The sequence below is a fragment of the Rhopalosiphum maidis genome, chromosome 3 (assembly GCF_003676215.2).
Source record: "Rhopalosiphum maidis isolate BTI-1 chromosome 3, ASM367621v3, whole genome shotgun sequence".
NCBI classification, from domain to species: Eukaryota; Metazoa; Arthropoda; class Insecta; order Hemiptera; family Aphididae; genus Rhopalosiphum; species Rhopalosiphum maidis.
Genome location: NC_040879.1, coordinates 63,508,569 through 63,626,570, shown reverse-complemented (window position 1 = coordinate 63,626,570; position 118,002 = coordinate 63,508,569). Strand labels below are relative to the sequence as shown.

General features: G+C 27.8%; 3 protein-coding genes across 8 annotated transcripts; all 3 read left to right on the top strand.

Annotated features, from left to right (window-relative positions):
* The first annotated feature begins 9,139 nt into the window (after window positions 1-9,139).
* On the top strand, window positions 9,140-25,114 carry LOC113557214 (protein PF14_0175-like). Of its 5 annotated transcripts, XM_026962599.1 has the most exons (22): window positions 9,140-9,437; window positions 11,187-11,393; window positions 11,581-11,670; window positions 12,082-12,177; window positions 12,334-12,429; window positions 12,576-12,674; window positions 13,885-13,980; window positions 14,995-15,030; window positions 15,143-15,181; window positions 17,361-17,510; window positions 17,676-17,939; window positions 18,264-18,344; window positions 19,027-19,107; window positions 19,390-19,470; window positions 19,737-19,817; window positions 20,647-20,727; window positions 20,877-20,957; window positions 21,183-21,296; window positions 21,356-21,665; window positions 21,731-21,906; window positions 23,276-23,835; window positions 25,068-25,114. In XM_026962599.1, the coding sequence occupies exons 1-22, from the start codon at window positions 9,412-9,414 to the stop codon at window positions 25,082-25,084; spliced, it is 2,862 nt and encodes a 953-aa protein (XP_026818400.1). In that variant the 5' UTR covers window positions 9,140-9,411; the 3' UTR covers window positions 25,085-25,114. The 5 variants fall into 5 exon arrangements, with proteins under 5 accessions (XP_026818400.1, XP_026818403.1, XP_026818402.1 ...); XM_026962602.1 differs by lacking the exon at window positions 13,885-13,980; XM_026962601.1 differs by lacking the exon at window positions 19,390-19,470.
* A 2,576-nt stretch (window positions 25,115-27,690) lies between these two features.
* On the top strand, window positions 27,691-33,648 carry LOC113558899. The gene is made up of 2 exons (XM_026964478.2): window positions 27,691-27,847; window positions 29,839-33,648. The coding sequence occupies exon 2, from the start codon at window positions 29,997-29,999 to the stop codon at window positions 33,429-33,431; it is 3,435 nt and encodes a 1,144-aa protein (XP_026820279.1). The 5' UTR covers window positions 27,691-27,847; window positions 29,839-29,996; the 3' UTR covers window positions 33,432-33,648.
* A 5,139-nt stretch (window positions 33,649-38,787) lies between these two features.
* Window positions 38,788-61,238, top strand: LOC113555674 (contactin). Of its 2 annotated transcripts, XR_003405410.2 has the most exons (22): window positions 38,788-39,225; window positions 41,606-41,835; window positions 41,990-42,229; window positions 44,898-45,051; window positions 45,127-45,304; window positions 45,391-45,591; window positions 45,666-45,768; window positions 46,750-46,931; window positions 47,496-47,786; window positions 47,856-47,993; window positions 49,510-49,650; window positions 49,731-49,900; window positions 51,688-51,826; window positions 51,912-52,049; window positions 52,111-52,346; window positions 52,409-52,585; window positions 52,654-52,839; window positions 53,109-53,283; window positions 53,610-53,743; window positions 53,810-53,993; window positions 54,500-54,615; window positions 58,870-61,238. XR_003405410.2 is itself a non-coding variant. In XM_026960158.2 (21 exons), the coding sequence occupies exons 1-21, from the start codon at window positions 39,037-39,039 to the stop codon at window positions 58,962-58,964; spliced, it is 3,681 nt and encodes a 1,226-aa protein (XP_026815959.1). In that variant the 5' UTR covers window positions 38,789-39,036; the 3' UTR covers window positions 58,965-61,238. The 2 variants fall into 2 exon arrangements, 1 of the variants encoding a protein (XP_026815959.1); XM_026960158.2 differs by lacking the exon at window positions 54,500-54,615 and having other exon boundaries at window positions 38,789-39,225.
* The last annotated feature ends 56,764 nt before the right edge of the window (window positions 61,239-118,002 follow it).

The following is a 118,002-nucleotide window of genomic DNA, read 5'->3' as shown; positions in this document are numbered from 1 at the left end:
TGTCGAATCACTGACAACGTGACAAACATAATGATTATTAAGTTTTAACTAATGTTATAAATCGTTATAGTTAGTTTAAGTTTCTAGATACAATATTTATTTTCCTATTTTGTTTGTTATTATAATTATTAGGGCCCTAAAGATCTCTATAGTGCCTTAATAATTATTATCTAATTAATATTTCAATAAAAATCTATGCACATATTATCTATGTAAAATGTTGATCGATCGGGTTCCTACTAGGTCAGCGGTAATTCAATCTCAAACTTTTTTAAATTTAACTAAAATTTAATATCAAACTATGTTTACTGTTTAATATTAATATAGTTAAACACCAGTTTAATTAATTAATATATATGATTAGGTTTAGTTTAAGATTTCTATGCATAAATTATTTTTTCCCTTTAGTCAAAGTATATATATTTATCAGCTATGCCCACAATTTGGTTCATACTGAATTAAATAAAATAATTTTGCCACCATAATAATTGTTTTATTACTTGTAAATATTTTATTTGTAAATAATTGTAGTCATGGCATGTCAGTTATAAATTGATATCGAATAAAATATAAAATGTTGATTTCTGTATATTTATAATTTATTTATGAGTTAATTAACTAATAGTTAGCACAACATGTATTTAGCGTGTAAATAGATAATTTTATATTTTGTGACTGTTAATGAAATTTATCATTTGTGTAATATTTATAAAAACCATTTCAAAATAAAAGTACTAAATTATAACAGATTGTTAAAGAATATTTTAACTGAGTATTCAAAATGATTTGAAATATCTAATTGTATAATTTGTAATTGATTTTTGTAAAAAATGTAAAATTTTCAATTGTATTTCAAATATTTTTTTTTTTACATATTTTAATATTTTTCATAATTTATTGCATATAAATCCTAGCCCTAATTTATGGTCAACTCTTGCAATTGTTTAGAAGTGAATAATAACAAATCGTAAACGGGTATGCGAGCTAATCAGTAAATCATTGCCTTATTATTGTAAGAATGTAAGATACTATATAAATAATACATAAATAGTATATAATAAATAGGGCTCAGAAATTGATGACCTTAAAAATATTAAAAAATGACCTAAACAAATTATAAATATTTGTTTAAATTAATAAAAAAATATTATTTTTTTTAAATTGTACTGTATTTTATTATAAAATTATATATACATTTATCAAAACTTACAAATTATTCTAAATATGACATAAAAATGCAAAACATTTAAAAATGTCCTTAAAAATTAAATAAAAATATTACAATTATAGTAGACGTAGACGAGCACTGGCCGACGTTTTAATTTTCGTTATTCCGAAAATAGTACGAAAAAATTATAAAATTTAGGTATAATAATATTCACTACAATACGACAACGACGACTGTAATTGGTGAGATAAAATCGGATAGGTATATTAATCTTAGTTCGTGATAATTTCAAAGTTTTAAGTAAATTATCGGCGTAATGTTTGACAAGAAACTATAAGAAGTGAACTAATATGAAATCAGTAAAAATGACTAAAAATGTGGGAAAATGACCTAAAAATATCAAAAAATGACTTAAAAAGTAATTAACACCAAAAAATGAGAAATAAAAATTAGTTGTTCAGATTCACATGCTAATGAAACATATTTGTGGCTAGGAGAGCGTCGTCTAAAAAGTTCCAAAAAAAAAAAATGCAAAATGTATCAACTTCCGAGCCCTAATAATAAAATAGGTTTACCTATATAAATTATGTGTATTTGACTATAATACTAGCTGTATACTGTAGGTGTATTACATAGAATTATATAAATATTAGAGTTTAAATAAAACCTATTCTTAAACGCATCACATTCATCACAAATCTAAGCATTCAAGTTTATATTTTTTAAGTAATACGAAACTATTACTTTTACTTACAAATAAATGTAAACGTAAATAAAATGTTAACTTAAGAAACTTGAACAATTTAATAATAATTATATCGTTCAAATGAAATTTCTTTTTAAATTTATCATACAATAATGTATCGGTATTTTATATAAATAGCGACATACTATCATAAGAAATTCAAATTATTCTCATAAAAATACATAGCACACGCTATGCATGTTTTATAATTTATATTTAAAATTCATTATATTTTAGATTCTGAGTGTATAGCTATGAAAGTATTGATTTTACAATGATTTGTGTTTTTGTGTATGTCTATATAGACTATATAATTTGTATACATGAATACATGATATATGTATAAAAATGTTTCAATCTTCAACATTGAGGGTTTCTAATGGAAAATTGTATCAATAATTGGTATTTTTGAGAGATTAAATTAGACAAAATTAAAAATTTTCACTCGATCAAAAAACTTGAAAATTGAATAGAGGATTCTTCATAAATTGTACTAATTAATAAGTTCTAAAAAATAAATTGTATTACAGTGAATACTGTGTAATGCGGACCCTGAATAAAACGGAAAACTATCTAATACTGTAAATACGGAATTTTTCTATGGTCCTGAAATATTCCTATAGTTTTATATAGACGTTGAAAGTTGAACCTCAATAAAACGGAACCTTCCTAACGCGGAAACGGAACGATTTTGTAGGTCCATGCAAGTAAAAATTTTGCATAAGCCGGAAATATGATACGCGATAATGACACGTACTCACTTACGTTGATATGAGTATGTATCCAATCCATGTAGGTACCTCGTAAAACAATAATTAAGATAAAACTGCACTACATTTATTAGTTAGATAATTTGTATTTTTGGTTATCGTACCTGCGATACAAACTTATCCCACATGCATTAGCTATGAAACAGTTACGCACTAACGTCCAACAGACTTACACTAAACAGTTTCCTTGTACATACAAAGTGACGTACTTTCAAATTTAAATACATATATATATATAAAATGCCAAACTATACGAATTTATAATCCGGAATTTTTCCGTTTTAATCAATAATGCGGAAAACTGCTTAAAGCGGAATTTTTGGTTGGTCCGTATTCGACAGCTTTCACTGTATTTTATTAAATTATTGTACAAATTGTAAATAATTAAAAATATATGATATATTAAAATCGGATCACCAAACAAGGCGTGAGTATTATGTCCGATGTGAGTATATTCAGTGCAGATCCATTATTGAAGATTTGATGATATGATTTTGATAAAATTAGGTGAAATTGCAAAAAATTACAAATTATTTTCTTAAAAATACCTAACATTTTTATTTAAATCATACCTAATTTTGAAAATTTGATACAAGATTTTTCAAAAGTTATATTATTCTATAGGTACTGGATAAAAAAAAAAGTTTTGTATAATACCACAAATATTTTTTACGGGCGTAATATAACTTCTCATCATATGATTTTCTTATATTTTATTGTAATTCAAAAACAAATAAACATAGATATTTGTAATTTTTACGTATATATAATATATCATTTTCTACATAAAGTTAATTTTAAAAATATTTTAATTCTTATTGAGCTATTTATAAAAGTTTGATTATTTTTTCTATAAAATATGTGGATTAAAAATGTTTGCGTGATCAAAAAGCTTAACAATTTAATACAAAATAATTTAAAAATATTAAATTAAAATAGACACACATTTTTTATATGCATTTGAAGTTCATATTAAAAAAAAATTAGTTAATATCACAGAAATTTGAAAATTATTTTTGGTTAAAAATACAATGTTCAATTTTTATAACTAAGTTTTGAAAATTTAATACAAGGTTCTTCATAATTAGTTCAACTGTACTTTAATTGAAAATTCTAAAAACTGAAATACTGAATGAACTTGGTTGTTTTATAGACATTATCAAAGTTCAAATTTGAATAAAATTTGATATTTAAACGAAGCATAATGATTTTTGTTATTTTGTTGTAATTCAATAATATTTTTAAATCATTTAGATTAATTGTAGGTGGTATAATCTATATTTATAGTTTGTATCGTGTTACTATAAATAGTAAAATAAATTACTAATCTCAAATAATTATAATATGTATATTTGCATGGTCGCCGCGAGGAGGGTACAAGGGGACGAATTAAAACGTCTAGTGTTTTTTTTCATATATTTTGAAAAAAATATACCTACGTATTTCTTAATATTATTTAAAAATGAGTATATATTATAAATTATAAGCACCTGACAAAAATATCCTGACTTCGCCTATATTTAGGTAATATATGTCGTCTTTTCATGTTCAGATTGTTCATAATTACCGTCTTGACGATAATACTGTTGTTAGTTCTCCAGACGTGACCTGCCCACTTCAATCTTGGCCCTGGCCCATTTGCAAATAATGTAAATTATTTATATTTCCTTTTCCATATGATTGTTGCACTTGATCGTTTGACCTTCTCTCCCACACTTGAGTATCTATCAAGGTTATAGATGGGATCGTTAGGATCATACATTTTTCTTAACACCTTTCTTTAAAAAACATTTAGTCTATTTTCATCTCCTATTGTTGTAGCCTAGGTACAACATGCATACACAGCGGGTCTGAGATACGTGGTATATAAGGTTTCTTTGGTTTTCGTAGACAAAAATTTTGACTTGAAAATATGTTACATAGCAAAATAACATTTAACATTAATAACATTTCCAGCTTTAAGAGGACGTAGTACCCTCATGTGTTGTCTTCGTCTTACACACGTGTGACATAACAAATTTTCGTTCACCATTTTCAATATTGTGCTGTTAGTTTTGATATCAGAGTGAACTGACCTATTATAAAATTTAAAGGTAAGATAATTATCCAGGGTCCCATCAAGTCTTTTATTGATATTATTTTTAAGCAAGTTATGACCTTTTCGAAACATTTTAAAATGATCATATTACCATAACTTGCTTAAAAATAATAATATCAATAAAAGACTAGGCGAATTCAAAAAGGAGACAGTGTGTCACCCTAAGATATTTTATTTCATATCTTTTACATTGTTACTAATTAAATTTTTATTGTTATTTATTAATACGGTAACTTTTATGATTTTTATAAAAAAACATTATACATATGTATTTGTATTTTAATCATTTTTGAATTACTGTAAAACCAACTTATGTGGATCATCGTATAAAATGTTTAGGTAGTTTTACTCGGCAAAAAGTTTAATCAATATTTATAACAAAAAATTTAAAAAAATCGAATATTTCAAATACCCATCAATAGCCTAAATAAGCGAAATATTTAAAAAATTAAATTATGTAAAGAAAATACAATTTATACATTTTGTAAAAGTTTTAAGTCTCTATGGACTATGACTATAGACTAGTACCTTTTTAGTTATAACTTATAACTAGCAAAAATCTAAAATCATTTAATATAGTAAATATCGTTAAATTACTCATGAGTTTTTAATTTGGTGAAAACTAAAAATTTAGACGTGCATGAAAATTGTTTAATGTAATAATACTCGACTTTTTTTTATAAATACTGTAAACAAAATTTAGGGTAACCTTGTTTTCAATTCTTAGCTATGAATATTTAATTTTTTTTACATTTAAACAGCAAAATATTTTGCGAATTTTCGTGAATTTTGTCAATATTTAACTCCAAATACAAATTAAAAAAAATTGTTCCTATGTATTTGTATAATTTTTTAATTATTGTTAGACCTACTTACAAGTATTACATTTTCTAGTAAAACTACTAGAGATTTTTCATTTATGACCTTCTTTTTGCACCAAACGATTAATTTTTTACCAGAAACCACCCCTGGGGCTGAAAATTTAAGCATTATTTCGATAGGTTATCGTGTAGACAAATAAAAGAAAAAAACACATATCATTGTAAAATAAATTTATTTATTACTTCGTTCATAATCTAAAAGTATCAATATTATAATTTATAATACTATATCAGAATAACATTATTTAACTTACCTTTCACTGTCGTTAGTTCTACGACGATTTACCAGAATACGAGTTAAGCGTTTTTGGGTAACACATTTTACAATATTTTTTTTGTTTCCCATTTTAATATAAAATAGTAAATATAGTTAGTAAAATACAATTTTTGGTATACAAATTAACGTGGACACTGAACAGTCGGTGAGTACCTACTAACGTCTAGACGTGTCTTCAATGACTACGAGCAGTACGAGCGTTGAGCAAGTTATTTGTTGTAATTCAATAATATTAAACTATTATATTATAAATATATCATTGATATCAATAATATTATATTGTTATGAATGGATGCAGGTTTTTTGGTACGCGCGATTAAAATATTAAAATTAATAATTATTATTTTCATGTCGCCGTTATCGATAATATTGTTAATTTTATTTATAGTTTATCGTTGACAGCGCGTACTAAAGAATAACCGGTTGTAAACTTGGAGGCAGTAGCTTTTGCGGGTCGGAGGTAATAATGTTATCGCATGCTGCCGTAATAGAGACGGAGCGCAGCACTAGTCGAGTAAAAAATCGGTTTTTGCGGCATAAAACCTTCGTACTTAGATTGTAAATAAATCACTCTACGTTGATTTTACAGTAAAAACACCTATTATCATAAAGAAAGATTACAATATTTACGAGGGCATCTCATCGGGTATTTTCATTATGTTAATTACATTGATTGATATTACATTTATAAAATACGTTTATTTTTGTTTTTTTAAATGGCTGTATCTTTTTTTGAACTAAATATTTTATAAAACCCCGATGAGATGCCCTCCAAAATATTGTTATATTCTATTTTGATAATAGGTGTCTAAGCTCTAAAACTACTCAGAAACAAGTAGTTTGAAATTTCTCTGAGCATGTTTTTGATACTGAAAAATGTCTGCGCAACGTCCTCTTAAGTAATAACTAATAACATCATTTGATTGGGAATAATTTATAAGAACACATAGTCTGAACATTCAATAAAAGTGCATTCTATGGACATCAAGAACTTTAAAGATTTTCTTTTAAAAGTTTATCTTTGCCATTCGTTAATAAAAAAATACAGTAACTTATTGAACTATTTCAGATATTTAGTTGTATGGGTTAAACAATTTTGTTGAATCAATTTAGAACCTTTTTTCAAAATAAAATTTAAAGAAGAAGTAGGTACAAAAGGAAACCTTTTAACATTGATGTTAATATTAAACAATAAACTTGTCAGAAGAACTTTAAGGGTTATCAATACACAAATACACTTAAATATCAAAATCTTTAAACTCTGATGAATTTGTTACCTCTTCAGTTTTATAAAAGTATTATACCACATTTTTCAACATCTACAACATGTCCTGAAGGCGCTGTTGATAAATGCATTAATTTAAGGGAAATAAAAGATTTGTATGTTCTTAGTTGTGTAGAATATTTTAGTTGTTGAATTCTACAATATTTAAAATTATTTTTATGACAGTTAAAATTTTTTTAGAAATTGTTTTCAAGTATTCTGTCCTATGGGCTATGACAAAAAGAACTACCTATGTGACTATGTCCAAATAAGTTAAAATAAGTACAAATAAGTTTCATAATATAAAAAGTACCTTTTTGTTTTTTCGTTATTCATATGTATAGAAAAAAAACTGGTGTGATTAAAAAAAAAAAATATGTAGAAAAAATCACAAAGAAAAATTGCTTTAAAAATTTTAGTATTCTGACTTTTCTGAAAAATTGGAAAATTTAATATAGGCCATTATGCTTTCAAGATACAGAACCAGAAGTAGATATATTATGTATAAGACTCCAAAGCCTTATTATTAATATCTAGTACAGTAATACATACCTTGTTCTTAACAAAATTAAGATAATTTATAAAGTATATTTTAACGTGAAGCTATTATAGTTTTAAATTATTATAAAAAAAATAATATTTAGTATACTATATTACTATATGACATCTATATTTTATCATACCTAATGATTTTTAACATTAAATGTTTGATATTTATTGTTTACCTATATATACAAACAGAGCTTGCGCTAAAGAAATACTAGAGCTGCACACCTTTTGTTTTTCAGAAGTGAAAAAATTTAATGATCGCTTCGCTCGCGTATAATACATAACACATACTATATATCATAAATTCATAAATATTAAATATTGTCAATTTAAAGTTTAAATAACAAAATTTTTTAAATTATATTTAGATTAACAACAATTAATATTAATCTAATTTTTAAATGATTTTTCTTTTTTATGACAACCTATTCATCGATAACAATATTTTCTAATCGCAGATGGTTATTAATTTGAGCACAGTCACAATATTTGATGGCATAACGCAATGGTTATGACCACAGTTTATCTTAAAGACCGTAGTAGATTTAATCTTTTGATATAATGATATTCATAGATAAATTATCAATGTTTCAATTATAATTTCTAATTAATTTGGAAAATAAAATAATGTCAAATGATATCTGTTATAAGCTCATAGACATATAGAATTAATTATTAAAAATTCAAAACATATATTTTATGAACTGCACAACATTTAAATAAGAACTGCACGTTTTAAATTAGAACTGTATATTTTATGCACAAATGCACGTTAGCGCAAGCTCTGCATACAAATATATGGAACAATATTTTTGGTCAGAACTCATAAAATGACAATTACTCGTTTTGATAAAAAAGAATAATGGACTAGACTTGGTTTGTTATTTTTTTCGTAGGAAAATAATCGGTGGTATCTCATTAGTCATTTATCGGAGGGAAATTGTTATGGCTTTAGATAATCGTGATGCTAATGTTGTTGGTATATTATCATTCAAATACACAATCGATGCGGTACGGCGGTCTATTAATACCTCAAATGACACAAACCATCATAGTAAAGTTATCATACAGTATGCACTATAGACACATCTCTAAAACATAATAATTAATATCGATACCACCGAAATCCGAAAACGGAAATCGATCGCACTCATCCCTCTAAATATTATACGTTTAAATATGATATACCTAATTGGTTTCCGGCAATATTACCTATTGTGTAATATTCTATTATTATTATTATATAACTAATTTAATGATATTATTTAATAATAATCATAATATTATGACGTAACGTATTATTAACGTATGTCCAAAACCGTGGTTGCACTGGTCGCGCGATGTAATATTTTTATAGTCGTCGTTTATAGTTCGGCGGAACGTCGTTGGTTCGCACGGCAATATCGCCAATATCGCCAATATCGTTGAAGCGTTTCAACATTTACCACTTTGTCGTTGTGAACGGGCTCAGACCTTTTTTAGTAGTGCCGCGTTTTTTTTTTTTGTTTCTTCTTAGTTCTTGTCCTCCGTTTTCGCGCGACTCCGTTCCTGGTTATTAGTTGTTCGTCCCGCGCTTGCCACGTTTTCCCGAAGTCGGAAAACGATCGCTGCGATCTCAATCCACATTATTTCGACAGACTCGTGACACGAGAATCCACGATGGTGATGACGGATGCAACGCACAAGTAAGTGGTTATTTTAAGCGCGCGCGTAACGACCGTTGGCCGGCTGATCCATCATTGGTTGTTGGGACTTTGGGAGACGGTCAGGCTTTGGAATCACGATTTTACCGACGCGCTTACGATCCGCCAGTCGTTTGTTTTCAGACTGGATTCTTCGATAATCTACAGCGTTAGGTTAGGTACTCACGACATTTTTGTGATCGCCGTTACGGCTACGGGGAGGACGACACAAGATTTTTTATGTTTTTGATCGATTCTATCAATAATTCGTTAATCAATAGTTAGGCAATCACGCATGTATTTAATACAATATAGTGGCGTAACTGAGGGCCCCCAGATCCCGCTTTGTGGGGGGGGGGGGCACGGTAATTTGAGGCCTTTGATTAAAGTAAATTTAATTCCCGTGAAAAAAAAATTGAATAAATACTTTTTTCAAATTTAATTAGTGTTAATCTATGCATAGTTTAGATATAAACATGTTAGTTGACAAATATGCCAAAAAAAAATGCTAGAAGGTCGTAGAAATTTAAATAAAATAATTCAGTAAAATTTAGTTATTTATACATTAAGTAATAATTGTGTAATAAAGTGTAATATTAAATAAATATTGTTATTTTTTATTATATTATAATAAAACTTTAATTAAAATAAGTGATTTACCTTTATCAGATTAATATTTTTAAAGTAATATACCTACCTAAACAATATTTTAGGGGCTCATTTTTTATTTTTGCAGGGGAGTCCAAATTTTTTTGTTATGCCGCTGATACAATAGGTATTAAAATGGTCAGATAAAGTAAAATAATGGTTGTCTATAGCTAGTTTATATTTTTGTATTGAATTTTATAAAATTTAATCTGATCACCCTAGTCAAAATCAAAGTGCATGTATCCAGATTTTTTTATTTTAGAGGGGCTTGTAAAAATAATGAATAATATTTGTGTGATTTACATAGGGTGGTATTTGAGGAATAAAATATTTTAAACAATCTAAGAAAAAAATCTGTGAAATTAAATTATTTAAATACCTACCAACTAATTTAATTTTTAAACCTATTTTTTTCAAACTAAAAATTTAAAGAAACCTGATAGACAATAATTTTACTTTAAATGATACCTTATAATTTTTTTTTATTGGCAAATATTAATCATAATATGTTACCAATAAATCAAAATAAGATTGTTATTTTGTTAAATACATTTTAGTCATGTTATGCCAATGATAGATATATATTGATATGACATTTTTAGAGCTACTTATTAATTAATAAATAATTAATTCACTTCTGAATAAGTGATTTACTATTATTAAATGTGGAAAACTTTCAATTTGAAAAAAAACAGTCTAATATATTAATGCAAATAGAAACTTATTTATTGTAAATTGTTCCCAGATATTTCAGTTAGGGGTAGTGATTTGCTCCCTCCATCACTCGCACATTTTTCCTAAGTTTCCTCTGTGTAAATTTGCTCCTCACAGTGAAAATTTTACAGAAAAAAATTAAATATAATGTTAATATTTTATAAAAATAATTTCAAAACTTATAATGCTCCTTTTATAAATGATAAAATTATATATACTTATAAAAAATATGTTTTTTATATAGAACTACCCAAAAGATCATGTAAATATTTAATTTTTTTTTTCAAGAAGACTCAATTTAACACATGATGTAATATTTTATAGGCATTAAATATTTTAAATAGGTACCATTAATTTTTAATTTAATCATTGATTATTTTATAAATTTAGGACATTATCTGATGGAATAGAACGCTGGAAAACCAAAAACTTTTATTTGAGTATGGTAAAGTACATTATTTGTAATGTACTAAGAATTTTGTTGTATATTGCCGCATATGTTATGCGCAAGTGCAGTTCATTGTTTGAAAATTTATCTGATGATCTTAAAGCAATTGAAAATGCAGAAAATTCAGCTGAAAAAACTATTAAAAATAGGTATTAGTAAATTTAATTTTTAAATATATTATGATAAATTATTTTTAATAGATAAGATCAAATTCTAAAATTTCTATCAGTTAAGTTTAATATACTAGGATTTAAACAAATTGTCTCATTATTTAATTAAATAGGTAGTAATTTGATATATTTTTATCTACACTTCAATATTTTTATTTCCTTAAAGGTGCGATGCTTATTGTTTATCTAAAAGAGAAGAACTAAAAGAAGAAAAACAAATTATTAACAATACTGTTAATGAAGTAATAGACAAACAGTAAGTAATAACCAGTGATGTGGTTAACAACAATTTCAGATGCAATTGCTTCTGAAATTATTTTTTAGGAGGGTGACTACCGTCAATACTGATCTGAAATATAATTAGTTGTACCTATTATGTATATTATTATGCATTAGTTATATTTATTTATGTTATTTACTCTGATTACTCCCTCTACAATTTTTTACATCTATTATAGTGGTAAGTGGGTCTTGGTATACTTTTCTTTGCTTCTGGAAAATATTCAATTCGCCATACCACTGGTAACAACTAATTATAATTTCAACTTCTTAAATAATGTGAATTGTTATTTTAAAACTTAAAACATTTTTTTCATAAAATTTTCTAAAATTTTTATTTACCTAAGTCGACCATATAAAAAAATTCAATGTTTACCTTTCCCCTAAGGTCCAATTCTCATACCAACCGCATTAATAAACATGAAGAACTAAAAGAAAAAGAAAAAAATATTAACAATACTGTTAATAAATTAATAGACAAACAGTAAGTAACATCTAATTATAATTTAATTTTTTTAAATAATGTGAATTATTGTTTTAGAACTTAAAACATTTTTTTCATAAAATTTTCTAAAAATTTTAGTTACTAGAGTCTTAAGTTGACCTTACAAAATAATTCAATGTTTATCTTTCTCTCAAGGTCCAATTTTCATACCAACCACATCAATAAACATGAAGAACTAAACAAAGAAAAAAAAATTATTAACAATACTGTCAATGAATTAACAGACAAACAGTAAGTAACAACTAATTATTATTTCAACTTTTTAGAAAATGCAAAGTATTGATACAATATAAAATTTATTTTATTGATTTTTCTAAAAAAATTAGTTACTCAAGTCGACCAATATAAAATAATTTAATGTTTATCTTTCTTTCAAGGTCCAATTCTTATACCAATCACATCAATAAAAATGAACAAAAAGAAGCAAATAATATTGGTAATGTTGTGAATGAATTAATAGACAATGCGATTATAGAGTAAGTAATTTTACTTCAACTTCCTTAAAAAGTTGCTATGGTAAAATTATATTTAAATAAATGGGTATAGCAATAAATTAATATACATTATTTTTATACATAATAGTCAAATTTAATTAACAATTATGGGGTTAAAATTCTTGAAAATGTATTATAAAGTGTTAAAATCCAACATAAACATTTTTCATACTTATACAAAAATATATAAATACTTGAGCATAATTTTCTTTTATGCATTTGAAGTTCTTATTTCTAAAGAATTTGTCAAAACCAAATAACTTACCAAGTATTTTGTTATAAAAAATAAATGTATGATATCTTCAATTTGTATAGCTAAGTTTTGAAAATGTAATACAATATTCTTTATAAGTAAATTATATTGGAACTAAAAAATCTAAAAAATAAGTACACAATTATTTTTTTTATAGGTATTATATTTTTAGTTCAAATTTGGACTAAATTACATATTTAAATCATGAATATCAATGTTCATTATTTTTTTATTATTCAAAAACATTATTTGTGGAGGCTTTAAATGTTAAAATTTATACTTGTATTATAAATTTTATTTTGATTATTGACATTTTCAAAATATGTAGATTCATTTTAAGTTTTTATCTATTTATATCATTTCACACTTTAACGGTAGGTAGTATTGACTAAACAGTTAATAACATAAAATAATATGGGATAAATTATATTTGTCAGTATTACATATAATAATTAAATATTAATGATATATTAAATGCAATGTTTTTGGTCAAAATTGAATCAATCTACCTCAATTCTATTATTAAAATAAATTACTTTAATAGAAATATCAAAAAACATATGTAATATAGTTATTGATATATGCTGTCAGACTATCTCCACTAAGAATCATCTTTTGTGCATAATGATATTTCATTAAATTCAAATTTAATACATTAATGATCCATTTATTACATTCCTTATAGTACAATGGTACCCACTTACCCACCTTTTCAGTATTTTTTCCTAATATGAGAACATTTTACATACGGTGTTATCTAACTTGCATTTTTGTTTATTGGTCATTTAGTTATGATTTATAATATGTATAAAATAAGAACTGATATTATTTTTTTTGATTGAAATTTTAAAAATTTCCAGTGAAATTTGTATATTATTAAAATTTTATATTATATTTTCTCCACATATTTTTCAATAATTTAAAGTTTTTTCTATATAGGAATAATGGTCAATCTGTTTTTGAACATAATATAGTTACAGAACAAAAATTTTTAAATGGAGTTGCTAATATTGTAAATAGTACATTAAACAAAGAGTAAGTTTTAAACATATTTTTATTTTAATAATGGAGACTTGTTTGCACATATATCAATTAATTTCTAAAATATATACAACTCAATGCATAAAATTATGAATAGTAAAAACAAGTGGTTTGTAGCTACAATTTTGAGTGTACAGAATGTACCACTGTTATAAAATTATCTCAGACCTTTTTCATACGGAACAGCATTTATATACTTGAGTTTTTAATAGGTTGTTGTTTATCGATAATGTTAAGAATAAATTATAATTTATATGTTTATAAATTATAACCTTATAACATTTTTAATTTAGATCTCATACACATTTTAGTTTAGTCTTCAATTGTTATGTAATATTGAATAATTTTAAACTTGACAACTATAGACAATTAATAATAAAAAAAAAAAAATGGGAATTTAAATTTTTGTAAGTAGGTAATATCTGTAGTAATACATTGTGTAATTGTTATTAATTGTAACTAAATTAATTTTTAACCAATTTAATAGTTAAAAGTATAACTATGATCCATATTCAGATTAAATTATCTCATTAAAAATTATAAATTGTAAGGAGCTCATTGAAAAGAAGGGTAGAAAATTATTGCATACATATCCAAACAAATTAATACACCAATAATTAAATTAATTAAGCTCATCAGTCTGTGGCACCAAAATATGATAGGACAGAAAGCCTTATAAGAATGAAGGGAAATGTTATATTGGTAATTATTAATTTAAAAATTTGGAACTATGCAAGTTATGTACACGTATATAGTTACATTTCTTTTAAAAAAGGGTTACTACTTAACTTTTCATAAATTGTCCAATAATGAGTTATAGCCATTTTAAAAATAATTAAAATAAATCGACGATATTTTGTTTGAATATTTTATTTAAAGATTCTATATTGTTTACAAATAATATAATTTAATGTTAAGGTCTGGTTTTCATTATTGAATTAATATATTATTAGATCTATTTAAAATGTATTGTTAGTCCAGTGATTTTATTGATTTTTTTTTATATAGGTCTGATTCTCAAATTTCTGAAGAATCAAGAGAACAGTAAGTTCTAAATTTATGTTTAAATAATATTAAAATATTTTTATAAATGATTTTACTGACAAGGTATTTTTAATTAAAATTTAAAATGTTTAAATTATTATTATTTTTACAGTTCTAATTTTGAAGAAATAGAAGAGAAAGTTGAAGAAAAGTGAGTATTGATTTAATTATAAATTATTTTTATTATTTTTTAAATCTAATAATTCAAATAGTCACTTTTAACAGCAATAATAAGACTTAATTTTCTACCCATATTTTGTCTTCAACTAATACATAAAATAGCGAAATTTACGTTCAGAATAATCCATTTTATATAAAATTTAGTATTTACAATTTTAATTTGTTCATAAATTAAATTGCTTTAAAATTAAGTTATATAAAAAAAAAATATTTGAAGCCTTAGTCTTACCTTTAAATTAATATACTCTAAAATTAAAAGTAACATAGTTAAATAGATTGTCAAAAATGTAAAATTATTTATGGTGTGTTTATAAAATGAAAATAATACAACATGCGAAGAAAATGTTCATCGTCATGTGTAGTTTTTGACGTTTCTGTACTATAGAAAATATAGCTTATTTAAAAAGTAAAACGTACAGCAAAACACATTATCCATATCCAATAAAAACAATGACTGTTGATATATTATACATCTATACTAATATTATAAATCTGATGACTTTGTTTGTTTGAACGCGTTAATCTCAGGAACTACTGGTTCGTATTGAAAAATTCTTTTTGTCTTGTATAGTCCATTTGTCGAGGAACGCTTTAAGCTATATAACACTATGCTGCAAACAATAGGAGTGAAGCATCAGTGAAAAATGTTGCAAATGTTGTCTAATGTATTTCACTTCCATTGTATCTTGTGACTGTTAAACACGTATTTATTCGAATACACTTTGAAAACTGTTTGATCTACGTTTGCTTCACACATTATTAACGCATCTAATGCATGGGCAACGCCTTGATGGAACAGCTAGTATAATATTTATGTATAAAAATAATACAGTAGTGTGCTAGTTTGCACCATGGTATTGTTTAAATAAATTTGTCATATTGTATCGATTATCATATTATAGGTTTACATATATATATATAATGTACTAAATTACTAATATTAAATGGTGACAAAAATGGTAAAATCGGTATACTGGCTAGTGGCTAATATATTTAGATACATCAATTAATGAGTACGTTTAGATAATAGAAAGCTTGTATGAAGGTTTTATTATACTTTTAAATGAGCATATACCTTTTATTTAAGATTTTTTCAACACAAAAACATTATCATTATGGCTCGGATTTGTAAATACATATTTTTACTGTGACTTGATAAGTAAGTGATAAATTCATTTCAAGGGATTTCCAATAAAATTAACTTATTTTATTTTACATATTTTGCCATAAGTACATGTTTTTACATATTCCTCAATAATTCCATTTTTTCCTACATATTTTGACAATTTGTTAATTTATGATTTTTTAATAATTATTAATTATGTATGATTGTATTTTTCAATACAAACAATTTTCCAAATTTCTAAAAGTACAAAGTAGTAACAAAATAATACCAATTATTGAATTTAATCTACGGTAGATATAACTTACTGCTTCAGACATAGATAAAATGCAATACTGTCCAATAACATCAGTGGAAGCCTAAAGAACATTTAGTTCGTAAAAGGTAATTTTAAGACCAAATCGAAGATCTTTTGAATTTAAAAATTTAAAAATGGCTATTACCGTAAATTGTAATTAAGATAATTAAAATTTTTATTTTTTTTTTAGCATTATTTATTTCTATTTTATAATTTGTAACATCTTTTTTTAAATAATTTTATACTATTTAAAATATAATTTGTTCCATTAGAAACTCATATGGATATATTATATAATTAAATATTAATAAATAAACAATATTAGTAAAATACATATTTTGATTTTTTTAGCACATATTTATGTACATATTTTGCTAACATAATCACATATTTTGATTTCATAAATACATATAAATCCGAGCCCTAGTTATCATTTTATGATAAGTATTTATATATAATTGTATATAGTCATTATATATTTTAAGGATAATAAATTACCACATTGTTAATGCTGACCTTAATTGTTTACTATACTAGCTGTATTATAGACATTATGGTATTTTAATACCATAATACCACTATATTTTATTATAAATAATTAAAGTTTCTTATCAAACATTAAATGTTATATGTATATTAATTAAATTTAAGTTTCTATTATGTAATTGTTGAAATTAAAATTTATAATGATATCTATTTTTAAATTTAATTATTATTAATTATTTTTAGAAATATTACTGGCAATGTGATTGAATCTGCAAGAGTTAGAAAAAGATTTGGTATTAAAAATACTGCAATACTTTTAATAACTAAAACAATTAAGGAAAACAATTTAAAAGACAAACGATTTAAGATGGAAAATGAATTGAATAGAAACAAGTAAAAGAGCATATTAATAATGTTATTACATTTTGTAAATTAACTCAACTAATATTTATAAGAGTTAAACTATTATTGAGCTCTAATTTATTGAGTACATATTAATATATTATATATTATATATTATATTATTATTATATATTTATATACTAATATGTTGTACAGAATGTTAAATAATGGAAAACCTTATCGCGACAAAGATGAAATCCTTACAAGTAAATCTGATAGTTTTAAAAGAGAAAGAGAATCATCATTAAAAAATGAACCTGAGAATACTGATTGTTTTTTGAAAGTAGCTAACGATAGCTGTATTAAAGACACCACTATTGTTAGTCCATCAAAATACAAATTTGATAGCAAAAACCTTGATGTCCGTAAAAATAAAGAATCAATGAAAAATGAAAGGAAAATGAATGGAAATGAAAACTGGTGGGTATTTTATTTCACTAAAAGTAATACATTATACAATAAGCTATTTTTTAAACACAGAAATTAGGTTATTTTTTTAATTATTTAAATCAAAAGTAAATGTTTTTATTTGAAGTTTTTAACAGTATAGTTAGCATAAGATAGACAATGTCATGAATTTTTATAACTAGAGTATATTATATATCCATATTTGTTACATTTTGTTGTATTTCACTATATAATGATTATTATTCATAAAAATAATGTGTATAAAATATCATCTATATTTTATAGTACATATTTTTATTGTTGTAAATTTTTATGATAAATTAAACCATTTTTTAGGGTCATGAAAAATAATGTTGACCACTGGGTAAATGATGTTGGTAATGAAAGTAAAAAACCGATTACAAAAATTGAAAATGTGTAAGTACCATAATAAATAATATTTAAAACTAGATCTTAATACTATTTTTTCCTTTAAACTTAAAATGTTGAGATCTTTTGTCCAGTCTAAGCATGTTCTCAGTATTCTGGTAACTAAGTTCAATGTTGTTTTGACTTTAGCGATGTCTGATTTAAAAAAATCCATTCATCATCTCTAATATATTAGTTATGCTGAATTTAAAGATTATTGATAGATTTTTAAGTGCATGATTTCAATGTTATGTAATGAACTAATAAAAAAAATTTACTTGATTTAGTGTTATAAGCCTTTGGCGCCCAATAGTAACTTTATTAATAAAAGCAATATTGTGTACTGTACTATTGTTAAAACAATTATTTTTTAATTATAATAATCAAATTACTTGAGATCATTATATCTTTGTTTTTTTAAATCAAATTATTCTGGCCCTGCCACAGTTATATTTTTGTAGTAAATAATAAATCTATCTTATAATTCTACTCTGAAATATACAATTGACATTGTTCAATAATTCATTTGATTATAAGTATTTTTTTCTTTTATAAAATTCATTGTATTTCATAAAGTGCTCAACTTTTTATGAAATTCATAATTTCTTTGAAATTCTATTTATAATTAGTTAATAATATTCTTATTAATATGTATATCTTATACCACATTTATAATGAAGTAATTATTTAGGTCTGTAGAAAATAATGATGAACATATGAAAAACATTAATAGTGATGAAAATAAAATACTGATTACAAATACTGAAAATGTGTAAGTATTCTCATAGTTCATATTTAGAACAACAACATTTTAAAACAAATGTTCATCTCTTAAGCTTTGTATTATTGAGATTTTCCTTATGCATATATTTATATTATAATTTAAAATTAAATTATTTCATTAATAAAAAAAATAAAAGTTGTTTTAGGTATATATTGTATACAACTTATATAAACCATTAGTATGTCTCTATCTATAATCAATTAATAATATTCTTTAAAATATCAATTATCACTTAATTATCAGTACCTTAAATAAAAATTATTTTTTTAGGATTACAAAAGTTAATGATGTTCACTGGAAAAATGTTGATGATAATGATTATAGTAAACCAAATACAGTGACCGAAAATATGTAAATATCATTATAATAAATATTTAAAACAATATAATATCAAAAACCTCTGCAGTTTAAATTTTTGAGAATCTTTATTATAATATATATGTTTTTTGCATCCTTGTGTCTTTAAAATTATTTTATTTATAAAAAAGTCTACATTATTTGTATATTGGTAACATATATTCAACCTATATAAGCTGGATGTTCTATGAAAGTCATTTATTATCAATTTAACAAGTTCTTTTTAGTATATTCTTCTTATTAAACAATTTTTTTTTCAGGAACACAACAATTAATGATGAATACTGGAATAATTATAATGTATGTAAAAACAGAGAATCAATAACAAAGACTGAAAATGTGTGAGTTTTATCATAGTATATATTTTGTACGATAAGATCTAACTTTGTTAGATTAAATTATAATATATTGTTTTTACTATATTCAATGTGCATACTATACCATGTTCAGTGATAAATATGCAATGGTTGGACAAAAATCGATTCTTCTGCGCATTTCCATGTAAAACCATGCTTTAGTGGAACTAGGCATTAGTCTTGTTGATTGGTTGTTGAGTGGGGATGCGCAGAAACTATATATTTTCATTGGATAAAATATATGTATGTATGTATGTATGTATATATGTACGTATGGAGACTAGCCAATTAATGACTAGTTCAATTTTTATTTAAAACTTTTTTTTTTGTTATTTTTTAGTACATCTGTAAATAAATAATATTTTCAAATTAAAACTATATAATAATTATATTATATATTGTTTAAAATTTGTCAATAATATACTAAAGTAAATTATTAAAATATATATTGTTAAAAAGATTGTGTTTTTGAAATATGCTAAAATGTTGAAATACAATACTTTAAGGGATGTCAGCCATTTTTTTTTTTTTTTTGTAATCCATGTGCAACATAGCAAATTTGTGTTCAGAATAATACATCATGTGTTAACAAACTTAAGTATTAATTTAACAATTCACTCTAATACTAAAGCTACAACACAAGGTTGGTTCTATTGTACTTAAATTTGGTATGTTGCATGCGCGTTAGAAAGAAAACATAAATTTTTGAAATTCTCTTAGTCCTTCTGCTTAAGGTAGTCTTCATAATTACTTAAATAATATGTAATATAATATTGTTTTTTTTTTACATTATTATTAATAAAACTATTTTCAGGATCATAAAGAGTAAAGATGAATCCCTAAGTAATAATAAAGGTTGTGAAAACAGAAAATCAATAAAAAAGACTGAAAATATGTAAATACCGTCATAGTTAATACTTAAAACTAAATTTGTTTTCCTATTGAAATTTTTTTCTATAAATTAATCATTTATTGTGTCTTAAAAAATATTTGTTTACATAATTGTATAATATATAAAAATTTTCTTAATAAATCAATTTGCAGGACCATTAAAAAGAACAGTGAACCCAAGGAAAATAACAATAGTTATGAACATAAAAAATCTATTACAAAGATTGAAAAGATGTATGTACAATCATAATAATATTTAAAATACTAGATCACAAAACTACACTTTCTTTTGAGATTCTTTGTTATAATTCCTTTTATTTTACTTGAAATCTTTAAATTTATTTTTTGTATTCAATTAACTGCAAATGCAATAATAACTATTAACTATATATTTTTTTAAATTATGAAGCAATTTTCTAAATGTTTATATATATATATTTATGTACATTCTTTTTTTAGGTTAAATATGTTTGAAGTGAAGGATGATATCTTTGGTTTGCCTTCTAAATTTTCTTTAGCACATTGTGTTTGTGAAGATTTTCATAATTCTTTTGGCATGACAGCTGATTTTAAGTATGATAATAATATTTGCAATGTTTTTTTTTGTTTATAAAACTTAATTAACTTTTCAGATTTAAATTTGGTAATATTGGTAAATTAATGGATCTAAATTTACGTGTGAGCGATGTTGGTCATATTGTTCATAAAGAGCAACATATATTTTATTTGGTCGTAAAAAGAAAAATGTCACAAAAACCTCTTTTAAGTAGCTTAGAAATAGCGTTATATAATTTACGTAAGCAAATGAATGATTGTAAATTAACAAAACTTGCAATCTCAAAATATGGATTTGAAGAATTCAATAAGATGGATGTGAAGGCACTAATTTCAAAAATATTTGCATTATCTAATATTGAAATCACTATATGCCTGAAATCATCAGTGAGTTATTATTATATAATTTATTATATTTGTTTTTATCATTTGAATTATGTTTAAATCCATAGAAATTAGAAATAGAACATATTAATCCACCAAAAATAAATTTTACTTCTAAACAATTGTGGGAAATGGAGAAACAAACTGATTTAATAATATTTATAAATATTAATGCAGTGTATTTAGATAATTGGAATGACAAAGTTGTTGAACATATCAATGCCAAATATCCATTTAAAGAGAGGTAAATTATATTTTGTTAATGAATGTTAAATGTTTATATTCTTCAAAAAAATTTATTTATGCCATATATTTTTAAATATTGCGGCCCTTGTAACTAACAGCAGTAAAAGAATAGGGAAGTAGCTCATAGTCTTAAACAATTTAAATTCAAAAATAATTTTAAGTGTTTATTGAAATATCAACAAATATATTATTAGTATTTATTGAATTGTATATTTTATTGATTATATAACACTGGATATGTAATATCATTGCAATTATTCATTACCAATTTTAATTTGGATTCAACTTATTAGTGGTGTATTTTGGCAGGAGGAAATACATTTCTACTCGTCTCCTGCTACTATACTATTGAGTCAAATCCAAATGAATACATAATTACATTTGTGTTGAATTTATGTTATTTAATCTATGATTAAACTGATTAAATGTATGCTATATCCAAGGAAAATACAACAATTCAACAAAGGTGCTTGTGGTAGCTGTGATATGCCATGTTTAAATATGGCCTATCTTAGGCTCCTTGTATAGACAAATCACTATTTGATAGATTCCCGGTGGTCAACTGATGATTCAAGTTATTGTGTTCTCACGGTACACGTATTTGTGCGATGATCACACTTTTGTCAAATTAGATACTGTATCCCAGTGGTCTTCAACTGGTGGGTCGTGTAAGCTTTAAAATTGGGTCGCAGTAAGTTTTTTTTTTTTAAATAAAAATCTAATTTATAAAATTATATAAGGTAAAAAATTATTTTTTTAATTATTAAACTTAGAAAATTAATAAATGAAAATACAGTTTAAAAAATCTTGTATTGTATTCAGTTTTAATAGTACTATTGCAAAGCATTATGCAATTTTAGCTTTTTTACAAAGCTTATGTAGTTTGCGAAAAATGTAGATCTAAAAAAGTGGGTCGCGTGTCCAAAAAGGTTGAAGACCACTGCTGTATCCCATGCCTAAACTCTTTAGACTACAATTATGTGTAGCTATGCTTATCTAGTTTTGACAACTGCATATTTGACCATACTTATAAAGATAAATTGCATCATCTTTAAATTAAATACTTTGATAATATTGTGTTGATTAAACACAATATTATACCTGTGTTTCGATTAGTCATACGTTTCTATGACATGTATTAATTAATATATTCCTTTCCCAATTGTGTATTACCGTTTGGGAATATATGAACTTATTTTGACTTATATTATATTGTATATCAGACATAACAAATATATTATTTTACAGAAAAAACATTAACTAAATTATGCTTAATGAAGTCGGTTTTCTAAAAAAAGTAGTTTAAATTAATCTTAATAATTTATCACCCATATTATTAATAATTACTAATTTTTGATTATTTATAGATTATTACAAGATATTAATGTTAAACCAGTGGCTGCTGGTGATGTACTATTATATAAAATTGATACTGAAGTATTGTTTTGTATATTCATTCAATCTATCGATCAACATCCATCATATTGTAAATCTCTCGAAGACGCTTTTCAAAAGATGAAATCACAATTAACTGGTTATAGATATTTGGCAATTCAACAAGATCCGTTAAATCATAAGACTAACATACATAACTTTGCACGCAATTTGGCTATGCTAAAATCAGTTTTTAGTAATCGGAATGCTGAAATTTGGATTTGTGGTGATACTGAACAACATAATACTCTTCAATATCAACAATATAAAAAAACTGTTACTGACACCATTGATGTGAGCCATAAACGACATTCAAAAACAAGTTCTAGATCTAAAAATAAATTAGATAGAAAGAGACATAGTATAAATAGTAATAATAGTAATACCAGTAAGCATGATTCAGAAGAAAACCATTACTGTAAAAACACACCGGATGTAAACGCTGTTAAATATTTAAACCAAGAAGAAATATCTATTAATAATTACATAACAGGTAAATACATTTTAATTTTTACCATAATGTTACGCAGCTTATTATATAATTTGATCTAATTTTCCATGTTTGTTGATATTTTAGAGGAATTTGTAATACATTAATTTATTTCATGTTGCATATTAATTATTATATTTTTATGTTGTAAAGAAAAACATATTCTGAAATATTCATGCTTATGTGCTATTTTTAACTACACTTTTAAAATTCTATAAAAAAAAATATATCTATATGTAAATAATTACAATTGAATTTTTAGAATGTTCAAATAATAAGTCATAAAAAGTAGTCATGTAGATAGATAACTGCTTCTTTGTACAGTATATGTCAGATGCACTTTATTATTGGTTAGGTTATTGTAATGGGTGTGATAAATTTAAATTTAATGATATATCAATCATCAGATATGTTAACTGATTTTAAGTGGATACTGTCAATTTTTTTTTAACCAGTTATCAATTATATAGTAACCAAACAATTATTTTATTAATAATAATAATATTATAGTTTAACAAATACTCATATATATTTTTTTATTTTACCCAATTATTTCTACTTTTAACTCACCAAAGTACAAACTATACTTTGTCAAACATGAAACAAGAGAACTTGTTAGAGTACAAAAAAATTGTTTCTTATGGTATCCCTGTGAAACACTCAGCCATACTGCTACTATCAAAACCAGTTTTGTGACATTTTTGTCAAGTACAAAAAAAAAAAATAGTTAAAAAAAACATCAGAATAAAATCAATACACTCATTGCACCACATAGAATTATTAAAATATTTTAAGCTAAAAACCATTGCTCACAATAAATAAAAAATTATGGATTTGCAAATTCTATAAACTAATTTGCATTCAAAAAAAAAAATATTGCACATTGATTAGACAAAAAAAACCAAGAAGCTAACTTCTTAGATATAACCACATATTAGTTAGGCATAACATTTTCAATTAGCAAATGTAGAGATATAAACACAGATATATTATTCTTAGGCACTGGTTTTCTACCTGATCAGACAACAAAATATTATTTCAAGTACCTATTTACAATTTATCACATTCATTAAATTATAATAATTATATATCCATCTTCTATTATTTAAGAAAGAAATATTCTTAAACAATTGTATTTATATTTACTATGTTTTTAATAATATTTAAATATAAATACTATAATTTTAATGGTTTATCACTATTTATTTTTATTCTTTTTTTTTTGTTTTTTTCAGAAAATTGGGACAACTGATAATTTTACATTTATTATTTTATAGTCTTCGTTTTATTAATAATTAATATTTTGTTATATTAATTTATTTTTTCTGAAATTACTCTTATGAGTATTGAATTAACAGAAAGTTTGGTTTGTTGTTTCATGATAAAACTAGATAAATTAAAAGAAAAAAATGTAATAATACATAGTTTTTAGTGATTTTTCTGTAGGAAGTCAAACATAAATTATTAAAACATTCAATTAATTTTACATAGGTATGTACATATATTTTTTTTTTTTTTACCGAAATTAAAATTCTTGTTATTTGTAAACTTATTTCTTTAGGTTAGCTGATTTCTGTTTACAATTTTTCCAGTTATTTTTAAATATTGGTAAAATGTTGTTTATTTTTAGTTTGATATTTCTAATTGTAACCCACAACTTATAAATATTAGTAGTTTTTAAAAATAAAAATTATTATAATCTAAATACATGGTCATATTAATATTTTAATAAATGATGAAATAATTTTATTATGTACTGTATTTGTAATATTTTGTTAAATGTTATTTGTAAGATTTTATTTTAGTCGAACAAGAAATAATAAAATGTATTTTAATCAATACTGTACGTTAATAGTAGTTAGTGTTTATGTTCAATATGTCCTGCTGATTGTTGATGAATAATGTTTACACAATAATCATTTCCATTGGAATAGGAATTATGGTAGTATGTAATTGGAACATTTGTATTGCCTTATGCTAATAGGACTAGGAAAAACATTTTTTAGAGGACGCTTTACATATATGTGTTGATTACTTTTCTGCGTCATACAAACAATATTTTTCATTTTTATAAATTTTTAAATATCATGAACCATGATTATAATTTGCTTTAAAATAAAAATATCAATAAAATTGTTCAAGGTACCATTGATAATAACCTTACCTTTACTTTTTATTAAAATGTAAATAACAAAATAAAATAAATTATTTTAAAGGTATTACTTGTTATGTAATATATTGGTAAGTCGGAGACAACACATAAGAGTGTGGCATCCTCATGAATCAATTATGCCTTTGTTCTGTGAATATAAATCTTAGTATAAAAAATATTAATGCATTATAAATTATTTTATACAAATATCAGTTTTTACTTAATAGTTAATATCTTTGATTTTTTAGTAGTTGATTTTTTGAGATTACCTAAACATTTATACTTAAGCTTTGTTCTAGGCAAGTAAGTCAGGCAATTAAAAGTAAAATCTTTAAAATAATATTTCCCTTGTCAAAATTATCCTCTAGTATGAAATTTACAAAAAAATAATTAAAGTTGGTTAAATCTAATATACTTACATGACTACATAGATAAGTTTACAAGAGAAAGATTATTTATAAGTTGGATGAAAGAAAAGTTAATTTTTGGTTTTGTACTAGATACCACATTATTTTACAATAAATGTTTAATTGCAATTTAAAATTCAAAAACATCTATACTATATATAATTTTAAAATAAAATATTACCTATTTGACTATAAAAATGGAGTACTATTACACACAAAAAAACTGAAGTCTATTAGTTTATAATATAAATATTTAATCTATTAAATATTATATCTTTGTGTTATAAATTTTTATTTCATCTCTATAATAATATTGTCAATTCAATGTACTAAAGGTTTTTTACATTTTTTAACATCTAGCATACTTCCAACTCTATTTTTCAAATTTTTCAAATTATTAAAATGTTAAATATATTTTGTCATAATATTTCAACCTCATTCACACAAAAATTTATTTAATATTTTTTTAATTTTTACTGTTTTTCTAAGCTGAAAACAATAGTCCAACTATAAAAATGGTCCTACTTAAATTTTAGAATCCCAAAAATAATTCAAATGACCTTACTATTATTAAATATACAGAAATCGCCAATTAGTGAAATAGATACCTAATCTCAAATCTGCGTATCCTAATTCTTAAGTATTATTTTTTTTTTTGTACGTAGGCTAGGGGACTTAAATTGATCGAAATTTGCCTATGCAATATTATAGCAGTGAAAATTTAAAAATATGCTTTTAAAATTTATAGGTTCAGTACATGGTTAGATTAATCATATTCAGTAACTACATAATCATAATATTTATCAATTATAATAAAAACACTAAATTTATTTAGGTACCTAACTATACTTTTATATAATGTAGATAAAATAAAATCATCAAACTAATATCTCGGGCCAAGAAAATCTATTTTAAATTAAGTTATTGTGTAAAATATTTTTTTAGCTTTCATTTATTCGTGGAAAATATAATCGTGGTCAAATATACGACAAACTTTAAATATAATATAAGATTGTGTTGCTATGAGAATATATTATCGGTCCAACAATTTACGGAACTGTTTCATGCAACCAGGCATTAGTATATTATTTATTATTCTCTATATAGCTTGCCCGTGTAGATACGACACTGCGTACACGGCTACACGCATTATTTTGGTGGCGGCCAAAACGCTAGTAAACCCGCAACTTGCAACGGTGCATGAAAAACGTTTCCTATCAATACTCCGGTTACGAATACGTCGGTACGCGCCGTCGAATGTTATCAGTTTAGCGGGTCTTCTCACCCGGCTGGCTAGCTAGAAAATCACCGACATCGTTACGGACCATTGTTATTCAGCGGTTCAGAGTCTTTTGCCGTCCTTTTCACAAACGTTTGTTTTAAATGTTTTAATCGAGTTTCCTAACATTTGTATCCACGGACAGGCCCAACACGATCGCTACCGTAAACGAAAAAGGTAAGTCGCCGTGTGTCGATTGTTTGTTTATCAACAACCGTGTTTTCAAATTTACGTAAAATAGGATAAGGTCGCTCGAAAATGTATTATTTTTTTTTTACGTTTTTCCACAGAATAACGATTGTGTATACACTGTTGTTTTAGGAATAATATAATATATAGGTAGTATATTAAAAAAAAAAATCATTCAGACCCGAGTTACGATGCTATTAAATGCTATATATGTTTCTTTTTAACCTATCCTCCTGTCGCACAGTATGTCGGCAGTTTTACTTGCGTCAATATAAAGGTTATGCTATTCATAGATTTACTGATTAATTTGATTTTCAATTCTTATCGTTTGGAAAAAAACTGGAAAATCAACCAAAAAAATCTGTTGTTGGATAAACTTACTTCAAAAAGAGTCGAATTTCCTCCACGCAAACCAAAAACCCCATAACTCCATTAGAACTATCGTCTATTGTTATAATACATAGGTATTACACTGAATAAAAGATAAATCTGGTCAAACTACACCAATCAAAAATACATATATAATAATTATTTTAATTTTGATTTGCAAATCGATCATCAGATTAATATAATAATAATGAATACTGCCAAACCAACCAATATTTGTTCTATATAAGTCTTGCGATCCATCACTTTAAGATATGTCCTACGATACACAACAAATACTACTCTTCACAGTGATATAAAAATACAATCTAAATGAAATTTTAAAAATCCACTATAAAAAATTCCACTCAAAGTCTTCAATCTACTCTCTCATTATAATAACATGTTTACCCTTACTTAACTTTAAACATCCATTGTTGTCTTAAAAAAATACAGCATCTTAGAATTCTAGTAACTGGTTAACTACTATTATGAGGTTCTATTTGAATGGTCTCTTTTGTGACTCAATGTTTCTCATTTCCATTGTACTAGATACCTACTATTTATTGATGTTCCTTATTGTAGACGATCAACAAAATTGTTGTTAATTATGAAATTGGATAGGTAAATGTCAAATATAAATTTTGTTTGTAATACATTGTACTTTTTTTTTTTATAGGTTAAAATAATTTATGAAAATCAATTGTTCTATAACTATATCAAAGGATAATTCCTCTTAGGAGCAATTCTAATTTTGAATTATTATTCAGAAGCAAGAATATACATTTTTAAGATGAATTTAATTTAATTTATAATAATTCTGATATAGACCAATAGTCTTAATTATCATTGTTGGTCGCAAAAACTAAAGATGGAAAATATTTTAAAAATATTATTAAAAAAAAAAAAAAAACTAATAAAATGATAATAAAAAAAATACTTAGTTTGTAAATCTTTTTGATACATAAAACTGCCATCCTGTAGTATGCGGTAAACTCGTTTTATTAGCCGTTATAGAGTGTGGTCTACTTTCTGTGGGTCGGGCTTTACACAGACTTAAGATTATCTTTAATAAATAGGGTTTAATCTCTTTCTTTTAGTTAACACTTTATCTTATACTTTATGACATTTGATAACAATGCCTTTACATTTTGTAAAAATATAAATCAGACGCTCAGTATTTCACTTAAAAAAGTTTCATGAAACTACTAAAAATGATGTATAAAAATAAAGATAAAGATATAAAGATATTCATCAAAAACATTGTTGTATACATTGATATACTAAAATATTTTCCATCCCTGCTATGAACAATTAATTTATTTGTTTGTGTCAATATGATTAACATTATTAAAAAAATGTGTCAAACCGTAAAACATTTTATATTAAAAATTAAATGACATTTATATTGTGCATAGTTTAAAAATTAGTGTCTATTATTAAGAAATTTTATTCAAACTAAAGTATTAATCTAACCTAAAAAGTTAACTAGCATTTAGTTTAAATTTTGGAAAAAAATAAGCATAATATATTTCTTCTTAATCCTACTTATGTTAAAATTAGATATACTTTAAATGATTGCATTTTTTTAAACTATTTTCTTTTTCTTTCAGCTGTGGTATTTTAAGTAATGGTAATTCTATGAAAAATGAAAACAAACAGATCAAAAACGGATCAGAATTATACCAACATAATTTATATTTAAACATCATATATATATTATATATACATCAAGAACATTTTAAATAAAATTCAATGCCCCAACAATAAAATGGGTGATGGTAAATTTAATGGTACTAATTCGCGTATGAAGAGAACTACTTATGATGAAGATAGAGCATTCAAAGACGAACCACCTTTTAAATCGCAACGTTTATATCAACATAATGATGATCAATATTTGCAAGGCCAAAATGATACTCAGTATCAATTTGAAAATACTGAAATCACTGAACACAATTATGAAAGAATTCCAGCTACAACTGTTTATAAAAAATTACAGGTATTGGAAATTAGAGATAAAATATTACGTGCATCTACTACATTACCAATTAAAGAAGTTAATGTTGATGAAATCAAACCAATGGTTGGTACTTGTCAAGATATGTGCCCAGAAAAAGAACGTTTATTGCGTATACATGGTAATATGGTTTCACCGTTTGAATGTAAAATGATTGACACAAAATTAGAACCAGTTTTTGAAATGATGGTAAAACAATATGCTAGAAGTTCCGCTGACCAAGCTAATCCGTTATCTCAAGAATTGAGACCGACACCTATACTTATTAAAACTATGCATTATATGCTTAAAAATATAATATACCCAATTGAATCTAATATTGAACAAGATTTGGCTAGTTGGTATGACTTTTGTTGGGATCGTTTACGTGCAATACGGAAAGATATTGTTCAACAAAATTTACAGAACTCTGAAGTTGTGACAATATTAGAACAAATTGGCCGTTTTCATATTGCCTGTTATGATTTAATGCTTGGTTATACAGGCTTTGATATAAAGTTAAACACAGAAAACCTAAACAATTGTATTCAAATGTTAATGCCTATGTATAGAGATTCAGAGCAACCATGTCCAAATGAACCAGAGTTTGTGTCATATGAGTTGCTCATGCATTTAGGAAACCCACAATTTCATATAGCATATGATTTATTACCAATTCATATAAAACAAACACCTCAAGTGAGATTTTGTATTAAGGCTAATAACACTTATTTACAATCAAGTGATTGTAAGACGTTCTTCAATTTACTAAGAAGTACGACTTATATGAATTGTTGTATATTACAGAGAGTTATTCCAAGTATTAGATATAATAATATAAAAATGATGAATATGTCATATACTACCGTGAAAAGAGTTTATAAGCTTGAAATGGAACATTTTATGGAAAAATTATGTTTTGATGATAAACAATTAGCACAAGAGTTTTTTTCTGATATACAATTACAGTTTAATGAAACGCATGTAGACCTTTCTCGTAATATAGCCATTCGTGCCCCTGAGCTTAGAAGACAAAAACAAGAATTCATAATTTCTGAGAAAAGACAAGATTTAACATTTTTAATATCTAGAGTAGAAAACATGCCTGATGTCATAATAGACCCAGTTCATTCAAGCTTTGACGACAATGATCGTTTTTATGATCATACTATTAATGAAGTAAACAAAGATCTGAGCACTGAAGTATCAGATTCTGAGATGGTAGTAGACACTTTTTCTCCATCAAATTCAAGTGATGACGATACAAACAGAAAAGTATTCTCTACTACTCCAATACAAACTCCAGTTTTAGAAATACCTACATTTACTTTTAATTTACCTAAGTTTTCATTACCACCTACACAAGTTCAAAAACCATTTGTCAATTTTGAATGGAATCTGCCTCCAAAATTACCTACTTTCCAAGATATTTTAACCTCAAACCAATCAAATCTATCAACAAGTTCACTTGGAACAAACAATATAACAAGTCTTCCAATACCAACTATTCAAGATGTATTTATAAAACCTCCATGTCAAAGTCCTATGAATATAAGTCCTATCCAGCAAACACATCCTCAGATTAATTTAAATGAAAAACCAGATGTTACACGAGTATTATTAGAACATCAAACTAATCTTACCAAAAAATATTTTTGTAAGTGGCAGAATTATGTTAATCATAAGAAGTCTATTTATATTGAAGAGATGTTTGCACATAGTGATTTGTTTCATTCAGAGTGTATTTCATCATTATCTTCATCTCCATCATCAACAAAGTCTCTAAGTTTTGTCGATGAAGTTGTTGAAATAATTCAAGAAGAACCAAAAGAATGGTTAAATAAACAGTATGTTTTAGCAAAAAAATATTTTTTTATTTGGCTACGAAAAGTTCTACGTAGAAGAAGAAAGATTGAAATTGATCCTGTATGCAGTATGCCATGGTCAGTATTTATGCAAGTACACGGCACACCAAAAGAGACATTATCAAATACGGTTCAAAATGTTAAGTCTGAGAGAAAATTTAAAAATCCATTTGATCCATTGAATAGTAATAATTCTGTAGAATATGATATTAGTGTTCAAATTGCTAATATATTCGTTAAAAATGTAAAAGAGATGAAGAAAGATGAATGTAATAGAAAAAAGATATTTTGGAAATTGGCAGTTAATTATGGAGATACACCAGAACCCTATTGTATAGAAAAAAAGGTGCTAACAATTATTTATGGTAAATTAGGATCTAGTAACAATCAAGTACAGACAATTTATACTGATTATAATGCATATTTCATAAAAACAGTGCATAGTTGTATTGGGCAATTCAACTGGACAAACAATGGTTTGAACGCAGCTCTTATTTTTACAAATACGGATAAAGAAGACATTGAGACATTGTTTAAACGCGTAGATTTAATTTTGCAGTCAACTCCAATAGCTATTCCTTTAGTCATGATATTTTCTTCTAAATCAGATAAAAATAGTATTAAACATTACGAATATGTTTTAGATGGGTACAAGGAAAACGAGTACATAAATAATTACTCTGTTTACATATGGGAAGGTCCAAAGACTATTCTGGAATCCATTGAATTCTTTTCCAAACATTATGTAGACTTGACCCCTGGTGTGCGTACAGAAAAATTATATTATAATTTACTCAATTTTTCTCGACATTTCTTCGTAAAAGTACGTAGTTTATTATCCGAAGATAATCCAAATACAATCATTAAAAAATACAATCAATGCTTGGATGCTTATATTTTACGATTAGGTAGAAATAATAAAATATTAACAGACTTGGCACCCGATTTCATTCCATATTACACTCAAAATCCAGATGAGTTTTCAAAAGAATATTCAAATTTCAATCTAAAATATTTTGAAGATGTATTAAATGTTGCACACCTATTGCCATATGAATCATGGCCACCTAATAATATTGATGATTTAATGGACTATGTGAAAAATATGTGCAATCTTTCAAACCGTAGATCTTGGTGTTTAGACATATTGCAAATGCTCCAATTGTATAGACAAGCCAATTTGGAATACTGTTTATTGAATGCTAGTTGGTATGAACCAATCGAAATGTGGATCGAAGGTACATTAGAAAAATGTTCTATTGCACAGAATGACTTCATCATATTTTACGACGGTGACCCAATCAAGGATGTACTTAATATGATATTTTCAGACCAACTTTAAATATATTGAGATTTTATTAATCAAAAATGACCTAAACCATTTTTAATTGATAATTTTTCATAACTGAAATATATTCTTCTATATTTGTATATACATGTTAGTAAATAGTATTAACTATCAAGGTATGTATTATTACATGTATTTTTATAAATATAGAGTATTTAATTTAAATCATTTTTGTAGTTGACACTGACAAAAGCGTTTTTTGTTAAAATTTAGATTTAAGGTTAATTTTATTTTTATTTAAGTCACAACATTAAAATGTTGTTTTTTTACAACTAGAAATGTAAATTATTATTAATTTATACCCTAAATGTTGGGTAGCCTAATATATAAAAAGTACCAATTGTTTAATAATTTAAATTATTTATAGTTACTAATAAATTAACAAGACTTATTACAAATTTTTAATTTTTTACTTGTATAATTTTTGTACATGATTTTATACATTGGTATTTCTGTTATTGAAGTTGTCTGTATTTTTTATGTTGACTTTTTGTATACTATGTTACAGAGATGGTAAACCTTTACTGCCAACATTTTGCAATCAGTTTTAATAATATATGCAGTAGGGTCTCGATAATCCGAATATAGGCTAATCTGAACGGCTTAGAGTGTACATCACCAGTCGCCATTGTTACATTATTGTACTTAAGTAGACCAATAAAATAATAATCATAAAGATTATTATACTGCATATCACCCATGTGTGTTGTCGGATTCCATACGTGGATAAAAATTATTAGTCGAGTGTTATACTTTATAGTGATTTGAATTTTGTTGAAAAAAGTACATGAAAATGGCTCCATGTAAGTAGTCATAGGTAATCTAGACGACCCTTTTCCCCAATCTCGTTAGGATTATCGAGACCCTACTGTATATATATTTTTCTTGGTTAATTAGGTTTGAAAAAAATCACCAAAATTTTAAATATCAAGTGTTTGCTTTGTTAGTTTTAAATGTCGTATTAAATTTTAAGCATTTGATGTTTAATTTTAAACTATCAGTTGTAAAAAATAAATTTTTCACAACTGTTTATCGATATAATTGTTGAGAAAAAAGAATTCTTTTTTCAATAAATGCAACTGCAAGTAATGGCATACCTGTAGAAGGGTAATGCCACATGAATTCCCCTCCTTTGGGCTGTATAACATGTCAGCATTCTATTTATTTATAAGTATAAAATAACCTAATTCTTGTGCTTATTAATATAATTATTGTAGCTATGAAGCTACTTTTTAAAGTAATTTTCTATTTTAAGAATGTGTGAAAATATATTCCCTATAAGAAAGGTCACCACTAATAATTGCAAGATTGAAAAATGAAAAAAAAAATTTTACCAATATGTCACGCTTTGGAAAGCATGCCATTGGTTTGCCATCTCTGTTATATAACTAGAATATTAAAAACATTTAAAATATGTTTTATAATATTTATATTTTAAAACAAAATTAAAAATGTTAGGAGTAAATGGGTAAGTTAAAACATTTATAAAAAGTTCATTATACTTACTATTTATTTTATAAATTGTAAAAATATCTATTTTTAAACAGATTTTTTTTTTTATTTTTATTAGTATTTGTAACTATGAGTCTGAATTGTAAAAGTTGTACAACATAGTATATTAATAATGCATTAATTATTGTGAAAGATTGAATTCAAATACAAATTAAATTATTGGTACCTAGAAAAATGTGGCAATGACTGTATGCTTATTTTAAATATTTATTAATATCCTGAATCTGTGTGTGTCATAAATGATTATATAAATGATTTACATACATAGGCCTTGGACATAAACATACACATAGACTGTGCTACTGTGTTTCAGTGGCTGACTTGACAAATGTTTCTAGTAAGATTTGTATTCTTTTGTTTTCTCGATTATCTTGTCAATACAAATTATTGAATTTAAATAATATTATAAACTATGAAGTTGAACTGAGTATTTAATATTATGATGTAAAATGTTTAATTCATGTTTTTTTTAAGACTATAATACTAGATTACTCATGTTTAATGACTAAGGCAGTGAATTTGTATGAAAATGAATATTATTATTATTATTTTTTTGTTCGTTGTAAAACAAATTTTGAATTAGGTACTATCAACAAATTCAACTTTGAAACTTTCACTTTGCATATTTTAACATTATTTTCTAGGACTTGTGGCCATTATATATTTTTTTCTATATTATTATTTAATAAATATTTCAATATTTTGTGTTGTTTTTTATACACATTTTATGAATTATTTGTAATTTTTGTTGCTATAAGTAACTTTTTTTTGGAAAGATTTTTAAATTTTCAATATTAAATACCTATTTACCTATTTAAATTAGATACCTACCTAATTTAATATCTGTTGACGACGATCAGTGGCGCAGGAACTATTTTTCATGAGGGGCAAAACATAAAAACCTAATAACAATTATAATATATATATATATATATATATATTTATGATTAATAACAGAAATCCTTTCTTGATATTTTATTCTTTTAATGTCGATATAGGTAGTATATAATAATATACAAATTATTCAATTATATGAATGTATTGATATAATTATAGTATAATATAAATATAATAAATTAAATATAAAAGAAATAATAATATTATTACGCACATTCAGGAAAATGAGACCAATTTTGAATAAGTAAATGTATAAATTATAGGTATTACGTAATTTATGATTGAATACCCTTTAATTTTAATGTAGTATGTGGGGAGCAATAGTATACTTTTGTCACTTTGGATTATATCTGAGGGGTCAATTCCCCCCTCTGACCCCCCACCCCCAACACTGACGCCACTGGCAACGATCTAAATAAATAATTTTTTATTCTTTTTTGAACATCATATTATAAAATAATTAAAAATATAGTTCGAGATTCTAAACAAAATGATGAATGTATTGATTTTACAATGATGTCTGCTTTTTTTTTTTGTGTCTGTCATCACGATTTGTAGTAGAAATAATGCTTTGATTTTTGACTTCAGCCCCTCTTTAAAAAGGAAAATTCACTAAGTTAGTACTTTGGGGGGGGGGGGTCAAAAGTAAAATATTTCCAGTAGTTTTCAAAAACGTTAGGAAAAACCTTAAAAAAGTGACGGAAAATGGAATTTTTTACGTACAATCAGTTTTTGACAAAATCTTTTTTTGATTTTGCTGTAACTCAAAAATGAATCATTGTAAATACATACTTGAAATTTTCACCAAATGTTTATTTTAGCGTTATATAATTACGATTAAATTTTCAAAATATTTATAGACCATTGAAATTTTTTTTTTTTTTTGAAATGCCGATAAAAAAAATTGGCTTTCTAAAAAATTTTTAAAATTTAATACAAGGTTTATTATAAGTTTTCTAATAGTTGTAAAAAAAAAAAAATCATAATCGTTAGTCACAATTTTTTTTTATAAGCATTAAAAGTTCAAATGTTTACGAAATATATTAAAATCGCGAATATTTGTAAGGAATTTTGAAGTTAAAAATTCATAAAATTGTTGTGAATTATACCTAAGGTTAAAAACCCCAACTCAAGATTCTTCATAACTTTTTCTTCAAATAACTGTAAAAAAAACTCCAGCGTTAATATAGAAAAAAAATTTGTGTATAAAATTTATTTTTTTACGAAATCGAGTAAAATAACGATTTATTACAACTTAAATTTAGGTAATAATATAATATATCCTACTAATTATCCTAGACTAACAAATTATCTCCGTTCAGAATCTTTTTTTGTATACAAAGATACCTGTCATTGCATTCAAATTTAACACATCTATTATAGTAACCTACTCATCTCCATATCTACTACCTATACAGCAGAGCGATATCCACTTGCTCACCTTTTTTTTTCCAATAATATGATGCTTTATTCGTTACTAAAATTAAATCAATTAAACATTAAAAATAATTAATAAAAAGAAATTTGTACATTTGTCTGGAAACCAGTGTTAAATTTCTGTGTACAATCCTTGGTAGATATAATAGTAAAAATATATAGTGGATAAAATATGTGAAACAGGTAAATTGCAGAGGTTTTTTTTTTGGTAATATCTACGTTTTAAAATAATTAAATTATTTTGTTTTTAATAAAAGACAAAAATCTCCTGTTTTTATTTATAGTAAATAAGTAATAGGTATTCCTCAGTCCTCACTGGTTTTCATGTATATACTTTTTTTTTAAATTATTCTATTTAAAATTTAAACTTCAATAAATTATAAGAAAAAATATACAAAATACATTAATTTAATGCCATGTAGAGAGAATATTGGTAAATACATAAATAATATTTAATTATAAAATAAGCTCATTGTAGGTATGCTTAATTATAAAAATTATTTGTTTTTAATACTAACAGTGTTCAGAAATTAGCAACCATAAAAAATTAATAATAGTAAAAAACTATAGGTATGTTAAACAATTTCAATACTCTTGATAACTGTCAACTTGTGTTCGGTTTTCAAATTGAAAATATCAACTATCAATTACAAATGATTGGTAAATAATAGGTACCTACAGAAGAAGTAGTTCTTATTTACCTATTTAAGTCTTTAAATCAAGGCCGGTGAGAACTTTGGTGGGCCCCAGAGCTGATCAATTTCGGGCCTTTTTACTTATATATACTTATTTTACTAAGATATATATAGCAGTATAGCACAACGCCCCACCCTCCCGCTGGCCATACTTTAAATTAATAGGAAAATAAATACCTTGTTCTTTTTTTATACCTACTATAACAGTATATGTATTCATGACTCCAAGAAGGCTTGGGCCTGTCTAAAGTAATCAGGTCCTACATATTTACCAATTTTTATTTAAATATAAAAATTCAAACAGGGGCCCTTGATATCACTCTCCACGGCCATGCTAAAAATACACATAGGTAACACGGGTAAAACAATAAATATATTTACGTTATATTTTAAACGTAAGGTATTTCTTTAGGTAAATGATGGAAAATTTAAATCAGTTACCTGTGTTATATTAGGTACTTAATATAATAACTGCAGAGTAGGTAATTAAATATTATATATTAGACGGGTAAAAGCGTATGATGTACACCGTTGATTCTGTAGTGAGTATATTATAAAACAAACGGCGTCACCGATTTTCGTCACGAATAAATCGTTAACGTGCCGCCATAGAGGCTCAGACTCTCAGAGTTCAAACGAATAATTAAATATTTGAACGTCTTACCTCCACGCCGAGGGGCGTGTACGAACGACCAACGTACGCGACATTCCGTTGAATTAACAATTAAACACCGATAACAGCGAAGAAAAACAATCCACCTTGCCCATTGTTCCCGACCATCGTCTGGCGGGCGTGTTCCGGAACACGGTGATAACACCACTGTAAACATTTTCTCGTCGTGTTCTGTCATTGGTACATGAACACGATATAAACAATTAAATACTTACACTGCATATATTTTTTTTTGTTTTTTATTACAAACCGTTGTTGGGTTTTTTAATTCGCTCCTCACGTTCTCGTTCGATTGCCATGAACGGTAACAAGCCATCGTTGTAAACCAGCAGCGAACGAGGCACACCGCGTGCGCGCGCGCGGTCTATTTATTTCACTTTTCAAAATGATCAAGTACGGCTATCTGTGCGTCTTGGCCGTTCTGTGGTGCTCGACACCGTTCACCCGGTCGCAAATAAATGACGTGGAAACCGAATGGCGATGTCCGCAGTACTGGGTCCAGTACGGAAACTCCTGTTACAAGTTTGTGAAGTCGCCGTTCCGACCGAGAAGTGAAGCTCATAGAAACTGTCAAGTATGTATTGTCGAAAACGAATGAGTTTGTTTTGATGTTTTCTAATTAGAACCCTTTTTGTTTTGTTTGCTTGTTCTCATCGAGTACGGTATTGATTATTAGTTGTGAGTTGTAAGCAGGGTAGGGCAAGATACTAAAAATAAAGTATCATGAAACGTGTATTTAGTGTATCTAGATACAAGATACATTGTGAATGTAGAAGAGATACAAGATACATGTATTTTTATGCTTTGATACATGATACTTTTATATTTCCTATTCAACTATTAAACGTAAAAGGTTTATACAAACATACAGTATACACATTACACTAGACAGTCCATACTCTATACTCTAAAAGTTTAGTATCATAGCTTATAGCATATAGGTACAATAAAATCATAAATATTAAATAATACAATAAGTCAATACATATTATAAAATTATTACTAATAAATCACTATATGTATTATGTGTATAAATACACCAAAATTAATAAATTACATAAAAATTACAACTTAAATTTTACTTATACATATATAATTATACACGTGTACGTGTTTAATTGGTTATGGACTTATCGTTAAAAATGAATATGTATATTTTATTGGTTATAGTCTTATGGTTAGTTTTTAAATTAAATGTTATTTTTATAGCAAAATTTTGATTTCCTTTAAGAAAAATTAATAAATAATAAAAATTATCATTATTGTTTCATTTATCTAAGTTTTGAAGGTTCTGCAAATCGAATTCAAATTTCTTGGTACTATTCAGTACAAATATTTACAATAATAGTATCTTGTATCTTTTGACAAAAAAAGATACAAGATACCTCTAAAAAATGTATCATGATACTTGATACTTTAAAATTATGTATCAAGATACAAGATACAATTGTATTTTTGATATTGCTCAACCCTGGTTGTAGGTACTGTTGTATTGCTATGGCGGTACATGTTTATGTTGGGTATCTATATAAATTATATAAATTCATTCCACAAATGCATGTAATTTGTTTGTACGTTATTTAATTTTTGAAATGTTATGTTATATAAGGATTATTAAAGTTAAACTACAACTGCCCAGTACTCCATAAGTGTGTTTAATATAAATAGTGCAGAGATATAATTTTATTAATATCAATAATATTTTAAATTGTAACTGTTCTTATTTTTATTTATTCTTGTAATTTCTATAAGTTGTCTACCACAACTGTCACCTCCTTTTACTTGATTTCCTATCAAATTGTTTTATTTATTTTGAGGTTATAGTTATAGGTATACTTCTAAAATTGTTAATACATGTTATTTTGTTATAAATAAAACTTTAATATAAACGACCAATTTTATAAATCAAATTCATTATAAAAAATGTAGAATCATTAACACAGTTATGTTAACATTTTAAAATGATATCCAAAAGGTTCAACATATTACTAAAATGGTAATTAAATCAAATTAAATAGGTAATTTTAATCACCATACATTTCCAGTTTTCTTAATTAAGTTTGTCTTACATTAATTTGTATGCAAAAATAAATAGGTATATCATACATATTTATTGATTTCGAGATAACTAGTAGATTGTCTACTTTGTTATGTCATGTTTAAAATTATAGCTTCCTCTTCCATAATTACAGTACCAAACCTTGGTTCAACCTACTTTTATGACTAAAAAGGAATCTTAAGTGGATGTTATACCTGCATGTGTTGTCTCTGTTTTACATACATACAAATCATAAAATATGTACAATTTTTGTTCAGCAGAATTCATTTTCTGTTGTTAGCTTTAATAATAGAGTAAATTTATAGTTTATAAAATTTAAAGATAAGAATATTATCTAGAAAATGTCATATGCTTTTATTAATATTATCATTTTAAAGTGAGTTATGAACATTTTAAAGTTGAAATATCTTACATAGCTATACCTAACTCACTTTAAAATGATAATATCAATAAAAGTATATGATTTTTGAATTTCTTTGATATTATTTTTACCTTTCAATTTGATAATAGGTAAATTTACTCTAATATTAAAGCTAACAATAAAAAATGAATTTTGTTGAACAACAATTTGCTGTGATGTACCATTAGTAAGACAGAAACAACACATGCAGTTATAACGTCCTCTAAAAAAAAAAAAAATTGAATATGTGTATATCACTGATTCAGGCTCTCCATCGTCTTTTAATTGTTTTTAACTCACTTATTATGTATGAGTCTTTACATAAAAACTATAATTATTATTGTATAATAATATTGATGCTTAAATATATTTTAGGAAATGTCGTATAATACTTAATAATTTATTTGACCAAATTTTAATTTACATCTGCAAGTAGTGTAAATTATTTGTTTTTATACTTCAATAATTAATTTTTAACCTGTTTTTCTTTTTTAGGCTTTTGGAGCTGATTTAGCTAGTGTTAATAGCTTAGATGAACATGGTTTTCTCATAAATCAACTCTTGCAACAGGACCCACAACATAGACAATGGTATGTAAGTGGTAAGCAAACCAGCCCTGGAGTGTGGGTAAATGATGTGGAAAACAATATTCCACTTATTGATGTCGAAAGTGCACTATTACCTGAACAACATACAACATTAAACAGAGATTATATTGCATACACGTAAGTCGTTATTATGCATCTTGAAAAAATTATATTTAAGTTTTATTAAGCTAATAAAATTTAAATTATAAAAGTGTGTTTTATTAAATTAATAGAAAATATTAAATCACAGTTTATTTTGTATAAAATTAATTATAAAAATTATTTTTTTCAGTTATTCAGTTCAATTACAAAAATGGGGATTTGAAAAAGTTCCAGGAGACCGATACTTGCTTTATATTTGTGAAATACCTCTTAATAAACAACATTTAATAGTTGAAGAACGTTCCTATAAGTATGGCTATAATATTGATGATCAGCAAAAAGTGCCTCGAGGACCTTACTTTATTAAAGAACCTACAGATGTAGTATTTGATAGTTCAAGAATGTCAATTACCAATGACGTAGCTTTGAGGTATGTAATGATAATACAAAATTATTATTATTAATAAGCATCTGGTTAAAATCATGTAACTATTACTGCGACGGTAATAATATCAAAAACAAAATGAACTAATGCAGTTAATAGCAAAAACAAAAATAATGAAAATGTAGTTGATAGTGATTTCAAAAATACATTTTATTTTATTTTAATTAAAATGATATGAAATTATAAAAGTTTAAAATAAATATGAAGCATTAGGTATATAAAAACAAATAATAGTAAAATAATAGTATAATATTTATACTTACAAATTAAAATTATACGTTATACCTTTTGCATTGCTCACCTGTTGTAAGATGGGTCTGTTAACAAAATACTTGGCTCGAACCACTATCAGAACAGTATAATACATTTTGAATTAATTTCACAGTTAAATTATTAGAAGGGTACATAGATACTTTCCGTCTATTAGAACAACTAAGCATTCATGTATCAGATAATACTAGGTCAAAGTTTACCACAAATGCATTAATAGTAAAAATGATGTCCATAGCTAATAACAATTAATCACTCCTACCAAAACCACAACATTTTTTGTTTTAACTTATAATAATTAATAATGCTATCATACATTACTATTTGTATTCTGTTTAATTTCATATACATAAATATTTTGTACAAAAGTTGATTGGTGTAAATTCATATAAAAAATAAAATAAAAGTTATCATTAGACAAATATGCTTTTATTTTCATTTTTTCAATGATTTGTCTAGATTCAATTACAGTAATTACTCAATAATTCGAAAAACTCCATAAATCGAACTAAACGCTAAGTCCTCTGAGAAAGCTTCTATAATTAGAAAAAAATACATGTATTCCGGTTCTCTCAATAATTTGAAATGTCTGTCGGTGAGGCAAACTCTACAATTCAAATTTTTTTTCCACGAACCTCTATAATTCAAATTTATATGTAAGTTCATATGTATAAAAATTATGTACAATCTATTTAACGTACTCGTAATGAAACTAATAATGACGATGATTAAATATTATTGTAGTTTATAAATGTTATTGTATCTTACCTACCTAATCTAAACTTTAATTGTACCATTTTACCAAAATAAACCTCTGCACGGGTAAACTGTTATTGAAATTGAATAAAGTAGTCAATCGTAATATGGGTCCCGTAAAGTACAAATGTTTGTTGATAGCCGACAAAAAAAAAAAGTGATCGCAGCAGTTGAAGCAGGTAAAAAAAAAAAATGTTGCTGTACGTTTTGGTATCCCAGCTTCTACTTTTTCAACAATACAATATAACAGATTTCTTTAATACATAATATGTATAATATAATAATATTAAAAATAAATGTAAGATATAATAATATGTATGTATGTATAATAAATAAATATCAATTAATAATTTTAAAATATAATTATATTTATATGTAATAAGTAGGTTTCGGATTTATGTGTATTTATGAAACCAAAATATGTGCTAAAAAAATCAAAATATGTATTTTACTAATATTATTTATTTATTAATATTTAATTATATAATATATCCATATGAGTTTCTAATAAAACCAATTATATTTTAAATAGTATAAAATTATTTAAAAAAAGGTGTTACAAATAATAAAATAGAAATAAAAATAGCAAAAAAAAAAAAAAATTTAATTATCTTGATTACAATTTATGATAACAGCCATTTTTAAATTTTTAATTTCAAAAAATTTTCGATTTGGTCATACATAATTAATAATTATTAAAAAATCGTAAATTAACAAATTGTCATAATATGTAGGAAAAAATGGAATTATTGAGAAATATGTAAAAACATGTACTTATGGCAAAATATGTAAAATAAAATATAGTTAATTTCATTGGAAATTCCTTGAATTGAATTTATCACTTACTTAAATTAATTTATTAAGTCACAGTAAAAATATGTATTTACATATAAAGCCGAGCTCTAGTAATAAGTAAATGTCAAAATAAATGTAATATATACATGTGTATATATATACATTTTTTCACCTCTCTTTAATTCTAATTAATTTTTTTTCCCTCGATTATTCGAAAACTTGGTAAATCGAAAACCTCTATAAATCGAAGTTTTAACTCGGGCCCCCTGAATTTCGAATTATCGAGTGACTACTGTATATTAATGTCCTAAACATGTATATGCTCCGAGAGACCTTTTGAAGTTGACTCACCTCAATATTAATTTAGTCTTTTTAATTTTTTACTATACATCTTCAGTATACACTTTATTTATGCAACTGTTGTGCACTAATAAATCCTTATTTTATATTGAATTTTAAGTTATATGGCACTTGCACAGAAAATTCACTTATTTAATATTACATAAAATACTATATTTTAGACATAACGTTTAAAATATCATCACTAACTAAATCAATTTTATAAGGTTATGAAATAAAATACTAATTGATCTACTTATTGTGAAAATTATAATCATTGTTATAATATACGTAGCTTTATTTGTTATTGCAGTTTTACTGTCGTTATATTAACCGTTGCTTTAATGGTTTTGCTTTTTTTATCTAGATCCTTATTAATAATACAAATAAAAATATCAATTGACTTATTTAAGTATAAATATTTTAATAATTTATTATTTTATTATATTTTAACTATTTATGTATTATATATTTAATAAAAAATATATTTTAGTTGTGTTGCTGGAGGTTACCCAACACCAACATATGAATGGTTTAAAGAAGATTATGATAATCAGGATCAATTATTATCTACAAAAATTGATCCACTAAGTAATAAGAGATTCACATTAAGTGGTGGAACTCTTATTATTTATGCTCCCAAAAGGGTAAGAATTAATAACATCATTTTTGTATTTAAGTGGTGACCAAGGTATATAAAAAATTATTATTGATTATTATAGGATGAAGATAGAGGTCGGTATCACTGTAAAGCATCAAACATGTTTGGTTCTGTAATTTCTGAAAGTATACAACTTTCATTTGGATTTATTGGTGAATTTAATTTACAACGTCCTCTTGAACGTGGTAATAAGAATTGGGGAAAAACAATATTCTGTGATCCTCCTCAATATTTTCCTGGTGAGAAAAAAAAATAATACAATTTATTATTATTTTTATTATTCACAATGTAATGAATTGTGTCTATTCATTTTGATTGTTTTTAGAGGTGAGATATTATTGGGTTAGAGAATCGTTTCCTAACTTGGTTCAAGAAGATCGGAGAGTGTTTGTCTCATATGATGGATTCTTATATTTTTCCGCTTTGGAAGAAAGTGATGCTGGCAATTATAGTTGCAATGTGCAAAGTGAAGTTTCTAATACTGGCAAGAATGGTCCCTTGTTCCAGTTGCATGTAGTAACACATTGTATGTACTCGTATTTTTATAATTTGTATATAATATGTACGTTTAACTTATTTATTATTATTTTTTTTTTTTAGCTGACTATCAACAACTTATATTACCCAACAATTTCCCTAAAGCTTTTCCAGAAGCACCTATTGCTGGCCAAGAAGTTAGACTTGAATGTGTTGCATTTGCATAGTAAGATTATTATTCTCTTATCTTTTTTTATACATAATTTCCGAAAACTTATCTTTAAACTATCTAGCTTATTAAATGTATAACACATTTTGTTACTGGCAATAATGAAAATAAATCTTTTATGTCAGAATTTATATTATTTCTCAGTCATTTTTGACAATGCTTAACTTTTTCAGTAAACGTAAAAAAATATATTACTAAGATTTTTAAAAATATGAATATTGAATAAGAATAATTTTTAGTGACTGATGTTCTTTAAACAAACAAAGTGGAAACATTTTTTTTTTATATAAACAAATATTATATAACTATTAATTTTTATAAAGCCAAACACTTCTTTTTTTCTTATTTTTGGCACGGTAGTCACTAAATATGTAAATATAGGCATGTGTACAAAGTGATCCAGTCAACCCCAGACTAAATACATAGTGAAATATTTTTGAGCTTAAAAATTGTAAAACTTACTAATTACTATACCCTACTATAGTTTAGAACATATATATATTATTTCCAGGCCATGCTTATATTCATAACAATTCCTAATAAAATTATAAGTTATTGCAATATTATAATAAATACAACATTTACTCATTAGCTAACAACTCAAACAGGGGGGGTTCCCATAGGGTATACTACATATACGCTGTGTACTCTCAAGATTTTTTTCAATATTATGGGTATATACACGCAGTATACCCATAATACATGTGTATTTGATGATATAGTATACTCTCAAAAAAATTAATAGGAACACCACTAAACTCAAAGCACTATGGACAAACCCTAAGAAATTTAGTTATTTTTTGAATAACTACTAATAATTATTATTATTCATTCCATCATTGCCTGTTACATGTATAATATACATTATAACTCGACCCTTGTTAAACTTAAATTACTTTAATTATACTCCATTATTAAATTACTGAGTATTTCATTTTCTAATAAATAATAATTACTTTTTATTACTTTTATTTTTAGTCCTGTACCTTCATATAATTGGACAAGGAAAGGTTCTCCGTTACCTAAAGGCTCTTATTTGACAAGCTACAACCGTGTATTGATAATTCCTGAAGTTCAAGTCGAAGATCAAGGAGAATATAATTGCCATGTTTTTAATGACCGAGATAGTAAAGAGAAAAGTGTTACTTTAACAATACAAGGTAATTAAAAATTATTACTTTAATATATAGTTTTTGTCAAATAACTTGAACCATTTTTATGGTTCTGCGCTTTCATTTATCTGTAAAGGGTTTATGCATTAAGCATTAAAAATCTCAATTTATGTCCTACAATATATTATCTAGATATATTCAACTATAAGAAATTTCTAAATTATTTTTCCCTCTGTAATTAGCTATTGACCGACTGTTATACAAATAAACTAATGGTACATTTAACTTTTAACACTTTCAATGCCACCCATGATTTTGTAAGTTATACTGCGACATCGGTTGTTCATACCGTGATGCAATGATTCGATAATGTGAATCTAAAAATAACAAAAATGTTAGTGACGCGTTTACGCGTCACTGGCCCAATGAAATAAACTCTGTTGACGTGTATACGCATCATTGCTATTGAAAGTGTTAAGTTTGTAGATGATTGGAAGTATTCATTACAGGTGTTGCTCTTTAAGTATTTTTTGTTTTAATATTTTTGAGGATTCACTATATTAGACGTGTGCATCTGATGTTATGGTTATTATATTCCAAATATTCTTTTAGCCGAACCAAACTTTACAATCCCATTGGAAGATAAACACATGGATCACCAGTCAGATTTAACATGGACATGCGAAGCTTTTGGTGTTCCAGATGTAACATATAAGTGGTTTAAAAATGGCGAACCACTAGATATTGATAAACTATTACCTGATGATCAAAAACGGTATTTAATACAAGACAATGTATTAAGTATAAAATATTTAGAAACTGAAAAAGATTCAGGAATGTATCAATGTCAAGCTCGCAATACTTTAAAAACCCGTTACTCATCTGCACAGTTAAGAGTGCTATGTAAGTTAATTATTTTTTATTATCACAAAGATATAGTGAAAAATTCATAATATGATTTTCTTTTTATAGCTTTACGTCCATCATTTAAAAAGAAACCTCTGGAGCCTGAAATATATGGCGCTGAAGGCAAAAATGTAACAATTAAATGTAATCCTGAAGCTGCACCTAGACCTAAATTTACATGGAAAAAAGATGGATATATTATAGGTTAGTTATTATGTTTTGTTTTTTTTTAAAGAAATTAATGAATAGCTAAGTAATTTATAAAAAAATTAAATAATGTTGGTACATTTTTTTAAACTAGTTTACATTTTAAATAATAAATTAAATAAAGACAGATTTTTATTATTAAAACTATTAGTATATAAATGTATTTAATAATAAGTCTCGTAAATTACGAATCGTAATATATCAAATTCTGTATTCTTAGGTGATACAATTGCTAATAATGGTGTGGTTATTGCTAATTTATTCTCTGATTACTTTTCCACCGTATATAACACTTTACCTGTTCCTTCACTTGGAGAATCTTACATTTCTGCCTCTACTCATCAATTTTATCATACCCTCCTAAATGTAGTATTTATTTTGATGAGGTATCTTATGGTAATTAATAAAATCTAAGTCTCCTAGCCCTGATGAAGTTTCTGGTTACTTTTTGGCAAACTGATAAGTTCTATAGCTTATCTAATATTTATATATATGAAACAAACTCACGACCAGAGTTGATTTTTTCTTCACATTACTAAGGGAAATATTAAATGATCACATTAACAACATTTTTATGTAATTCTCGGTTTGCCTATCAATGTTAATACTATTTTTTAGATTTTTATTGTAAATTTTATATGTAAGATATATATTGTATGTAATATAGTATTTCTTTTGTAATATTGTTCCTAACCTGTTATTAGTCGTGTGGTTTGAGGTTCTCTCACCATATCATTTTTGTCACCACTATCTTTTATATCAATTTATTGTTTAGTAGTTATGTTATACTTTACCAGGTACATTTAATTTAAAAATTGATGGGCGTTAACCAAAATTGTAATTGATTATCTATTGTCAGTATCCGTCTAACGCAACTCATATCCAAACTGTGACAGAAATTCTCTATATTCTAACCATTATCATAGGTAATTTGTACATCGTGTTCAAATTCAATTTGCAAAAACATACTACAACCACATTTGATTCCTGTATTTGTAATACGCAAATTCAAGAAGAAAACATTTTATTTCTTTATTTTTTTTGTAATAACAATAATAATGTTAATTGCTTAATGCTCAACTATTCATATTGTAATGTGTAGTGTGTTATATTGTAAAGAAAATATTAATACTGTAAATATATCATATAGATTATAAGTGCTTATAACAGAATAGTTAATAAAAATTACATAACAAATATATTTTGGTTGTTTAAAACATATTATATATGACATATTAAAAAATTGAGAGAATTTCTCACCATGCAACTAAAGGAGTAATAAAAAAAAAAAAACGTGACCAATGACGAGTTTAATTATCTGTACTATTTTATTCAATTGAATAAATTATTATTATTATTATTAAATATAATCATGTGATATAACTATATATTTGATCAATTCAAAATTGTTTTGCTGTTTTTAGATGTTTCAAATACTGCTTTTATTATCTGTATTGATATTTTTGTGTTTTACACATATTTCATTTACTACATTTTATGACCTTTTTTTTAGGGTCCGGAGGTAGGCGTCGCATATTAGAAAATGGAAATTTAATAATTAATCCAATTGGAAGAGATGATGAAGGGATGTACATATGTATTGCAGAAAATTTGTATGGAACCGCAGAAAGTCATGGAAAACTTATTGTTATGCGTAAGTTATTATTTTTTTAATTAATTATATTATAATATTTTTATTCTTGCATTTCTTTAATTATTATAACTTTACTTTAGGTGGCCCAGTGTTTATTGAACAATTAAATCCCCAAATAAGGTCAATTGTTAAACATGATTTACTATTACGTTGCCAAGCTGTTTCTGATGAACTCTTAGACATTGCATATGTTTGGACCCATAATAATATGCCATTAGCTAATTCTAATTCTGAACTCATTGGACATGTTGTGAGTATTAGTCTTTTAAATCACCTTAAATTACAAATTATTTGTATTGACTTATTTTATATTATAAGTAATAAATAAATAATTTTTATCTTATACATTTTAATAAATTAATGACGATGGACAGAGTACTGGACTTTTTGGTGATGTCTGTAAGGGAGTTTTCACTGTATTCCACTTTTCTATTAATATTTGAAAATAACCAACGTTGATAACTTAAAGCCTTAAATTGTATAATTCAATTAGAATTTAGAAAAATACACTCATGATAAGTATTTTATCATTAGATTAATTTTTAAAATAGTCTTAAGAAACAAATAAGCAACAGTAATTAAAAATGTCTCATAACTAATATATAATTATAAATGATCTATTTAGTTGTTTATAATGTATATAATATCATTTTTTTTTTATGTTAATTAAATTAAAATTATAAAGGTACAAAAATCATCATTTTATAATGATAAAACAATTTGTATTTCGTTTTAAATACAAAAAAATAATATGTTTATATATATATATATATATATATATAGTGTGTTATGCTAAAGGGTACCACTAAATATTTCAGTTGGATGATCTTGTATTGATATGGAGTTTTTGCTGATTGAAAGAGAGTATTTAAATACTAAGTTTTTAGTTAGTTGAAACCTCCCTTAACAGACACATCAAAAATTTTGAGTACAATATTTGTTTGAGTACAAACTACAAAGTTTTCACAAACAGCTGTTTAAATAAAAGAAAAATTTAAGCAATTGAGAGTGTCCGGTTTTCAGAGGTTTTGCTGTATACTATTTTATTAAAAACATATCTGGTACTTCAAAAATCATATTTCTGTTATTTCTACTACCTAACTACCTAATTTTTTGAGTAGAATGGATTGTAGGTACTCTAAGTCTGATCTTCTCATCATATGTACAAACCATTTAATACTTTGTACTTTCACAAAATTAGTTATTCTAAAAATTTCCGTCAATTATATCGGATTTTTGTTTCTTTTTCTACATCAGCATTCCAGTTTGTTGTCATATATCGGGCTAAAGATGATTCACAGTATTTTGTTTTCAAATTACATTGGTTTTCACATCATTTGGTTTGTTAATGGCCATACTTCACATCTATATGTTAGGGTTGGTCTTATAATCGTTATGTTGAAATACACTTTGATTCTTCTAGAAAACAATTTAGATTTGAGGTATTTGGTTAATGAAAAAGATAACTTAATCTTTTCTGTCCTGTTGGTTTGGCTGTTTAATTTGATGAACCAGTCATTATTATCACTGTTAGTAGCTCTCAAATACGTAAATTGGTGTACTTTTTCAAATTTATGTCTTTGTATCACCACATTGTCTTGCATGGTTGTTTGTTGGCAACAGCTCCATTACTTTGGTTTTGTTATCATTCACAGCCAGCCTTATGGCCTTTGCCTTATTGATGAGAGTTGAGATGTTTTGCGTTATACTACATACTCTCTTTATCGTTAACAATTAGATGAGTATTTTTATTAAATTTTAAATTTTGATGTAAATCTGTCATTTATTATAAAAATTAAAACGACGAGTCTTTTTACTAATGTATCTAATGTATTTAAATAAATTGACAAATTTATATTAAAATAGTTTTTACATAATAAGGTAGAGGCAATTATAATTGTGACACTAGTAGAAAACCACAATACTATTAGGTAGTTGCAATAATCAATAAGTACCAACAATTATCAAGCATACATTATACCTTTGCATTTAATTTATTTTAATTTGTATTAAATAATGAACAATTTATTATTAAAGAGCATTAATAGTGGAGAGCTATACATTCATAATATGACATTGGAAGATTCTGGTGAATACAAATGTTTTGTACACAGTGTAGTTGGGGAAATATCATCAACAACTAATTTATTTGTTGATGGACCTCCTGGACCTCCAGGTATATTATATTTTTACCTAAACATTGTAATATAAAATGTGCATGTACAATGTAGTTGCATTTAATTAAATCATTTTTTGTATAGGTGGACTACAAGTTGAAGTCTTAAAGACATCTGCCAAACTTCAATGGTCTGATGGTGCATCAAATGGACGTCAAATAACACATTATATAGTAAGCGCCCGTTCACAATGGAACAGTACTTGGTATACAGTTGCCACAGGTAATATTTAAGTTAGAAATTTATGTTTCGTCTTATCTAAAACTGTTATTAAACATTACAGATTTTATAGTCAAGGAAGTTGATAGGTATAATGGGCGCAAAGAAGCATTTTTAGAAAATATTTTGCAACCTTGGTCCAAGTATGAATTTAGAATGGTAGCAGGAAATGAGCTTGGTTTTGGTGAAATATCTCTTCCTTCACCTCAAGTTAATACACCAGCTGATCGCCCATATAAAGCACCAACAAATATCACTGGAGGTGATGGTAAAATTGGAGATTTAACAATTGTGTGGAAAGTAAGTTATTATCACTTAATTTTCTTTGAATTGGTCTAAACATACTTATTTATACCATATAGCAACTTCCTCCTCAAGATCAAAATGGACCAGGGATCTATTATAAAGTATATTGGAGACGTTTAGATCATGACACAGATTTTCAGTATGAGACATTGCAAGATAATGGTAATATCGGAATGGCAGTAGTACACATAAAGCCAGAATTTTATTACACTAAATATGAAGTCAAAGTTCAGGTAAGAGTTGTTTAAGTCTATTTATTAGAGTATTCTCTATTTTTTAAACTTATTTTGTGTATCTACAGCCCTTTAATTCCTTTGGTGCTGGTCCTATATCAGATCCTAAAGTAATATATAGTGCAGAAGATATGCCACAAGTATCTCCACAGCAAGTGTTTGCTATTTCTTACAACTCAACTGCCATTAATGTAAGTTGGGTACCAATTGATCAATCACGAGAAATGTTACGTGGTAAATTAATTGGCCACAGAGTAAGTATATTTCATAATATTTAAAATGATTCATTATGTTCTGCGCCATGAAAGATCAAAACCTGAGTCTGAACAAAACATGTAGTCTGTGCAGCACCTAGCACCAGTCACATTGCATTGTCTGTGTAGCGGTGGTAAGGGGGTTTCATTAATTATATATGTGGCAGAGTTACAGTTTTTCATGGCCCAGAGTATAACTGTGATTTTGTACAAAATATGTTATTATTGTTTTTCATAATTACATAAACATTTAATAATATATTCTTTAGTTAAAATATTGGAAAAAAGATAAGAATGAAAAAGAAGAAGATGCTGTATATTATTTAAGTAGATATGTTAGGCCTTGGGCACTTATTGTTGGATTGCAACCAGATACAGAATATTATGTAAAAGTAATGGCTTTCAATTCAGCTGGAGAAGGTCCGGAGAGTGAGCGATATATTGGTAAGATTTTAAATTTAATAAGTGTTATTATATTTTTGTAAACTAATAATTGTTTATATTATTTGATTAATTTTTATATTTTATTAATATTAATAAAATAATAATAAACTCACATATTTTTTTTCTGTATTGTTGGTCATTTGTTTGCGATTATTATTACTGTACAGCGTTTTTCCTGTAAGATACGCTATTAAAGATAAATTATTAAAAAAAAATTATTGTTTAATAAAAGTAGAACCAAATAATAATAAATTAGTTATATATCTTAAAAATATGAGTCAACATGCAGAGAATGACTAAAACTACATATTATATTTTTTTTACAGAACGAACGTACAGAAAAGCTCCTCAAAAACCACCATCATCTGTTATAATTAACGGCATAAATCCAGGTACCATACATGTAACATGGCGATATGTACAACCAACACTTGAAGAAGAACCAATCAAAGGCTATAAGGTTTGTATATTGATAAAACCAATAAAGTTAATAATGTAACATTTGATTTTACATATGAATTGATAGGTGAGAGTATGGGAAAACGATCAAGACATGAGTACTGCAAATGATACGATTATTGAAATTGAAAGCAAATTAGAAGCATACATTTCTAACCTAACACCTGGAAAAGTATACAAACTTCGAGTATTGGCATATTCTAATGGTGGAGACGGACGGATGTCATCACCCATTAACACTTTCCAAATGGGTAAGATTTAATTAATTTAAAAATTTATCTTTACATTAATATTTATACATAATTTAAATTCTTATTACCTAGTTATACAGTTTATGTGATAAATTTAGTTGTTTCCATTGTTAGTTAGTACATTGCTTGATATATGTTGACAATGTCAAAACTTCTATTTCTGCATGTGATACTTCATTTTAAATTTCTTTTAGTTATGTGTAATGTACCAATTTCTTTGTATACCTAGGCATATTATATAATGATATATACTAGTATTTTATTTTTTTTAGGATTAAGTTCAGTTATTATCATCTTTATTTTTAAAAACACATACACATATAGTTATAAAGACAAAATTAATTTGATTTTTCCAACTCTATCTTCATAGCACCGTTTAGTAAAGTACTGTTTTTTATGTGTTACTTCATATTGTTTTATATACCCATAATTTATAAATAGGTATACTTAAATGCGAAACCATTTGTTTGCACAATTGGTTTAATATTACAAATATATAATTACAGGAAGTTTTACTTAATAATGAAAGTAAATTACTTATGTGTAGCATATAATATAAATAATTAAAAATATTTATATATTTATGCTGAACAATACAAGCTTACTCTAGTTATCACAATATGTAAGTAACATAATTTTATGTGAATGAAATAAAATAATTTCGCATGCGGATAATTGTGTACTGTTCAATGGTTTCATACCTAAAATATTGTTCAACTTATATTTTTTGCATGCATAAGAAAAATATAATTTAATTTTACATAGGTACAATCATTACAATTTTTTATCTAATAAATAATTTCATTTATTTCGGAAATTTGTAGTGATTTACGATTACTTTAAAATTTGTTTTATGTAAAAACATATTTAATTGATTAGGTAATCTGTCATTATCGCAATTTTGTTGTTCACTCATTTTACAACGTATCAAGCAATTGAAATAATGATGAATGCATTGTGAGAAACTTGAATCGCGAGCCTATGATAGATAAATCTTAAACTGTTGTTTGTTTTAGTTTTTAGGTATTTTCATATTTGTTTTTTATCGATTGAAAAATTATTTCTAATTTTCGTTTCGTATCATTATTGATTGTATTCTCAAGTATTTTGATTTTCAACGGTTTTACCTTTCACGAAAGTCTTTACACGTTAAATTCGAGTTGTTCAACCGCATAAGATTGTCGAATCTGTATAGCTATTAATTATAATGATTATTACTTAAGAAGCCACACCTGTACGTGTTGTCCTGTCTTACATACGTAAATATCAATGCTTATACGTCGTAATGTCGGTTTTTTTATGATATTTTAATTTTTAAACGAGTTATATGCCTATTTAAATCGCAGTATTTTATATTTTACTTACACATATCTCATTAGCCATTACCCGTTTAATATTTAAAATATCATTAAAAAAGAAAACCGATGACGTACAAACATAGAGAAAGTTCTTGTATTAAAATTTGATAATAGGTCAACTCATTCCAATAATGATTTTAACACAAAATTAGTTCTGCTGAACTATTTGCTATATTGTATAGTTATAGCTAGTATATATTTATTATGGTTGTACCTACGTTTGTGTGTTTTTAAGTTTGTACGTTAGACTAAGACAAATATTGCAAACATGGCATCTTTTTAATCACGCTTTTTAATCATCACTGTCAAATCACCAACAATAATCATAATGTACCATCGACATTTGCTTAATCGATTTGTTAACATTCGTTTAATTGTCTGCAACTTGTATAGAATCGTATAATGACAACCATTATTATTAGTGAATATAATATATATTATAGATTAATAAATGATTTGGAAATAGAATTTGGTGAGAAAATCATTAAGTTAAAAAAATGCGTTGCTTACGAAATAGAAAAATACGAAAACACTTCAATAAATTAGTCTTTAAATGCAAAATTCCCTAAAGTTGGAAACTAAGTCTTCAAAAAATGTTTTTAATATATATGTGTATCGAATTTGTATGCCTTATTTAATATAAGTAAGAAAGGTATTTTTCTGTATAAAAAGAGTTTAAATCGGCGTCGACTCTTTTTTATACTCATAATCATTTATTGTTAGTATTATTAGTTCGATTAAAATTATACCTATATGGCTATAATATGTTTAAGATGAAGTTGCTTGGAATATAAATTGAACAAGTCTAATTTTTATTTAACTTATTTAATAGATTGTTAATTTATTTATCTTAATTTATACATTATTATATTGAAAACATATAGGTGATTCAAATGTTTACATGTTTACATATTTAGGTACTTGATTCATTTTGAAAATTTATAATTTCAGTACAGGTTTTAAATGCATGTAATATCTTAGTCTTCTCTATAAATTATATTACATGTCATGTACTTGTGTTGAATAGGAACACAAAATATTATTGTATCTGCAGGGACCCAATGATAGCACGACCTGCGTAAAATAATAATTACTTAACTATTCATATTTGGATATTTTTTGTCCTTTTTCGTTCACAATAAAATAGTTTTTTCTTTTTTCTACAAGTAGAATTGAATTTACCATTTTAAAAATATTTTCTCAATATGTGAAGGATTACAATTTTTTTTTTTAGTAATTTAAAAGCCATCCAAATTTAAAAGTAAGAAAAAATTATGATTTAACTATATTTAATATAATAATTAATTAATAATATGATAATTTTTAAATAACGTTTTCTTTTTTACTTCTTATCTCAAGTGAATTTTAATTAAACACTAAACCTAAACCATCTCCCAGTAGGTAAAATGGTTAATTTTTGTTAACCGCACACAGTTTATTAGCCGTCGGCTTTTGCTAATAATAGAGTATGAATGAGTAATATTAGTAATTCGTAGATTGCTGTGCATTTCTTAATTAATAATACATATTAAGATATTCTAAAAGGTTATTAAAATACAACGTATGTTGTATGTACCTGTATAAATGACTGGACTTTATTATTATTATTATTATTATTATTATATTTCTTATATTTTACATCCAATATAAGTTTAACTGTAATAATATGTTGTAAGATAATATATGCTATTATTGCATATTTACGAATAAATTGGTATCTTTCTTTTATTATTCAATATTATTCAAAATTATAAATTATGTAGATAATATTTTATATTAAATTAACAAAAGTATTCGAAAGTTTATACTATATCGTCATAAATTACGTATAATGTAAACAAAAAAAAAAAAATATTAAAAACCGGGAAGTAATTTAAATGAGACAGGTATGTGCATATAGTAACGTAAAGTTGTTAGGTACATTCAACAGTTTTTTTTTTATAAAAAATTAATATTATGATTTATAAATTTGAAACAGCAATAATTCAAATCGAAAATATTTGTAAAATATGTATTTATATAAAAGTAGTAAATCCATGTTAGTACATAATAATATGTTTTCAGTCAAAACTATTGCGTGTGCGTGTAACTGTAAATTATGATAAACATTTTCATGTATGTTCAATAAAGATTTAATATTATTATAAATCTAGTAAAAATATGGATGTTTTTATAGAAAACATAGAATCTAGAATCACATACAATTCTGAAATATTTACTTGACACGCAATTTTATTGAAATCAGTTTTTTACTTGTATGTTTAATACATACAATTGTAAAAATATTTATTTATATTAGTCGTAATTCGCTCTAATTCCTTTTGCTATATAGTCAAAAATATAAAGTTTGATAACCCGTGCTTACTAGAATATTAACTTAGATTGCATTTAATATTTTATTATCTCAATAATTGTGATTTTCCAAAATTTTAGAACTATTATTACAGTAGAACAACGATCGTTTCTAAATTGCAGATCATATATACGTCACAATGTCCTGTTTAAAAACACATGTCTACCAATAAAATCGTTTAGGCTTACCTACGTTTTATTTGCATAGATATATAAAAATACTGATTAATCATTACGATATAATTGCGATTGCCAGTTTGTACTTAAATATTGAATTTTAATTTGTGGGTTTGTCTTTCGTTCAAATGGAAGGACGTACGCTTGTTGCGGGAGTGGTAAACTGAGTCCCAAATAATTGGGTGGATATTGGGGCTAGATAAATTGAGTCCGGAAAACTTTAACGTGCTAGGTAAACTGAGTCCCGACTAATAATATTTTTCAATAGAATAATTTATAAAAAATAACAATTCTCTACATTCAATGAGTACTGTAAAATAATTAGTCACCAATTAATGATTATCGATTATCAATTTGCTTATTTAAATACATTCAAATAGATACATTTATAAAAATACATAGCAAAGAAATAGTTAAAATGAAAAAAATAACAATAGAAAATTATTTTTTTGAGACAAGAATTGTTGAAATATGAAAATAAAAATATTTTAAGATTTGAATTAGTTAAGAACATATCAAATACATTGTTACCATGTATATAATAACAATAAATGGTAATAAATAAAAAAAAAATTGACTTAAATTTGTATATTATATATTTAATTAGTTGTGATTTTTATGTACAACTACGTAATGATTTATATTAAATATTAAAAACAAAAAAAGCCCATTTTTAACCACGCCAGTTATGTTAACATAACAGATATTAAAAGTGAGAAAGGAAATGTGCTGTTTTGGAAACTAAACATATTATAATCAGGGACTCAGTTTACCTTATATCTTTTCAAATCCGGGACTCAGTTTACCAAAAAAAAACAGTATTTCGGACTCAATTTACCTATCCCCGCTTGTTGTGATCGTTGCGTGTATTATGTCTTGTATGATTTAATTGTTTTGTTTTGCATCAATGGGCATCATTCCTTACCAGAATGTCTCATTTCATAATATCAATCTTCTGTTTAAAATATTTGTGTGTATTTTTTTTCCAGGTAATCCCGATCTGTACTTGACCAACAAAGCGAGCAAAAACTCGGCAGTCTGTCTGTCGATCGTGTTGTTGCTGAGATTGTACGGCATCATTTAGAATTTATAGATCTAAAACGTAACGCGCACGACCACATGTAATAATCTCAATTATTATATTTTTTTAAACACATTTTTACTATTATAAACGTATAGTTTTAAGTTGATGACAATAATTCGCCCAGAGTGTGATCAATTTTTGTGATTATGGTTAGATATATTCATAACGGATCACATATATTATTTATAAGAATATTAACCTATAATGGTAAACTCTATACAATTGTCCATACAAGTAAAATATCAAAATATATATGATTTCGGTGTACGTAATTATATACCGAATGTATATGGAGAAAAAGTGCCTTGAAATATTATTAATAATATTATAATACGCATGAATCAAAAACTCTCGTCTGTGTTCAAAATATAATTGACAGCCATTATTTAATATAATATTATTGTGATTTAATACTATTCAATAGCAATAAGTGAGATTTTTAATATAAATACTGAAAAATGTTCTTGTAAGTATAATTTTCAATGTTGTAAAAATAGGTAATTGTTTAAAATGTTTCAAGCATAAGCTATTTAAATTCAGTGACTCTTAACCTTTTTTTTTGTTCGTGGTACCTTTGGGTATTTTATAAAAATCCCAGAATATTCTACATTTTATATAATGTGTATGAATCATTTATATTTTCAATATCTTGTGGTACACCTAAAACCAATTCACGGAACACTAGTGTTTTGCGGCACACCAGTTGAGAATCACTGTTAAATACAGTACATAAAATAATTTTATTTTATATATTATATTATATTAGTTAAAAGTGATTATATAGTGTTCAACCTACAAGTTGTTTTCAGATAATAATTTCTGGTGAAAAATTCTCAGTGTTAAAATGAAATCATTCTAATATTATGTTCATACATTCTATATAATAGCCTAAAGTAATTTTAATGTAGCTAAATATCAATAAAAAAAATAATTAAATATTAATTTTTTTTTATCATTAGATAAAATGCAAGAGACCTATATAAAACAGATTATTAATAAAATATTTTATATTATGTTATTAACTAAGAGTCTTTTAATTATATAATTTAAAAATAATAATAATAATATTTATATGTTAAATTAAGCAAAATGGAAAAATAATATTAAGCGCTATCTAATTTTTTATGATACTTAAACAAATTTAATTTTGAATATAAAAAAGCAAATTATTTACTATATTGTACGGCGATTTTATGACCTTTAGCTGTTTTAGTTTTATCCTTTTTTAAAAATGTACTAATAAGTAAATCATTATGGAATCTTAAAAGTACTAAAAAAATTAAAAAAATATAAAAACGATAAAATATTGCAATAAATTTTGTTTGTACAACACCGCAATAAATTAATTACATCAAATATTTAATTAATTGACCTATGTATTACCTACCTATGACAATGGCGTAGCCAGGATTTTTTTCGGGGGGCTGATCAATTTTTGTAAAATACAATTTAACATTTTTGTACTTTTAAAAATTAAAATAATTTTTTAATTTTCTTAATATTTTTTTGAGAGGAGAGGGAGGAGGCTACAGCCCCCTCAGCTTCCCCCCTGGCTACGCCACTGACCTATGAATAACACTCATAATTCCTATATATATATAATTTATTATACAGTAATATAATAGTACTAGGTTTTATATCTCTATATTTTGATTTATAATTAATTACCATACTTGGGAAGTATAAAAATGGATTGATTTTTATAATGGGAATTTTTTGCAAATATTTCTGAAAACACGTAGGAATTGCCAAAAAAATATTTAAACATAAAATCACTATATATATATAATCATAATAATATATCTGTTCATTCAAACATTTTACAACATTGATTTATTTTTATAATGTATATTATTTTATTTTTGTACTTGCGTTTATGAAAAGTAAATTAGTTCTTGAGATTTCATTCTCATAGGTATATATTATATTTTATATTAATTGCTTTTATACTTTTTATTCATTATTTTTATGTATACATTTTTATTGTATTTTTTACTATGCAATATGCGTTTTTTAATTTAAGTGAATCTATACCGTCCATACTATCTAGTGATATTTAATTAGTGCACAATATTGACGTACCTATTAAAGTAGTCGTTAAAATATTTTATTTATAACTAATATTGACAAATGTAGTTATGTAGTACTTAGAACAACAATAATGTAACTAAATACCATTGTATACTTTTGAAACTTAATGACTTTATATTGGCAATATGTAACTTCCACTTATTTTTTGCTTAAATATATTATATTATTAAAGATTAATCACAATATATACATGTATTTATTTGTTTTGCAATATTATCATTTCTTGTCGTCTTCTAGACGCGTCAAGCGTTTGGGAAATTTGTACAGTATTCTTCTACCAATTCACGAAGTTGCCACCACACCTGGAAAACACGAATAATCTGATAAATGATAGGTGATTTTCTCTAGTCTAGTAAGTTGTGTTAAGTCAAAAGTTTTTATTTTATTTTCGGAGTAAAAAAAATGTGCGGTTTCTAGAATCAGAGCATTATTAAAATAAATAAATAAAATTCACTCCCCAACAATAAAAAAAGTGTAATTAAACAATTTTTTTTTTTATCCTGTAATTCTCTTGAGACTATATTTCATCTTTATTATTAATTTAGGTTTTTGAATAAAATAAATGATTTATTTAAATTAATGTCTTATATTAAAAAAAAAAAAAATTGTATATTTTTGTATTTAATATTTTTATGAATATGTTTTCATTATTATTATTGACTAGTAGGTTGTAGGTATGTATATAAATGCAATTTAAATAAAATATTATATTCATTTTAATTTATTTCAAAGTTTTTGTTGAAATTACAATGTCAATAATTAGTTTAATAGGTATATCTATTAGACAGACTAAGCAGTCATGGCTAAATATATTTGTTTTATTTTTAAATTCTAACTAATATTGAGATTTTTAATTAAAAAAAAATGGCTTTCAGGATACACGAATATAATACAGAACAGTTGTTAAATTTGAAAATCGTGGCGACCCTGGAATAGTAACCAACGATCATATTATATCATATTAAATGTAAAATTGACAACATCTTGTACTTTTTAGTTGCTTAAAAATGTTGTTTTGATTAAAACTTTTTGAAATAATTAATGAAATAGTAAATTGAACAAGCATTGTACTTTAGAACACCGATGTTAAATCTGCGATACACAAAAGTCAGAAGACTACATGTCTATTGCTGGTAGGTATAATTAGAACAAGATTAGAGGTTAGCCAGATTAGCTAATGTAACCTTTCAAATTTTAAACATTTTGTTAGTAGTAAGAATATTGATTTGATAACCATTTGACCTCTGCAATTAGACGTCGAAAAAATGATTTTTTTTTAAACTTTACGTTAACATCTGAACCTGGTAACACGGCATGTATAAAAAATAACCACAGCATTGTAGCATAATTTTAATCTGACGTATTAAATATTATGAATGGACAGCACAATAATAGCCGAGTATAATGGTACCTGTTTGAGTTATAAGTGGTATACCAGTGATGCGCATAAAGAAACAGAAAGTTCTGCTTTAAAGAATTAAATAGACTTCCCAAGTCTTAAAACTTATAATAACTTTTTAAGGTAAATATCACTTTAATAATTATTATAAAAAAATATTCAGTGCTAGTCTAATAATTAAATTCCAAATGATAATATCGTGTTCTTTTACGATTTATCGTTAAAAATTTAATTCTTGGTAACATTTTTTATGCCTGGTCAAAAGCTTAAAAATGTAATCTATGTTCCTTATAATTATTTCTTACTAAAACTCCAATAGGTATCTAAAATAAAAAATATTGTAATAGTAATAAAAAATAAATCACTGTAATATTAATTAAAATATACATATTATTTAGTAATATAGGCAAAAAGTATCCGTCTCAAATGAAGAATCGCAGTCAATGATTTATTAATGAATTTAAATTTTACAAATCTATAACTATACAAACACCTTTTTGATGACTAGGAATATTTGACACCACTCTACAGTTGAGTGGTTATACCTACATTTCACCTTCTTATTTTTGTTTTAAGACAAGATGTATTTATACAAAAAGTTGGTATTTTGATTATTGAATAAACTATTTTACGTCCGTTCAATTTTAATCACAGAATTATATCTATTACAGTACTACTTATATGTTATGAAACTGAGCATAAATGACTATCAGACTGTCGGAGCAATTCGTAAAGGTTAGTATATTGATAAAATAATAACCTTTTCACAAAAAATAAAAAATAAAAATATTATCTTAAAATAGTAAGCACTTAACAGTATTATGTTTTAATTATACTTAATAATAAATCACGCATTAAATATTATAAATATTTTCTATTTAATTAAGTAATTTATTAGATTAATTGTCATAAGTTATACTACATTACTATGTAATGTTTGCGTTAAAGTTGTTTGTATTGGTTTAATATGGTCGATAGTGGGCCTTGTGGGTGGCACACGACTATGTAGCTTCCTCGACTATATGTTATCTGACATTTAAACCCCTTTTTTTTACCTATTTGCGAACATTTTCACCTATGCTCCTGATTTTAAGACTTCAGTCCTTTAAAGTTTAAAGTTCTCACTCTCCGCTCACGCGCTTTACACACTTTTTTTATTTTTTTCCATTCTTTCACTCGAATATACAATATATACATGTTACTGCGTGTATAAACACAAATATCGCTGAAAACGAACCCTCGATAAATCCTAGGTTTCACTAACTGATATCGGTATAAAAGCCATGATATCTAAAATAATTTGGTTAGACCCCGATTGATTTTTGTAGTTCAAGCTTGTACCGTTTGTGTGATATTTCTGCTTATGCACCTAAGTACATATAATTACAATGTTATACGTTAATTAAAAAAATATATATATTATTTACGTAAATTAAGTGGATGTATTACAGTCTACCTACATTAACTATTATTTGAGTATATTCAGTGCTTGATTTGTGGGGGGGGGGGGGTACGCGGGGAAGTACTACTATTTTTTTTTCGCGTACCTCGACTTAATTTTTTTACAGGAACGGCACAAACTTATAGCCAAAATAATTTTTATTAAAATGTGGATTTCAATTTATAATATAACAAATTTTAAAATTTTTAGTATCAAAATTATTTTTGATAATAGTTTATTAATTTATTATTATTATTATCATTTCTATGGCCCTATATTTTATTTTTTTATAGTTTGCTTTTTAATTAATTATAATATCACATTTTCTTTGCCTATAATTTGTTGTACATATCTATATTGTGGATTAGTATGAAGGTTGAATTAAAATATCTGTGTAGCTGAAAAATATAAGTAAGGTTTCAAGGGGGTGTGGCTGGTGTGAGGGGCAAAGCCCCCTACGGGTCTGTGTTAAGTGATTTTTCACTTGGAACGCAGTTTTTAAATCGTTGGATTGAGTTCCTCTACTAATTTTTCCCAATTCGAGCATCGAGTATATTACTATGTATAGTACGTTGATTTATATTTTTATTATATGTTATGAGTTGACGACAACACATTTACGTTACTTATTATAATATAATAGGTACTGCAAAAATTAAAATTATTATATGCAACAAATACAATTTTACCGCAATAGACATTGGTAATTTTAATTTTGACTAAAATATAAATCATGATAAAGAAAGTTGGCTCTGAAAATATATCACCTACTCAATTATCCAAAAAACATAATATTTGATAAAACTGTTGTTCATGTACTATCAACTTATTAACAGTTAACACCCGATATTGTGTAATAGGTATAATACACAATTATACACAATTTAATTTATTATAAATGGAAAAGGTTTCGTAGTAGAATTAGTAAATTGATGTTCAGGTCCATTGGGAAATGGGATTAGCAATTTCAATTTTCCTAAAAACGAACTACCGAAACTTCAAACAGAAAAAGGTTTAGAGATATACTGGTGGCACTGCTTACAAAACCAAATGCAAATTCAGTAAGATAATGTTTGCGAGATCGATGAAGAAATTGAAGTCGACGAGGAACCTAATGAAACTTTACTAAACGGGAAATTCTAAAAAGTAGAATTACCTAGAGAAATAATCAAACAAAATATGTTGAAATAAGAAATATAGGAAATGTAATACTAAATACACCAGACATAAACAATTAAGCAACATCGAGAAGAATCTCATATGGATGAACTGCAAAAACGAGTCAGAACATGAAGGTAATATCAATCAATCATTATAATTAGACAATCAGACATAATAAGAATTTCATAATTTGATCGGAGTACAGTAGTTGATCCTGCACATTACCTACTTGGTTAGTGCCGCTATGGCTGTGGTGTTATGCAAGTTGTGCGTGTACATTTTTATTGTCCAAATAAAAAAGTATAGGAACACTCAACTTTTTATTCGAAATCAGTTCACCTTAAGCGAAAAAAATGTTTTAATTTTGGCAATAATTTTAGATTTTTATATTTGTATTCGTCAAGTACTCAAATGGTTGGCATCGCAACTCTTTTATTTAAATGGTGGACAAGAATTACAAAGGTAGATAATGTAAACGTCGATCCAAAAATGTATCATGCAACTCGAGATGTCTTAATAGCCGATCATTAATAAATCATTTTCTTAATAAAAATACTCCTTATTTTTAATGATAATTTCAATATTTGTAGTAATACGTAATATAAATAGTTATAAATGTTACAATATAAATTTGTATAACATATGTATTTGTTATTTGTATTACCTATAGTTGAAGTAGTAGCTAATAATTAACATACTTAAATAGATAATAATTTTTTTTTATTATTAAATTAAAGTATAATATTGTAATATTATAAAGGTACGAGTAGGTATAAAGCAATAGGAGAAAAATAAAAGTATCGTGCAATTGGTAAACATTTTCAGATTGCTTATGCTCGAGGTTTATCAGATATATCGTTTGTTAAAGTCCCAACTACAAAAATAAATTGAGCCTCAACCAAAGCGACAGCAATCAATAAAACATAGGATTTAGCGGTAAATCCCCGATTTCACTGGTATTCATACTTTTACCGGTTTTACCGTAAGATAATATATTGTGTATAGTATATAATACCAATACTATAATATATTATAATAAATTAAAAATTCCTCTTCTTCCGTCTGTGGTTAGTTATAATTACTATCACATTATATTTTAATATAAAATATACCTACTATATAATTTATTAATTCACGTAAGTGGTAAATTAGTTTTTGCTGACGACTTAAAATTATTTCGTATTTAATATATAAAGGGCCCAAATTATGCTGAATTACTTTAAAATGATATAAACGTCCTCTATGACTGATGTAACTAAAACTACAGTATACTTTTAAATATTTCTAAGTGTATAAGAATTATGACCTAAACAAAACATTCGACGCATTTCAATAATTTAATGACCATTACTTACAGTGGCGGATCCAAAGGGGGGCGATTGAGGCGACCCCCCCTCGTTCTCTCAAAAAAAATAGTTTAAGTCCCTGATTTTAGTTTTTGACGTAATTATACTTCAACGGTAACAAAATTATAGTGATATATTTTTTTATTACTATTATCTACTATAAAAAATATTTCTTTTGTTCTGTACGAGACTGTGGAGAGTAACATATTATGTATGTACCTAAATAAATACTTTATCAAAATTAATGTGTGCCCTTTAAAAATCGCCCCCCCTGTTATCTTGGTTTGGATCCGCCCTTGATTACTTATACATTTTCCGATCAAAATTTCGTCTAAACGTTAGATTTCATGAATCGAAGCTGTAAAAACTATAAATAATCCACGTGCATTAAAAGCCTTTTATTTCTCATATGTATGTGATCAATTTTGGAATACAACTCTATTTTGTTCGGTGTTGCCTAGTATAATGGGTCCGATATTAGTCGATACAAAATTGGTTTTTAAGATCTTGCGACATTCAACCACAACCTCACATTTTTTACTAACCGCTTTTATCCTTTTTAAAGTTTTAAACACAGCATCCTAGAAGATACGAAGAAACAGGTTAGACCTTTGTTTTATCTTTAAACAACGATATTCTTATAGGACAAATGTACTGACCAGAATTATTTTCAAACCTTAGCTTTCTGGTTCCGAATCATAGTATTCGACAATTAAATATTTTTTGTGTACCATTCCACTCCAGTCTACCAATTATGGTCGAAGTACTCCTATTAATATAGAGTAATACAACTAGTTAATATATTTCATATTGATTCATTTTCATGTAAAACTGTTGATATGTTTTATGTACATATTTAAATAATGTGATAAATAATTTGTAATAAACAACCTAGAACCTATGATTTGACGTATCATATTTATATTGTAAATAGTTTAATTCGACTTATGCTAATTTTTATTAAAAATGTCTTATCTTTTTAATAAGTATGTCGCGTGACCAATTTAAAAATTCTATTAAAATTAAAATGACCATCTTCAGTTTTTATTGGGCATCTTGTCCGTCCAAATAAATAAGTATAATAAAATAATAATATAAATACAATACATATTAATGATGTTTAACTGCGTATGAGAAAAGCTTTAATTTCATATTCTTCCTTTTTTTGTTTTAGCGATGGCCTCAAATCGTATATAATATATAAATGAAACAAAAGACATAATAAACCGGCAAATCGGTTGTTTCTATTTAATTAACTATTGTATAATGTATATTATATTATTATCGGTATACGTATATACATAGAAACATACGTTTTTTGTTGTTGTTGTATAATATTCATCGAGTTCCCCGAAAAAATATATAATAATAATAATAATAATAATAATAATAATAAAAAACCATATCGAATAAATCATTTTCTGTGGGATAAAGGAAACTCCCCTTCTACTATAAACGGATCGAACCGCCGATTAAAAAAAAAAAAAGAAAAAAAAACAACCAAATCAACACTGGTGCAACGGCTCTCTCGGTGCAACAGGGTTCGGTCGGCGTCGGCGGCAGAAACAACGGACCGTCGCGCGGCTTCACACGGATAATAATATTCGGCCGACCCACCCTCGCCCCCGCACCGAATATCACATAATACATATAATTTGGTCGCACAGTACACACACACACACACAAACGTTGAATATATATTTCCTACGTGTGTGCGTGTATGTATGTGTGTGCGCGCGTATTATTGTCTGTGCATATTGGCGCCACCTCCTCCGACGGCGGCGGTGCCTATTTATACCATATACACACACCTGTATGAGTGCATTCATATATCATGTACATATTATTATTATTATTATTATTATTATTATTGTACGCGCCGTCTCTTTTCACCTCACAAAGAAAACGACAATATTTTACGCGCATTATTATATATTATTATTATTACAATCAACGTCATATACTATGTCTATGTACATATATATATATATATATTATATTTATAGCCATCATACAGGTATTGCACCGCTGCGAATTTGCGGGGCTCGAGTGAGCGCACGCGAAAAAAATAAAAAAAATCACACGGCGCGCGCACACATCCACCACAGCGGACCGGCCCGTCTTGTCATATGATAATAATAATAATCATTATTATTATACCTAAATTATAATAATATATTCGTTTCGTTTTGTGTTTCCCGCATATAGCATATTAATATTATTATTATATTCTTATGACCTACGTCATTATGTTATTGTTATGTGCGGTGTAATTCAGCCGACGACAACGGCTGTGCGACGGACAGTGGTCTAAAATAATACCATAATAATATATTATGTTATAAATATATTATAATTTATAATATATATATAGGTACTTTGAAAAGGCGAACGTGCCACATTGGCTGTCACAATATGTTTTATCATTTATATATCACATTTTATAACACTCAGTAAACGCGATGCACTTATATGACCTATATAATATAGAATCACTGATTATAAATACTAGTATTAAAATCAATGATAGTATCTATATACATATTATATTACGAGTATACGTTTTATATATATTATATTAACATAAGTATTCTTGCTTGATAGGTATATGAAACTTGCCTACACAATGTAAATATTTGGAAGTCGTCGTTTTTTTGTTTTATTCAAACAAATATCTCCTTCGACATCGTGGTCATTGAAGAGAGTTTATATATTTTTTTAATAATATTGTTTCACATTTTTAGTGTAGATAAATTTTTTTCAAAATTAAGTTTAATAAACCTATTAAATAATCATAATTATTATAATATTATAAATGTATATTTACACTGCAGGCTTATTCTATATGTTGTAATAATTTTTCCAACCCTTTCCGATCACTGCAGGGATTTTGGATATTTTGTTTTTTTCTTGTTTCCCATTCGGTTAGTATTATTCCAATATTTATATAATATGTTTGATTGAGTATTATGTTATTTAATATGGTCTTATATAGGTAATATAGGTCGAAGATGCCGTATTCTTGACGTGTTTACTTTTCTGTTGCTTTTGAATGGTGACTGATCCGGTACGCATTGTAGATACTAGATATCGTTTAAGAAGTGTTTTTTTATAATTTCAATCGCTAAAAAATGGAATGGGGTGGCAAATCTCGTTTGAAAAATAATATATTAAGTTGAAATTTACAGATATTAATGCTTTTAGGTACAATTAATTAAACACACTTAAGCTCAAACTGGCTTTCTTAAAAAAAAAACAACTGTTAGATATGTGAGTGAAGTCGCGAGAAATAGCTCGTAGTTATATATTTTAACGAATTAATTTGGTTATTACGTCTTCTCGTAGGATTTTTTTTGTTCAATTCCATAAAAAGTGCACTTTCATCTAGTTTTTGTAGTAATATCTTCAATAATGGTATACTGACCGTAAAACAGAAACTACGCAATCAGCATAATATTATATTACAGTCATCAATTAATCATACCCACGTAGGCAGGCAAAATTGGTACTCGCGATATCATATTCCGAAAAATTAGTGTAATTCGAAATATATATTATGCCAGTCTATGGCCCTCTTTATGGTAATAATATATTGATATATATTATTCGTATGATGTAAAATCGAATACTATTAAAATGTTTAATATATTAAACGCCCGTACACATAATACCTATAAAGGGGATGCAGTTTATTTTTCAAAGTGGACGCGATAGTTTGTACGCGCGTGTACACGTAAATATAGGTATGTATTATGCAGTACACATCTATAAAAACGGTGTTGAAATTGTAATCGTCCGCTACACACATGACATTCGACTAAAAGAGATGTCTGTTTTATTACTCATATATTAACCTATACATATATGTAGGTACGTAATTGAAGGTTGGGAATTATTCAAGACGGCCCTGTTGAATCGTATACGTATACATATATATATATATATATATATTTATATATATAATATATATCTACATGCAGTACAAGTATCCGGCGACCGGAGTTGAATGAAACAATACTCATTCAGAAGATGAAAAAAATATTTTTCGGAGTTCCTATTCGAAGTACACAGCATTCAAAACACTATAATAATATACAATTATGCGTATGTACATTACTATATAACATAATATAATATAATTAGATATACATGTCTCTTTGGCTTTGTGCAGAGATTACACGATTGCTCGCAGTTATTACACCATAGTTTATGTTTAAATGAAAATAGGTAGGTAAACAAATTAGTATATATAATATAGAGTATAGACTAGAGATCTGTATTTGCTTAATACTATTTTATACAGAGTGGTTCTTTTAGTGGATATAACTTTTTACTAAGAAACGTATATCAATGTCTATGAATAACTATTTAATTAAAAAAATTAATATTTTTTATCGTTGTCGATATTTAAATTGTTACTTTTTAAAAGACAATAATATATTAAACTTTTCATTTAATTTTTCGAAGCAGGATGTTTTTTTTTGAAAATGACAACACTAGCTGTATTTTATTAGTTATAAATTAGTGCCTATATATTAATGTTTATAAATGAGTGCAGAAATGATGCGCTGCCTGCAAAATGTTGGTATATTATAGTAAAGATATATCTATATACTCTACTTGTGCAAAGTCTAATTACTTATAACTGATATCAAATAGTTATTGAAAATTTGATTACTATACATCGAACATCTTAGAAAAATATTATATTTCGGAATAGTAAATTAAAATATATGTAATGTTGTTAATAGTTTTAGAGTTGATGAGTGTCTACTATTGAAATAATCACTTTGTATATAATACTATTATGGATATATTACGTATATAAGTGTATTTCCTGCGCAAATACTATGATAAAATGTGTATACACTGTCTATACTCTATAGATATATTCAAATAGACAAATAAAGAACTTGGTTTTATTTTTTAATATCAGGAATAAGAATCGAATTTGATTTCTTTTTAAAAGTAATTTTCTGAACAGAATATAACAAACGATTATAAAGAATAATTCATATAAATAAAATAAATAAAAATATATAATAAAAATAGACATACGTTTGATGCTGTAAATGACCACGCAGCCACATTACGCTAAAAATAGCTAAAGGGTATCTCAAATTTTATTCATTCTATTATTTGGTATAAATACGTATATTTATATGCAGTATTTTCCAATAAAATTCAGACGCTAAATACTTAAATCTCATATTTCCATACATTTTTAAAATATTAGTTTATAAGTATGTCCAAGAATTTTTTTAAATAATGTATAATAATACATAGTATTCAAGAAATACTACAACATAATAATATCGTGTAGATAACTCTTATTATATAATATCATAATACCTATAGTTTATTATTTATCTAATTGGTTTTATCACAATTCTATGATAATTAGATATTTTCCCAGGCTTTCCATATCTCTGCGAAATTCATTAAATATTTTCTTACCATTCAGGATTACGTCATTTATTTCTTGTCATAATTATACTTTGTCCGTCATATTTGAGATCAAAAATATATGTAAAACAATTAAAACTGGTTTTGACAATGTCCAGGTTATTATGGTGACTGAAGACTTTTTTAATTTTAATTTAATGTTCAATATAAAGATAACATGAAAGACTAATTTTAATGAAATTGATTTGATTTCTGAGTGTAAAATATTGTTTTTGATTTTGAGCTGAACGATGTATTTGTATTGTGTATATAATTTTTACAATACGACGTGTGTACACAATAAGTAGTTGAAAATAATATGTTTAGATTTGTAACATAGACAGAAGTTTCATAAAATTGAATTTAATAAGTATTAAGAGAAGTCAGTATTAAAAAATTACCAATACTTTTCAAAATAACTGATATAAATAAATAAAAATTAAGAAAAAACGAACATTTTTAGGCAAAACCATTTATCAAAAAAGCCGTTATAATTAGCATTTACTACTCATAGTGTCATTTTAAAAATATTTTGACTTTTTATGAGCTATTTATAAACGATATTTTTTTTAGTTTTTTTTTATAAATATCGTTAAAACATTTTTCATTGATAAAATGCTTGAAAATTGAACACAAAGTTCTTCATGAGTTATTAATTTACCATTTCAAAAATATTGAAAAAACATATTTACAATATTTGTTATTGATCAATTTGAGTAATGAATAATAACATACCTTCTCTCAAGTCAATAGCATTCTAATGGAATTGCCAGGTATCGGTTTCAACAAAAAAAAAAAAAAGTTATAATACGCACAATAATTTAGTATTATTAAAATAATCAGGGCTCGGGACTTAAATCATTTTTTATGAATTGACTTAAATTGTAGCAAAATGCTATGGAAGTGTATGTCATGTTGCAACACGTTCAATTATGAAATTTAAAAGTGATTTTTTTTGCTTTTTTCAACAATTATTTTAAAAGATGCTTATTTCCAGTTTTTCTGATTATTTTTGATTTTTTGACCTGTTTTTCTACTTTTTATAACTTTTTCAAAAAATCCATCGAAAATCTATAAACAATAAGGCAAAATGTCTCGAAAGTGAAGTTTGATTTTTTTTTTTTATAATATAAAAATTTATTTATTTTTTTATTTTTTAGTTAGAAACTTTTTTTAATTATTTTGTTTCAATATTTGTTGTAATATTTAATTATATTATTATTAGCACAGTTACAAATTATGTCTAGTTGTCTAGTACTTACTTTATCATGTAAAATGAAGATTTTTTTAAATGCATATTTGAGTGCTTAAAATGATGTTTTGAAGCGCTGTTTTAAGCGCTTATTTTAATGATTCTATGTGGTATAAGTCCCGAGCCCTGATAATAACCTATACTTGAGATTAGGTTTGCAAATAATGACAATTGATATTATTATTATTGGGGTGAATGTATTGCCATTCAGTGAATATTGTAGTTTGTACAAATTACGAATGGTCCATTTCCTGCTATTAACGCATAATCATAACTCTTTATTATGCGTTTCCGTTAGGCGCATAGAGTATACAATTCTTGTTCTTATAGCGAAAATGTGTCTATTATATCAACACATTTTGGTGTAAAATAAATGTCTACGTTGGAAATAGTTTATGAATAAGAACAATACATATATATATATGTTGATATTAACATCCCATTATCGTTTAGAAAATTGTAAAGAACTAAATTCGACTGACGGAAGAATGACCATTTCCTGCCATTAACGTAAAAGATTAATATAATTATTGTGTTCCCATCAGAAGACTAGTATTTATGTGGCAGTTGCAACTGCCGGGGTTACTATTATTCGATCTAATGGTTAAAATGTCGACTTCTGTGACCCTGTAATAGGTATAAATAACACAGAGTGATTCACCGATTACTCTCAACATTTCGATTTTTGTAGATACCTAACCTTTGAAGGTTTTATGAATCGTTACGTGATGGTCTGGACACGGCGTAGAATAAACTGACTGTATAACTGCAGTCTTAAAGTAATAATATGACGTATAACCGTTAAAATATTGGCCGTTGACAATTAATAAATATTTATTATTAATCATTATAAATAATTCGTATGTGTTTAGATATCTACAATAGGCGGTATACGACGTTGTACTATTACATAACCGCGAAACGTCAACTGCGCACTGCGCCCCTATAAATATATATATATATATATATATACATTACAAACTTCCGATCGTCTCGTTATTTATATTATATTAATTATAATAATATATTATACACGTATTATTAACGGTTTTAAAACGTGTAACGACGCATTTCTGAAATTCGTGATCTGAAACATCGATAAAATAATGAGGTGCCCGTCGTACACAACCACACACAAGACACACAACGCGCGTACAGAAGACTCGCATAGGTAAAAATGGTATAATAATAATAATAATAATAATATATATTATATTATATTATTATGTCGACTCGATATAGATCTATATTATTATTATTATTATTATACGCGTACTATTGTTGTATCGCGCGCGCACTGTACACACTGCGTTATGTACCATATAGCCCTCGTCTCTACGAGTATACACGTGATGTTGATGGGTTTGAATTTCAAATTAAAAAAACGGACTACGTATATTGTTCTGGCGCGCGCGATACACACACGCGCGGGGTAGTGAATAGAATGTGTGGCTTGCGGTGATGATGGTGTCCGGCGCGGCGCGTTGTTCTCTCGTCGAGACCCGAATCGATTTTTCCCTTATCTAAAACAGTATATATATGTATATTATTATATACTGTACAGTCACTTACGGTCGATATATACGAGTATATTATAATACTTAATATATATTGTAATGTGTGTGTACGACCATCTGGCCAGATTTTGTTTTTTATGACTTAAACGACGCGCGACGCGTATACACACACACGACTTAGAATCGGGTGATATTCTCCTGCTCACGCGTTCTCCTGCAGCGGGTGGCGCCGTCGTATCCGAGGGCGGGTGGGCGCACACGTGCAATGTACGTTTGTCCACCTCAACGTTTACCACTTTCACTGGTAATTGTGTGAATTGTGCTGCTGTTTTGATATATTTATCTACATCTCATTGGTGCCTAGTGCCTACCACCTATGTAATATATAATAGTTATAATATGTACAATTATTTTTAAAAGTTTTTTTTTCATTTTTTACTTGATTATTTTATCAACTAAATACGATGCATATGGTGGTGTATAATATAATATTATTGTGTTGGTAGGGGGGCCCGACCCTCCAAACAGTCTTAACCGACACGATGCATAATAATATACAAACTTCCCACGGGTTAGTGAGATGATATATGGTCTATATATATATATATATATATACAGTAATACTTCATATTATGGACCACGCGATGGCCGACAGCTGTGTTAAAACCTCAAAGTTCCGCCACCGACACTGGTGTGAAACGCTTTCGCCTAATTATTTTCCAAAGGGTATATTATAAAGTTATTGTTTATTTATCGTTAATAAATAGGTAATGTAATGTATTATTTATAAAGGTAGGTCGGTAGTTACATTAAATCTGCAATCGATTCGGTTATCGTTTTGGTCCTTTTATCATATTTTTCGTTGATTGTGCGTTAACACTTTTTTCATGAAAACATTCGAGGCCTTGGAATATCAAGTATATAACGTAATTAAATAACGTTTGTTTGAATACAATTTAAATGTATCATTATAATTAATTTGTTTATTTTAATAACGTTTAAAATTATTTTGTTTAAATGGTAAAAATGAGACAAAAATTAAAAAATTAAAAATAAGGTCATTTAGTGAAAATATTTTTTGTTCAGACTTGTGCCCCTCCAGATTAGAAGAGGCATATAGTCATGCCTATGGCAGCAAAACTAATCAGAATTTGAAAGTCTAGAAGTACATTGCAGGCTTGAGCACAATTTGGAAATTGAATACCGTTTGTCTTGTATAACATATGCAAATTATATATGCTCTGGACCTAAGTTCGAATCACTTGCAGTCAGAGCCGTAGCTAGGACTTGGCGAAACTGGCCCAGGCCAGGGGTGCAACGAATAAAGGGGCGCAAAATCTAGAATAAAATATACCATCTATTGATATATTATACCAATTATTAATAACATAAATTTTATTTAGAATATGGGAAAAATAATTATACTAGAATAGCTATTACGTTATAGTACTTTATTATGGCGTATCGTGTACAAAAATATTACAATTTACAAATGTTTACAAAATAATATATCATTTTATACGACGCAGAGATACTGAGTGCCCGAGTGATATTTTCAGAACTGTTAATTGCCGATAATTGTTTTTATTTTTATTTTATAGAAGCTTAAACTGCTGTTTATACCACCTTGGCACGCATGACAATTGTTAACATAATGATTTTCAAAATCGATTATTATTATTAACTCATAGCTGCATGTTTAATTTAAAATGGCCAGGAGTGCAAATGAACATGCTACGGCCTCTGCTTGCAGTATATTTTTTATGAGAAAACGTCGAGCGGAAAAATCATCCTCCACACAAGTAGTATATTATATGTGGCGTACAGTGTCCGCCGCAGCAGTTAAATAGATATTATAATATAGTGTCACACTATAATTTTTAAGTACAACGTCGAACTCGTTCACGACATTATTATTATTATTACTATAATCGACGTTGTTTCGAAATTTCGTTTCGTAATCCGAATTTATAGACCTTATAGTATAAGGTCTATGGAATTTACATTTATATTGATACTATATATTATAATATATACGTATATCGTGTATTATTATATAATGCATAAGAACCTATCCCCGTGCCACGTTCTAGATTGTTGTCCAGACAATATTATATCAATAAACGATTTTCTTTTTTCAATTATTATTGTTTTTTTAAATAAGATTTTACGTGTGCGCAATACATAATATTACTATATTATGTTAGATTGTATAATACGTGCCACGACGAACCGTTGTTTTCCGTAATTAATATCGTTTCGTCGCCAAGACGATTCGATACGGGCGGGAAAAAAATGAAATGAAACTGCGCAATGAGAAATTTCCGATGCTGGGCGAACGGCGTTTTGTGTGTTGTTTTGTTTTGTTTGTTTTTTTTATTTGTTTATCTCAATCGGATGGATCATACAATAATAATATCGTTGTCGCCACTACTGCGACAAAGCACATATTTTACGTATTATAATATGCGGGCGGACGAATGCATTCGGTACTTCTGGCGCAGGTATAATAATATCAATGACGCGCTGTTTTTTTCTTTTCAATAAGTCCACCGTCATCGGTAAAATAATATCCCTGACCGTTTTTATCCGATTATATTCGTAAACGACAAACGCTGTTTAGCTTACATTGTGTTTACGATAAAAACATTTACACTATAATACACAATTTATAATAATTAATAAATATTATAAACAATGTCGCTAAAACAGGGGTGGCGAACCTATATACCTAACATGCGTGCCAAAACTGGAACGTCGGCAATATTTCTATAGCACGGGAAAATATTTTTTTGCGTTTAATGGAAAAAACACGTTGAACACAAATATTTATTAGTTTTAAAAAATATACAGTTATCAACTATAAAAACGTCGGAACTCGCTGCTTCCATACATGATTATTTTTACTTTGAAAAAAATTGGTTCGTTCCAAATAAATTTGATTTTCACGTCAACAAATACATTATACAAAATACAAGTATGAAAGTTTTTCAAATTGAACTACTTCGAATCAAAACAGTGGAATAGTACATTGTCGGATAAAACTAATAATGCTGCTTGTTTTTCATCAAAATATCTAAACTCATAATACACAGCTTATTTCAAAATAATTTCTCTGCAGAACATTCTTAAGAACCAATCGCCTCGAAAAAAATTGTTTTTGGGTATATATTATATACATATAAACATATATTACTGGTACATGAATCTGTTTAAGACTTTGATTACCACATTTTACATTTTGGCACATAGTCCAAAAAAGGTTCCCCACCCGTGGACTATATTCTATATAGTCCAACCTTAATCCTCATCATTGCAGTAGTTCAAGTATAGTGAGTACTAGGGTCTATGAGTATGTGAAGGTTTTTAAATTGAAGCCACAGTGAGTAGGTGTATTAAAAACAGCAAGTACATATAGTAAATTGGGTGTGGATATTTTAAATTTGTAATCGTTATATTTTATCACGTAATTAATAAGTAATTTCGTTACAATTTTGAAATTAACATTTTTAATAAAAAATTAATTTAAGTTTAGAATTTTCATTTAATATTATACAAGTTGAAGAATTTATAAAAAATCTTGTATTAAATTTTAAAATCGTAGATATAAAAACAACATTTTTTATGAATTTCTAATTACAAAATAATTTTAATTTATCAAAATTCTAACTTTAAGCGCTTATAGAAAATATTGTGATGGCCATGAAGTTTTGAATTCTTAATGTATGGGACCGAGATAAACCATGTAATAATTTCATAAAGGTATATATATAAAGTGTCTATATCACATACAATCACCACCACCCCTAAGACTTGTCAAACTACTGGTTTGTCTGGTCAGTCCAGTGAAGTATTTACTTATGTATTTTTCAGTTGGGGTTACCCAACATTTTTAGTCTTAACTTTATAATTATTATTTACAAATGTTTATTTGAAATTTATTTTCATCAAAATATAATAATATTATGTATTATATCAATGAATTGAGCGGGTCGTCGATAGAAGGGAAACGAGTACTCCCCGGGTTCGACCTCTTCGTCGTCACAGGATTTTCGTTTTCTTTGTTACACCATCACATTACATATTTATACATTCATATACCCGTTTCCGTGAAGACAACTGTTTAACGGAAACGTATATGTGTGTCGTGTGCCTGAGGTCAGCCGGAGAGTTGTCCGAAAAAGTAACTGGTGTAAAATACCGACTTGAATCTTCATAAAAATAAAAAAAAAAAACGTTTTAACAAAATTAATATAAAAAAAGCCTATATAATAAATTACATGAACATAATGTATGCGCGTATCGTAACTTTACAAACTATATATACTCGTATATTCTTATTTCATATATATATAACTTTAGTACACATTTACCGTTGTCTCATTCACTATGTTCTTTTATAAATCGTCAACTATTTGAGCTCTAATTTATATATATATACCTATATCGTGTTCATTGTAAATAGATGATATATATATACATAATATAGACCGAAGATTCTTATATAATCTTTGTGGTGAATCGTGAACGTATAGGTAGGCGTATATAGGTATATGTCTATAATTATATAGATATTATAGAAACAAGTGCATCGAGCCGCTACATTTATTAAATGCGTTTGATTACGTACATGGTTGAGAGGGATTTAAGGAGTTGTAGGGGGATTCAGAAGTGTCATGCGTGGATCTAAAATGAGGGATTTAGGAAGGGTGAGGGGGGGAAATACGTATTTTTCAGAAAAAAATATATTTAGTATAATATATAATATTCATAGATTATTGATAAGAATTTTATTTATACTTTTAATTTACATAGATTTTATTATTTTAAGACGTATGTACTAGCTGTTTATTATATAAACTAATATATAAGACATTTACAAAAAGCGGGTTAGAGCCCCTTAGCGGCTTAGTCCCTTCCTGGATTTACGTTTATTCTTTACAATGTACATTTAAGAGATTTACAATAATCCTCACACATTTGGATAATTTTCACTATAAACCGAGAAAGTGAAATCGTTGCATCTGTTATCTGTCGTTTTCGAATACTCAGTTTGCATAAAACCTAAATTAGTTGTATCCTACATGGTTATATGACATGGATACTCATACTATATAATGTTTAAAGTGGAACCTTTATAATGACATTGAAAATTTTTTGAAAAAAATTCGTAAATAGAAATTTTGTTATAAAAGAATAATATTTTTTCACTCGAAAAACTATTTATTTGAAATGTATGCATTTATAATAATTCATAATGTTTATATTTTAATTAAAATAAAAAAAATCCATTTAAATTGTAATTTTTTTTTTTATTCTTTGTTGTCGAAGAACTTTTTGATATTCGATATCCTGTTGAGCAACTTTTGTACCATTTTGGCATTAAAAATGCTTGCTCTTATTTAAAAAGTTCTATTAACGAGTGTGTACTTTATAAATGTAGGTATAACAAAACAATATTTTTTAAATTTTCTGTAATAACATAACATTATTTCGTTAAATAGAAATGTTATTGAATGAAAGTTGTATGGTTCCATAAATATTTAGTTATGTATACGAATACATATAGTTTCGTAAAATAGAAGTTTATTGAATTGAGGTTTCACTGTAGATTAATATATATGAAATAAAGTAGACTTATAAATATTATAATATTATAACTTAAAAGTACTGTTCTTAATCCACCACAAATAACTTGAAAATGTTGAAAATATATAATTATAAAAACTAAATAGGTATTTGACAAAAGGAAAAGTTGTAAGAGCAGTTTCTTGTTCGACAACAACTGTTAGGAATATATAATTGATTTTAGCATTGACCACCAACATATAGCTAAAACGAAGGTAAATGTATGCAATTTTTCAACTCTATACGTATTTTGATTGTATATAGTGGCCGGTTATCTTTTCAACTGTACAGCAAATTTAATGTAAGACATACGTATATACATATTATATGCATAATCATTTTTAGTTTTTTGTTGTTAAATTATTAATTAAATCCAAAATGGTCAAAGTATAATTTAAAATAAAACTTCCGTTCCCAATTATAACTTCGATATTTTAATAATATTGACGGTATTCTATTTCAAAATTGATTGTATTTTTATAATATTAATGTTTGTAAGTCGTTTAAATGTACAATAGATCAGTAGTTCTAATAGATTATATTAAAAAAAGCTGCTTTTCTACCACAGTACGGCCACGACAGTATACCGGAATATGGTGCATGACGATATTTTAATCTAGTGAAATCAAAATCGATTAAAATTTTAATTACCTACTTTAGCTTATTCGTAATATGAATGTTTTTCAATCATACTACGTCATGTATATTATATATTTTATAAAAAGTTATACTAATTAGTAATCTTTATTCGAATCCACTTAATTTTATGTTTACAACTTCGTCATAATATAATTAAAGCGTTATAGATATAAACTATTTTTCTCGTTAAGATAATTATACAGTACACCGATTATCGATTCACAATATTATGCTATGCATACATTTATTTAGTAAATTTGTGTTTGATATATTTTAAGATTCTGAGGGAAGCGATTTTTGTTTCTCAGTGAAAAAGTTTCAGTATTGTTAAAAGTTTTTCTTATTGCAATTAAAAAATATACAAAATATATTCATAATTTTTTTTTATTTAAGTATATGTATATTTTTTTAAAGTTCAATTTTTAATTCTGAGGAGTGGATCAATGAATGCATTGATTTAACAATAATGACTGTTTATTTATAATTATTTGATTAAAGACATTTTTACTGGTAGAAAAAATAATCAAATTCGAAAAATTGCTAATTTTGAAATTCTGGTAAAAATTAGATTGAATTTGTACCTTATAGTTAGTTTTGTCAATCAAATGTAGAATTTTTTTTTAGTACTTTTTAAAACAATAGGGATATATTAATAGAGAATACATATTTATGTTATGACATAAGTCTTTTATATTAAATTTGAATTATTTATTTTTGAGTAACAAAGAAAAATATTGAAAATTTACCAATTTACCCTGCAGCAATTTTTATTTTTGTTATACTTTTGTTTTTAAAAACGACTTACAAAATAACAATTTTCTTATTAAATTTAGAATTTTCTAAATGTCACTTATTCTCTAGTAAGTTTGAATTTTCTAAGTAAAAAAACCGTAGTTATTTCATTATTAATTTGTGTGACTTAAATGGCGAAAATCGTCGAATAGAATATTGAGGGTAAAAAGGGATGAAGTGTACACAATTTAATTTCGGTCATGAAAATTCATACCAATTAGTAATCAGAGACAATTATTGTCAAAATTGTCAAATTAATTTTTGGTAAAAGGAAAATTTAAAAAAAATCGATTTTTGCACTGAGAGCAAGTGTCAGGAAAATGTTCATCAGTCCAAATTTTTTTTTTATATATTATTTTATAGTATAGTATCAAATGAGAAATTATTGACAGCTTTAATATTAATAGAATATACGATTTGATTAAATTAATGAAATAAAAAATATGTTAACCACAAGTAAATCGACCACACCTGAACACAAAAAATTATTTTTTTATAATAATATAAAGTTACATTTAGAATAGTTATGAATATATTACTATATGAATAACAAATAATAACAATAATAAAAAAAATATAAATTAATAAAAAATATTTATAACAGCTTTCAATTTATTATGTTCAACCACGTATATATAAACACAGGGCGATTCTTGTATCGAACAATTCTCAATATTTTAATATCTATTAATGATATTGAAAATATTTTTTTTTACATAATTTTTAATCGAAATAAAAGCAAAACAATTTTTTAAATTTCAATAGTAATATTAAAAAAAATATTTGGTAACCGTGGTTACCCTAAGACCTAAAATCATATATATATATATATAAGATACATTTTTCGAACGCATTTTTAAAATAATGTAATAACATATAATATATAATAATGTATGTATCGTAAATGATGAATAAACCTTCACTCGATAGCACTCAACAGATGGGATTGTGGTGAAATGTTGTTGAATTAAATTATTACCTGGTCTTTATCAAAAGATCGGTTAACTTGATGTGCAGTGTTATTGTTCTGCTGTAATTCAATAAAATACAATATTTTATATTTTTTCGTTAGTGGCTTTATACAAACACATATGCTGCCCTTTATAAATATATTTACGGTTTCTAGCCAGATATCTGTTTTCGAAAATGTTTCAAAATTTTAAAACACAATATACATATATATATATATATATATATATATAAATACTATAATATTATTTTACTTTAGAGAAGACTTGCAAATAATGACAATCAATAATCGTTTTTGGTGTGGATGTATAGTCACGCTGTGAATATTGTAGTTTGTACAAGAGGCAGTCGGTCCATTTCCTGCTATTAACTCATAATCTTTATTATACGTTTCCGTTATAGGAGAGCATAGAATATAAAATGCATGTTCTTATAGTAAAAATGTGTCTATTATATTAACACATGTTGGGGCACAATATGATATGTGTACATTGGAAATATGTTGTGAATAGTCTCATAATATATATACATATAATGTGATACTAATATCCCATTATCGTTTAGGAAATTGTATAAAGTAACTAAATTCGACAGGCGGAGTGGAATGACCGTTTCCTGCTATTAACATAAAAGATTAATATTATTGTGTTCCCATCAGGAGAATAATATAATTTATGTGGTAGTACCAATTACTGAGCGTATGCTTATTAGATCTAATAGTTACCATTTTGACTTCTTCTGGATCCCTGTAGCCTGTAAGTATAAATAATACAGAGTACCAGGTACCTAACCATTTTTCCTTTAGTAATGAATTTTTTCAAATTGTGAATTTTTGGAACTTTTAGGTATCACATGATTATTACAATTTATATCATTTAAGGAGTGTCCAACCAACCTTTTAGATTCTCAATGCGGAATAACATATTATTTATTTTACTATGATACGTGTTGATTTTATTATTAATAAGTTTTTGTTTCATCACCTTTTAGAGCAATAAAAATGATTTTACTTTAAACTTCGAGTGTGGTAACTGAAGCTTAAAACATTCCATTGCTGCAGACTAAAATGTACCCCTTTTAGTACTATTTATACGTTTGTCCCTAGGAGCACTGTGAAATCAAAAAAAAAAAAAAAAACTCGTTTTCTAAAATTGTCAAGTACCTACATGAAAACGAACTCAAAAATATTAAAGTACCTACTTATAATTCGAACAAATCTCATATCTCGTCTTTACATCAAGTTATTTGTATTCCGTTTGAAAAAAATTAAATAAAAAATGATATTTTCTTAAAAATAAAAAGGAACTTTTGATAAACAAAAAAAAAAAATAAATAAATAAATAAATAACTATAACGTAAACAGTAAAATCATAATACCGTTCTAACATCAATTGTATAAAAGTATCTTTTACAATATAATGACTTTAGATATATCGATATCTATGTATTAGTGTCGATGTATAGTGCATTATTTTGAACGATAAGTCGTGATTATATATTCACTCGCCCCACCCGAGCTTAATCGAGTATCGTCCACGTGCCCGTCTATTTTTATAGATCACATGACAATAACATGTATTAAATACAATGATGAATCGTTGTCGCACAGGTCCAGACGCTTAAATATTATACACGCCGTGATTGAATCGCGATGGCGCGGGGGTGGGTAGTTTGTCGCGGTGTGTATTTTTTTCAAAAACGGTATTAATGACGGAGCGACAACGCCGTGGACATCGTATATTGTATCGCGCGGCTTAAGTCGAGTCGATATAATATAATAATAGTCGCAGTGACTAGGTAGGTGGTAGGTATACATATTATACATATATTATAATAAGGTACAATGTAGTCTGCTCGACGAGTATTAAACACATACCTGTGCGTATATCGTAACCTATATATGTGTGTACACCACACACACACATATATATATATATATTATCTAATAATGAAGGAAAACGGACGGCTGAAAAACGTGTACACTCGCGTATTGTATATAATATATTATATTCAGATCGGACGAGAGATTCGAAATAGTTTCCAGGTCCGCGGCCGCCGTACTACACCTCCCCTCGCGGTACACACGCGGTGGTTTAATAATACTATACGCGCGCGCATAACAACAAGCGTTGTGTACAGCGTGTGTGTATACGTATATATATATATATATATATTGTATTCATATAATGGCTTCATTTGTCTACCATCGCCGCCGTCCGAATATTTAATATTTCATATTACTATATATACCTATATATATATACACGTTAACTATACGACATACATATAATATTATATTCTAGCTATTACTATATATATATATATATATATGTATAGGTATACGGAGTGAGCGTGCGCGTCTTTGTACGGGACCGCCCTGCCGCCGGAGTCTACGGGTGGCGAATACCGTGGTAGGTTCCATCCATACACACGTACACAAAAGATATATAATACACATACATAAGTGTATGTGTGTGTGTGTGTGTGTGTGTGTGTAGCATAGGTATATCGGACCAGTCGCCGCCGCCATCGTCGTCGTCATCGTCCCCGGTGGTTACCGTATATACACTATACATATAATATGTGTGTGTTATTGCCGAGGGAGTCGCTGCGACTGCCGCCGAAATTCACGCTGGGCCCCACACAGGTTATATGTATATATATATATATGTAGAAGCATAGTCATATAGGTATAATTTCCATCACCGGCAGCAGCCGCCGCCGCCACAACCGGTCGCGAACGAGCACCGTGAGACGTCGAAATTCCGGTGCGGACGGACGTCGGCTGCGGCGGAGGAGACGAGTTCCTCGGTACGCACATCGCCGCCGCACGCGCTCCACTCTCGTCGACACCACCGCCGCAATAATAACCGATCTCCTCGTTTCGTCCTCCGTTTTCGAATCGTATTCGTATATTTCTTTTTCGTCCTTCTCAGAACAAGCGCGCGCGCGCACACACACACACGGTTTTATCCTCATATATATAATATATATTTAATTTAATTACGTTTACGTATTTATGTGTACACCGCGTCTGCTGCTGTTGCTGCAGTTGTAGCGGCGCGAACTTGCTTTAGTTCCGAGACAACCCAGATTATTGGCCCACCTATCCGTTTATATCTCAAACAGACTTTTAATATAGTTTTGATTCTGCATACAGACACTGTACACTGCGGGCAGGGAACTATATAGAAAGTCCGTCGCCCGGGGGCAACCACATCCGTCCAAAATACAGACACGAGACAGTTGACTTATTGATCCACTGAACGTATATGCATACACGCGTGTGTGTATCACGTCTATAAAAAGATTCTGTAGAAATGTCAAAATCGCCGTTCGTTTTTTTTTTTTGCTCTATAATAAAATAAAGGAATTGCAGTGAATAAATGTAGAATTTTGAGGTAAATAAAAGAATCGAAAATCTGATATGCGTTACCCTGTGACACCCCGTGATCAAAATTTTCACATGATAATTGTTTGGTACTGGGGTGAAATTATTTTGCAACAGTATAAAAAAAAAAGTGTTATCACACAAGTGCCCCAAAAACGTAGTGTACTTGAGTTTATGGTGTTTGGGTAACGTTAATACCCAGTACCACAACTAAAAAAAAATATTGACATGTATTTAGTCGGTTAGGAAAAGTTATGTCACATACATATGCATTTTAACGCCACAAGTGGGTGTGCAACTAGCTATTAGGTGAGTGTTAGTGAGAACTCTAGAACCCCCAAGATCAAAGTTATTACTCTAAAACTCTATAACTACTATTGATTATTCATTGTAAACATTATTTTAAAAATAAATGATTTACTATTCATAATTAAAGTAGTTGGTAACTATAATATGAAATTTTAGAAACTATAGTGCTCTGCAGTGTTTCATTTAAACTTACAAAAAGTAAATACACACTTATCATTTAAAAATTATCCAGTGATAAACAGTAACAACATTACAACAACATATATATTATATTATGAAATGGATGGAAGTTCAGTTGACAATTCAGAGATAATATATAATTATATTTTAAGAGCTTTGTGTTTGTCATTTTTTTGACAAAACTTACTCGATCGGCTCGAAAAAATAATAAAGTTTGTAGCTACGAACATAATATTATTATTAAACTGTTACAGTGTTATGTAAATTTTTTTTAAACTGATTATCTACGGAATTTCGGTATCGGCCCGCAGGTTCACCAAACTCAAGGTGTATATAATATAATACGATATTATGTACGTTTTACCTAACGCTTTATTCTGCAATATTTCCATGCTACATTTTACGATAAGTATATTATTATAAATGGTGAAAGCCGACGTTCGGACGAATCGATGAATGGACACATATTATACGCGTTGTACTCGCGCGATGTTACCGGACGGCGGCGGACTCGGACAGCCAGGACAATTCGACACCTGCACCTGTATTATATAGACTATGGAGTGTCCCTGAATGATGTCCGGTACAACAGGTAGGTATATACGCATTATGTACACGACGGCGTCCATAGAATACGAGGGCCGTTATATATCGAAAACGCCATATTATTATGTGTAGTTCGACGTGGCCAACGGGGCAAGGACACTCGAATACAAGAAGACAAATAACGTTATATATATATATATATATATATATTACGATTTACAATAGGTATAATATAATATAATACAGCGTGGAGTCGCACGATGGCGAGTCGTATTATATCGCGTCCCTCAGGATAATAATTTCTCGGACGTCGACGTGTAGCAGCTGGAGAGTCGCGACGATTTTAGTCGTTCCTCAAACCGCGTTCACCGGAACGTACGTGACGTGTACATAATAAATTATTATAATATTATTGTACAGACAACGTCGATATTTAGATGTGTGGTTTTTCGATTTATTTTATGTATATTATTGAGTATGCGGTCGGTGACCAGGGTACGCGTAACCGCGGTTTGCCATCATTGAATCTGCAGTTCGATTAGACGAATAAAAGTCGACTGCGGCAGTGTAAGATATATACGATACGAATCAATAGAACGCTAAATAATTGCAGGTGTTATCCTATATGATATCGTTAACAAGATGACTTATAATTTTGATGTGGTTCGCGCGTTTAATTTCACAACAGAATACGTGACGAGTACTTGTTGTATAGGCGTATAGCTACTAGGAAAACGTCTATCGCCTATATTTGTAATATTATTATCCTTTAGAACCGACTCCGCACAGAGACGAAAAAACAATTTAGATAGTTCCGCCTGCGATGGGAAAGTTGATATTTTGTTTACTGTTTTACTACACGCGTGGACGCGACATAAGACGACGTTATACCTCCATGTGTTGTCTGTATTATAATAAGTCTTAGTATGCATAACATATACATTTTGCGTTACTCTGTAAATTCCGAAAAAATACTATTGAATTAACTTATTATAAAACATGAATGAATTCATGAATATCATCTACGATCCCGCGGAGGGATTATGTTTTGATTAAGCTGTTGGGATTCAGTCCTGAGCGTTTTAAATTGTACCAACAATTGAGCATAACGTGGTTTAAAACTAAAATATTTAAAAATCCTACGTGGTGCCATAGATAGTATTAGTCTTGCCTTAAAATTGTATACTGATCAATTTACTGCTGTAACATAAAAAGTAACAGAATCAAATAGATTATTCTAAGCGTAAAATTTGCTATGACGGGCGTTTGTAAGACGGAAACAACACGTGCATATAAGAATATATATATAATGTCCTCTTAATCCGAATTTGAGCTGTGTATTCATTGTTCAGATTTTGTTTCTGACACATTATTTTCGAGGGTTAACATTTAAGGACCGGTTTATCCTTAAAAATAAGGTTATCGTCTTAGGTGGTAAGAGCCGAACTATATTTTTATAACCGGTAATCGAGCAGAGGCAGAGAGAATTCGATTCTTTCTCGCGTGCGACCGACGTAAAACGATGGCTGAACAACCATGCCTATTTACAATATAATATATCTTATAACTATATACAATCAGGTAAAGATATTTATTTATTTTCTATGATTTTACTAGAATTTTAACCTGTTTAAATCGAATTATCAAAATCATATTATGCTTTAATTTTGCAGTGCGGTAATGAATTATTAATTAGTCGCTAAACAGTACTCACTATCCAGTATCCATGTGGGTATTTGTAGGTGTTGTTCACAAGTTTTAGTACGACTTACTACTCGATTATATTGACTAACAGATTTGATTAGATCCTTTAATATTTATACCTGGATTCATCTAATAAACTAACATACATGTAAAAAGGAAAATTTAAGTGTTTTGGATTTTGCAATCTTATTTCAAAAATATTAATTAAATTATAAAACTTCATATTCTTTATAAAATACTTAAATGCGATCAATATCTACATATTAATTTTACTATTAAACTGTATTTTTGACAGTTTATTATTTGCCCCTAAAATCAGTGACGAAATAAGGACAAATTTTTATACGATTTCCACTATCACAGAGCACAGTGAATAAGTAAGACTATACGTAAATTTGTTGAAAACAATATGCAGTGGCATCGATAATACTACAAGAAAAATACTCGACGGAGAAAACTCACATTTGAGACGCCCTTATTTTATGTACTATTTATGTTACGCTTGTCGGAAAACTTAATCTAGAATTGTTTTGTTTTTTGAAAAATAGATTCAATGCGGAACATATAATAACTTAGAAGCACATTTCAAGTTAAGAAGATCATCTTAAAAATAAAAGTTATTGGTGAACAAATTAATGAAACAATTGAACATAACTATCAAATTATGAGTTCACAGATCATATAAAAAATGTATATGTATAATGCGGTGTAAAATATGTGGTAAAACGTACACCATAATAGTTTATTATCATTATTGTTATCCATTCGAATTATTTAATATTGAGTAATAAGTTACATAATTATTATACAACTACCTATTTTGTTATTATACGTATTAACAAATACGTATACGTATGTAAGTTGGCTAGCAACACAGACGTGATGATGACTTTAGTTGAAAAAGATAATTTTAATGCAGTAGTTGTACTATTAAAATGAAAATTCACCGGAACCAATTCGTATGTATACCTCTATAATAGCAGCGTCTACCCGGAAATCAATTCGGTAATAATTAGGAAGCAACAGATTTTTTTTTTTTTTTAAATACAAAAATGAGACGTGAATGTTATTTTTTAGAACAAAAATAACAACGGTATCCCTTGCGTCGCATGGACACGGAAAATAGTCATACTTTAGGCGCCCGTCGTGTCGGTCACGACTCGCCGACGCCGTCAACATGGTTTCCGCTACAACAGGTCAGCAGATGATGGCCATATTATATTATAACAAGCACGTTCGGCAGACTAGGATCGTGCATATTACAGTGGTCTTCAACCGGTGGGTCGTGACCCATTTTTGAGTCGTCGCGATAAGTCTTTTTTTATTTTTATTATATTTTCGCGTATGAAGTCTATAATTCTACTAAAGTGTAATTTTTATTCATTCAGTTATAAATGTTATGATAGTAATACTACAAAGCATTGAGCAATTTTAGCTTTTTTTTTTTTGTTTTTCTATAAAGCTTACGTGAGTCGCGAAAAAATGTAGGCCTAAAAAAGTGGGTGACGAGTCCAAAAAGGTCGAAGACCACTGGTTCATATAGGTATTACGCGCGTTATGCACAGCAATAATATATATTATACTTGTACACCGTCGCCTGGGCAGCCGTGTACATTGATACGAATAAACATGTATTGGGATGTCAACAAACGGCCGGAATCGCGGGTTTCCGCAGGCGGTGTGGGAGGAAATCGGAAAGCTGTTCAATAGGTACACGACTATGACGGTGTTACTCTCCTCCGAATACGACGACGACGACGACGACGACGACGAACACGACCACTGCCTGACGCGATTCGGCCGGTGCGACGACGACACAACGCGACGACACCGACGATGACCGAGATCAATTCGAACGACAGCCTGTACAATTTTGTGGCCACCAAAGCGACGATGAAACCGCTGCAGTGCGCCGAAGGGACGAGGAAGATCAAGAAGTGCTCTCCGGCGACGTGCGCGCGGACCGTCCGGGGCGATCGGTGCGGCCCGGGCACCGCGGCAGACACTACGGCCACGACGTACGTCTGCACCGACGCGGTGCTGAGGTCGTGCCGGCCCGCCGCGCCGCCGCCGCCGCAGCACGCCAATAACAGAAGTTCGGCCTGCAACAAGACCGGCGCCGAGTGCCGTTGCCCGTGTACCCGGACCGGAAAACACGGGGCCAACGACCACCATCACCAGCAGCAGCAACAGCAGCAACAGCAGCAGCAGCAGTGCGCCGGCGCGAGAAACTACAGGGCCAACAGCGACGGGCCATGCGCGAGCGCCGGAAAGTACGGGGCCGCGGACAACGTGCAGTCGCCGTACACCGGCGTCGGCGGCCAATTCTGCACCGTTGCCGGAAACCGATGCGGCTGCGTCTCGGCGGCGGCGGCGGCGGCGGCGGCGTGTCCGGTGGGCGCGAACACTTTCGGCCGGGACAGTAGCAACTTCTACACCGCGACGGTTGCGACGGTCTGCGGGTGGGCCAGAGCCGCCAAGGACTGGACGCGGCAAAAGAGTACGCACATAGTCGTGGCCGCCGTGTCGTTCTTCCTCGGCATGTACACCTACGACTGTTTAGGTATGTGCGAAGACGTATTGGAGACGTGACGACGACGACGACAGAGGCTCGTCAATATTATTCTGTCGTGTAATAGATAGATCGTGTGAGATGGTAACGTTATGCGATCGCCATGCCGATGATCGTCGCAGAAAATCGGTCTGCGGTCGACCGCAATGATAATATTATTATTTTACATTATAAAACACTCTCACTCGTACACCTGACACGACACGTAGCTAAGCAAATTAATATACGACCGAGGAAAACGGTTCGAGAAATTTTCATTTTAATTTTTTTTTTTTTTTGTTTTCAAATATTATTGCTAACGTATAGACGACGTGTCGAAGTTCCGATGCGTTTGTCGAAATCAACAATATATATAAATTATCATATCATATAATAATATATGATAATCTAATCGTATAGTATATATATTATATCACATACAGTGCCAAGGGGAAGCGTTTGTAAATGTAAAAACGTCTAATCTGCCGACCAAAGTACTGCGACTGAATCTCTTCAGCAGATAATATATTGATTTTTCCCATTCGTTTAGTTTTTGTATTTTCGTAGCAAATATAAACGCTCAATTTAGGTATCGTTCAGCACTATACCTACTACTGCAATCAAGACATTTCCACAATTGCACTACCTGTGGTAGAGATTAATAAGAGATCGCGTCGTTATAATATATAACGTTAGGTCATGTAGTATATCGGTAATCGTCGAACGTGATGATCTTTACGTTAAGTCGGTATATATATATATATAGATGACTTCATAGATCACTCACGTGTACACATATTTTTGCCATACATATTAATATGTTATACGGCCGAGAAAAACGTTTCGAGAAACGTTTGTCTTTTAACCGATTACGTTGTAAATAGTATACTAAAAATTATTAAAAACAAATCGATAATATCGTGATACACGTATTTTAGACCAAGGTTCTGTTGCTGAATATCCCCCGTGTAATATAATTAAAAAAAATGTATTCGTACTGATTTTTTCCCCACACAATTTAAATGCGTTAAGTCGATATATCTTGCAGGAGGAGTATTATAGGTACTTGAGATTTAGACATTGCCACTTATTATTTGTGTATTACTAACTGCAGCTACAGGTAACAATGATGCTTGTTGTACTATACAGTATACGTGCCTAATAATAAATATTATGTAGGTATTATGTATTATATTAAATCGAATTTTCATCAAAATACATCCGTAATTTAAATTAAACGTACATATTGCTGAAACGACCCTCCTCATCAATCGCCGCGGTTTCATAAAAACGCCTGTGAAACCCAAAGTAAACTTTTTATTATTTTTATTCCAAATACATAAACAGTTCAATAAATTTATTCATATTTGTTGTTTAGCATTACATAGGATTATGCAGAGATAGCCTGTAATTATGAATATGTTTGAATCCGGGTAATTCCTGCAAAAGTTCAATTCTATTCAACATTCAATACTCATTATAATTATGTTAATTAATTAATTAAAACTCAAGAGGAAATCGTCCAGGAAGTATATAACATTATGTATTATAACGAGTAGTCGCATAGGTAATGGGTCAGTGGGTGTACACTGTTCAACTGTAAAATACGCATACTTACCTATTCCGCTTTAACAACAATAAGCTCTGATAAATCTACATAATTTATTTTTCACTATAATTCATCGTAGGAAAAACGTCGTTCAAATACGTATTAATAAACGTGCAGTACCTACCTATTCGGCTGGCCACCGTTTTAAGCGAATACGGTATGATTTGTAGGTATAAAATAATAGGTATATATATCTACATACACACATATTATATATATATATATATATATTTATGTATAGCGTCCGTCTGTCTATACGCGTACTATGACTAAACGTTAATAAGACGAAAACGCCCAATTCGAGACGAGACCGTTCGGTTTTCATCAAAAGTTTAGTGGCGTGCGTTTATCTTACCTGTGAAACGTTTATCACCGCGATAAAAGATGAAAAAAACATCTCGTACACATCGGACACGAAATCAAACACGAAAATTACACGTTATTATGCGGTAGGCACTTATTATTTATACCTACTCGTTTCGTTTATCCGGTAGAAGCATATTAGGTAGGTACACACACAACACATCTATACGTAATATATTTTGGGTATTCGGTCGTCCAATTGCGCCGCGCAACGGTAATTTTAAATTAAAAACAAAACAAAACTACAAACTGTAATACTGTATAATATTATATAAACGACCGTGTACGCATAACGAATTAACAACCATAACTAATGATCTCTCCCGCGACTCAGGTCGGTCAATCCGTTCCAATCGATTGATTATTAATACACACTCAAGGGTCACGTTCGGAGGGTTTTCGGTGTGCCTGCATATACATATATATCGGACCGTCGAAGTAATTGTTTCGAGTCTATAAGAACATTTCGTCCGTATATTATTCCTACGCGTTATGCATAAGCGGTAATCCTAACACTGTATATTAATGATTTTGGTTTTTTTCAGTAAAACTAATTTAGATGTTTGGAATTCGTTTCGATGCTTTGTTGAATACACTACAATGTGTATTTATTATTTTTGTTAGGTGAAATTTGAATCAGATTTTCGAGTGCATATTATATCATATTTAATATGTACACAAGCAATTGGTTATACTGATTACTTGGACGATTGGTAATTGCTTAATATTTCGTTTGATTTTATAGAGCATATAAATCCGAATCACAGCAATATAACAATATATGTATATGTATAATAAAGACAACAATCCAGTGAATGTATCGTTTTTGTGGAAAACTGTTTAGTTGATGTTTAAGACTTGCATATGGGTTATTTTCAATTAGATTTTAACTTTAACTTGGGCAGGCATATTAGTCATGATTTCAAAAGTAATATAATTATTATTGTGTTGTTTTTCATTGTTTTTAGAAATGCGTCTATGCGCATTTATTCGGAGCTAATAGATATGTTTTTATGACGCATAAAAGTAATTGATTTGATTAAGGACGATTTGTTTTCTACATGTTTAAAAATATAAAATAATAAAAATAAAATAGATAATTTACAACTAAATTCAATTAAACATTTTTAAGCAATATAGACAAGTGATATTCTTTTTGTTTACCTAATAATAAATAGTTCAGATAGGTTAGAGATCCCACTATGGTATTTTTGCATTAGGTACTGTTTTTTTTTATTTCCAGTTTACGCGTCACATAATACACTCTTACAAATTGCTTATATTTACGGAAACACACATACGTCACACGCATATTTATACCTGCACATGTAATGAGAAAACTATGTAGATAGGTCGTTTAAAATGTCTCCAAAAGTTTTAGAAACATATTTTAAAATGTTTAGATATTTTATAAACTATTTTTTTAATGAATGATTTGGTAATATAAATTTATTTTTTTCAAATGAGAACCAGCTTTTTTTTTATATAAAATATAAAGCAGATCATTTTATTAAAAATTTAGTATACTTAATTAAATCAAATTTCTGAGTTATAAAAATGTATATAGGTATTATAAGGATGATAGCCCATACAAATGTATTATAAAACTAATATTAAATTTGGTAATTACTACTTATTATACTCAGATAAATTTTATAAAATATAAAACGTTTATAAATTAATATAAATTATTGTAATTTTAAAATCTTTTAACCGCCATATCTTGGTAAACTTGATTTTGCTTTTTTTTTTTAATGTACTCGTTTTCTTCAAATGTATTTTTAAAGTAATTTTGGGTGGTTACCGAATAGTTGAACGCTCAATGTTTGCCACCGATTGTGACAATACGTCTATCATAATGCTATTGGCAGCAGCCAGTAGTATTTCATATTAAACCATAGTTCGTTTATGCAAATAATGGAAAATTAATAATGCTTTAGCTCATTTTTAAAATATTTTTATATTTTTATAAATATATTATATGATATTTATCTAACAAGTATTTATAAATACATAAACATATAATATTATGATTTATGACATATTCGAAAAATCACTACAAAAATTTGGAATTTAGGAAATAATTTTTCAGTAGAAACGATAACACTATACGTACAGTACGATCATCGATAATTATAGTATAATATGAAGTATTTTTTTTTTAGCCAGTCTGTTACAATCTGCCATTTACATTTGGATGAGTGATTTGAACCCTCTTGTCAAAGTGATTCGGCAAACACACTAGAAGAATTCGGGGAAAAATATTCATATCTCGCATGATTGATTTCAAAATAAACGCGCATGATCGACTTTCCAACTAAATGTTAAATACTATCAGGTATTCAGGTATAATATAGTAGTCGGTAATAAACACAAAATCTCAAATATTTATGAAGTTGAATCCCTAATTTTGTGTGTAATATAAAAATGCAAGTGTGTAATGTTCGAATTTTAAAAAGGGAGAATTTAAGTATCTAACCACTATAATATGCAATATGTGTCAAGCGCATCCTCATCATTGAGTAGATAATTGTAAAATTGTGGTAAATTTCAGTTCAACGACAAATCGTTACATCTTACATATACGAAAAACGATCGTGAACGAAGATGGTCTATGATGAACATGTATTATACTAATAGGTACTTTATTTAAAATTTTCTGAAATACTTATAAAATACAAACAATTAAGTTCTATAGTGTGCGTTTTAAAAATATTTATTGTTCATCGATTATACCTAAAATGAATAGTTCCAAAACGATAATGTACTTGATTATTTTGATATATTATAAATAAGTTAATAATGCATTAACAACACAACCGTTTTATGTTCAAAAATAATTTTAGTTTACAATTAACGAAATTAATAAAATAAAATACCTGAAAATAACAAAAACTATAGTATTTCAGTAAATATCAACAAAATAAATAATAGATATTTAAATTACAACTTAAGTACTTAGATAATTAAAGTGTTTAAATAGTATTCGATACCAAATTATTTGAACATTTTGAACGTTTTACTTAAATATTTTACAAAATTGTTCACTATAATATTATATTATACGGGAGTATACCCGCTCGACTATAATATGTCGTCTTGTTAGACTAAGGATAAGGGTCGTCCTGCGCGTCCTTTATATGCGACATGCATACACACCATCAACGTGTGTGTATGTAATCGGATTTTTATGTACCTGCAGAGTATTATATTATATATGCATTATATATATTTACATTTTCAAGGTACAATACCGAATTTTAGTGTATCACGAAATCACATCATTTGGAGGGTGGTTACAGGGTTACTCTTTATTTCAAGGTAAAATCGGACGTAGGTTTCCACCCAAAATAGCAATAGCATTTATACATACTCGAAGTGATTTACCAATCATGTTCATCTTTTCCCCTTTATCCTATAATAATGCATTTATTAAAATTAATAATCATTATTGGAATTTGTAAATATACTGAACGAACATATTTTATAGCACTTTGCTTTTCATCATTTATCAAATCTTCTGTAGTTGTAAAAACTTGTCTTTTCAAATGAAAACCGTTCTTTTCTATTATAAATTACAAAACGACGAATTTTTAAAAATTTTGAATCGAAAAAAATGAAAGTGTGATTAAAAGTCCTTAATAATTATTGTTTAACAAAAAAAAAATAAAAAAAATGTTTAAGTCACATAACAAATATTAGTATAATAATAATTACTGCAATGTTCAAATCCTCAAATATTCATTACCCTCCATATTTTTTAAGACTATATTGTAGTAGTATATTATCCTTAGTACCTACATTTAAAACTTGGTGACTATATACTCATTCGAATTTCGATTTTTATCCATCAATATTTTCAAAAAAGTGATCCCCTAACAGTCAACAGTAGAAAAGTATTGGCCATCTTTTGAAAAAAAAAAATACATTTGTAATGTTACTGTAATTTTTTTTAAATAGTATAAAATATCTTAGTATCTATAAATAATATATGGTTTTCAAATATACTCAACTAATCCAAAAGTAAAAATTTCAATATATTTGTTATTAAAGGCAAAATTGGGGCTGAATTTGCTCGACGAATCACCCTGTATACTGTATATACAGTAGGTATACATACAAAAGGTACGCACGACCGTGTTTCGTATGCCATAATGATTTTCATTCCTTTGCAGTTGGAATCGCACGGTTCGGTGCGGGCAGACGATGCCTCTCTCGTTCAAGGTATTCAGTGTTATATTATATGTTTTGGCATATAATATACGCATTGCGCACACATATATTCTGTAGGTCATTGCTTATTCGTCAATTCAATTGATGTTTTCGAAATGAGAACACAAATATATACAATATACATATTATTATTGCAAATGTGGTGTATTGCCAATACTTTTAAACTATATTTGTTCGTCTTTATATTTCGTATTCAATGCACGTCTAGTTTCAGACGAAATCTAATAATAATACTATTGTACAGCGAAACCTACGTTAATGTAAAAATATATTTTCTCGCTTGTCAAGAAACTCATAAAAAGTATTACACATGAAAATCAAACAAATATTTTGTATAAACGTATACATAAAAAAAAATAAATAAATACTATATACGATTGTATTATTAAACACATAATACCTGTACGAATTATACAAAAATATATTAAATTACCTAGATTTTGGAGTGGATTTGTGAATCTCGCGTATTTATACAACGGATATCAATAACGAAGTCATATTTTCTAATCCTTCTTCGTTGTTTTCCAATCCTATTATAATGACAGTTAGGGGGACGGTCGTGATACCATACACAATTAATGCGGTTTATACTTTTATAGTGGTTTATACGATCTCACAAGTACTCGTCAATTTTGCTCGTCTTCGCACTGTTTTATTATTTCAACAATAAAATACCTTAAATACCTATATAGATAAATATAATTTCTATACTCTTATAGTCTTATGAATATTATACGATTTAAGTATTACAATATGTAGATGGTGACATGGCGCATGGCCGCACGGGGATGCATTTAATTATTGGAGTAATACCCAATAAGAATGTAAACATTTTTATCGTGTAAAATTTGAATTTCACAAAATATTTTTGTATGAACTCTGTTTAATTATTTGCACAATTTTATGCCTTCTACCTGACATGTTAATCTTAGTACCTACTAATTATGACGTTGGAAACTTATAATCTTTAACTTAAATCTTCGTGGTATATTAGTGAGAATGATGTCTTTGATGCCTCAAAGTCAACTAATATTTATGGCTTATGGGTGTAGTGTGGGTGCTAACGGAGTCCCGCCAATTATTTTAAAAGTATGCACAAATTTGGTTGCTAAACCTCTACATAAATTATTCAATTTGTCTTGTCAAAATGCACCATTTAAACCGTCATATTTGGCTCGCTATATAAAGCTGTGATAAAAATAATATGCGATTAGCATTAGCTATATACAAATTTCTAAATTATTTATTATCAGAAAACTATTTGAGTCTATTATCATTCTATTATTGTCTTTTTATTACTAAAAAATATACTTATCCTAACTGACATAGGTTTCGGGAGTTTCGGCCTAAAAATCTGTTCTTTAGTAGTATTAAACACCATTTTAATTCACCTATGACGTGATGTAAAATGTAATAAGTTATCCTGATACGGCATCTTATTTATTTATGATATTCTTAACAATAGAATTTAATGTTCTAATTTATTAAATAAAATTGGTATTTTTACTTATAATTATTCTATTAGAAATTTAAATTTATTTTTTGTGCATCTTATTAGGCAAGTTTATTTTTCCCGATAGCGCTTTGTTATTTAATTAAATTTGTAATGATGTCGATTTTTAAGAGTTTTTGAGTTTTAGGATGAAAGCTCTAAATATATTTTCAAATTGATATTTCATTATTTATGTATGCTTATATTATTACACTTAGAACCTATTGTTTTGAACAAAATATTGTATATTTTATATTTGGTAGTTCAGACTACTACTCCATATATACATATACCCCCGTAAAATGAATACCTATAAATAAAATAAAAAATTTATTGAGTTTACCGTCCTAATAATATTGGCTGAACGTGTTTTCGTTAGATCTATAACTACCCAAGGGCGTAATACGAAAAACAAAAGGTTCTTCGGTTCTCCGCAGACATCCCGCCTATACCATATGCAGGCGCCTCTGCGCCGCGGGAGTTAAGACGAGTGAGTACTTAAAGCGGCTCGTATAAAACACTTTCTAAAATAATTTACCAATTTAAGGAGGTGGAGTTTATAAATAATGACATTTATAAATTATCCCACCGTAGTAAATTGGTAGATCTTGAAGGGACACTGGATAGTAGTGATAAACACACCTTGGCTCGCCTTTATAGGTATAATACCTATGCTACGAAGGTATACATACGAATATCACCAGGTACAAAAGATGGTAAATATAATATAAATTGCTTACCCCGTAGCGACACTGCAGCAGTGATAACGGAAATACGGAATGCATATATTAATATGAGTGGGTACCTATAACAATATTTTTCCACGTTTTATTCGTATTTTAACTTCTCAATTTAAGTGACGGTCGTAATATAAGTTTGATAACAAGTAATAATATGTATAAGTATTAAGTAGGTACAACCACTACTGTAGCGCGAGAAACGCAATAAAAATGTATAATGTTTTCATTTAATGTTTCGTCAAATTCTGAGCACAAATGACGTAGCGCATTGCAGCAGTGTTGATTGCTGGTCATCGTTCGATTACTGACTTTCGTGAAAAATAATTTACTATTAGTGTAGTACGCTATCTATATACGCGAGTGCTCTATTTCACTATTTGTTTATACTTAATTTAAAACATCTGTCGTCCGAATACAATATACAGACAATATTATGTCAATGCGAGCTGTACATATTATAATATTACACGCGCGGTATTTACCTGTATTATATTGCATTATATTGTAACCAGAAACGATTATTCACGCGGCGTCGTTTGGATGCGTTTCTCGTCTAAGTCATGTCAGCTTGTTCGTATTAGGTATTGCATTTAACCATAGGAATTATAGATGTATTTTCCAATTTCCATTTAATAGGTATACATTATTATATCGTCGTGGACAATGCAGAAAACAAGACGTTTCATAAAACGTGTCCTACGCTTAGTGTGTAATTACGTGTTATAGTTATCGCAGAACCACTGCAATACTGCACTAGTGTAGTATTAAATTACATCGTTATAGAACTAAACGTCACACGCCGACTAGTAGTTACTTATACTATAGCAGCCTATAAGTACAGCCGTACAGGTACAGGTATCATGCAGATAACAGATATCACTATTATATCGTTGATTTTAATCACAAATGCGGCACATAAAAAATGAAGTGCGAACACAAATGATAACGTTTTATTTGTATGTGTAACGAGATATCCATATTGAATAAAAAATATAATTTCCTAGATGGGTTCGCAGAATAAATAAATATTGTCATGATGGTTAATTGACAAACATTTCATTTTAAACGGTTATATAACAGTCAATATTTATTTATTTATTTTTTATTCAAATTCGTTTTTAATTTTATCAACTAATTTAACGATATTTTTATGCACAAGCAACACAAACCTGTCAATATATTTTGTCCCATTCGTGGCCTCAACCTGTTTTCAAAAAACAACAAAAAAAAAAAGAAGAAAAGATAAGAATATTGCTACATTTTCAATTGCAAATAGAATATAATGCACAATACTTAGTAATTATAACTTCACAAGCCGATATTGGAAAATAATAAAACATCGCGAGGATAACAATTTAGTAAATAATGCTTATTATATCATCATCTACTATAAAGCTGTATTATCTATACGGTATTTAAATTGATTTCAATGCTTTAAATATCAGTATACCTTATTCATAACGACTAATAAATTTATCATACATACAAAAGGCATTGAAAAACGGATGGGAAAAATGAAATCATAAAAGAACAAAAGCATTATCGCTGTAAAATTAGAAAATTACTAGAAGCGACGCGTATACACGATAAAGGTGTAAATATAGATAAAAAAAAAATAGCTAATCGTATGATATATTTTATGTACCCGTTTCGCAACTATTCTGCATTAAAACCGAGTGTATGTAGATGACTAAATTAAATTATTACTAAGAGTACAAACTACAAGCCAAAATTCAGTCAACTAGAGTACATTTAGATACTACATTAGCTGGTTACAAATTACAACATTAATCATATCAGTATAGTTAAAATTGCCGGCTTCACTAAGTAGTGCTAACTATTTTAAATATATATTGTATTACAATACAGTTTTTTAAATTAACTGATGTGTGTAAAAAATAAAAACAAGCGACTGTCGTCCGCCTGAAACCAGGGCTGGGCATTAACGCGATGTTAAGTTAAAGTTAAGTTAATTTAATTTTTTAACTTAATGAGTTATTTTTCATGATTATTAACTTTATTGTTAACTTTAGGAGTTTTCGAATTAACTTTTAATTAACTTGAGTTAATTTTCATTTAAACAAGTTGTTAATTTCAATAAAGTTGTGTGAACTTTTGTAGGTATTCAAATTTCTGGTACACATTTTGTAAGTTATAAGTGTACTAACAAAATTTGTACTGTTACCTTTTGGAACATATACAATAATAATAGTTCTTTGGTTTAATAACATGAACAATTTTAGGTACCGATTATTTTAATTTTACCTATGTGAAAACAAGATACTTTTTTATTTAACTAACTTAATTTGAGTTAAAAAGCTAATATTAAATTTTGGTTAACTCTTAACTTAGTTCAATTGATACAACATTTTGAATTAACTTTTAACTATTAACTTAATTTAGATTTTAATTTAACTTGACTTAACTGAGTTAAAAAATACCATTAACTTGCCCAGCCATGCCTAAAACCTAACCGTTACTATCATCTATACTCATATCATCACTTCGCGGCAATACATCTGTGTTGATAAAAAAAAAAAGAGTGGCTTTTTTCACTCACATTAACCCCCCCCCCCCTTCCCCAGTAAACCTAACCCACGAAAAGCGATATAACGAATAAAAACAAATCCCCTTATCGGAATCAGAAGTCAACGTCATCCATCAGCTTACAATTTATAGTTAATCTCTGTTTCGTTAACAATTAAAAACCCGAGAGATTTGGTTTTTTTTCAGTTTCCAGTTTCGAATAACATTGTGTTTTTCCGCTAGACCGAGACGCAGTCGTGACACGGGCAAAGGGCACGCCCGCGTACATTATAATATACAATGCGTTGTGCGCGGGAGAAGATTATTGTTGTCGGGAGTCGTAAGTAGGTAATAGGTACTAAGTCGGTTAAGGTTTGGTATCATCTACTTATTACGAGTACGGTCGTGTATTACACATTATACACCGTGAATAATTAAAAGCGTTCGAAAGAAAACGAAAAAACTTATCATTTCGACCTCTCGTAGAGGTACCATATACGAAACTTGTATAACGTACACATTACCTAATACGATTCGACTTCATAACATATATATATATACATTATAATAATAATAAGCGGGGCTACCGCGTGCGCATATTATATATTATTATCATATTGTACACATTAAACTTGCGTCACCAAAGCGTGGCGTTCTCGGCATTTCTCATTCGCGACGTTTATAATTACAATATAATACATACCTATATACTATCACGTGTTATTCTTTTGTCACAGCGCTCTCCTGCGTGCGACCGAGCATTCGTTTCGGGAGGTTTATTTCGCCGTTTTGTTTTGTTTTGTTTTTTTTTTCTGTTTGACGTAACTAACAATAAACGAACATATACGACGCATTACAATAACAATAACGCATTAAAAACATCATATGTATAGGTATATGTTTTGTCGGAATGCTTATATATACATATGATATAATAAGCGAGCGCGCAGTAGGTTAAAAAAAAATGCAATTAAAAACGCTGCTAATATTACCGTGGTACATACCACTATATGCATTACCGCATATTATATACCTATATGTTTAATGCCCGTGTGTGTGTGTGAAATATACCTGCCGAACTCGACGGCGGCGGTGCATATCCCGGGGGCGACCCGCTGGTTTTCGGGCCTGAGGCCTATTACTAGCGATATATATATATATATGTGTGTATGGTTAAGTATAATATAATATAAAAGACACATTCCGCCGACACGTTAAATTAGCTTTTGGATCGGACGGGCCGGAGGAACCTATAGGTATATAGGTGGTAGAGACACTGCGCTGCTGCAGTACAGCTGCTGCCGGTATGCCTATTTCATTTCTGTTTGACAGTTAATGAAGAACGAATGTATATATGTATGTGCGTGTGTGTGTGTGTGTAGTATATAAACATCGAGAAAATGTATAGGCCGATGATATCGTATAATAATAATATTATGTGACCGTATGGGTAATAACAAGTAATAACATGTACAACGTCATTTATGTATTATATTTACATATATTATCTCATATAAATACACAATATAATACAATAATAATTATATATAGTTTTGATATAATATTTTAATATTTTTAGGTGATATTAGTAAGTATGGCGTGCCCTACAATTCTACACGTCATAATTTACAGGCCCTGTTCTATATAAAAACGAACTGATTTTGAATATAGTATGTAAACATTATTTTTATTGTTAAGAAATATTATGAAAACATGTGTAGCATACTCTCCCATTTTGTTAACGTGCCACTTACCAATAGGTGGGGATTGAATTTAATTTTTTAGCTTTTTTGTGAGGGAAGGGGCTAAAATATTTCTACATAAAACGAGCCCAATTAATGACATAAAAATAAAACTGTTATTTTAATTTCGTGCAAGCTTGGGGGATAACTTTCGGATGCTAATCCCCTTCTCGCAAGCACCTCCAATCACCGTCTATGCCTCAAAACCATAGAGTCTATTAGCATATCAGATTTGACAGAAGTTAGATTTATTGTGAAATTTTCCGTGGTTGAATAAAAACAAAGTGATAATTGATTGAGTTGATTTGAAATGATTATGGTAGTATAGCTTCTATAGAGCCATACTCGTATGTTGGAATGTGAAAGAAGATCCAAAACATACAAGAATGTAATTGATAAAAAATTCCATGCTTTTTTGATTTGAAAACGTAAACGACCAAAGTCGATTCATTCTTTATGGTACCCTCTGTGTATAACACATACTTACATATATATATATATGCATAAATTATATCACCCTTTGTATGTCTCTCTTTAATTGCTGTACGTTACCATATAAAATCGAAATTATAATAACATCATATAAGTATTATATGATATTACTCGTATTATATTGTTGTTATTTTGATGATATTATCATACGAAATTTATACATTATGTTTATTTTACTTGGCGATGTTTACTATTTGCTTTATAGGTTAGTACTAACGCGTATTATGTGTATTATAGTGTACTTATGTTTTATATTATTAATTTCAACGATACGTGTTTAATATTAGTGTGGGTTAGCGATCAATTCGATTGAAGTGTAAAGGATGTCGAGTAAACAAGCTTAAGACGGCAGTAGCGCCATTTAAGTTTTATCTAATTGCCAATAAGGGTGCCAACATTTAAACAATTTTATTTTATTTTTCATCGCCGGTTTAATTTTTCTTCAAAATAAAAATATGTATTTTATTTATAGAATATACGGGTTTTAAGGATAATTATATTTTGAATATTTTAATGGATTACAAATTATATGATATTATATTATATCGTACCGCGTACATCTATAAAATATAATATATTCATGTACATTACGTCATTACATCTATACATATTATTATATTAAATATTATACATACGTATTATGGTTTTCATAACATATTTTAACTTTTATGTATTGGCCATTCACACGTTTATACATTTTATAGCAGACTAATAAGACGCAAAAACAATAGGTATACCGAAATAAATCCTGCCAGTACCAAAACACCACTCCTGTAAGAGAGTATAAAAGAACATTCCTAACCTAACCTAACTAAATCAGTGGTCGTATTTTCGGCGCTCTTATTCGTGCTTCCAAACTTCTAATATGGTGACTAAGCATTAAGCGTCATATTTCAAACAAAGGTTTCATCACGTATGTAATAAAATATTACAATTTACAAATACTTACTCATATCTTGATTTAAAAATTTAAAATATAAAATAACGTAACAAATCTAATATACATACATAGATAATATTCTTGGCTTTAAGTTTAATAATCTTTGGTGTATTCATTCTTACATTAAAGCTAACCACCAGATTGATTCTGTTGAACATCGATTTGGTTTAGTATACGTGATGAAGGTTAAACAAAATGATACGCTGACACTTAAGGGGGACAGCGCGCAACCTGTTTTTTTGTTCGAAAACATACATTTACAGGAAAATCTCATCATGTTCCGCTGAGTCGTATTTCTATAGTAATGATATTTTTTTTTATTTGAAGAACAAGACTCTTATAAAAACCCGTTGAACTTTTATTTTAAAAATTATATAATATAGCCTAATATCTATGAAAATGTTTAGTTATTCAGTCGATTTTCACATACGTTTTTCATTTTTTTATTCTATTAACTCTGTTTCAGCAAAGTAATCTGCAAGATTTGAGTTCCAATATCCAATGTACCATGTTAAAGTGTATTTCGAGAAAATAAATAACGATTTTCAATTTTTTTTTTTCATGGGTGCCGTTATATTGACTTGTATCATCATAATCATTATATAATCACGAGGTTACGACTAACACAGCGGTTCGAGTAGCGACGACGATGAAATTATATGCTGCCCGAGTTTTATCCCTTATTAGACGCAAACATCCCACTTAACAATAAAAAAAAAAAAAAAAAAAAAATGTTAAAAAAATAATTATTTTTACGGATCAAACTGTTATATCGGTAATTTTAAGTTATAATACAATAAATATACCTAACCTACCTACCTAATTGGCAATCACAAAGTAATAATATGCATACATTTGGAAGTTTGGAGTCATTTGGCCAAGCAGGTGTTCTCTGTTCACTTCTTTATTCCCAAAATCTTGTATCGTTCTATAAATATTTCAGTAAGACTATAGTATATCAATAAACTATTTAATTTCGAATTATGTTTTTTTTTCGACAAAATAATCTATAGCTACAGTTAAATAATTTCCAATTGGATGGAATACACCTTTTATAGATTATTAATGAAAAACCAGAATTTAGATAAGTTACGGAGATGATAAGAGTGTCGACTGATACAATTTTAATGTTGTATACATAACTTTTGTGACTTTCTATGTAGGCATAACCGCATAAGATGTACGCGATTCGCGCTGTAAATAACAGAAAACTAATTGTACTTTAAGATTACTATATGAGCATCTTACGAGTCGTTAGCGGACGCCCCGTTAATATTAATATGATGATAAATTCATGATTGTTATTGTCAAAATTGTTGGCGTGTGGTATATCGTGACAATCGTCAGTACGAAAACGTATTCCAATCACTCAATGACATCTCGATAAGTTTAATATAAACTAAAAATAACCAATATCAGTTTATAATTGTGTTTGACTTCTATATATATACGAAATCGGTCTATATAACATAATATATTGTTGATAGTATTACCTTTATAAATGTTTTGTATACCGGTTGTGCAATTACAAATCGATCGGCAATAATATAAGAGAGGGTCTCGACAGAAGCGTGTGACAGAAAGTCACGGTCCATTGGCGTATTCGAGGAGAACGATGGGCGGTCCCGCAGGAAATAGGTCCTTGGGTTTTGTTATGTGTTTATAATTGTATCTGTATAATAATGTAATGATAAAAACATCAGGTTGGCATTAAAATATAAAAATGAAGAAAAATATGAATTTAGGTGCTGTTAAAAAAAAAAAAAAAGAACACGAGTTGTTAATTAATTATGCAGGGCATTATGATGGCGTGAAGGGAAAACTCTAAATCAAGAGTTGTATTAAAGTGATTTAATCGCGCCCTATCACTTCCCCCGCCTCTGTCGGACAAGCTTAAAGTATAATAATAATACTGGTGCGAGTTTGTAAATGAGCATGAAAAATCATATAGGCATACCTGTAGACCTCGTACGAATTTTTTCGTTGCAAGTCACTATATATCATTATAACGATATTGATATTGTATAAATATATGTGTAACTATATATAGTATACAAGCTGTGAGCAGCTGATGCTGCCGTTTCGCAACGACCGTATAAAACGTATAACGTACGTTGTTAGGAAAAAAAAATGTATTAAAATATTTGAGGCTCGAATCCGCGTGAAATCGAAACAATATAACGTCCACTGTACGATAATAATATTATTATTGGTTGTTGTCGCGTATACTTTTCCTTTGGCGGTTCTATACACGTTAACGTGACGGACTATAACGGCATACAATGAATGATATTGCTATAGGTATATATACATATACAGGGTTATTCAGTATTTATGTTACAGCCATTTTAATACGGTGATATTCAAAATAGAGAACAATTTATGATACGAAAGTTTTCGGATTTAGAATAACATCTTAAATGATTTGTTCATTTTATAATTTTTTTTAAATATTTTAGAGAGGTTTTGAGGGGGGTTAACTTAAGACATTTAAATGGGAACCTATTATTTTTTAACAGACACAATATAATGACTGTAACATATGTTTTGAATCACTCTGTATATATATTGTACACAGGCACCGCGGGTACATATTATAATATTATTATTATTATTATTATTATTATATTTCTCTCCTTTTATTTCTTTTTTCCTGTTATCATTTATCCGGGAGGACGACGGACGACACAATTCTCGTCAAATCGACAAACCGTACACAGCATATACCTCAGATGTAGGCATTACCGCTCATACCATTATAATATGTCCTGTAATACTAACGCATCGCGACGACGGCAGACCGAATCATTCGAAATTCTAACACGTGTCGATATAGTTTCCGCGCTGCAGTGCTGCACACGGTGCATTGCATGGTTTGCGTGAGAATACAATATCAGGCACACGATATTATTATATACCTATACCTAATAATATAGCAAAAGTGAAACGTTGAATGGTAAAATGTTCACATAAATTATAATTAATATTATACTCGCCTGCAGGTGTAGCGCATATACACGGTGTCATAGAGTATACAACTGTACGCACTTTAATTTTTATTTACCTTTTGTTTTAGAACAATGTATTTCGAGTGCCACCTTAAAATAGTACGTTTTAACAAATACAAATACTATATATAGTAACGAATGAAAATGTATATAGAAAAAAATCCCAATCCTCTATGTTGTATATAATATGTACTCGTCTCGTACATTTTAAAAATGTGATGCAACTACGTTATAAATAAATAATGCGAAACCGTATTCATTTAAAAGCTTCGATTACTATATCAATAAAATATAATTAGAATAACTCGTGAAAGCGTAGAACTCAATAACACACTTTAAAAAAAGTTACCTGTATAGTATATAGTACATACCTACATATCGTATTATGTTATCTTCAGAGCTATAACGATTATTATTTATGGCTCGGAAGTTGATGACCTTAAAAAATTAAAAAATGGCCTAAAATGAATGCAAATATGACATAAAAATTAAATTTTATTTTTCGGCATTTCGAAAATATTACAAAAAAATAATAAAATTTAGGTGTAATCATATTCACTATAACACTACAACAACGACTGTAATTGGTGAGCTCCAATCGGATAGGTACTAATTTTAGTCCGTGGTAATTTCAGTTCTAAGTAAGTTATCGGCATAATAATAAGAAGTGAACTAATGTGAAATCAATAAAAATAACCAAAAATGAGGAAAAATGTCAAAAAATTACTTAAAAAGTAATAAACATTAGAAAATAAAAATTAGTTATTCAGATTCACATGCTAATAAAACATATTTGTGGCCAAGAAAGCATCATTTAAAATGTTCCCCAAAAAAAAAAAAAAAATGCAAAATGCATCAACTTTCGAGCCATAATCATTAATATAGTTTAGTTACATTTTTACTGTATAAATCTGAGCTTTACAACACAAAGCTCATTTTTTCTACAGAGCTAAGTGTACCCAATTTCGATAAATTATTGTATACAAATATGCTGTTATTAAAATATTATCATAATTATTTGATATCTACTATTACGTACGCATTCTGTATATGTGTTTCGATATTGGACCTTATTCCCTTGCCATCGGGTACCGTGTGTTGTCGGATGCAACCGATACAGAGTCCGTTGAAAATTGCTTTATATTTTCTGTTTAAAAAAAATTGGACCAGCCGAAGATCGTGTTTCAGAATTTTCTTAATTTTGTGTTCTGCCTTGGCCTGCAGTGTGTCTGCCATTTGATTTTGACGAGTATATATTTTTTGTATCTGCGTAAGTTTTATACAAAGCTTTGTGGTATCAGTAGATTCTATTGATCTATTGGCTTCTTGGTCTGCCTTTCGTTCCCTACTATGTTGTCTAGATTAGTGATTCATATATTTCTCGATTGGCTTATTATTTATTTTGTTTTTTTTATTTAACTTTGCCATGTCTACGACGTAATAATACTTTTAATGTAAACGTAATATAGCTATTTTAGAGAATAGTAAGACCTCTTTTGAATCACAATGTTTTTATTCTATAATTTGTTTACAATGTATCGATAAAGGCTGTTTGTAATCTCCTAATATTTTAGCTATGCTTTTATTTATAAATTAGATGTAATTATGAGAATTATAATTAATAAATAAATGGTTAGAACTTAACTCTTCAAACACAAGTTGAGCTTTCTGTTATATATTAAAGTAGCTATTTATCTGTAATTAAATGTATTATTTTCTGTTTTTATGTAAATTAAATGTTTTTGTAACTTCAATATTTTTGAAACATACTAAGTACGGGGAAAACAAAAAATCCATACGTTTAGTATAAATTCACATAATTTTCGTCAACAAATGTTATCTATATCTAATTGATCAGCATATTCTCAAGTACAGATATATTATGTATAATGTGTATAAATACCGTAAAAAAATTAATTGATTTGTTCTCGGTGTGCACAAATTGTTAAATAGAATAGCTGTAAAATATTTAAATTATGTAATTTAACTCACACAAATGTTTCAAAATATTCAAAAATATTTCAACGTTTAAGGCTATATATAGTGACAGTAACGAGTACATGTAATAGAAAGTCTTGTAAAAAAACTTGATACATTCATTTTGTAATAGTTTGAAGTAGTGTAATGTATTATGGATGAGGCACTTATGAATAAAAAGGGGAGTAAATATATTTAAATAAATATATATATATATGCATTTCCAATTGTATGTGGTCAAATAGATAATAAGATTGTATAATAATCTAATATAATCTTTCCTTCCCCAACGATCACTTACTGTGTAATATATGAAATTTTGAAACATAACTCATATGTATTATGTTATACTAAGTTTTATATCCCATAAAAGTGTTGAAAATTACATTATATTAATATTTAATCATATGTTAAATTATCACAAAATTGTTTTTAAATTTTAAGTATTTTACTAATGCCTAGTGGAAATTTTAAACGTGATATCGACAGGTGGCGATAATATAGTAAAAAACAATAGTTACCATTAATAAATTAATGTAAAATTATGTTTTCAGTAATCTAAGTACATATAATACTCATGGTTTTGAACTTATTTTAAACTTGGCATACGCAATTATTGTTCAATAAATTAACCATTTAAAATCCAATAACTAGGCTAACTCTGCTAATGCAATCAAAAATAATAATACATTTTAATTATTATTATAGTTAAACAAAAGTAGGAGAGAATGATTTATTACCCAGTAATTACCTCTCACTCTAGTTCTCATGTTCCTTCTCTCTCACTCGCTCTCTTACTCTATCTTTTTTCTCCTTCCGTGTATATTACAGGGGGTTATAAGGCCCCACACGAACATATTCAGTGACTAGTGAATGGAGCTTATTCTATCAACATAAAGAATTCATTTAAATAAATAGATTCAAAATGAACACACGAGTACATGACATATTATTTTTGTATTTTATATAAATATAATTCTCATTCCTTCCCCACAAAACTAATAGGTACGCCATTACAACTAATAGTTAACATTACAGTCGTTTTGGTAAAATACACAAAAGTAACTAATGTAAAGTGTGTAAAAAACCGGACAATATAATTTGTTTTAGTTTTAGCTTTACTAATAGCGTATAAATAATACTTGTATTCATTATTGGACACAAAAAATCTTTAATATACTGAAATTTATACTTGAATATTATTATTTTTATATAAACGCAAAATAGAGTGTTGAAGACCTTCACGTCTTTATTATCTTGTAAATATTTTTTAACGCAATTCCGTTGAAGTCGTTTATGGATGTTATCTAAACATTCTAAACACTACATAATATAGAAATTGATAGAAATTCAATTGGTATTTGAACACAAACAGATTATACACCAATCTAACAATAGATAATAAAGAATTATTTATTAGTTGTATAGAAATAACCATCATGAATTACCATAAACAAAGGAGAAAAATATGTTTTTCACATATAAGTGTTTTATTTTTAATAAAATGTTGACACAATAAATAAATTTACTTTTTTTTCTACCAACCACCTGTTTAGTGTAAACACATATTTCAGACAGCAACATTCGTTTCGGAAGAAATTAGTTATCGTTTACCTGCCGACAAGTACAAAAAGTATAAATATAATATTTAAAAACTTTTTGAAAATATTTATGCTTTCTTCATATTTTAAGCTTGAAAATGATGAAAATCTATTTACCTTGTAATATTAATCTGTGTATACTTTATAATTCCACATATAGCCAAAAACGTCAAAATCACGAAATCTAACACTGTGTATAGTAACTGTCATGGACAAAAGGCTTATATATTATATGGCACATAATCGATAGTAATTTCTTTTACATAAAAATAAAATAGATTATATTAAGTAATTTTTAAAAAGAACCCAACATTATTTTAATTTTCGTTTATATAATATTGCCTAGGTATTTTTCTTATATCTGATATGTTAATTGTGTTAAAATAAAAATACGTAGTAGGTATATAGTCACTATTTAAATGAATATTGAAATTTAAAAAAATAAGCTTTACGAAAACAACTACGATTTTTGAAAAACGTATAATATTTAAAATGTTGCAATCTCGCGTATTTGAATATTATTTCAAATATATTGACGTAAAACGCCATGTTGCCACATCCATTATTTTCCCCAAAATATGTAATAAAAACATTTTTAAAAACCAGTTTTATGCGATTATATGTATATATTGCATACGCTTGTATTTAGAATGGTATTGTATTGCACAAAATGTGTATCCAACATGTTCTGCGTTCAGAATAAAATTCATCGATATCATAATATAGCCCCGCACAAAGTAACAAGAACGCGGATTTAAATGTATGTATTGATGTTTTTTTATTATGGCTCCATAGACGATGTTTTTCCAAGTACAAAATTAACTTTATACGTCGTGGAAATGAAATTCTTATTTTGCATATTTAGTGTATTATTATCTATATATTACGTGTATGGGTAAAATCGAATCAATTCGTTTCCGAAAAAAAAATATATGTAACATAATACAGTGAAACCTCCGAATAGCGGACATTCTCATCGGTCACCAAAATTTTTTCCGTTATTCGGAGGTGTCCGTTATTCAGAGGGGATACATTTTTGAAATTTATTTGTATAATAATGTACATGTATGTAATATATATTTACAATGTTATTATACTTATTTTTTATAGTAAATTATTACAATTATTATATTTTTACAAATTATTATTATTTAAAGTATATTATTATAATTAGAATCAAAATTATATAAATTGTATAGATGTGTTTTTAAATTATTTTTGTTTGAAAAAATCGGTGAGCTTTGTCGGCTTATAATTACACCGTCTCTGTGCAATCTCAATAGTAATACGAGAATACATACGAATGTGAATACGTATTATTTTCAAATAAAGATTAGGGACTTACCACTAATTTAAAAACTCCCTATTAAAATAATGTCCGCTACTCAGGGGTTTTCCTATTGAAAAGTAGTGAAAATATCCCCGTTCCCCAAAAAACGTCCGTTATTGGGAGGTGTCCGTTAGTGGAGGTTTCACTGTGCTATGAATAATAAAAAAGCTTTAGAAATTATTTATTTTGCTTTGACATATTATATGTATTCTTATATGACGTGTACCTACTATATAGACGTGTTTCTTGTTTTTCTATAGCCATTGAAATCCGCGTCCTTATCATAACTATAAATGCATATTTTGTATACACTATCATATTATGATTCTCGTGTTTGTTTTCGAAATGTCGATAACTGACTGTTTGCGTACTACATCGCCATCCGTTTAGAAATCTCGATATCCCAAGACTTACAGCAACGCACACGATTAATCTTCAGGACCCTATCTTACGCCGCAGTGGTTGGTATAGGCGCTGTACACCTTTAACGTTTATGTATAATTGTACACACGTCACTTAACTTATAACTGCAGTGCGTCGCCCACGCGATTGAATAATGAGTTTTTATATTTTTGTCACACGGGAAAATACCAACAGCATATATTTCTCGTTGGGTTCTATAAAAATTCCATTGAAAACACTTTTTGAATAACAAAAAATATCGACTGTACGTATACGGCGGTTAACTTACCGTATGACACCATATCGTACAGTCGGACAACAATATAATAATAATACAATAGACGCGTATCGTGATGAACGCAATATAAAAAGACGCACACACACACACACACACGAAGGGACGGTAAACAACAATCGTCGGTCGTCGCGCGGAGAAGAGACGTTTGCGTGGATCGTCGTCCGCATACATATACGAGTGTATAGGTGGGCATATACCTATATACCGACGACAGAGATGCCCATGACGTACACTATCCGATAACCATTAAGGTCGATTCACACATATCAGTCACGAGACGGTTCAGTTCCGAGAGTTCTGGTCAGTCTCAGTCATAGAAAATAACGTTTCGCTAAATTTAGATCGCGTCATCCACACTCATCAGTTTTCTATCCGAATCCGATCCGTCAGTATCCGTTCAGTCACAGATCCGAGAACTTTTGAATTCTCGCCAACGATATTTTTTGTTTTGACGGACGACAATTGTAGGCGAAATGGATGACGAACAGCTCATCGAATGCGTTCGAAAGTGAAATTCGCCATATTCACGTTGTAATGCTTAATATTATTTTAATGTTTTTTAACAAAAATATACAAAAAAATACGTGATGTGTAAACGCGTGTTCGGTATAGACTCAACACGAATGACCCGATTTCTCGGAACTGACCGGTCTTGGTGACTGATTAGTCAAAATCGTCGGCGACTTGACCGTCTCTGATCGGATACGTCACTGTCTCGTGACTGATATGTGTGAATCGACCTTTAGACGTGTATACGCTCGATTTGATTTTTCACTGTAGAAACATTTCGACTCCGGTCCTGGCGGTGATCACCAGCACCGGTCACCGCCTCCGACGACAGCGCAGTGTCGGGCACGTCGGTATCCGTTTAATCGTTATGTTAAATAGATATTATTCGAATGCGACGTCTCCCGCAGGATTTATTTTCCGTTCGTCTGATAACGTAGGTACGTATAATACTGCACTGCCGCGTGTGTACAATAGTAATAGGTAATATTCTATACGTACGATTCGAATCGATAAGAGCGTTTCTTCGCCGGCCCGCCGCCCCATCGATGATTCGCATCATCTACGTGCGGCGGCGAGGCCCTTCGAGAAAAATTGTTTAACGTCGATATCACGGCATATCGCGTACTGTGAAAATCTGCATTCGGTGAAAAATAAAAATAAAAATGAGAAAAAAAAATCAACGATTAGAGTAAGAAAGAACGGTTGAAATCTATCCAGATAAATGATGGTTATACGTATGTCAGAAAAATGTCAATATTGTAATGCTTTATTTAAAAAAAAAAAGAAAAGGAAATGTATTTGAAACATCACTTGCTGTCACTATCTAAAAAAAAGTCTAAATTTCGGACCATAATGCGAAAATCCTAACCTAACACCAGAAAAATTGAAATATTCATTGTACCGCGGTGATCGTGCATTCATGGCAAGCATTTTTACACAAAATATTATAGTTTAAAATAATTTATTTTCACTCGTTTTTTTTAATGCTCGGAATGCAGATATCAACTCTGGTGGTGGTATTTCATTCATGGGAATTGTTAGTTAAGTGAAAGTTGATGTTACACTGAGCAAACGAGGTTGCAGAAAAGTGGTCGGTGAGCGAAGCGAGCAGGGCCCTCGAGTCAGTGAGGTACTTATAGTAAAACGACATTACAATTAGTATATACATCGGCAATATAAATATATATGAAAAAATGACAGGCGGACTCCGATCGGAATCGTTTTTCGTATACGGTTGAAATCATCGGAACTATTAGAATTCAAATTGAACACGTCCATTAAATAAGTGATACTGATACCTATTATACTCGATGATGATGTAATTATGGGTACGCTCAACACCTAATGCGTACAGCAAACCGATTATCTATACCGACTCGCCCACTTATTTTATATAGTTTAAATGTATTGATCACGTAAAAATGCATTTTCACAATTTTTATATCTACTTGCAGTGTATATATATAGTCATTGACGGCTATGATTTAAAAAACTTACTATACGCCTTTTGAAAAATCCGAAATGCATTTTCGGTTCGTTTTTCGATGAAACGCAACCAGATAAGTTATTTTTAACCGGCGTTTACTGTTGTCGTTTGAATGATTTCACACACGATCTCGTCAGAACATCGATCAGCGATGGAGGATTCCTATATACAGCAGGGGTGTGGGCAACTGGCGGCCCGCGAAACTTTTTCATCTGGCCCACGCTGCATTTTCAAATTACATCATACAATTTAAAAGTCGATCGTCTATACTCTATGCTAAGTCTATGCTCAATTAAAATGCATATTTTGAACGACCTTTTTTTTTTTTGCTCTCTATACTCTGGCCCGCTAAATTTTAGTTTCCTAAAAATCGGCCCTCTAATAACTTTCAGTTGCCCATCCCTGCTATACAGGCACGAGGCAGGTATACTGGTTCTTTGTATATTACAGTGCGTGGATTGAGAAGGAATTCCTCTCGTTTTTTAAAAAAACGTCTTCCAATTATATCATCCTAACCAATAATAAGACATTTAAATATTCAGGTAAACAATTTATTATTTTTTTAACACTTTTTCATCATTCCCCAATTCAAGCACTGAATATATATATATATATATATGTATGAACAAAAATCAAATTTTAATTTCAGTAAATCTTTTTTTCTTTATTGATATTATAGTATAATATTGACCTTACAATAAAACGAATAAGTACAAAAATATCAATATAATGTGTAAATAATAATATATCGTTACATGTAAAAGTTCGTAAATGTGTATATAACCACTGCCTAACAATATTTATGCGGTGGTTATCTACTTACAAAGTGATAAATATGTTCAGATAAGTATATTTTTTTTTTATATATATATAATAAAATGCTGTGCAATGTGTAAATACTTTTGGCGTCGCCGACGACGCGTAAAATACGATTAACAACAGACATTGAAATACGAAAAAAAAAAATGTATAATTTACTTTTATATATAAAGGTAATATGTGTATAAAATAAAAATGGTATATTAATGATGGCAATATGAACATATTATACCATATTAATATAAATTTTGTTTAGGTACTATTATATTATGGCACAGTAAAAAAAAGAAAAACAGAGCAAACATGACCAGATTGACTCAACTTATACATCTAATATGGAAAGTCTATGCGTTTGTGTAAATGACCAACATAGATTTAAAAGAAAAGAAAAACGTAAGCGTATTTTCAAACGAAATTTTAAGCGTTTGAGTCTTATCTAAGTCCTATTGTTTTCTTTGCGGGAACACATAAAACTTGGCATTCGATGTACGAATTCGTTAGTCTATAAATATTTGTACTAATTATTACCATTAAAAAAAAAAAAAAAAAAAAAGTTTAAAAGTTAAATTATCATAGCTTGATTTTTACGGCTTGTATTAATGAAGCACATGACAACATAGTGAATATAATAATAATAATAATATATCATATACATATACATAAAAACTGTAATATAACATTGAAAAAAAAAAACAGTGTCTTAAATCTTTACTTTATATTTTCTTTAATATGCTTATCAACTATACCATATATATGTATGTATATGTGTAAATATGGGTATAATATATATCTGTAGACATATACCTAGTATAGAAACAGATGTCGCATGTTCTCTACAAGACCAAAACATTAATATTTACGATATACTTTAAAAAAAAAAAAAATTATAAATATATAATAAAATGAAAACATGGTATTATAATCTATCATATTCCAAAGATTTATTTGACTATTTCGGTTGGTAACAATTCTAAAATGTATTTCCACTACCTTCTGACACTCAACAGTCGCGTAAAGGCTGTAGAAATAAATCGGGAGAAAATAAAAGTTGAAATAGCCTGAGTGGAAAAAAAAATATTTTAATATATATATATATATAAAAATGTAAT

What these genes read in the sequence shown, in the direction of transcription:
- LOC113557214 (XM_026962599.1), top strand. Translation starts at nt 9,412, where the DNA reads ATGGTGATGACGGATGCAACGCACAA. An exon ending in ATAAAAAAGACTGAAAATAT is followed by an intron (nt 20,728 to 20,876) that starts GTAAATACCGTC and finishes ATCAATTTGCAG; the next exon opens with GACCATTAAAAAGAACAGTG. An exon ending in ATTACAAAGATTGAAAAGAT is followed by an intron (nt 20,958 to 21,182) that starts GTATGTACAATC and finishes TTCTTTTTTTAG; the next exon opens with GTTAAATATGTTTGAAGTGA.
- LOC113558899 (XM_026964478.2), top strand. Translation starts at nt 29,997, where the DNA reads ATGGGTGATGGTAAATTTAATGGTACTAATTCGCGTATGAAGAGAACT.
- LOC113555674 (XM_026960158.2), top strand. Translation starts at nt 39,037, where the DNA reads ATGATCAAGTACGGCTATCTGTGCGTCTTGGCCGTTCTGTGGTGCTCG. An exon ending in CTGAACTCATTGGACATGTT is followed by an intron (nt 49,901 to 51,687) that starts GTGAGTATTAGT and finishes TTATTATTAAAG; the next exon opens with AGCATTAATAGTGGAGAGCT. An exon ending in AATATGAAGTCAAAGTTCAG is followed by an intron (nt 52,586 to 52,653) that starts GTAAGAGTTGTT and finishes GTGTATCTACAG; the next exon opens with CCCTTTAATTCCTTTGGTGC.